The 101,992-nt window shown below is 54.7% G+C and overlaps 2 protein-coding genes across 10 annotated transcripts; both read left to right on the forward strand.

Annotated features, from left to right (window-relative positions):
- The first annotated feature begins 11,349 nt into the window (after positions 1 to 11,349).
- On the forward strand, positions 11,350 to 89,964 carry AGPAT3 (1-acylglycerol-3-phosphate O-acyltransferase 3). 9 transcript variants are annotated; one of them, XM_054578820.1, is made up of 10 exons: positions 11,350 to 11,365; positions 29,141 to 29,203; positions 76,013 to 76,239; positions 77,375 to 77,544; positions 78,147 to 78,308; positions 79,157 to 79,310; positions 79,819 to 79,921; positions 83,944 to 84,019; positions 89,203 to 89,401; positions 89,719 to 89,964. In XM_054578820.1, the coding sequence occupies exons 3-10, from the start codon at positions 76,062 to 76,064 to the stop codon at positions 89,805 to 89,807; spliced, it is 1,131 nt and encodes a 376-aa protein (XP_054434795.1). In that variant the 5' UTR covers positions 11,350 to 11,365; positions 29,141 to 29,203; positions 76,013 to 76,061; the 3' UTR covers positions 89,808 to 89,964. The 9 variants fall into 9 exon arrangements, with proteins under 9 accessions (XP_054434795.1, XP_054434782.1, XP_054434820.1 ...); XM_054578807.1 differs by lacking the exon at positions 11,350 to 11,365 and adding an exon at positions 11,923 to 12,041; XM_054578845.1 differs by lacking the exon at positions 11,350 to 11,365 and adding an exon at positions 11,923 to 12,041 and having other exon boundaries at positions 76,018 to 76,239.
- LOC129073856 (60S ribosomal protein L10a-like) lies at positions 30,035 to 36,391 on the forward strand. Its single transcript, XM_054577528.1, is given in 5 exon segments — positions 30,035 to 30,090; positions 31,700 to 31,910; positions 32,506 to 32,659; positions 35,524 to 35,764; positions 35,766 to 36,391. Coding segments are annotated over 5 exon segments (1,122 nt in total). The 3' UTR covers positions 36,226 to 36,391.
- Positions 89,965 to 101,992: the final 12,028 nt, after the last annotated feature.

Consider the following 101,992-nt stretch of genomic DNA (forward strand, 5'->3'; position numbering starts at 1 on the left):
AGAAAGGACAGAAACTTTTGTTTCCTTTTATTTAGCCGCTCTGCAAGCTAGGTTGCTGAATTTTTTATTTTTATTTTTTAGGCTAGAGCCCGGATCCCTCTGGAGGGCTTATCAAAACAGACCGCTGGGCCCCTCCCAGAGTTCTGATCCGCCCACGGGCCCTGGGGGAAGTTGGGACTTGCTTCCTAGCGCCCAGGGCCCTTTGAGAATGACTACTTTATAGAGTTGAACAGGTAGATCCATCAATAATTAAAATCATAAAACTAAGCCCTGACATGGCGTAATGAATGGGGGGAGGAAGGGCAGATGGAGACGGTCATCGACCCCACCTGACACGTCGTCCACACGTTGCATGTGGCAGCTGCCCACACCAGGCGTTCCATCTGGCCCTGGTGACATAATCCTCACAACACTCCTAAGTGGTAGATACTTTTATTATCCCCACCTGAAATGAGAAAACTGAGGCATGGAGAGGTTAAGAAACTTGCGTAAAGTCACACAGCTGTAAGTTGCAGAGCCAGGACGCACACTTGGGAGACCGGCCCTGTCAGGGTGGGAGCAGGCTGTCAAAGCTCTCAGGAGCGCATTTCAGGCGGGCACACGTGGATTCTTGTCGAAGCCAGGAGGGAGGAGAGGACCGAGGGTGCACACTGCCGGGGTCCCCCAGAGGAGCCCTGTGTGAGTTAGCGAAACCCGTGGGTCAGCCGGGAGGCTGAGGCCAACTCGCCACGGGCGACGTCTGCGGCGTTCTTGTGCCAGACATCAGCACTAGCGCAGATCAGCATAATAGTGTTGATTATCTTACTAGATCATAATTATTTATAATTAGCATTTCAATTCCTCTGAGGAGATTGCTTCTAAATTGCTTGAAGACAGTCCTTGAGTGTTTCCAATGTTCTCTCCGCAATTCTATTGGCTCTGTGATTTGCGGGAAGCTGCGGCACCGCATGGAGAAGTGCCTGTGAAGCGCGCCAACCCTGCACCTGGGCACGTGAGGCGGCGCCCCAAGCGCCCCGGCCCTGGTCGTTGGCATTTGCTGGGACGGTGAGCTGTGGAGAGGGGAGTTGCCATCCAAGAGAGCGTTCGGGAGTCTCTCCATGAACTTAGGTCACAGAGCAAGCATCACAGAGGGGGACAATCCTGACCCTCTGCCGACCCAGCCTGGGGCACGAGCGGCTGCTGGTCGCGTCCTGGCCCTTCAGGATCTGTGGCAGTGTCCAGCCTGCTGCAGGTGCTCAGTAAACACGTGCTCAGCGGAGAAATGAGGGAACCTGGGGTGGGGACATCGCCCACTGGCCGCAGTGGAGGGAAGGCAGGCTGCCTGCAAACTGGGGGACAGAGCCATCCAACGGGGCAGGAGACAAGAGGTTTGGAGAGGACAGAGGGTCGCTATGTTGGGCTGCGTGGCAGAATACCACAGGCCAGGAGCTTAAACCACCACCAGCTCTGGAGGTCGGACATCCAAGATCAAGGTGCGGGCAGGGTGGCCCCTCCTCGGGCCTCTCCTCGGAGTGTAGACGCCATCTTCTCCCCGTGTCCTCAGGTGGCCAACCCTCTGTGAGTCTGTCCTCATGGCTTCTTTTTATAAGGACACCAGTCATGTGGAATTGGGGCCACACTGGCGGCCTCCCTCTATCTCGGTCACCTCTGTAAAGGCCCCATCCCCAGATACAGCCACCTTTTGGTGCGCTAGGGGTCAGAACTTCCACATTTGAATTTTGGGGACACCCTTTGGGACCAGCTGAGTTGTGTCATCTACAGCTGCAGCTGTGCTTGGGTCCCCACCTGCGATGGGAGGTGGAGGAAGCGGAATGGGGTGGAGCCGGGGCTGATCAGGACGCAGGCCCCACACGGCCTTGTCCAACCCCTCTGGGAGCTCTGGATGGACACTGACCACGAGGGAGTCCCAAGATGCGCTGGCGTGGTGGGGCTCCGCCCACTTGCCCAGTCAGCAGACAGGGTGTGACCTCCAGGGAGCGGCCACCTGCGGCGAGGCCGCCCCGCAGAAGCCGATGGCTGTGCCTTGGAGACAGGAAGGAGTCCAGGGGCCGATGCCCTCTTCCCCCTGCCTCTGTGGCCACCTCCAGGCCCAGGTCTCTGTGCATCCCACTTGAGACACCCTAACCTGGCAGCCTGGACGGGGCATCCAGCGTGGACTATACCCACATACCTTGTGTCCCTCCTTGCCCCCCTGGTCTCGCTCCCTTGTCCCTCCCTCCCGCTTCCCTGGGATGGGACCCACCAGTTGAAGCGTTGTGTTCAAGCCTCCCCCAGCTTCCTGCCTCTGGGACCCCCAGCCTGGCCCGCCGGCATGAGGGGTTTCACCTGCCCCCAGGAAGGGGCTCACTGAAGGCCCCCGGGCGTGGCGGGATCTAGCCGGCCCTTGGGAACGTGATTCCAGCCACAGTGCACGGGCTGAACACTGACAGGCTGAAGTGGAAGGTGCAGGGAGACCCAAGTGGCCGTCACAGTAACTGAGATCAGTGTGACGGCAGCAGGGGGGCGGGGGGGTGGGCGGGCAGGGAGGGCGATGCTGTGGAGGGAGGTGCCCTCTAGCTTAGCATCAGAAACGGCACCAAAGACTGTTTAGACCTACTTCGAGCTGGGCTGTTCAAGCCACCTCTGTGCCTGATGCTTCTCACGTGGATCGGTGGTGCGTGTGCCCCAGACACCACCTTGAATTCATGTGCCCCAGACACCACCTTGAATTCGTGTGCCCCAGACACCACCTTGAATTGACCTCCTTGTCCGCAGCTCCTGGCTGGCTGCACAGTCAGCACGTGATCACCGAGCGTGCACTCCATGCCTCACACTCAGCATCACCCTTGGGTGGCAGGACTCCTGCCTGCAGCTGCTAGGGAGGGGTCGATGTGGGCTGGAAGGGAGTCTGGGGCCCTCGGCATTCTATAGCGAAGAACGGAAACCCCTCCCCAGTTCCCTATTTTGTCATTTCTCATGCAAAACTGTAACAGACTGGCGGTAATTTAGTTCAGCAGGTTCTGCAAACAGCACAGTTGGAAGCTCTCTAAGTCGTGTTTCTGTAAGATTACAATTCTGAGAGTCCTGGCTCAAGCAGCCTCCCAGTGGAGTTAGGATAAACGAACGCCACCGGTTCCATTTCTTTTTAGATTAACAGGGAGGTAACACAAATGCCTATAGCAATTTGAAACATAGCAGCTCATCACAGCTATAAAATAACAGATGTTTCTTTATTCACTGAAGTGTTCGGTATTAGTTATGTCTTCCCCATGGATTTTGGGAGGAGAGAGTGCTGAGGCCTGTCTGGATTTGAGCTGGTGGGGAGGGTCATTAGCTGGGTACCAGTCACCTGTAGCTGTGTGACAAACCACCATGAACCTTAGCATTGACAGCTTAAGATAACCATTTATTTAGCTCTGGATTCCAGGGGTTGGCACTTAGTTTGGGCTCAGCTGAGCGGTTCTTCTGCTGGTTTCGGCTGGCTTGCCAGCACCTGAAGTCAGCTGGTGTCAGCTGCCTCGCTCTCACAACTGGCGGTTGGCTGGGGTGACAGGTGACTTGTATGTCTCTCAGCATCCACTGGCTGGCTGCTCATATGGTGGGATCCCAGGGTTTCCAAGAACATCAAGACAACAAACTCCATATGCAAGACCTTTTAAAGTCACTCCTTTAAAAAAATCCATGCATGTATCGTTTTGGCCACTTTTAAGTCTACAGTTCAGTGGCTTTATTCAGAGCTGTGTCTTCCACTACCTTTGCTGCCATCGGCCAAAGCAAATTGCAAGAGCATCCCAGGGTCGAGGTCTTGGAGGAGGAGCTCACCGTTGGTGGTAGGAGCTGAGCGTTTTCAGGGCTACTGGTGCCTGCTCCCACGGGAGTGGGTGGGACTGATGCCTAACGGCCACCTTGGAGGAATGTGGCACCATGTGGCCCTCCCTGCGGGGCTTTGCACCGCAAAGATGTCTGACGGGGATGGGACAGTAGGGGCCTGGGGCATGACGGGTGAATGGCAGGCATTTGGATACAGGAATTCAGCCAGTGCTGGAGGCGCGACCCCTGGTCCGCTCTTCTGTGGTCAGGGTGCCAGCAACCGGCCTGGCATTTGGAAGGGCACGCCAGCCTGTTTGGGAGCAGGCATTTCATAGATAATCGGTTAATGCCAGTTCTTGTTTTTTTTTTAAATAGAGGGTTTAAAAAAATTATTTATTTTTAGAGTGACAGGAAGGAAGGGAGAAAGAGAGGAAGAGAAACATCGATCAGCAGCCTCTTGCAGGCCTCCAGCTGGGGACCTGGTCCACAACCCAGGCACATACCCTGACTGGGAATCGAACCAGTGACCCTTCGGTTTGCAGTCCGGTGCTCAATCCACTGAGCCACACCAGCCGGGGCTGGTCCTTGTTTTCCTGAGTAATGGCAGTCAGAGGCCAGCACACAGCCCAGTCATGTGCCTGGTAATGGAAGAAGATGGGCAGGAGGCAGCCACTGAGCAGGTCCCCGCTGGAGCCCAGGAGCAGGCAGAGAGGGGGATGAGGGTGTCCCCCAAGGCACCTGGTACATGAGGAGGGGCCACAGGGGGATCTTAGACATCTAAAACTCATCTTCGTCAGGTTGAAACGTCATTGAAACTACGCCCCTCCATCGTGCAGGTTGTAAAGCAGGCCTGCCGCGTTTGCCATCAGATGGGTCGACTCTCAGTGCGTACCTGCTATTTTATTAGTTGGGAATGGACTGTAGATTGCCTCATGTTTGTGCGGCCCCGCGCGCTCACAGTGACAAGGGTGCAGGCCTGGGGCCTGCTGGACCGCTGGGAGGGAGCTTCCAGAGCTCCCAGCACAGCCCGCGGCCCACTTTCATCCTGAGTTTGGGGGTCCACAGCCTGGAGCTGAGGAGGCTTGACGGGGAAAGGCCTGGGGCGTGGGGACTGGTGTCTGGGCAGGTCTCTGGGCGGTGACCGTGGTAGCTGCTTCTCTTTTGTGTCTCAGTCCATCTTCACGGCTACCCTGCATCAGGACTTCTGATTCCCACGTTCCTCTGGAGGTCAGGTGTGGCAAGGTCACGAGCTGTGAAGCTGGGAGTCCTGGCCATTGGGGGAGGGGGCCACGGAAGGCGCCACGCAAATGCATCAACCTCAAGTTTGGAGCAGGCGTCCTGCTCCAGACCAGGAGTGGGTTTGCCGGGGGCGCTTGGGCTGAGAGGGACACCCAGACTGTCCAGGCCAACCTCCCACGCCCTGGGGGCTTTCACTCCTGTCCCCACCCACACCCCAGTTCCCTGCCCAAGCTCTCTCCCTGATCAGTGAGTGAGTGGCTTGGCTGGTCAGCTGTAATGCAGAGGTTTTTCTCAAGGGGCGGGGCAACTGCCCTTCAAATGATTCACAAGAGAAAATAGCGCCTGCAGCCAAAGGCACCAGGCTTTGACCATCCTAGCTGTGTGACCTCTGGCAAGTTACCCAGCCTCTCTGTGCCTCAGTCTCCTCCCTGAGAACAGGGAACAACGGTTCCTACCTCCTGGTGTTTTGTGGGGAGTGAGAGGCACTTAGAACAGGCTGTGCATGGAGGGCAGGCCACACACGTGCAGTTGTCATTGTCATCATCCTCATAATTATTAGGTCATTATTCTTGGTCCTGATTCTGACTCACTGGGTCAGCAGGGGGCTAGGACTCTGCTGTTGAAGGCGATCCGTGACAGAGTCCAGGGAACCTTGTGCTCCGTTGCCTGTACTTGGGTCGTCTCCTTTTTCCTACCAGGCTCCCAGCTCCCTTTGGACGCCACCCCCGACGGGGGAAGTCCCGGCTGAGTACCTGTGACAGTGGGCAGCCGGGCAGGAAGCCAGGTAGGGTTGCTGAGGGGCCGGCCCAGTGCATCTGCATTTCCCTGTGGGAGCCTGCTTCAGCCTCCATGGGCCAGAGGGGGCTCTGGGGTGGCTCCCCCTTCCGGTGTCTTCGCATTTATAAGACGTGTTGCTTGAAAATGCCTTTCAGTATTGCCTAAGGAATATGTGTACATTGCAAAAATAAAAATAATAAAAATAATAGAGAGAGAGGGAGGATACACATGGGCTAAGCATTTGGGGGGCTATGCTGCCCTTAAAACACATGGTGAAGCCCTGTGCTTAATGTGTGTGGAGTGGGACTGTATTTGGAGCTGGTGCGGGCTCTTTACAGCAGTAACTGAGGTTCAGGGAGGTCACAGGATGGGCCCTAATCAATATGACAAGTGTCCTTAGAAGAAGGGAGGAGGACGTAGTCACACACAGGGGGAGAAGATGGCAGAGCAGGGGAGCGCCCTGGAGGAGCAAGCCCTGCCCACAGCCCACAGGCCGACCTCAGACCCTAGTCTGTGGAAGGCAAGGCAGCAAGTGCCTGCTGTTCAGGCTGCCTGACCTGTGGTACTGGGTTACCTGGGCCCTAACAAACCGAGACATGAAGTTAAGCGAGTGCTTGTCCTGCAGACCCGCAGACCTGCTGCCCAGAGGCCCCCAGGGGTGCACTTTGTGCACCGCCTTCCCCAGGCGAGCGCCTGTTTGCACAGACCATGGCGGGTGCCACGCAGGAGTCAGGCGCTGCTCAGGGGCCAGGTGGGCACCATCCCCCTGGGGCGCCTGTGCGAGGGCGCTGGTGGGGTCACAGGATTTGAGACTGTCAGCAGGAAAGCAAGCAGGCTAGCTCGGATAGCTCCAGGAGCCAGGAGGGACCGGAAAGGTGATGCTGGGAGGGGCTGAGAAAGGGGCGGGGCTGGAAGGACCCTGGGAGGTGAGAGACATGGACCAGGGCTTCAGAGAAACCTCATGAATGCCTTTCCCTGTAGAATTCACCTAGTGCTCCCCAAGGCCATAGGAGGCAGGGAGGGGCTCTGTTATCCCTGTTTGAACAGGAAGCCAAACTGAGGCCTGGGACAGCGGGGTGATTGGCTTCACCAGGGACAACCCCACCCCTGCCCCTGGACTGAACCGCATGAGTGACAGTAAGTTCCAGGGTCCTCCTGGGGGGACCACGCCCCCACCCCCCACCACTCTGTGTCCTGAGGCAAAACCCCAAGCCCTGACTCGCCCTGCGAGGAACCGAAACCGTGGATGTATTTTGTAACTATGAGGCTGAGTCTTCAGCCCATCCCCACAACGCTAATTAGGCAGGGTTTGGTGTTTTCTTTGTGTCTTTTGGTGTGATGACGCGAACCATGAGGTCAGGAAGCCAGGCAGGCGAGAACTGAAGCTGAGCGGAAGGCGCTGGCAGCCCGCCTCTCCAAGGAGCTTCCGGGGACACGGAGCCGCTCCCGGTACCTGGGGTGGAGGGCAGGCCAGTTCTGTCACTGTGGCCAGCGAAAGTGTCATGTGGTCCAAGGGCACTCGTCCACACCTTTTTCCCGGAAACAACTCTTCTTCTGCTACTCGGAGTGTCTGGGTTTTATATATTTTATTTCCAACCCAATCATGCTAGGATCTTGCGTCTACATCTACATCTCTACGTCTGAGGCATTCACTACCCCCTTGCCCCCCTGAAAAGCTATTGAGCTACTCCTCCCCTTCGTGCTAACCCACCACGTGGTTTGTTCTGGAAGCATTTCCTTGATCCCGCTAAAAACATTCCTGAGTGACTCCTTTTCCTCAGGAATTAGACGGCGTGGTGGGCCCATGCGATAGGCCAGCCTTTCCCCACACGCATTAGCACTGCAAAAGCTGAACAGGTGAATCTTTAGAAACGGCATGTATTTTTCTTTTTAATCCCAGAGAATATTTGAAAAAAAAATTGTGCTAAGGAAAAAATTACAGATTTTGCTTGCTTGTGTGCATGCGTGCACGAGCTGGGGGGAGGGGGTGTGGCAGGGAGAGAGACTTTCCTTTGAGAGGCCATGTTTACAGCGAGCACCCGGCCCATGGCTCTGTGGACCAGAGCCCACCCAGGGCAGCAGCTGCCACCTTTACAAGGAGCCTCGAGCACGTCAGTGACTTGGAGACCCCCAGCCTTCGGGCCAGAGGACGTGCAAGTGCACAGAGGCCCATCTCTGTCTGCAGAGTCGGGGTGCTGTCCCAGGGCGGGGGGCCGAACAAGCTGCATTCCTCCGTGGGAGGGGTGGGGTACGGTCTCTTTTGCAGGCCCGTGGGTCTGGTGGGGGCCTGCAGGGAGTACACAGTGAGCAGGGTGAGGGTGCAAGGGGCTTAGGGGTGCGATCTGACACCTGTGAAAGATAAAGCGAGCAGGCCTGGGTGGGCGAAGCCTCAGACCTGATGCCGTGGGCAGAGGCTCAGGGCAAAGAGGGCCTGCTGGGGCGTCCGGCCCACCCCCACAGTCCGACGGGCTGGGGCTGCCTGCCGACGGGGGCCTCAGGCCGCACCCCACAGCCCTGTCCTGGGCACCCTGCCTCTGCCCCTCAGCCTGCCCGCTGGCCCCGCTGCCCTTGCTCTTGGGCATCCCTGACTTTTCCGTGGGACTCACTTTAAAGAATGCTGATGGTGGCTCAGTGGCTCTGTGCGAAGCAGGCCCTGTGCTCAGGTCACAGTCCTCAGGCCCCGCACCGTGACAACCGCATACAGCGGTCACAATCTGCAGAGCGAGCAGGGCACTGGGGCTGGATGACGCACCTGCTCTCCCAGCCCCCACAAGGGCAGCCGGGCTCAGCCCCGCACGCCCAGCTTCCCCATGTGCTGCATATCTGCTGCCATCTGTCCTCGGCCGGGCACTTGCTTCTCCTGCTCTCGTGACCTTGACTTGGACCCCCAGGCCGAGCAGGTCAGGCTTCTCTCCAGGTGCCTTCTACACCACCTGTATTCCTAGCTGACAGAGCTCAAAGATTTCTGAACAGTGCCCCGTGTCTCCTGAACAATGTTTTTCTATTATGTTAATCAAAAGTATATAACATCTATCCATTTGAGGTTAGTGTTAATGTGCTGGACTTAGACCCCCAGCAAAGTTATCTTTAGTTATGGTGTATTTTTACATCTTGGGTAACTGTAAAGTTCCCTTCAGACTGTTAAAAATGCCTGAAGTAGCCCCAGGGCTGTGGCTCTCTTGGCCTGTTTAGGGATCAGAGAAGTCCTGGATGAGAACCTCTTTGTTTTACAGAAAAGGAAACCAAGACCTGAAGGGGTAATGACCTTGACCAAGGTCACAGTTCAGCGGGAGGCTGGCTCTAAGTTCCCTGGGCATTGGCAACAGCCTGATGTCTGTGTCCAGCTGCCCTGGGAAGCCTCCACTGGGGTCACCCACCCACCGGCTGTCCTCTCCCAGGACCCACCCAGAATCCACACCTTTGTGCCCCTGAATGAGCCATGATGGGGACACATGATGGAGACATTCATCTCCAATGAAAGTCTCAGAACTAGAAGACCCCCGTGGGCTCAGAGGTGGGCCGCTGTCTGCCATTTGACCTTGGGATCACCCCTGGGGCTCTGGTTTACTTTATCTGTGAGACGGGAGCCCAGCAAGCTTGTTCTAAGAATTAGAAATCACGCACCAGGTGTCCCTCCCCCAGGGCCCGGCTCTCACTCAGGGTGGGCACGTAAACGCCATTTTCCTTCCCATTCACTGCAGAAGCCCCCTCACTCTATAAACCTGGGTCACTAACTCTTTAGGCAAGAATTGTTCTTTCCCCATTTTAATGTAGGCAACTGGGGGCCCAAGTTCCTCTCCTAACATGAAGGCATCAGTCACTTCTGGGGTCAGAAGCTCTGACCTGGTGGCCAAGCCAGGGGGCTCTGCCGCCGGCCGTAATCTGCTGGGAAAGACATGCAACTTTGCTGTGCCTCAGTTTCCACAAATGTCAAATGGGTGCCGCAGTCTCTACTCACGGCCTTGTTTTCATAAGTAGCTGAAACGCACGCATATAATAGGCTCTCAGCAAACCCGAACGATGACCACATCCCCATCCGCCTGAGCACTGCTGGGCTCTGCCAGCAGCGGAGGGCTGGCTGGCGGACTTCCAAGTTCCATTTAAATGTTTACTCTGTTCTTACGGTCAGATGAGCTTTTTCAGAGGCAAATTCCTGCTCAGGTCAGGTGTGAGTGATCACCGATTCTAACTGAATATAGATTAGCTTGTACTGATGGCACTTTACAATGTTAGACCAATGCAGTATTTTGTTTTGATGATATAAAAGCTCGAAGTAACTACTGAGAGGCCATCAAATAGCTAACTGATGAGGTGCTTTTTAATTAGTTTTCAACAAGTCATTATACGAACATGTGCATATGATAAACTTGACCACCACCACCTAGCGCACAATCAAGGTTTCCTCAGCTCTGCCCAGGCAAGTGACACATGGGGTGGGAACAGGGCTTGTCCTTCCGGAAGCTTTCTGGACCTGCAAATGCATGCACTGCATTTTAATCCAGAGAAGGGATCCTTGTGCACCCGATGTTCAGCATCTTCTCTTTATTTTTAACTTAAATCTTGGCGATTATGTAATATCAGCCTGTATAGGATTGTCACATTACACTTATTGTTTTAAATTAAAAATATTATTGAATGGATATTCTGGAGCGTACTTAACCAGGTTGCTGTTGGCTGTTTCTGGGTTTTCCGTAATTCGGCGCCGGTGGAACGTGGCCACGCACACACCTGCAGGTGCTGGCGGGGTCACCTGCAGGGCAGATGACGGGAAGTGGCCGTGCAGGGCCCCAGGTTTTACAAACGTTCCATTTCCACGCACATTACAAAGCATAGCTTTTCGTTTCACCAATACGGGGATCGGGAGCAGGGCAGGTGGACGTCTGTTTATTTTCGTCTAGGTGTTTTCTTAAATAATTTGAGGAGGCTTCAAATCAGGCACAGCCAGCAGTAGCAGCACCTGGTGTTTTTAAATAGCTTTCAAATGGATCCTGTTCAAGCTCAGGAGGAACAGGTGGGCCTGAAGACCGGAAGACACGACTAGGCGCCAGGCCACATCCAGGTATCAAATGGAGGAAGCAGAGCTGACCCTCTGCGGTCGCCATCGCTTCACCAGGCGGCCCCGGGACAGTCCTGTTAGCTGTTCCCTCTGCCAGCTCAGCCACAGGGCAGGTGCCGCCCCCTCCCATTGGCCAGGCCGGGAGAGGACAGGGGTCAGTGACCTCAGGCAAGCAGCTGGGTGAGGGGTCAGTGACCACACACACAAAAGCGGCTGGGCCAGCGAGGCCAATTCAGGGCCATTGCCACCCCTCCCTCCAGTGCGGGAACTTCCTCCACGGTCAAAAACCAATACAACGTTGCGAGCCGGTGCCAACTATAAGTCAGAGGACACCACGCACACGTGGGTCTGAAACTCGATCCTCCAGCCGAGCCAGGGCTCCCAGGACGCTCCCCACCGGCCGCCGGCCCCCCCGCGGTGAACCTCAGACCACCACCTGGATTCGGGAGGGGGAGCTCATGCCCGGAAACACCCCCAGTGCCCTCAGGCGATTTTCCCAGGGAGGTAGGGGGAGCGTAGGTGGGGTCGCAGGGCCCACGGTGCGGTTTTTCTGCCCCGTCTGCCCAGACCCCTCCCGCCACGCCGTGCCCCGGCCCTGGGCCCCGCACCCCGCCGGTGCGGCCCTCGGCCAGCTGACCGCCTCCCTGCGCCCTTAATTGGGCCCCTCCACCGACCTCGCCAGTCGCACGCCCCACGTGGGCCCCTCCCAGGTCGCGTCGCTCCTGCTGCCTGCGCGTCCGTTACAGGGCCCGACAGGTCCCTTCCCGGCCGGCGCCCGCCCTGCCCCCACGCCACGCCACGCCACGCCGTGCCCTCCGTGTTTCCCCGTCCCTACCGCGTGCTCCCCAGCTCCCTGCGTCCCCCTGTCGCCCGGCGTGCTCCCCTGACCCCTGCGTGTATCCCCCGCGTGTCTCGCGTTGCCCCCGCGGCGTGTCCCGTGCCGCCCCCCCGCCGCGTGTCCCCCGCCCCGCGCGCCGGCGGAACTGTGGGATCGGCGCGCACAGGAAGTGTCGGGACGGCGCGGCCGAGGGCGGAGGGCGGCGGGCCGGGCGGGGGGATGGGGGCCGGGGGCGGCGGGCGCCGCACTCGCTGAGGCCCGACGCAGGGCCGGGCGCCCAGGGCCGGAGCGCAGGCCGGAGCGGCCCGGAGGCGACGCCGGGGCCACGCGCGCGACGAGCAGGTGAGCGGCGCGGCCGCAGCGGAGGTCGGGTCCCCACTCAGCCGCCCGAGGTCGGCCCCCGGCCCCGCCGCCTGAGGTCGCCCCCTCCCGCCCCGAGCCGCGCCGCAGTGGGCCCGCTGAGCGCCAGCGGGCGTGGGGCCTGCGGGAGGACGGGGCGGAGGGGTCCGCGGCCAGGGCCCTCCCCGGCCCCACCTCCCCCGCCCTCCCCGGGGCCTTGTCCAGCCGAGGCCCGGGCCACTTTCCCACCTGCCTGCCGCGGCCGGTGCGCTGAGCCCGGGGAGGGGGCGCCCCCGGAGGGCCTGGCGGCTGGCCAGGGGCGCGCCACCCTCTCCCCTCACCCCGGACTTTGCGGGGTGGAGGCTGTGATCCCTCGCGGATGCCACGCGCCCCGCTTCCCGTGTGGGGGAAGCTGGTGACCCGGGACCCGCGATGTGACCCCCTCCTCCTCGACCCAGCACGCGGCGCCCCGGGTTGGTTTCACTCTTTGCAGCGGGCCCGGGGGAGGGCCGCAGGTGTACTGCAAGGGAGGGGCGCGCTGAGTTTCCGTTTGGACCAAAGGCTGACTGTGAATTTCCAGGGTTCTAGTCAGGTGATGAGTGCATAATCCCAGAGCCCTGGGGAGGAAGCCACCCCTACCCCAGGGCCACCCAGAGCACCTGGGAGCCTTTGATCCCCAACTCCTCAGGACAGAAGGATTATTAGCAGTTGGTGCTACCTTGAAAAATTGTGCAGTTTTTTTTTTTTTAAACTTTGAGAGAAGTTCAGTGAAATAGGAAAAATGCTTTTTTAATAAATGGCTTCCCAGACCTTTTTTTAAAAAAGAGCATAATGTTGAGTCTTGTTTAAGAATACATGAGCAGTTGGGTGACTTTTCATAGGAAATATGATCTATGAGATGGAAAAAATGAGGGCTGTTGGCCTTGAGACAGGCTGGAGTGAGAAGTGGCCACTTACACTGAAAGTGAAAATCATCCCGGAGAGCCCAGATCCACAACGACCGCGGGCTGGTGCTGACGGGCGAGAGGTGGCCTCTAGCCCGGAAGGTCGCCGATGTGTTAAATTACAGCGCTGCATGCTGATGATGCTCATTTAGGGAGCGCTAATCAACGCCCTCCCTTTAAAAGCATCATAAGAGGTCTCAGTCAGATTCTGGATATTCTCTAATTTCATGATTTGCTTTCTGTTCCCTGCCCCTTATTTTGTCGTGTCCGTGTCCCCCCCCCCCCCCCCCCCCCACCCGCCCGGCCAAGTTTCATAGCCTGTTACAATTCACTTCACTTCTGTATCCATTTCTTGGTGACTCTCAGAAATTGTCTGGGCTCTGTGGTTTAAAGAGGAAGCTGTGTGTGATTGACTTTCAGCATGCACAGGGCCTCTCGCCGGCCTTGGAAGGTGTAGGTGGCTTAATGTTTTGAACCAAACCTCATGGGCTTGGCCAGAGCCTCTGTTCGCCCCACCTGCGGGGGTCCTGCCTGGGCACCTCCACCAAGATGTCTGCCTTTCAGCAGCATCCCAAAGAGCTTGCAAGGGCTGGGCTGAAGTCAGCACTGTGGGTGGTGAAGGCGGACTGGGGGCGGGGGGACCCTTGAATCGCAGGGTCCTGGCTCTAGAAGCTGCCTGGGGTGGTGGAGGGGGCATTGCTGCTGCCTCTGGGCTGGCCCAGCACTTGCAGGGTTCCTCCCGGTGTGTGTCCTCACAGTGGCGCGCCAGGGCTGCGGAGGTCAACTGAAAGTTGTTTTATTTTGGAAGTTAGAACAAGAGCATCCACCAAAGGGACCCTTTTCACCCCTCTGTCCCCGTCACCTAGCGGTGGGTCCTGACACAGCGGGGCAGCCCTTGCCATGGGTCATCTCTGATCAGACTTTGATCTTGTAAAGAGTGGTCTGTGACAACAGCGAGGTGCCGTTACCTGCTGAAGGTCAGGTCGCAGGTCACCGTGGCGAGAATTTAAACTAAGCTGCATGGGCTCTCATCTCCTCAGACCCGGTCTGCTAGAAGTCGGTAAACTTCTGTCTCTGGTTATATCAGAGGTAGGAGGGAAATGTCGAAATCCTCACCAATGGGAAATGGAAAGCAGGTGTGTTTGAGAAGAGCCAGGTTTGCTGGGGTTTTGCAGGGAGGGTCTGGGTAATTTGTCCAGGCACATATGACCCTGAAACACACACCGTCTGTTGACCTTCAGCCTGACTTAGCAGGGGACGGGAGTGGGGGCTGGCCCTTCCCTGTGAGCAGTCAGCCCCTCGTCGCTGTCAGAACGCACCTGTGGCAGAAGCAAGGCGTCTTCTCCCTTCTGTGTCTTCCCCCTCTGGCCTTGTCAGAAACTCGAATATTTTACTGTTACCAGTTGTGGCTGATTGCTGTTGAGAGAACAAAGCAGTGGACAGATTGGTTACATTGTTTTCTTTCTGAATGATTTGTATAGCTGAGATCTTTATTGCTGAGTCTTCTCATTAAGAAAATTTATATTACAGTAAATTTTGTAAGACCGGTTGCTAAGAAATGTATGGGTTTTACTTAGGTAAACTACTTTTTGGTCAACCAAAGAACGCTTGAAGTTTTAAATGAGTTGTTTCAAATCGTACAGGGAAATGACTGTGACTTGATCTGTCGTTCCTAAAACCATTTAATGATCATGTAAAAATTAGTCCTGAGTGTCTAACTTTAAAATGCTGCATTTTAGGCAAACACATAGGTGGTTCATCCTCTGACAGTCTTTCGTCTAGTTGTTCAGAAGGATTCGCCTTGTCTGAGTATCTCTATCACGCAAGGTGCCTGCGGCGCAGTGTGGATTGCGGCAGGGCCACCAGGCGCGTTTATCTGGACGGGGCAGAGCGGAGCATGGGGGGACCTGGCCAGGTGCCCGTGGCAGGGCCGAGGCCGCTGCCTGGTCCTGCAGCTGTGGCCGCGCTGGCCGTGTGCTTTCCCGAGGAGCCCGAAGGGCCGTGGAGACACTTTAGATGCCAGTGTCACCAGGCTGAAAGAAGTGCATGTCCTTGAACACGTGACAGGGAGACGTCTTCCCGGCCGAGTGCGGTGCGTCACAGAGGACGAAACGCCGAAGCTGGGTGCCCCTGTGGGAGCAGCACCGCTTGTCCCCAGGCGACATGGGCGGCCATGCATCATTCATGTGGATCATCTGGGTTCCTCCCTGAAAGCAGTGGGGAGTGGAATCGGTCACAGGGAATGGCGTGGAGGTTTCCCGCTCGAGCGGTAGTAAAAGCAGCCACCAGGAAGGCCCTCACCCAGATCCGTGGCTCACGGTGACCCGCTCCCCGATGGTCGCATACCAGGCAAGGGGCTGGGCTGGGGGTGCCAGAGGTGGCGGCTTTCTCTCTGCATCACATCGTTTGCTGACCTGAAAACATTCCAAGTATAAGCCGCCATGAAATGTGTCCCCTGCTGTGTCATTTCGGCTTTGTGTGTCATGTTCATAACAACAGCTACTATTCTTGCACTTTTGTCAGGCATTTTATGTGCTTATTTTGTTGTTTAATTCTCAAAACTACCCTGTGAGGACAGTGGTGTGGCCCCATTACACAGACGGAGAAACTGAGGTGGGTGAGCTTGGCCAGGGCTGCTTACTGCGCAAGTGGTGAATCCAGGTTACAAACAAAGGTCCGATTGAATCCAAATCTCCTCAATGCTCAGAAAGCTCAGCATATGAAAAACCCGCATTTCAGAAACAGAAGCTGAGCGGTTGGCTTTACAGAAATATTCATTTACAACCTTCTCACTTGCAGAGGGTTGCCCTTGGTGGCCGGGGTCAGAAATGCCCATCAGAAATGATAGAAACAGACACGTACCAGACGTTGCATGGGGAAGACTAGAGATTCAGTTTCTGCACATTCATCGTGCTCAGCTTTCCATTAGCTACCAGGTAGGACTGCAACGAAGAGCTGCCATTGACATAAGGAGCGTGCTGACGATTGCGTGACACTCTCCATAGATTGGTTTCTAATTTAGACTATTGTCCTAGTCTCTAATTGAAATGATTGATTGAATGAATGAAGGAATGTACCTTTTATTAGGAAGATACACATAATCCTTATGCTCAGAGAGAAATCACTCCATTGGTAGACCTTGCAAAGTATGGTCCAATAGCAGCAATTTTTATCAAATACGACAGAAGTCAAATTTTGTTACGCAAAGACTACTCAGTGTGGGTGTTTCAGGAGGGGGACGTCCAGGTGAGAAGGGCCAGGGGATTTACTGGGAGTCTGCTGGGGAGGATGAAGGGAGAGGGCGGGACGCGGCAGGGCTGCCAGACTGCATGACATCTGGAGGGGACCAGGAAGGGCGGAGGCCTGGGCAGGGACCTCTGCCGGGGGCGTTAGGCCAGGACGCTGCCCACCCCAGGAGCCCCGCACCCCTCAGGCCCAGCCCTGTGTGAGTGCCCCCTGCTGAGCTCCCTGTGGGGGGGGTCCTGGGGGCTGGAGGCTCCCCTCCCACCATGTGGCTGGTCCTCTCAGTGGGGTCCAAGTGACAGGGCTCTGTGGCTTCCTCAGAGACTAGGTTTAGTGACGTGGTGATCCACAAAAATGGACGGGCTCAGTGGAAATAACCTCAGCTGTTAGCGACCGCATGGCTCTGGTCATGTTTGGTTTGGTTTGGTTTTAGAAAAAGCCCGTGGTTACGGCCGGTCTCCTTAAACCAACTCTCAGGCCCTGTCTTGTGATGTGTGAGTGTCCCGGTGAAAGAAGCAGGTGCCTCCAGACAGATGACAGAGATCGGCACACACATGTCACTGTGTAAACACTATTTGCAGTTTTCTAAACCAAGGCATGTGCTACTATAACCGAAGTTCTAGAACGTTTGGTAGCAAACGCACCAGTAGCCTGCAGGGCAGTTCTAGCTCTGGCCTCGCAGGGCCTTTTCCTGTAGCTGCGCCTGCTTTGCCCTCTTCCTTCCTTCCTTCATGTTTTAGAGACTTATTGGGTATAACGGTTTCTTTTTTGGTGAACAAAGCTCTATGTGCAAGTTGTAGAGAAGACTCCGGCAGGCTGGGCAGGAAGGTAAGCCAGTGCCACGGCAACGATGGCCGTGCGGACACGAGAGGGGACCGAGCACCTCTCCTCGGGCCCTCTCGCCCGACCCCAGCACGGGCCCCAGCCAGCACGACCGGGTGGGTTCAGGACCAGAGCTAACGGATCTGTGGCCCGCTGTGACAGCCCAGAAATCTGGATTTTTATATGCAATTATTTTTAACAGACCGTACAGGCAAATCAAAAATGCTCCTGCTTGAGTCCAGCCTGTAGGCCTCTGTTTTTACAACCTCTGGTTTAAAATGTCTGCTTCATTTTTTTTGAAATAAAGTAACCGAGCTAATTAATGACAAAACGGGCACTTCCCAAATACTTGCAAAAAGAGCAGGAAACAAATAACAGAAACCTAAGCCCTTACCTGTAGATGAAAGCCAAAGAGTTGTCCGTCCCCCGTCCAGCAGCTGGAAACGCAAGGGGGTCCTGGGGTGACTGGGGGGGGAGCGAGAAGACAGTGCCAAGAGCGGGGCGCTTGGGAAACAAGGGGATGCCACGTTTCTGGGAGCCACAGGAGGCGCCCCTGAGGTCTGGGTAACGACGTCTACAAAGCGCACCCGTTCGTTCACTGGAAGGGACGCCTAGTCTTGGTCGGCTTTGGTCCACGTCTGTCGGTGCACGTGTCGCCTGCCCCAAGTGGACCACCGGGCGGCAGGGCGGACACGCTAGAATTCCCACGGTGGTACTTGGCTGTTTCCCAGGCGACTGTCCCGAGCTACACCTTCCCTCGCAGTGCGTAAGGTGGACCCACAGGCTCTTCGGCACCTGACGCTGTCATTGATTTTTGCCAAGAGAAGGAATGTAAAACATTGTGTCTTAATGGTGGCTTTGTTTCCTCCGTGATGAAGCGGAGCGTCTCCTTTCAGTTGCTGGTCAAACACGTGTCCTCCTCTGTGAATTCCTTCACCCACCCTCCTACTGGGTTGTATATATTCCTTACCTATAGTTCCATTTGACATGTTTCCTCATATATAGTTACACTAATCCCGTGTTGTAATGTGTGCATCACATGCCCTTTCCCAGCTGTGTCTTAATTTTTTTACTTTATTTTGATGAACAGAACTTCTTAATTTCATGTGGAGTTTACCCATCTTTCCTTTTATGGATAATACCTTGTGAGTGTTGCCAAGAAATCCTTCCCAGCCCTGGGGTCTCCTGTATCTTCTTGTAGAAGTTTTACAGTTTGCTTTCCATGCCGAAGCCCTTCTGCCCCTGGAGCTGACTGTGTGTCGTGGAGGCAAGGGGCTTGGTGCCCTCCTGTCCCCACCCCAGCCCTCAGCAGTGGGCCCCTTTGCCCTGCTGACCCATGGTGTGCAGGCCCCCGGTCTGGTTGTCTGCCCGCCGGTTGGTGCCTCCTGCCGCTCACCTCTCCGCCTGCCCTGCCGTCTGCATGTCCCTCCCTGGCCTCCAGGGCCGGGCTGCTTTTGCTCTTAGCTTTTCTGCACAAGTGTTAAAACCGGCTTGTCAAGTCTCATGAAAAAGTGTGTCAGTATTTTGATTGAAATTGCATTAACTCTGTAGATCCATTTGGGGGGAATTTTGCATCCTTACGCTGGTCAGCCTTCTTGCTGTAAACAGAATGGTGTATGTCTCCATTAATGAGGATCCTCTTAAATGCCTTTCAGTTAGGCTCTGTAATACTCTACATACTGTCTTAGACCCTACAGTTAAATGTATTCTCAGGCATCGTTATTATTTTTGTTGCTTTTGTAAGTGGTATTTTTAAAATTTATTCTTCATTAAAAACTTTTCTAACTCCTTGTTGGTGTTGTACAGAAAGGCACTTGATTTTGGTATCAATTTTATAGCCAGCCGCCTTACCCATCTCTGTTTCTTATAACCGATTGTACATCTTTGGGTTTCTGTGCAGACCCATATTGTCTGGGAATGGGGGTAGCGTGGCTTCATCCTTGTGCCTTTAGTCTCTTTCCTCCCCCCTTGGCTGCCTGGGCCTTTAGGACAGCGTAGAATGGAAGTGTGATGAGGCCTTCTTGACCTGTTCCCCACATTGAGGAGAGATGCTGTTGTTTCCTCTTATTGTGCTGGTGTGAACACAGGGCTTGGTTCTGAATTGTCCCATGGCTTCTCTCTCGATCAGAGGCAAATGGATGAAAAGAAAAATTAAGAGAGTAAAGACTTCCTTCCGTTGGTCATCAGGGACATACCAAGACAGAGCCCCAGGGAGGTGCTGACCTACCCCCCAGGGTGGCTAAAGTGTGAGCCTGCCTTGGCCCAGAGGCCTCGTGGCTGGATCCGCAGAAGAGGCCGCCCCATGAGCAGGCCTGGCCTGGGGTGCTTGTCGGGACCCAAGCATTTTATAGGGGGTGTATCCCGGAGGAGAAAACTGTGGTCCATAAGGTCTGTCTGGTAAAAGTCTGGCCACTGTTATTATAAGGAGAACGGTTTGCACAACATCCATGTAACCTGGCAGCCGAGTCCACTGGAATGCACATGTGTGAACAATGACACCTTCACTGTACTAGTCAGAGGGGGTGGTAGATGTCACTGAGTGAGCCAGTGTACTGTGTGGCTGTGCATTCAAAATGACTGAGCGAGTAGAACAATGAATCTGCATCAAACTTTGTGTGAAGTTTGAACATTCCTCCATGGAAGCTATCCGGATGAGTCAGAAGGCCGCACCTATGGGCAACTGGTGATTGATTGGCAGCTTCGTCATGACAATGCGCCTGCTTGTACATTATATCTTGTGCAGAGTTTTTGGTGAAACATCAAATCACCCAGGTGACTCAGCCCCCCTATAGCCCAGATTTGACACCCTACGACTTCTGGCTTTTCCCAACACTAAAATCACCTTTGAAAGGGAAGGGATTTCAGACTGCCCATGAGATTCAGGAAAATATGATGGGGCAGCTGATGGCAGTTGGGAGAACTGTGTGAGGTCCCAAGGTGCCTACTTTGAAGGGGACTGAGGTGTCATTGTCCTATGTACAATTTTTCTTGTATCTTCTTTAACAAATGTCTTTATAGTACATGGCTGGGTACCTTCTGGACAGACCTCATATACATACAATGGAATATTATTTCAAATAAAATTCACATGATGGGAAAGAGATAAAGTATCTGCAACCACAGGCAGATATTTGTGGATCTTACAGGTGTGCTGAGTGAAGGGCGTGAGGCGCAGTTGTGCCTACGGCCTGATCCGTGGATGCGAAACACAGAGGCAGGCAAAACACAGAGGCAGGCGAAACACAGAAGCAGGTGAAACACAGAAGCAGGCAAAACCAGGCTGCGCTGCCCAGGGTCGGGGTGGGCCTAGGGGGACACTGGGGACGGGGCAGGGAGCATGCAGGGCATTCTAGGGGTGCTGGGAATAGGGTTTGTTTTTTTTTTAATGATTTTATTTATTTACTTTTAGAGAGAAAGGGAGGGAGAGAAACATCAGTGTGTGGTTGCTTCTCGCGCACCCCCTGCTGGGGACCTGGCCTGCAACCCAGGCGTGTGCCCTGACTGGGAATTGAACCAGTGACTCCTTGCTTCTCAGGCTGGCACTTGGTCCATTGAGCCACACCAGCCGGGTCATGTCTGTCTTGATCCAGGAGTTGGTTACTTGGGTGTGTTCGATTTGTGAAAATTTGAGCTGGGCACTTAAGGGGTGTGCACTTTCCTATGTGTTTATTATTCTTAAAAGTCTTGAAAAGAGAGTTAAAGAGACAATGATAGATGCAGCAGACAGGCAGGAACAACACCTGTGCACCAACATTGCGAACCACACGCGTGCACTCAGGACACCCAGAGTGAGGCTGACAGCGACGGAGGCTGACACCGGGGGGCTCTGCGCAGGCGGAAAAGCTGCCTGCGTGCAGACAGGCCCCAGGCCGCCTCTCCGTGGGGTGGGGATGGCGGCCCATGGAGAGAGACCCCTTCTAGCCAATGTAGGCGGCCGGCAGGGGGCCACCCTTCAAGGAAAGAAAAGCAGGTGGCCAGCGACCCTCTCGCAGCACATGGAGCATCTGTCACACCCGGAAGGGTCTCAGGAAAGAAAGTGGGGGCCACAGACTTTGTGTCCGGCCGGGCTGTCCTTCAGCACCTGTCGGAGTTCAGGGAATGGGTTGGTAGGCGTCCTTCTGGGGAGCGTCTAAGGGATGGGTGCCAGTCAACCGCGAGGCGACAGTGAGTCCAGGGACATGCCGGCGGTGGTGACAGGCAGCAGGGCTTCTTTGCAGAGCATGGGTGCCAGGCAGGTGGCAAATGGCTGTGAAGGTGGCAGGTGCTGTCCAATGGACACAATTGACGTGAGAGTGGAGGCGACGGGAGGGTGGGGAGTAGAAGGGGCCTGGCCGTGTGGCTGGGAATTGGGCAGGCAGGCCACGCAGTGGCGGTTAGCATGCTTCAGGGCTTCCTGAAAGAGAAAGTGAAAGTTGCAGTCTTTTAAAGCTCCTCGGGGAGGTGACCTTCCACTATTTGTGCTGTGCTCTTGCTATTAGAAGCCACTCGGGGACTACACGAGGGTATGACCCGGGGTGGCACCCCAGAGTCGCCTCCCACACTGTCCGGTTCATCCAGCTGGCTGGCTCCGACGCCCAACAGTAAGTTCCCCTTTCTCTCCGCTGATGGCGTTCGCTTCTCTCTCCCTTGGCTCAGCATCCCAGCAGAGGCGTCTCTGGTCTGTTGCCCTATGCAGGGCCCACTTGGGTTTCGTGGGCCAGAGCCATCATTGCTCTGTTCTCTGTGTCATTAATTTCGGCTTCTGTTCCCGTTATTGCTTTCCACGCTCCTTGAGTTTCTCCTGTTGTTCTCTTTCTGGGTTATTGAAGTGAAAGCTTAACCTCTTTTGTATTTTTTCCCGAGCATAGTCCCTCAATTGTCAGACTTTATTTCTGTCATAAGCCTTTAAGGCTGTACCTGTCCTCCTTGGTTCTGCTGAACGGGGAGCCTGTGTCTTTTGGTATAGAGCGATGTCATTGTTCAGTTCTCAGCATTTAGAATTTTCTGATGTTGTTCTTCTGTGACCCATGAGGGCAGTAGAAGACATTTTTTATTTTCTGCATGAGTGGGAATTTTAGGTAAATTTTTAACTTCAGCTGCCTTGTGGGCACAGGACACGGTCTGTGTGGCACTGACTGTTTCTGAGACGTGAGTTACATCGCACCGCCGTCTCCTGGCTTCGTCCTGTTGCTGCCAGGCAGTCGGCTGCCGGTACTTCCTGGGTTGGGTGTATCTTTGCTCTCCGGCTGCTTTCATAGTCCCTTAACCCTTGGTGTTCTTCAGTCTTACTGTGGTGCCTTCAGAGTGGATTTCTTTTAATATATATAAAAAAAATTATCCTCACCTGAAGACATTTAAAAAAAACCTGCTTTTAGAGAGAGAAGGGAGAGAGAGAGGGAGAGAGAAACAGCGATGAGAAAGAAGCATTGATTGGCTGCCCCCTCCCCATGCACACCCAGACCAGGGATTGTAGGCATCCGGAACTGGGGTCGCACACGCTGGTGCCCAGACCAGGGATTGAACCTACAGCCTAGGTGTGTGCCCTGACTGGGAATTGAACCTTCAACTTTTCAGTTACAGGATAATGCTCCAACCAACTGAGCCACACTGGCCTGAGCTAGAGTGGGTCTCTTTTATTTATCTTGCTTTGGATTCAGTGTGCTTCCTGAGGACAAAATTTTGTGTCTTTCAGCAGTTCTGCAAAGCTTTCAGCCACTATTGTGTTGACTTTTGCTCCTACCTTATGCTTGACTTACACCACCCTCCAAGCCTCTCAAACTCTTGTTCATGTCATTTAGTCATTTTTTTGCCGCGTTCTCCGTAATTTCTTCGGCTTTCTCTTCCAGTTTCCCAGCCCTATCTTCATCTCTGTCTAATCTGGTATTTAACCTGCTCATTCAGCTTTTCATTTCAGTGATTGCATTTTTCATTCTTAAAAGTTCTCTTTGGTTCTCTCCAAATCTACCTTTTCTTTTGCTTCGTGTTCCTTTTTTTTGCATGTATTTCAATTTCCTCTTTTATCTCTAAATATACTTATTTTATATACTGTGACTAATGATACCAAAATAATAATACCAAACATAATACCAAAGCCTAAGTTTCTTGAGGGTTTAATTCCATTGCTTGTTCTGCTGCCTGTTGCTCCCTGAAGCTAGTCTCTCATGTGCTTTGTGGTTTTGGGTGTGGACTGTGTACCTGGGTGAGTTTCGTGTGTAGATTCCTGCAAGGTTCATGGAGGAAAGTCTCCCTGGAGAGGCTTGGCTTCCATGAGGAGCCCAGGGATGGGATTAAGCAGAAGCCACTTCCGGTTAATTTTCTGGACTCACACAGGGGACTTCTAAAGATGCAGTTGTCAGAGAAGGAAAATGGCCCCAAAGTAAAACCCCGAGGTTGGAGAAACTGCTAATGGTTCGGTGACTGTACAAATCCTGAAGAATAAAGCAATAATGCAAGTGAAGGAATGTCATAGATTTAGGCCTAAATGACAAAGTGACTGACTAACTTGGGGGGAATGTCCTGGCCTAATACCGCCTTGTGTGGAAGACAAATGTGATGGCCAGGGGCTCACGGCTGGGTCACCCTCGCACGCCCAGCCCATCAGCACGCACTGCTTTAACCGGTTAGGGTTACAACTGCAAAATGTGTCTCAGGTTTTGTCCTCAATGAACTTCAGTTTCCGTGCGCTTCTCTTTCATCTGCACAGCAGATGATTTCTGCTGTCTTAGAATAGGCAGACTGTGTCACTATTTAAAGAGTTTTCTTCAAATAACTTCTTTTTGTAGCTGAAAAACTACCATATGTATGCAATATGTGGTATACAGCAGTGATAAAGCACATGATTTTTTTAAAAAGGTGATTAATAGTAAAAGTTAAAGAAGATAATTTTTGAGGAAAGATGATGATTACATCTTAGTATGTCAAATTTCAAAACTGGAAAATAAATGTGTAGGAAATGATTAGGCACCTAAAAGGTGTTATCCTTGGGGCTCCATCTGTCTAAGAGTGACTTCTTGCTGGGGGCCTCCCATCCCCCCTTGTCATCTTATTTCGTGGGGGGGGCGGTGATCCCGCCTCTCCATCTCCTCCCCTCGGTTCTGATTCCTGAACCCCGGGACCTGCCTGCGACCCCTTCCCTCCGTGTCCCCCACACCCACCCCCGCCCAGTCACTGGCCAAACCTCACTGATTCCATCCCCCACATGATGCACTTACAGCTCACCCCGGTCCCCAACCGGCAGTACTGGGTGACTCCCGTCCCTGCGGGAGGCCTCTGTGCCCCAGTTCTGCTCCCCTCAAATGTGTCCCTTGCAGTGAATCTGAAGCTGTATTTCAATGGCCCATGTTTGGTCCCTGCTGCCCCGCTGCGCTATCCCCTGTGGTGACACCCCATGGGTGCTCGCCTCGTCCTCCGCGCCACGCTCCCGCCACGGCCGGGCTTCGGGCTCCTCCCTGAGCCGTGTCTGCCGCAGGCCGTGGCACGTCTTTCTCTGGAGCGCTCTTCCCCCTGTGCCGGCTGAATTCCCGCTCATCCCCGAGCTTGGCTGCCACCTTGCTGGGTGGCGTCTTCCTATCCCGAGTGTGAGTGAGCGCGCACATGCGCACACGTGCTTTTACCACAGAGGTGGATTCACTCTTCGCGTGCTCTCTTTGCAGCTCACTTTCTTCAGTTCATGGCGCACAGCTGACCTTTGCCACTTGCCCTTGCCCCCCGGGTGAAGGTCATGAGGGTTGCCCTTGACTCCAAGTGTGGCAGTAGGTATTTGCAGCCCACCCCGCTGATAGGTGCTGGAGCTTTCTCCTGCCCTGTTACAAGGAGCCCATCCTTGTACTGTGCGGCTCGGGTCAGCCTCCCGAGGACAGTTCTGCAGGTGGATTGCTGAGCAGAGGGTCTGCACATTTGGAAGACTCGAGGTCCACGCTGCCAACTTCCCCGCTGAAAGGCTCACGCTGTTTCCACTCACCGCAGTGGCATGGGAAAGAATGGCACTCTTCTAGGTGCTTGATGCTTTTTTCCTTTCTCTTTATTTTCTCATTTTGAAATCCAACATGCTAAGATGTCATGTTGCTACATCTCACTGTGAAATGCGACAGCGGCATCATCAATTCTGTTAAGGCCAACTATGCAAATAAATGGCAGGTGGCTGATCCTTCCCCTGTGGAGGTGCTGGGGTGCACGCTAGGCTCCAGGCAGGGGCTCCGGCAGGTGACTTCCGTCTCCCAGGTCATGGCCTCTGCTCCTTTCCTCATCCCGCCCCCCCCGAGTCTGTGGGGCTGGGAAGGTCGTGTGTGAAAGTGCTCTGTGAGGAGGCGCGCACACACAGCACACCTCATGCATGTCGGAGAGGGGACGGGGAAGGGTGTTACACATGCCGGTGTGTGCTGAGTCCCAGCCAGCCTGTCCCCGGGACGATAGCACTTAGAAAAAAAAGTGGCTCAGGTTGGCAAGCGCCAGAATGAGAAGAGAGAAAGAACAGCAGCAAGGGCTGAGATCTGCCCAGGTCCATCCTGAAACTGGCCAGGAGCCCTTGGACGCCTGACAAGGGTCCCACTTGCCTCTCATGCTGGTGTTGGCTTTCCTGTTCTCCCCTTGGGTGCAGGCGAAGAAGACCATGGGTTTTGTCCACCCTGATACCATTTGTTCTGGAAGAAGCGTGGGGGCCTTCCAGCTGAGTGTCTCACTGTGTCCGGTGCGGCTCTGGAACACAGCAGCGGCTGGTGCATCAGCATCAGCTGTGCCATCCCCCCTCCCCCCGCACACTCACTGGGTGTCGGTCTGTCTCCACCGCACAGATCTGCGTTTCTGTGCCAACTTTGCACTTGCCTTGTTGCTGAATCATTTCATGGCTCAGCATATCTGAGAGTAGCATCTCTCCTTCCCGATAAAGCCACCAGCCAGAGAGCAGCAGCGGTTACTAGGTGTGGAGTTCACTTTGTGGCAGTTGAGTGGTTCATCTGTGGGAACAGGTGAGGCCCCTTGTCCTTCTGGTCTCTTGTCCTTCGCTCTGGGCGTGAGGGCTGTGCCGGGAAGACACAGGGCCGCCAGGGCGGTGAGAGCCACACCCGGGACTGTGCAGGGTGTGACTTCAGGCTCAGACTCCTGATGAGGCCGGCCTGTCTCCCTTGCCCGTCGGGGAGGCTGGTGGGCTCAGGGGGTAACGTTTCCTTCTCAGCCACTTTGTTTATGGCCATGTGCGTGTGCGGGAGGGGGCCACGTATGTGTCTGTGTCCTTTTGAAAAGTAGTCTTAAAATTTGCCATCACATTTAGGGTCGGATAGGTTGCTTTAACAACAGCGATTTTGCCAGTTTCTCCTTTTATTCCCACTCATGTGACATTTGCTAAATAATGACACAAGCACACAGGTGGCAGAGGCCCCTGGTCCACCGCGGGTGTGCAGGGCGCAGTGTGGCGTCAGGGGCAGCGGTTGGCCCGCCCCGCCCCGCCTGGAGCATTTCAGATAAGCTTTATTTGACCTTGTGTTTAACTTGACAGTTATCACAAGTAGTATGTTAACTGCATAGCAAGAAAGATTTGTTACGAGGCCAGTGGTTTGATGACAGAGATGACCCTTCCTAATGGTGGGTGGGGCACTCGGGCACCGGGGAGAGACAGAGAGAGACAGGCTACATGGGGGAGAGAATTTAAATAAGGGAGAGGCTCCTTATAAATAACCTTTTTTAGGAAAAAAGGAAAGTGAAAAGGAAATGCGGACAGCTATTGTTTGTCCTTGGCCATTCATTGCTCATTTATACTTCTAGAAGGGGTTCATTTTCTTCTTCCAAAGTTTACAGAAGAAATAGAAAATTGGAAGTATTTAATAATGTTGTCATTTTTTATTTTGCAACTTGTTATACTGTATTTTCAAGAATGGAGTAGCTTCTTTTAAAAAAATTAAGAAATATGAAAACAGATAAACTATTGAATTTCCCTACCTACCGTCCAGTGGAAGAATTAGCCACTGTAGACTCCTCTGAAGCCAGAGCTGGTGAAATTAAAAACTTCTGAAATTCTTAACTTGGGAACTGAAAAGGGAGATGGGAGGAAAATAGCCCTCAGAGGGGGCGTCGTGCCAGAGCCGCGCTGGGCCGCAGGGGCCACGCGCGGTGGCGGCGGGTCTGGATTAGCGCCATGTCCCTGGGGCGCGCATGGTTTCCCGGGGCACGGAAGGGGTGTCCTAAGATCTCCTTCACGCGCCTTTATCCTGATGGATGTTGAAGTGGTAGCGTTCTGGATATGTTGAGTTAATAAAATGTGTTATTACCTATGTTTGCCTCTCTCTCTTCACTTTTTCACATGGCTGCTAGAAAACTTAGAGTTGCAGATACGCTTGTGTTAGTGGCTCATGCGGACCCCGCTGTCGCGATTCTGAGTGGCCTCACTGGGGAGGTGCTCTGTGACCTTGGGCACGTCCCCCGCCTTCTCACCACTTTTACCCTACGTGGTGCTAGAAAAGTAAGACAAGAAAAAGAAATAACAGACACAGTGGAAAAGAGAAGTGAAATGGTCTTTAATCACACATGTAGAAAAGCCTAAGAAATCTGCAGCAAGCTACTAGATAGAACTAATAGGCAAGTTTAGCGAGTTTATAGGATGCAGGTCAGTGTAACAAAATCAACCTTATTTCTGTACACTAGCACTGGACAATTAAAATCTATAGTGAACACCACTTATAATAGGGTAGAAAATAAGAAATTCTTAGGGATAAATAAAACCAAAAATGTGCCAAGAGAAATGAAAGAAGACCTATATAAATGGGGAGCCATACTATGTTAATGAACCAGAAGACCTAATGTTAATAATACGTTATTCTACCGAAACTGACATATAGATTAAGTGCAGTTGCATCATAACACTGGCAAGTTTCTTAAAAGGAATTTATATGCTTATTTTAAAATTTACATGGAAATCTAAAGACCTCGCCTAGCCGGAATGATTTTGAAGAGACAGAAGACGACCTGGTTTGAAGGCTTCCTCCGTTGCTTCAGTGACCCAGACGTTGTGGAAAAGGCCAGCCTGGGGTGGACCGATCCCAGACACGAACCCGCACCTCCATAGTCAGTGTCCAGCAAAAGTGCCAGTGTGATTCAGTGAGGAAGTGATGGCATTTTCAACAAATGGCGCCATGATTATTGGACACTCATATGCAGAAACAATGAACCTTTGTCCTACTTCTTCCCACTTTATAAAAATGGATCACAAACCTAAGTGTGAATGCTAAAACTAAGATTTATAGAAGGAAAATCACACACACAGCAGAATACGGTTCAGCCTCAAAAACAAATATGCCTACAGCACGAATGAACCTGGAGGACATCATGCTGCGTGAAATAATCAGGTCACCAAAGGTCACATACTGTGTGATTTTACTCATGTGAGGTCCTAGAGGAGTCAGATGCTTAGAGACAGAGGAGGGTGGTGGGCGCCAGGGGCTGGGGATGGGGGGCGGGGGGCGGGGTGGGGACTGGGTTTCAGTTGGAAGATAAGAGGTTCTGGGGATGCACGGTGGTGGCAGTGAATGTGCCTAATGCCACTGAGCTGTGCACTTGGAAATGGTTAAAATGGTGAATTTCATGTCTCTTTTACCACAATTTAAAACGAACAGAAACAAGGACTAAAGGTAGCCAGTGGGCTTGGGGCTTTGCCTTTGAGTCGCGGCCTTGGGTGGGCTGGAGCGAAGGTGGGCTGTCCTGGACGGGGGCTCCCCGGGGTGTGGGAGGGCGCGAGAGTGCGGGTGAGGTCAGGGGAGCTGCTGTTCTGGGAAGGGCAGGGCCTGGGGGCTGTTCGGCTCCGCGCGCCTGGCAGGAGGAGCCCCCCTTCAGCTGCTCCCGAGAGCCTGCGGGGAGGTCGAGGTTGCTCTGCCGTCCTTCCTGGGGTGTGCTCATTTGAGAGCCATCTGTGGGGCCTCTTTATCAGGCAGTGGCAAGTAACGGCTTGGCGAGGCCCGGCTAGGCCACGCCCCTGGTGGTCACTGAAGGTAGTGGAATATTCAGTTCACAGGGAGATCTGGTTCACTCATAAGTTTATCATTCAGGTCAGTGTCCCTGATGTGCAGGGGTGTGGTCACCAGGAGTCTTCCTGCAGAAGGAAGGACATGTGTTTGTGCCTTTCACTTTCAGGCCTTCAAGGTGGAAACCTCTAAGGACGGTCTCTTCCACGGGCTGTGCTGATCCTGGGCCTCGGTGAGTTAGAAGCAGGCGCCTGGCCTTCAGTGGCATGTGTGTGCTCGTGTGTCCGTGTGTGCATGTGTGCCCTTGCGTGTGTTTCTGTTCCCTGGCGCAGCTCTGGAGTGGGTCCTGCCCTGTGATGTGGTCCTGGCTCTTGCTGGCAGATGCAGAAGGCCATCTGCCTTGAGAGCCAGGCTCACCGAGCTAGCTTTGGTGACATTGAAGGGACCTTTTGGGGGCACAATTGGGCCTTAGTGCATGTGACTGATTTTCTTAAAGGGGTATATACTTTGAAATTTTTTTACAACCAAAGGATATTTACTGATCAGTCCCCGTTTGTCCAGAATCCAAATGAAGAAGCTCAGGTATGTGGCCTCGACCTCCTCTGTTCCTTCCTGCAGAGATGAGCTGGGGCCCAGGCTGCAGGTGCTGCTGGCTCCCAGGGTGTCCCCGGGCATGCAGCAGTGGGTGTCACCGCAGCAGAGCTGGGCGTGGCTTTGCCAGCAGACCCCGAAGTCTGAGAGTCTCTCTGAGATGGATGTAGCTGCCCAGCTTAGACGTCCAGGGTTGGCATGTGACCCCGAGGTCTGCATGCACGCCTGCCAGGAGGGGGCCTGTCAGCACGGGGCGGCCGGCTCCTGGGGTCGCCCCCCTCGGGGCCCAGCGATAACCAGCAGCCCTGGCGAGGGCACTGAGTCAGGGGTGGGAACAGGGGCACCTAGTCAGCAGAGCTGGGGGCTCTGTCCCCAGGCCTGTCTCACAGAGCGGCCCCCAGTCACCCCGACCCCCCCTTTCTGTCCTCTGTGTCCGGACTCCGGGCAGTCCGGGGCCCTCCCTTTGGGCCCCATGCTGACTGCCTCCCTTCTGCGCCCATACTCGTTCTCGGAATCTGCTACCATTGGGTGAGTGAGTGGCAGGTTCCTTTATGTTAACCACGCCTTGACAAGGCGGCCTCCTGCCACTTGTTCTTTGGGCTTGGCATCATCTCTCTTTTAAAGTGCCCTCTGTGAAGAGCAGGTCCCAGCCGCCATGTCTGGAAGTTGGTGTGTTTCACTCATAGTTGCCAGTTCGCAGGCAGGCGATTTAAGCTCCTGTGTAATAATTACAACAGTGCACTGATAGCTACTGTTTGGTAAAAACAAACAACTCCTGGGATATGAGTAGGACTGATGCAACCCGATGCCAGTCTCGCACTTTTTATATTTATAGTCACGACTCGTTTAAAATAATGTTGCTGAAATATATGAACTGAGCACTGGAGTAGTGCCTTCATTTTCAAATTAAAATCACTTTGTTGAGTGTCACTTTAGAATTAAGTATTTTCTTACACATGCCTATTTGGTAACTGTTAACATAAATGCGATACAAGTGGCAGTTCCCAGTACTCTGAGCTTTCATCTCCAACAGTCTGAATCAAAAGTGTATTTGCTTTGTTTGCTTGTTATTGATTTAATAGACAGCTTAGGGTTTCAACTGTTAAATTGTTGAGAGCTGCTATTGTGTGCAAAAGAAAATCGCAGCTACATTGTGTCCTAGGGCTGAGCTCTCGGTGCATTCCTTTCTTTGCCTGTCTCATCACCTGGCAATGGGCGGAGGTGCCTGGGGCTGCGGGGATTCTCTCTCACAGCTGCCTGGGGTGCCGGGCTGCAGGGGCTGTGGATAGCACCAGCGTGGGGTCTGTGAGGCACACAGCATCGTGCACAGCAGACACGCGTCCTCCACCACGGTTTGTTTGGGGATGGGGGAGTGGCCTGAGGTCACTAGTCATCCGCAGGACCTCTCCCAGAAAGAGAATTTGGGGAGATTGGAGATGGAAATCAGTCTGGTTTCCCTGGCTTTGGGGGATAGAGCCCTCACTGTTCTGTAACAGCTGAGGGCTGGGAAGAAGGAAGGGAAAAAAGGAACAGCAAGTTGGAGGCATTGTGCTTTTTAGGAATAGTAATAGCCACAGGGCGACCCCCAGATCAGATTTAGAACCCAGCATCTGGTGGAATGAACTCACAGTCACATAGTGAACCGCCTTCAGTTATAAATGCACAACTTACCTTTTTACAGAGGCAGGCAAGAGACAGCAAAACTGACCAGCAGCCCCCCCCCCCCGCCCCCCGCAAACCAGTGATGATCAAAACTGAAGTAGAGCAAAGCACTCATTCACGGCCTGAGAGCCTCTCAGAAGATGTCCAAACGTCTGGTGAACTTCTGCAAAGTTGTGCAACTTAGTCGTCAGAGCAATGACAACAAAAAGCCGCAGGCATGGTGTCTGTGCAGCCCTGACGGCCACTGAAAGGGACAGATAGGGGGGAGCTCACGCACTGTGGCGGCGGTAACTCGGTCCAGTCGCTTCGGGAAGCCTTGATGATGGATGGTGCGTGTGGGCTCTGGGCTGGGCACTTTGAGAGTCCCTCGTCATTCAATTCTCTTCCCATCTTTGTGGAGCAGATTTTATCATTTGGGTTTTCAGATGAGCGCATGGGCTCAGGGTAAGCGTTTCACCTATGCTTACGCCCCAAGGGGCCACGCTGGCTTCGGAGCCCCTCTGCTGTGCCCCGGCTGGGAGCGCGGCCATCTTGTCCCTGGCCTGTGCCAGCCCGCTGGCCGGCAGGGAGCAGCTGCTGCCCAGGGCCGGGAGGACCTCAGCCGGGCGGAGTGCGCTGTGGACACAAGGCCCTGGCGGCTGTGTGCTCCCGAGACTACGCTCAGCTCGGCCTCTTGGGCAGCCGGCGTGAGTAGTCCCTGTGCTCAGGGCCCCTTCGCTGGCAAGTGGTGGGATAGATCGTTGCTCCTCTGTCACTGTTAGAGCAATTTGAGCTCCTGCTTGTTTTCCACTAATATTTCTTTCAAGTTTTAAGAGGACGTGAAGGTTTTCCTTAGTCTCTCTTAGGCACTAACATTGGAATGGGGCCTGTCCCCTGTGCTTATTGCATGGGCTCCTCTCTCCTCCCTCTGCCCGGGGGTCAGGAGCTGGCTTCCCGCCTTCCTGGCTGGCTGTGGGCGTTGTTTCCAGAGCTTCCAGGCTGGCCCTGGACCTTGCTCTGCGCATCTGGAGGGTGCGATGGGATGGGGAGCAGGGGACCCCTCTCCTGCAGGGAGTGTGAGGGTGGAGAGAGAGTCCCAGGGAGACCAGGACTGGGGACCTTCGGGAGACCCAGAACACATGCTGGGGAAGGTGGAGCTGGTGTGTGACGTGCTGGTCTCTCATGATTAAGACAAGCAGCGTCCCCTCTGGCCGGGATCCCACTGTTTTGTGAATTCTAGAGTGCGGGGAAGCCCGAGGACTTGCGGGGGGCAGGGTCAGTGCTCCCAGCCCCTTTCTGCAGGACCAGGGTTTGGTCCGCGGCCGCAGCGGGCGTTTGGTCCAGGCGGAGGCCAGGCTGGTCCTGCGCTCCCGCCGCTGTGTGTGCTGCGAGCCCCCGGGGAGTACGGCCACCCCCCACGGCTCACGGCTGATGCGGCCTCAGCCCCAGGGCCTGGGTGGGTAGGGGTCGGGGGAGGCCGGTGCGTTTGCCACCGCTGCCTGCCCGGCGCCCCATGTGGCTGTGTTTGAGCTTCTACTTGCTCTCTGAACAAAAGGGCTTGGACTTCAGCAGGACAGCTTGTGTGTAGAGAATGCGTATCTTCTGCAGTGTAAGCTCTTTTCCTTAAAAAAGCCCCAACCTTTTCGGTGTTCAGGGTGACTGGTTAAGCTGTCCTCGCCACTGCCCAGACAAAAGGTGCGGGCTTGGTCAGCAAGCAAGGTCATTTCTTTCTTACCATTTATGTTTTTGTTATAGAAGTGATATGTGCTTAATAAAAATTAAATGCAGAGCCAAATTTAATAAATAATCAAAATTTCCTTCACTAGTTCATCCCGGATCCCATGCTTTTTCCTGGAGGGAAGGCCCATTACTGGTTTGTGGCTTATCCCTCCAAAGCCTGTAAAAACACACCTAAGGATGGACAGACACACACACAGCTTCTAGAAACGTGTTTACGTCACAGTGCATGTCTGGGCACCTTGATGTGACGGGTCTGGAAGATTTTTTGTAGTAGGTCTGCCTCATTTTTTATGTATGTCCTAAAGAACATGGCTGGCTGTACCTGGAGCGCACACACACATTGTGAGACACGTCCGTGTGGTAGTGTCAGAGCGCAGGTCTCTGACGATTGCTTTATGAGGACCAGAGTGTGCTTTGAAGACCGGGACGCAGGTGTGGCTTGGCAAGGTGGTGAAAGTGACGCTGGTTCCCATGAGGAGGGACTGGCTGGGATCCTTTGACACCTTGGACAGTGTCCGTGAAGGGGGTGACGTTGGCCCTGGTGGCACTTCGGGTTCAGTAAGTGCCCCCTGGCCCAGGTGTTCGACCCCTGGGTGGCAGGCTTTGCCTCCTGCTGCTGTGGAGCCCCCTGTCTCTTTCTGTCCCTGGCCAGTGCTGTCAGTGAGTTGGCAGGGCTGCCGGCAGTCTTTTCATGGAGAGTGGCTGGACCAGGTTCCTTTCCCAGGGAGGAGCTTCTGTTTTCTGGAACATTCCACCCCGTGTTCTCCTCCTGGAGTCCACATAAAGCACTGTGTGCGTGCAGATTCACGTGCCTTTTGTTGTTTGGGTCGTGAGTGCTCATGGGCAGAGCTGCCTTTGTGCACACATCTAACATGCAGGCGCGGCAGAGGCCCCGGGTCAGCCACCATCTTGCCTCACAGACACCGCGTGCCTGGCCACTCCTTGTCTCTTGGGCACTAGAACGGAACACCGAAGCGCCTCTAGAGGGGCCGCGCCTGGGTGCACCAGAACCTGCTGTGCTGCCCGTTTGGCTTTGCGCTGAGGGCTTCCAGGTGGACAGGACCGTGGAGCAGAGCCCTGGGGGCCGCGTCCCACGCAGCCCGGTTTCTTAGCCGCCCTCTTGACTCGGCCCTTGGCATGGCCTGGGCTTTTCTCCCACTCGCTCCCATGCGGACTGAAAAGAGGAGGTGAGTCCATAGGCTGCCAGGGCCGAGCCGGGAGGGTGGTCCAGCCCTAGGCATCAACGGAGGGAGCCAAGCAGGCCTGGCACACGAATAAATGTCATGCACATGTGGCCTCTTCTCATTTTTAGTGCCCCTTTGCTCTCTTGCCTGTCGCTCCAAAGTGAATGCCTGTCCGGGAGGTGAACTGGCTGCTTGCGGACCCGGAGGACGGAAGGTGGCCGCCGTGAGTGGGGCAGCGTCCGTATTCTACCCGCAACCTCATGCAGCTCTCTGATTTTCCGATATGTGCCTCAAGAACTTCTTGGGTTTCCTGTGTAGACGATCATATCTGTGAAGGACAAAAGCTGTGTAACCCTTGTTTCTCTCAATCTGGCCTTATCGCGGTGGCCTGAGTGAGTCCCCGGGGGTGGGGTGGGAGCCTTGAGGGCGACGTCCTTAATTGTGAGGGGGGTTGAACTTCCTCGCCTGCCTTTCCTGAGTCCAGTGAAATAGTTGTGTTTTCTTCTTTTTTCTCTTATTGTCAATAATTAGATTAATTGTTTTTTGACGGTAAACTGTCATCATTGATTTTTTAACTGCATGGCTAGAGTTGGTCTGCTAATAGATATTTATTGCGAGTATTTGGTCTCTGTTCTTGCCGGATGGGTTTGGTCGTGCTGTTCCTGCCATTTCCTGGAAAGCCTCCAGCGTTTCTCATTCAGGAAATGCTGACTTTGGGGCTGGACGTGGTCGCCTCACGGGGGACTCTATAGTGGGTGTGTCACCATCAGGGGATGCATATAATGAGCGTATTTAGTGTTTTAAATTGCTTCTCCTTTATGGAGTGGTTTATGTTTTGAATCAGGAAATGAGGTTGGATTTTGTTAAATTACCTGACCTGCATTCTTCTTAAAGAAATATAATGAATTTTAGTAATAGGGTTCCCCCCCCCCCCCCATCAAACCATCCTTTTATTCATGGAACTATGTGTGTGTTATCTTTCTAATGTGCTGTTAGATTCTGTTTGCTAATTTTTAAAGGAATTTTTGTATTTATGTTCATAAGTAAGGAGCAGTGGTTCTCCAACCTTTGGTCTTTTTACAGTGTTAAAATATTATTGAGGACCCCAGAGAGCTTTTGGGTTTTTTGTATCTGTTGTGGCCCTCAGCTGGGGGACATTTGCTGGGAATGTTTTTTGGTTGATCTGACTGGTTGGGGTGGGGGCTGCTGGCCGGCACCAGGTAGAAGCCAGAGATGCTGCTACACATCCTACACGCATAGGACGGCCCCGCCACAAAGTGTCTGGTCCAAAATGCCAGCAGTGCCATGGTGGAAATCCCCTGCTGTCAATACATATACTATTTTAGAAATTAATGCTGAGAACATTTAGAAATATTTAGTAATGCATTTAAAATAGCAGCAATAGCTCTCTTCCATTTCTCCCGGGGTGAGGAACCAGGAGCCGCCGAGTCTCCCGGTGGCGACACCGTGTACAAGGCGCAGCAGGGATTCCGGCCCCGGGAGCCGCGCAAGCGCGGGGAGCGTTGGGAGACGGGGGAGCTGCAGATCAGCTTGAAGAACTGTGGCCCTCGGCAGGATGGAGGCTTCTTGGGCACCTCAGGCTTAAGTCTCCTCCCCACCCCAAGCTCTCCAGCGTGTCCTGCAGGACCAGCAGCGCTGTGACGAGGCCACGGCCGTGGACGTCTCCCATGCGGACATCAGGCTGCTGAAGAAATTCAGCAAGAATGAGACGCTGGCCGGGAAGTAGGAAGCCTTTTTGGCTTCAGAGCCTCTGACCAAGCAGGTGCCACGCATGCAGGGAGCAGGCCTGAATGGGGCTAGCAAGTTCCCCTCCTTGCTGACCCACGGCAGGAGCTTGGTGGTGAACGTTGGTGTGAAATCCACAATCGAGTTCCAGATGAAGAAGGTGGTGCGTCTGGTGGTGGCTCTTGGCCCCGTGAAGGTGACAGATGATGAGCTTGTGTACAACGTTCTCTTAGCTGTCGGTTTCCTGGTGCTGTTGCTCAAAAAGAACTGGCAGAACGTCCAGGCTTTATACGTCAAGAGCCCAGCGCCCGTACTAAGGCACAGCCTAACAAACCGTACTGCTACCACTTAAAAAAAGAAAAAAAGAAGCAGCAATTAACCCATTTAATGTTAACATAAATAACCTTTTTTATAAAGGAACTACATTTTTCTAAACTGAAAAAATGCAGTGAAGGCAGGGCATCGTTGAATATTTTTACAAGGTAATTAATCTGTTTAATATCTGACCTAGCGGGAGACGGCTGAAATGGCCTGCGTCTGCGTTGGTTGGAGGTGTCTAAGAAACTCCTGCCTCCCCAGCACACACTTGGGCAGCAGGGCTCCCAGGTGCCCTGACGGGGCCCTCCCATCCACCTGAGAGCCGCCCATGAGACGAGGCCCCGCTGCCTTCATCCTTTCGCTGCGAATGTAATGCCACACTCGCTTTGTAAAAGGCATTTGGAAGTTTTCTTTCTTTGTGGATGTTCTGGAAAAGGTTAAATAGTGTGAAGATAATCTGTTCTTGCAGGATTGGTGGAATTCTCTTGCGAAGTCATTTGGGTTTGGTCTCTTTCATTAGATACGGCAGATATCCCTTTTCATTCTGTAAGAATAGGTCTTTTCAGACTTCCCATCTTTCCTTTGTTCATTTTTTTTGTTATTTTTTTCCTCCTAGAAAAGTATCCACTTCATCTAGGTTTCCAAATTTATTTGCGAGGAGATACGCAGTTATTTCCATGATTAAAAAATATTTTCTTTTGATGGTTGTTCCCTCATAGGCATTTTATTCTCCTTTTTCTTGATTAGTTTTTTTATTGCTGTAGGTGACTTATCTGTTTTGTTGACTTTTTTAAAGAAACCATCTTTTACAAACATTAATTAGAATGCTTTTTCCTAGTTCATTATATTTTGCCTTTCCCTTTATTAATTCCTTCAGTTACTTTGTAATTTTCTTCTAATTTTTTGTATGGGAGGCTTAACTCTTTTATTTTCATGCTTTCATTCCTAAAGACTTAAAGTATTTAATGTAGTAAATTCTCCTCTGAGCACTGCTGTAGTTTTCTAGAAATTCTAGCGGGTTTGGCTTCTCCGTCCCCTGGAGAAGAACGGAGAATGTTTACATTTTGGGCGGGGGTGGGGAGGGGGGGGCTTTCGCTGTTTTCTGATTGTGTTATGAATTTCTAGATAATATTGTTTGTATTATAATCACTGTTTGGAATTTGTTGAATTCCAAACAGTGTTGTTTAATCTATGGACACTGTGAGTGTTTCCATGAGCGACTGGGAGAAGATACGTCCCTTCTAATCAAGTGCAGATTGGTTGTGTGTGTGCTTTGCGCCCACGGCGCCGATCTTGCGGCTGCATCTTCCTGTGTAGCCCTTCTTGCTTCCTGGCCGCTCTTCTGTCTCGGATGGAGATGTAGCAAAGTCTCTTACAGTCAGCGTGCTGTGATTTGTTTCTGTGGTATCCTTGTCACTTCTGCCTCATGAAATGTGCTGCTGGGTTATTTAAAGCCTGGATATAAAATCATGATGCTTCTTTAAGAATTTTAGTTCTAGCTTTATAAATATTCCTGGTTTGTCTTCTGTAGTGTTACTTGGCCTGGTATTTTATTCTTCGATACCAAGAATTCGAACCCTCTTTATTTGCATTTTTCCAATGTACATTTATTCATTGTTTTCAGCCCTGCTGACTTGCTTTGGTCAAGGTTATTTCTCTGCTAACCTGCCGAGTGGGTTTTGTTCTGTAAAGGGTTTCCCTTTTTTGGTAGGTGATCGCCGCCACTGTGAGTTGATCAGTGCTGTCCACGTGTTTGATCTGTGCTGTTGGTATTTGTGTGTTTGGGGGTCACAGGTAAAGTGCATGCCCACTCACGAGCATGCGGACAGTGCACGTGGCCTCTGCCCTTCGCCGTTCCCATTGTTCTGGTTGTGTTGTGTTGTGTTGTGTTGTGTTTGGTGGTTGACCTGCCAGCTGGGGAAGCATGTGTTTTGTGTTGGTGGTTACCTGACCCGAGCCTGGTACAAACATCATTCTATCAGATCCTTCTTCCCTCCTTTTGGAAAATATCTGTTGTTTCTGAACCAAGAGCGACAGTAAAATACCCCACGCCTCCCGTTCCCGGGGCCCGGCCTTCCTGAGCGCTCACCGGTGCGCCTCCTGCGCACCCGAGCTTTGCTCGCCCACCTTGTCAGCTGCGCTGCCCTCCTCTTCCCGCCGGTGTCTCAGAAGTGGCGGTGGGTCCTTCTGCCCCACCTCCCAACACGCCCTTGGGCTACCCGGTTGTCAGAGCACGGGGCGCTCAGCGCTCTCCGCTTAAGCTTCTTTCTCCAGGGAAACAAATCACACGTAGCTCATCCCCGGGCCTTGGCAGCTCAGGCGTGTCCCCAGCTCAGTCGCAGGCAGAGGTGTGGACTGTTAGCAAGTGGGGCCACTTGTTGCTGTGGCCCAGACCTGTTCATCTCTCCCAGACCTCTTGCTTTCAAGTTGATTTTACAATCTGATTTTGTTGTCCAGTATTTTTGAGTGGGTGTTTGTATGTATTTGCCTTTGATTTCGCTTCCATCTTTCTGTGACATACTTTTAGTTTTGTCTCTTGTAAATCCAGCAGATGGCTGGATTTTTAACCGCTGCTTATACTCACTGTGGTTACTAATATAGTTGGACTTTCTACTTGATCATCATCATTGTTAGTTACCATCCTTTCCTTTGCGTCCCTGTCCTCTCATGCATTTAACCTATTAAATCCGCTCATCTGTTTCCACCATTGGAGTGATACCCGTGCAGGGAGGCATGGGTGACTGCTTGAAGCTCGTCGCTGTCTCTTTCTTCCCAACTACTGCAAAGGCCTTAGAACCAGGGCGCTGGCTCCACAGTATTTTAAAACCCGCGTTTCCTGGGCACTTGCAGCACCATGGCAGTGTGTGCGCTGATGCCCACTCACCGTTTTCCGCCTCTGCCCCGGAGCGCACGGCCATGCGTCCTTATGAGATTGTTTCTCCATTCCAAGTGCCACACAGCTGTGATGCAGCAGGCCCAGCGGGCCCAGCGGGCGCGGGTCTGGTCCATGCTGACAATCGCCATCACCCCTCCCACACCGCTGAGCGTGGGGACCCTTCCCGAGGCAGCTTCCTGGACTGGCCAGCAGGTGTGCTGTTTTCGGGTCCATGCGTGTGTGTGCGTGTGTCTCCCTGTGTGAGGGTCGGACTCGGGGTGAGAGGGCACGGAGCTGCTGGTCCTGTCCCAGCCCAAGTGGCCCTGAGAACTTGATGAGACACTGGGCTTTATCAAAGTGATGAACAGCTTTGGCACGGTTCAGTTATTAGGAGCCTTTGACAAGTTTTCAGTGAATAATAAAACGAAGGGTCGATGGCTATCCTTTGTTAATTAGTAATTAGCTCCACGCTGCGGATTCTCTGAGCTGACTTGTCCAGGGAGGGTGTTTGTCGTTTTCTTGATGAGACTCTAACTTCTGCATTCCAGGGGCGAGGTCCACGGTGGGGAGGGTGGGCATGTCCTCCCAGCCGCAGTGTGGGACAAGCGGCAGAGAACATTCCCTGAGCGCCCAGAGACCAGCAGCAGGTATGGTGTCAGGACATCTTTTTACTGAATTCCCTGGATCTTGATGCCGTTTTTGTGAAGGTTTAACAAATACTGGATAGATTATTGTAAGAATCTGAACTTCTTTATTTGGGGTAAATGCTGTCTAATGAAGAAGATTTGCTTTTGGAAATTGCAATTCTTAACCCCACGGTCTAGGCGAGGAGCGGAAACATGTGCTGAGAGGGGAGGTTGGGATTGTCGGTACAAGGAGGAGGTATAGGGAGGAAGACATTCATGTGTGAATTTGGGCTTATTTTCTGTGGTGTAGGTACTTAACATAGTGCATGCTGGAAAAAAACACCATAACTAGCAACACATGTTCTTCAGAAGTCACATTGCTTATAAAGAAGCAGGTGTTTAAGGCTTCGGAGACCTGGATAGCTGTGAAGTAAAGACAGACATGGGTAAAGACATTTCCATGGTTGCTGGAAAGTTCCATTGGTCTTTAGTTTGGCACCTCGGAGTGCATGTGATTGCTGGTGAGCAGAGGACTTGGACTTGGCGAGGCTCCTGCAGGCCAGCCCCCAGGAAGGCGGCTCCCAGCGGTACGGGCGTGCAGGGCTGACCTTCCTGCCGCCGGGCAGCATAGGTCCTGTTGGGAAATTACCCACTTCAGCCGAGGGCCCAGCATGTGCCAGCGCCCCCCTTGCCGTTGAAGGGCAGGGGTGACTGACCATTAGACCTCCGTGCCTTTGAGGGAGGTGACACAAAGTAACGTGAAACGTGCTTGAAGTCCCACTTTCGACCCATTTGTTCTTCGTGGGTTTCTAGAGCCCTGGGGCCACATTTTAGTGGGCAGCCGGGGAGGCTAGGCAACCGTAATAAAGAAATAGATGTAGGAGAAATGCCAGAGGACCCTGCTGAGAGGGATTAAGTGGGCGTGGCAGAAGGATGGGCAGGGTGGTGCTGAAGGAGAGCAGGTGATCTGCGGCAGAGAGAGGCAGGGAGCAGACGTTCCCAGCAGGAGCAAGCCGGGCAGGCGGGCGGGCCGGAGCTGGTGGGGGCCGGTGGGCAGGCCGGTGCTGGTGGGGGCCGGAGGACGCAGAGAGCAGGCCCCGCAGGCCAGGGCGCCCGGCTTACTGCACACACGGGGCGCCTCTTGTCCTTCATCAGTCGGGCCACTGGGGCAGAGGCCTGGCCATGGCCCGATCCTCAAAGGGTGGAGAGAGCCCTGGCTCTACCACAGATCGCAGGGGACGAGAGTGGAGCTCGGGAGAGGTGATGGGGCTGGTGACAGGGTGGGCGGAGAGCAGCCAGGCTTGCTGGTAGGCTGAGTGTGTGTGGTATGTGAGCGTGTGGTGTGCATGTGGGATGTGTGTGTACATGTCTGTGTTTGCCTGTGTGTATCTACGTGTGCTCACCTGCGTGCGCGCTGACCTGTCTCGGGCTGACGGGCACGGCTGGGAGGAACGCGCTCATCCCCCGACTGGTCCTGAGCGAGGCCCTTTTCACCCGGAATTGTCCTTTTGGATTTGCATCTTAGACTTTATATGCTGCTGCTTGGCAATGCGACAGTCACCTTCGGGGACAAAAGGCTAGAGCCCAGGCACTGGCCAGGGTGCGGGCTCTTAGCCTCAGCGTTTAGCGGGACTTTTGGGGCATCTCTCTGCCTGGCCTTTAGCTGAGGCCCCAGGCTGGCAGCGCTGTCCCCATACCTGCAGGGACGGGGTGGGCAGAGCCAGGCAGGACTGGGAAGAGGGGTGGGGGTGTGCTGTGGCCCGCCTCTCCCACCGCGGATGGGGGGACGGCCTCATGCCGGCGGAGGGCGTGTGGCCAGGGGCTCAGAGCCTGCAGGGCACTGGCCAGGCTGGCGGGATGCCATGTGACCCGTGACCAAAGGTGGGAGGCTCCTGCTGTACAGACAGATGGGTGCACAGGCGGCCCCAGCTTCAGGGTCACCAGTGGGGCCAGGGGAACGTCCCAGCTCTGGGGCAAATCAGGAGGCAGCTAGAGCAGGGCTCCCATACCCAGTTCGCATGTCCGAGATGCTATTTATACCCACAGCACTCTTCATGCACACACCCATGTACACACCACACACGGGGTTTTACTTCCTTAAAGACACAGCTCTGAAGCAATTATGGCAAATGGTTCATCTCAGGATGGGTCCTGGGCGTCTGTGACACTGCGTTTTGTGTTTGAGTTTTTAAAATGAAAAGTATAAGCGAGTGAGAGGGACATTGGAAAGTGCTCCCGCCCTTGGGCAGAGTTTTCCTGCAGAGGCTTCCCTGAGTCACGTGGGAGGACAGGTGCCAGCCATGAATCAGGTGAGGCCAGTTGTCAGCTGAACCCTGTGGCCGGCAGACCTTGTGTTCGGTGGGTTCTCATGCGGCCTGCGGGCAGGGTGTTGGGGGCAGGGCCCAGCCTTTGGGTCTGTGCATGAAGGAGCCTGTCCCATGTCACCTTCAGGGACAAAAGGCTGGGGCCCGAGTCGGTATGAGTGGGTCTTGGGTGCCCTGCACACGGCTGGGCCAGGTGAGCGCATCTGTTCTCCTCTGGGCCTCTGCTTTCCTTCCCCGCGCTTGCGGGAGAGCGTGACCCAAGGAAACCAGCTGCGCATGTCTGCTGCTTACGCTGGTGTGAGGAGGAGAGGCGGGGAGAGCAGGAGTGTATTCCAGAGGGTGGGATGGGGGCCGCTGGGACGGGGCCCTGCTGGGCGCAGCCTCCATGGCTCTTGTGGATGGAAGCTCAGGCGTGAGACCTGTTCCTGTATAGATCTTGTCCTTGAGCCATGAAGATGGAACATTGGGATTGAAGGGGGTGTGGTGGAAGCCAGGAACAGTGCAGGGTAGTTTTCACTGACTCTGAGATCTCCTGTTTAATATTTCTTTGCCAAGGAATTCCACATGCATTAGGAGCAGGTTCAGCCCATGTGTGGTAACAAATCAGCGCAGGCCAATTTTTTTTCCATTATCAGTAAGACAGCCCAGGGTGGGGCAACAGCTCTACACAGCCACAGGGACCCAGGTTCCCTCTGATGTCCTTCTCAGCCTGCAGCTCTGTCCTCCTGATTGTGACTTACTGGTTTCAAAAAGGCTGCTCCGGTCTTGCCATTTCACCTGCATCCCAGGCAGGAAGGGGAAGGGCACAACTGGGCTGCTTCCTTTTGAAGGGCTCCACCTAGTGGCTTCCACCTCCACCTCCCTGGCCAACACGGCTGTCCCCGCTGCAGGGGGTCTGGGACCTTCCCCTTTTGGCTGAGCCTGCATTTGCCTGACAGGATGTCCCTCCTGCTGGTACGGAAGCAAGGGACAGTGGATTTTGGACCAGCAGTGTGGCAGAGGAAGGAACTTTACCCTCAAGATTCTTCCAGCTGGTGTAATAATCAAATAGACTTGAGACAGATTAGCAATAGAAAGTGACCAAATTTAATACTTATGTCCACATGAAATCCCCACATACATGAGAGGCCCAGAAATGGACAACAAGGGATGTAAGACATTCAGAGCTAGGGATGAGGAAAGGTCCTGGAGGGCTTCAGCAGGTCCTTGCTGAAGGACGTGAAGAGCAGATATTCAGTAATACGTAGTTTGTCCCACCCTATAGAGAGGTCAGGAAAGCTTATCTCTGGTAGTCTCTTACATTGGGCAAGGCTCCCAATCCAGTTCTTCCAGGTTGGTGGCGGGGTGGGGGGCAGTGGGGGTGGACAGAAGTTTCCTTTGAGCCCACAGGGTCTTGGTTGCCTTGAGCTAAAAAGAATCCACATACCAAGAAGCATGCCTTGGGATGCTTGTCCCAGCCCCTCCGGCAGCCAGCTCATTCTTGCTGCCTCACAGGGTGGCTGGTATTCCAGAAACCAGGGCACCTGTGACCTTCGACCTGAATGTGCTAGAAGGCATTTTCCCAGTTTCTTCGGACTCTGTCTTTGCTCCACTTGGCATACATTGTTTGTTGCAACCTGCTTTTCTGTTTCTCACGTGGAGAGTAGTCAGGTCTGAGCTTTCAGTCTCTGAGAAAATAAGAAAAAAGACAGATCCGAATGGATAGCCAGTGCCGCAAGCAGGACTCCTCCTTCATCGGTCCCCTGCCTCGAGTGGCACCCATCCCATGGATGTGGGCCACCAGGGACCCTCCCCTGGACCCCGCAGCAGTAGCCCAAGGCCACCCACGCTCCTGGCTGCTTCCACCTTCCTGGCAGCAGAGGCTTTAGGTCAGGGGCCAGTGTATGAGCCCCCGCCTCCCTACAGATCCTGCCTCCTTGGCTGGGAGGGGCTGAGGGCAGCATAAGTGCCTGCCGTGAGGGAGCCGCCCTGCAGGTCTGGCTTAGGAGGCCCCGGGTAAGACAGGTAAGGGCAGGGCTGTTCTCCAGCAGAACCTCCCGCCTCCCCCGACAGAACGGACGGAACGGAGGCATGGAGTAGAGGGGAGGGGGGGAGAGAATGGGCATTTAGGGCCGTGCATCTCAGACCCCACAGTCCCGTCTGAGTCTGCACACTCTGGCCACAGAAGAGCGGGTGGGGTGAGTTATTTATCCTGGACCCCCTCCGCCTCTGTTTGCCCGGAACAGCATCTCTCCCTCTTTAACAGGGGGCAGTCCCAGTGTCTAGCATCTGTCCTTCCTCACCCTGAGCTAAACTGTCAGTATAGGAAATATCTGAACCTGTAGAGAAATTTTTGTAAGAGTTAACTTGAGCCAAACTGATGACACGTGCCAGGGAGCAAGATGATCTCAAATGTTCTGGGGAATAACAGTTGGCCGCTTCTTTTATACGTTTGACATCAAGGGAGGTCACAGGAAGGTGGGGGAAAGCAGGGCAGGGTTTGGATTACTGGGTTGTAAACGACATTATGTGCTCCCTTGAGGGTTAATCCCTCCTTCCTGGGACGTTGCTTTCAAAGGCGTGTTCACCTAGATGCAGAACAGTGGGCAGGGCTGGCTCACAGCCCTGCGCTAAAGAAGTCGTGGCCTGGGGCACGGCTGCCCACCCTGGGCTGCCCAGCTTGGAAGTCCTGGCCGGATCAGCCTGTGTGGTTAGTTTGCATAGGACCCCCTTTCTTGCCCACAAAGCAAAGGCAATGCGTCTGTCACCTCCAGGGCCTCTGCTCCAAACTGCAGTCAGTCAGGCTGTTTCAGCAGAACGATTTCTGAGACTAGTGTCTTCCCCAGTCAGGGTGGGCAAAAGCTTTTGTCGGCCACAAATGTCACATGACTAACTGAAATGACAGGGTCAATGGTCCATTGTCAATGTCCCTGCCCGGAGTGGCTGTCGGGGGCCTTGAAAGCAGAGAGGCCGAACTGAGAGATGTGAAGGGTTAAATGCGTGGAAACTTATGAACTGCTCATTAACTTCGTGCTCTCTTTGGGTTAAATACAGCACATTATGAAAAATCAGTTTTACTCTTTCACTTTTTCAATGCGGCTACTAGAGCATTGAGCGTACATACGTGGCTCACTTTATTCCTGGTGGTCAGCTTGCTGTGGTGTCACTTGTAAGCTTGTGCCTGAGACACACGCCTGCTTGTGACATGCATGGCTCCGCTCTCCAGGGGTTGTGAAATCTGGAGAACTCTTAAGTGACGTGTTCGTCTACAAGGAAGGAGGTTGTTAACTGCTGCCCAGGTTGGCCGGACAAGCTATTTCTTTTGGGATTAGCATCAGGTTAACACAGAAGTGACAGGAGGAAACAGTTCTGAAGTGGAGCCGATACTCAGGTTTGTGTGGCAGGATCGGAGGTGTGACTTTATCTGGGTGCCTGAGGGTTCGCTCTGGTGTGGGGCTCTGAACACAGGCCCATGCACAGGACCACACATGCATGGCAGGGAATTTGAACCAGCAAGTTCCTAAGTGTGGTGGGTTTTAAGCTACAAAATAAGCACCCAGACATTTAACAGAGGAGCTCTCTGGGGTCTCGCTAGTGGTTTAGTTTCTGTCGATTGGATGCAGGGGCGTCCCGTGCAGGGTGAGACCCAGGGTCCTGCCCAGCAGTCTTGCATGCCACTGGTGTGGACAGCTGATGGCCAGGCCAGGGTCCAGAGCACTGGGCATGGGACCTGCCTCGGGCACACATGGCAGGAAGCGGAAAGAGTTCCTTGTGAAGTGAGTTGTATGCCCGGCCCGCACCAGGCGGACCTGCTGGTGACTGAGAGAGCGCTTGGCTGTGGCGGAGCGGGCGGTGTCGCTGCGCCTTGCCCCATGGTAGGATGGCAAGAGTTGGGATCGGGGGCAAAGGCACGCCCTGGTAATGACTCAACATTTAACTAGACATCCATCCATTTGCTCATTTCACAGTTGGCTATTTGGTTACTGTTACTGCCGGGACCTGTAGTGGGAAGGGGGTGCCCTCGTCCGTCAAGGAGCAGGTGTGGCGATGCCTGGCACGGGTTGGTGGGCCGCGCCTGAGCCCCCACGGGAGGTGAGGGTGCACCAATGGGCGCTGTGCAGCCAGGGCCCTGGGAAAGCCGGTGCGAGGAGGGAACTTAGAGCCTGCGTCCAAGGGCCCGGGCGGCAGAGTCGGGCATGGGGGTGGGGGCGCTGGAGCCGGCTCTGCTGTGGTCTGTACATGCCCGCACAGGGACCCCCCCTCGATGGCAGCAAGAGCAGGGAGCCTGGACAGTATGGCCTTGGGCCCCCGTGGCTGGTGTCACCATCATCGTCCATCTGCACTGACCACTGTGTTCCGGCGTCCCAGAGAGCAGAGAGCACTTGCAGCTGCCTGGGACTCAGGAAGGAGTCCTTCCAAGCACCCCCTTATTGTTTTGTTCTGACAGGCATCCCTTCCCTCACGTGACTTGGTGGCCAGCTCCTTGTATTTACGGACCTCGTCAGAGAGCTGAACCTGAGGTGAACGGGACGACCACTTCTGCTCCCACTTTCTGTACTGCTTCTGGCCTCTGTGTTATTTAATTCAGTTGTGAAGCTGTAGAAATGCTGGCTGTGTGGTGGGTCTGGGGCCAGGCACTGCGACTCTGAACTTGGAGCTGAGGGAGCCAGCGTGTGAGCTGCCTGAGACAGCAGGGGTGCGCTGGCAGCTGGGGGGTGGGAGCTGGGGGCCGGGAAGTCGGGGAGTCTTCACTGTCTGTGGAAAGCGCTTGGCAAGTGCCCAAATACTCAGCTGCAACAGGTAAAACGTGGGAAGGCACACTGTTCCCCAAGGAAACCAAGCAACGGCATGTCTGAGCTCAAAAACAAGGTGGCTGTGTCCTGGGCCAGAAATAGAGTGGAGGTGCCAAGCAGTGGGGAGGGCCGAGGCTGGGGCTGTGAGGTGTTGCCTGGGGGCCCCACCCAGGGAGACGACAGGGTCCCAGGTGCTCTGCTGTGGAAGGGATGTGCACGGCCAGCCCATGCTGGAGCCAGGGGCTGGCGTGGAGGCGCCCGTTGGTCAGAGGGGCCGAGGGGAGGGGGAGAGATGGCAACACAGTGGCTGTTGGCCTGTGTCGGTGGCTGCGGCCTTCTAGGAATCTAGGGCAGGGAGGCTAACAAGCACACAGCCTCCTGACATGCAGAATGAGCCAGGTCATCAGCCGGCCTCAGTCTTGGTTGCGATATCCCCATCGTGGCTCCACAGCAGGAGCCCAGCGCCATCTCGTCCCTGGTCTGGACCGAAGGCCCTGGATGGCCATGTGGAGGCAGCTACACCCAACTGGAGAGAAGTTTCAGCAAAACTGCCCCAAACTCTCAGTTAAGGTCAGGGCCGCACGATAGGTCTGAGCTGAAGACAACACATAGCATCTGCGTCAGAACAGGATTTTCTTCAGGTGAAACTTGTTTTGTGATGCCTTTTGAAAAGATGCTAGAAAACATACCTTGTTTCACGTGTTCAGAGGGCTACCATGTGACTGCCATTTCCCGTTTCCCGAGGCATTCAGTCTGTCGGGAGCCGTGCAGGTAAAAGCAGTGGGGTTTTATGCTCCAAGCTGATCTGTATTCTGTTCCCAGCCCCGCCACCAGCCGGCTTGGGCTGCACTTTCTCCCCTTTGTAGAAAAATGGGAGGTGCGAATGGTCGTGCCCCCCAGGAAACGAGGGCCTCGCTGAGCAGTGGGGTTTGTCTGCACCTCAGAGTCCCGTGCCTGGGCTGCCTGAGCCAGGGGGCCCCAGGGACCCTCGCTGCTCACAGGGAGACAGGGTACCAGCAGAACCCCCGAGAGGACTGTCCTGCGCCGGGGCCTGGGGGAGCTCTTAGTCCCCTGCTCCCAGTTGCCTCTGCTGCCTCTGCGGGGAGGGACCAGGAACCAGCTCAGCTGGTCAGACTGGAATACTCCCAGATGTGGCGTCTGTCACCGGAGGCTTCTTAGGGCTTTTCTGGTCTTGCTCTTGTTTGAAGATTATAAAAATAATGCATTCTCATTTTCCAAGATAAAATCCATTAGGCTTTCTCAACTGGGGGCTTCTTAGAACAGAACCTCAGCTCTCTGAGCTCCAGGGTAGCACAGGGGACTCGCGCACTTGTGCCAGGCAACCCTGGGGACGTCCCTGGGTTGTTGGGGTGTCTGATGTGCCCATAAGGGACTCGGCATAACCTTGTTGGCAGGTGCACCGTGGGAACCACAATTGCCTGGCATGAAGTTACCTTCCAGGGTCTGTGGGCATAAATTAGGGTTTGCACTAGTTCTGTAACCCTATCTGATTCAGGGGAAGACTTTGCTGCTTTTTCTTTAGTATTTTTTCTTGATCTCTTTTGTTCTTTAGACAGAAATTTGTCTAAGTAAAAAAAGAAGAAGAAGAAGAAGTTATGTTACTTTTTAAAACTTTATTTCTAAATCTAAGGAAATTTTTATCAGGAAAACCAGGCGCAGACTAACTCTCAGGTGTAAGGCTGACATGGTGGAGAGCCAGGTTGGAACCCAGGCATCCGAATCAACTTCTCATGCGCTTTGAGTCCTTTTGGTAAATTATCATTTTGTAAATTTGCATTGTAGAAACTGTCTCTATTAGAGACTTTTCTACACGCGGACTGAGGGAAGGTGGACAGGCCTTGTCCTTCAGGTCGCACTCCGAACCCCTGGTTTCACGCTGTTGTCCCTAAGAGCAGATGTGGCTCATGCTGGGGCGCCCAGCTCGGAGGTTGGAAGGGTCTGGGCTGGTCCCCAGCCCAGCCAGTTTCACGGTTTGAGGAGACACCGGCTCGGCTCTCAGATCTTGAAGGTTGGAGCAGGGTGGGCTGAGCAGCATGGGAGGCTGCCCGCAGGCGGAGGTGGCCGCGTGGAGAGGAGACAGCAGGCGGCGCCGAGCCGGGTATATTTGTGGAGGTCAGGGGCGTGGTGGGCCTCTGGCCCCGCAGGGAACGCTGCTGTGGAGCCTGTGAAGGTGTGGTTTTTGTTTTTGGCTCTAGTTTATGTTGCTCTTAACTTTCCCGTCTCAGCATTTTTCTGTGAGGTTAAAAAACATAGATTGCCCCCTCTCAGAAAAAGGTCGAAGTGTCCATTGACAAGGTACAGGTCAGTAATGTAACACCGGCCACCGAAGCACCCTCCCACCGCGCCCTGCCGCAGCGACAGAGGCTGAGCTATGGCGGCCCAGGCAGCCCAAGCTGATCCCTCGGGACCTCACACACCATCCGGAGCCTTGAGGCTAAAAAGTGGAACAGGTGACCAGGAGGCAGGCTCCCCTTGGAAACCAGCCAGAGCTTCCCCTCTTCCCAGAGGGAGCTGCACAGCCTGGGCAGTCCCTCCCGTGGTGTCCTGCGCATGCTCCCGTCCCCAGGTGGAGGGTGGTGACTGCGTTGTTGCTCGCAGAGCTGGGGAGAGACCAGCAGGCAGGCGGGACCGGGGGCTGTGTGGCGGGGCAGCATGTCGGGGCTGGGAGCCCCAAGGCTTCCCTGCCGCCAAGCAGTCACCCCAGGCAGTGAGTGGTGGCAGTGTCTCAGTCTCCCAGGAGGAACAGAGGGTCTTTGGGGTCCCCCCGCGTCCCCCTTCAGCCACGCAGACCTGATGTTTGGAGGCAGCAAAAGCAGGCTGCTGCTTTAGTCTCCCAGAGCCGTTCCTCCCTGCTTCTCACGCTGTGCAGGCCCCTCTCCCATCGTGGGGCTCAAGCCTCCGTTCTCCCGCGGAGATGAGAGAATGGCTGCATTCCAGGGCATTTTGACTGGGTTTTAGGCTTTGCTACTGGGCTGTGTATGGAAACTAGGATCCTGATTCTGCCACTTACTCGCTCTGCGACTCTGGGCTAGTTACTTAACCTCTGTAGCTCAGTTTTCTCACCTGTAAAAGGAAGCTCCTAAGTGTGTCTACCTCCTAAGGGTGTGGTGAAGAGTGAATGAGGTGACACACATGGAACCGTCTGGACGCTCGGTGACGGTGACCAGCATGTAGTGCCCCATCCCGCACTGTCAACTCCAGCTCCTGTTAGAACATCCTGCCTGAAATTCTAGAACCCGGCCTCCCTGTCCAGGGAGCTGGGGCTGACAGGGCTTACGTCGGGCTTGACGCGTCCTGCCAGGGGCTGGGCCAAGCCGCTCTCTGGGCACTGCCCTGCCGAGCCAGCCGGGCGCTGCCTGCACTCGCAGTGCGGGGGCACAGCACTGCCCTCTGCAGGTGGAGAAGAAGCGTGGTTTGGGGGCTCCGGCACAGGCGGTGTAAACCCGGGCTCAGCCCCCACGAGGCGACGGTCACTCCTCACTGGCTTCTAAGCGCATCCCCAGCCCTGGGCCTGCTCTGGGAGGAACTGTGGCCGTGCTGAGCTTACTGGTTCTGGAAATGCAAATGGCAGCAAACGGTCACCGTGTCAGGCAGAACACATGAGTGAGGGGCCCTGTGTCCAGCCCAGGGGCCGCTGCCTTGTCCCCTTGTCCTGACAGAGGGACAATCAATGTCCCTCCCCCTTTTCTCCCTCCCATCCCCGCTCTCTAAAAATGAGTAAAATCTTTAAAAAAATGTTTTTTAAAAAGGAGAGTCTGAAGGCCAGACAGACAGCCTGCTGGAGGGCCAGGCGCGCCCCCGCCTCAGGTGGGGAGCGCCCAGGCTGCGGTGCTGGGGGGCCGGTCGCCTGGCCTGAGGGCTTGATGCATGTTTTAATAGTGACTTCAGTGGAAGTGATCGGGAGCCGAGCAGGCTGGTTCATACAGATTTTAAGAATCACGATAATGGTTCAAACAGATTTCACATCTGAAACTGGGTTTTGTTTAAAAGCTGTCTTCCGTGTAGGAGTTTTTTGGGGTTTTTTTCTGGGATGAGTTTCAGACTGGTGGTGCAGGTTCTTGGGAGCTGCCAGAGTGTGCCGGCTGCTGCAGGGTCCGAGCTGGCGGCTGACAGTTCAGGATGAGCTGAAATCTGCCTGCGGCCTGCGCTCCTTTGTGCCATGCTGTGATTTCGCTTCTTTAAGACCACCAGGTAGTTCTCGCTGGGGCTTCCGTGCGGTGTGCACCTGTCTTGCTCACTGCCATCTCCCCCTGGACGGTGGCTGCCTTCGGGAGGCTGCCCACCGGTCCTCACGTGCAGTTGTGAAAGAAAACCAGTGGGTTCACCTTATGCGAAGTTGCCCAGGGCCAGGGAACCGGTCCGTGTCCTTGGGGAGGTTTACAGTCTGACCACCGAGCTAGAGGGGAGCCGTCACCCCTTAGTCCATCGGTAGCTCGTGACCCCCCGCCCCCGTGTAGCAGCGCCCTCCCAGGACACCTGCTGCCAGTCACGCCTGTGTGTGCTCATCCCAGCGGCCTGTGTGAACGCCACCGAATGACTTGTAAGCCAAGCAGACAGCTTCGAACAGAGTTCCTGACTACACTTCAAAGCACTTGAGACTTGGCCTCTGGCCTTCCCGAGCTCACACCTCTGGCTGTTTACTTGTGTTTGGTTTGCATAGTAACCCGTTCCCTTGTGAGTCCCAGCGTGGATTGGAAGGACATTGTATCAGCTGGTCCCTGTGAGCACCCGCCTGGCTCCTGGAGTTTGTGCCACCGCATCTCATTTACCCAGAGTGAGTCAAAGCAAATAGCCTTTCCACAGGGGGAGCTTTTATTTTTGTTGCCCACTTAATTATGTGGGTATTTAAAGCTGTGGAAGGGCAGGTTGGGTGAGGAGTGGAAAATAAAACCACCTGCCTCCCGGTGCAGGAAGTTACGTCCGCAGGTGCCCGCCGAGCAGGGTCCCAGCTGAACAGGACTCAGCCCTCGGCTGTGGCCGCCCCCCATCCCCCCCCCCCCAACAGTGAATGTGAGCAGGACTGGAGAATACTTCTCTAGGACACACTCGGGCTGTGGACTGTGTCTCTCCTGCTTCTTCCTGGGACCAGAGGAGAAAGCTCAAGGGACTCATACCCTTTCCAAAGGCTGCCGGGAAGCACCAGGAGCTCCGGTCCAAGCGGTCAGTGGCAAGGACGCCCCAGGCATAAGAAGGAGGTGTGAGGTGGGACAGTCACTGTCAACAGCAAGGAGCCCAGTGAGGCCTCAGGGACAGGTGGGAGGCGGTGGCAGGGGGGTGCGGGTCGTTAAATGAGTGCATTTGGCAACTTTTCATCTTAATGAGGGTCCAGCAGCAACGGGTTGCTGGCATCTGAGGGTTCTCGCAGCTCCTAATGCTGGGCTCAATCTGGATAAACAGGCTGGTGAGATGTTGTGTTCCCAGTGGGCAGGCGGCATCTCATTAACCTAATAAAAGCAACAGGGCTGTGTGAGGGGGGCCTGGGACAGACGTGTTCAGCAAGTGCAGAAAGCCGGGGGCGTAACGCGGAGTAATAACTTCCGCAGCCCAGGTGGCTGCCATTCTGTGGGTTAGGCAGGACCCGTTTTCCTGAGGCCGGGATGTCAGGAATTAACAGTGCCTTCAGGGAAACTGTGGGAAAGAAGGTGATTCATTATGCGTTAACAAGAGTCTGAGGGGTGGAGGAGTGGGGACTGACCCCAGGAAGCCCTGGCTCCTGGGGACTGCTGGGGACGGAATAAGCCACGGATCATTCTGGGGGTCCGGGTGGAGCCAGCTGCGCTGGGGGCAGTTGAATACTCGGGGCAGTTGAATACTCAGGCCAGCATTGGCCAAACGTGGTTTCTAATCCTGGGTTGGCCAGTGATTTGGTGATCCTGTGCTGAACTTATTTGGAGTTGGTAGTGGTACCAAGAGATCAGGGCTATTGTGATCATTAAGCGAATAATTCACGTCTGGTACCTGTCACTTAGCACGACCTTGGCGTGGCCTGCCTGACCTCTCACCTGCACGACTAGCATCATCTCCCCGACCTGTCGTCAGCGCGTCTCGTTGAGGTTCTTGTGGCCCTTCTTAGTTTCCATGTAGGCTGCCCTTTCAGACCTCAGCGTTAACTCAGAGGCCGTCAGCGCCTGGTCCTGGGATGATCCCAGGTGGGGTCCTCCCTGGAGGGCCAGGGCCTGGAGGGGAGGCTGGCAGAGAGGGGATCACTTTTGCGGGGGCGGGGGGGGGGGCCTGCTGACACCTGGACTGAAGGTGAGCAGAAAGAACCCGTCGGGGAAAAGAAGCGGCCAACAGAAGGGACAGGAGGGGCACAGGGCCGGGGCGCTCGGGTCAGGGCTGTCCTGTGTGTGTACCTGCCCCTCCCCTGGGGGCACGTGGAAGGGATGATATGTTTGCCTGGAAGCTGGAGAGACGTGCAGCTGCGTGGCCTTTGCAGGCGCCACCATGGAACCTGTGATCCCTGGTGGCCCCTGCAGGCCCGGTGGGTGGCCCGCAGGGCGAAGCTTTTCCTCTCCCCTGCTCAGGCACCTCCTCCTGCCTGCCTTCCCCTGGCCTGGAGTTTCGTGGCTCCCGGTGCTGGCTGGCTGCTGGTTTCGGGGCAGGGCCCATGGCACTGGGCAGATGCTGTAGACGCAGTGCCTGTCCGCCTCTGGACCCGACGGCTGACACGGGGGTCCTTCGCCGGAGAAGGGGGTGTCGGTGGGATAAGAAGGCGAGTTTCTTTTCAGACCTACGTAATAATGCAACTGCGTATTTATCATTCACACATCCTCATGTCTGATGGTTGCAGTAATTATACCAGTTACACAGGAATGAATGATTAATTACACCTTAAGTTCTCTCAGTTGTGTAAGAAAAAAGATGTGAAAATTTCATGAGAAACTTAATGAGTCCGAAGAAAGGTTTGAGTTTTTAGAACATGCCTTTAATGTTGCTGCTCCGAGGAAACCACCAGCAGATTCTGTCTACACACTCCTGCGGGTCTCTTTTCATAGTTACTGCAAATCAGTCATGTTTAGGCCCTGGGAAGTAATCTAGAGACAGAATGTTCCTGTGACATTTTCTTGTGTAACACGTTCAGATTAGCTGTGTTCTCTTCAACCTTCAGTACGAGACTGGAGAGTGAAACCGAACAGGAATCGAGGGGCAGGAGCGACGCCGCGCACGCGGGGCTCTGGGGACGAGGAGGCCCTCGCGGCGACGGGTCAGCACCCGGACCGGCCAGACACGTGCGCCCAGGGCCCCCGGGGAGCTTCCACTCAGAGAAATGCAGTTGCAGGAGGATTTGGGCGAAATCCGTGTGCTAATCTTTATTTCAAATTAAACAAAACCAAGATTCTAAACCTTCTAGGTTTGCTGTGTTTTACACAAATAATGTAAAGAACATAGTAAAAAGTGAGGACTGGCTCACCATTCTTCACCACTAATAGAACCAAAAACAGGCTCGCGGCTCCATGTTGGCGCTGCTCCAGCCTGGCGGGCAGCCGCTGGTGTCTCACCCAGCTCTGCCGGTCGGCGCCCACGGCGCGGTTCAGGAGCCACGATGGCGTCATCGCGAGAGCTGACCATTTTTGGCGTTTCCCATGCCAGGCATTTTTCCAGGTGCTTTTCCTGTACCAGTCCCCTGTCACCACCACCTGTGGATGTGGGTAGAGCGTTATTGCCACTTTAATCTGAGGCTCAGAAGTGGGGGCCGGAGCTCGGACCGGGGCCCAGTCGGTGCCGTGCACCCTCTCTTCAGGGCGATCACAGCGGCCTCCCGCAGTGCCACCTGCAGAGAAGGGGCTCTTCCTGTGGCACGTGGGGGCAGGGAGCAACTGAGGCGTGGCCTGACTGTTCCCCTGTCCTCCAGCCACCACCGCTGCCCCTGCCCCACACGCCGGGGAGCTCTGCGCACAGGCCCTGTCAGCGCTCCCCAGGGGCCCAGAGTCCGGTGGGGAGCAGAAGAGGAGAGGAACCGGCATGGTAGCCGGTGCCACGAGGCTGGTGCTGACGGCAGGCCCGGAGGAGCCCCTGCGGGCACTGTCCGGAGGCCGAGGACGCAGAGGGGTCTGTGGCGGTCTGGGGGTGCAGGGACCCCGACGGCCACCCACCCACTCACCCGCTGAGGGGATGGCCGGGCTTCCTCCCTGCGAACCTGGCAGGAGGCTGGGGATGAGGAGAGGATGTAGCGAGTATCTCAGAAGCCTGCAGCTGGGAAGGGGGCCGGTGGGGCTCTCGCAGTGGCAGCTGTCAGGGGGCAGGGGCACAACCCAATTGCTGTTTTAGACAGGTCTCTCCGGCTGCTCCATGGAGGGGAGGGGCTGGCACCCTGAAGTACTGGGGTGCCGGCAAACAGGCAGCCTTTCCAGAGGATGGCAGGGCCGCCCTGGGTCCCAGAAGGCCCTCTCACGTGCCTTTCTAAATGAGAACTGGCCTCAAGGCAGAGGTCAGGCCCAGGTGCTGCTGGTCAAGCCAAGGACACCTGCCACCCTTCATTGGGACCTGGGGGAGAGAGAGACCCATACCTCCAGCGATGGGCTTCACAGCCTCGGGGGCCAGCATCCCCGAGGCTCGTGCATCGAGGGTGGCCACCGTCCCCACCCCATTCTTTAGGCTGAGCCTGTTGATTTGGGAGGGTTGTGCAGACATGGATCACCAAGCAGCCTTCTGAGAGAGGAAGGTGTCTCTTCACTATTTATTAGAAGGGCAGAGGTCCGGATGTCCGGCAGGGAGAGTGGCCTGGTTCTCAGGCTCTCAGAGGGTGAGGACTGGCCTCGGGTCCCAGGGGAGCACGCACAGCTGTTTAGGAACTGTTCCTTCCAGGTGAGCCGTTCCTCCGGCCGCTTCGGGGATTAAGGAGGTCGAAGTCCTTAGCCGGCAAACTGCTGCTCAGGGCAAAGCCCCTTCCTGGTGGACTAAGTGGGGGAGTGGTGACCGGCCTTCTGTCCTGATGGCTCATCGGGCCACAGGCCAGAATGTACATCACAGGCGGGTGCCTCTACCGGGACCTCACGATCACTGTGCAGAGGCCCCAGGCCCAGCGGCCCAGGTCACAGTGCAGACCCCTCGTGGAGCGCAGGAGCAGGTTTTCCAGCCGTGGGCCCTCCCACTGGGCAGGACACAGGCGCCGGGGCTGGAGTGGGCCTGGGCCCTGCAGGGTGGGAGCGTCTGGGCGTGGGTCTTCTGTGTCATGCGTCAGGGAAGATTCACAAAGCAAGGACTTCCCTGGCACCCGGTACAGCGTGAGGGCACGAGGGCAGTTGTGTTGGCCGGGGAAGCCTCGAGGTGCTCTCCCAATAAGCCTCTCTCTTCCATTCCTCGTGTGTCATTGGGGGTCTTCTGCCCAGGGAGCAGGTTTCAAGGGGTGGTGACACTTCTGTCCCTGTATCACCTTATCACGTCTCGAGTCCTTCTGGCGGATTCAGAGTCTCAGGGTGGGGGGACGTGAGAGGCAGCAGACCGTCGCCTGTCTGCTGTTCACTCGTCCCGTCTACTTAGTTCCGTTTTCCAGGGAATAAGAGGTGTGACTCTTCCCAGAGCTCCCTGAGGGCAGTGACCCCAGCAGACATTCGCAGGGTCTGGCATTGGAACTGGGTTTCGCATGTGGCCTTGGGGAGGGGGCGGGGGCGGCGCTCAGCAGCCCTGCCCCGGGCGGGGCACCCGCTGGCCTGGGGCATTGCCCCAAAGAGAGGATGTCTGTCTGTCACTTGGAGGCCTTTCAGGGGGTTTCCCAGCCTGAGGCCGAGCCTGGGGTCCTCCTCACTAGCTCGCCCCACGGGGTCTGTAGGGTTGTTGTGCTCTTGGGGTTTCCGGCGGCTTCTGGGCCAAGGTCCAGGGTCAGGCACGGGGGCGGGGTCCTCTGATCTGTGTCCTCTCTGAGCCCCGTGATGCCACCTGTTTACAGCAGCTCCCACTGAAAGCTGCTTATTGGATTAGTGGGTGCCCAGCACCCCCTCAGGGGCCAAGGAGAGGCCCCGTTTTACACAGTGTCGGAGTCCTGTTTTTGTGTGAGTTGGCCTCCAAGACTTGCAGGGAGCTGCTGGGCTGGGGGGCAGTGCCCCAGAAGTGTGGGGTCCCCTCTTTCTGCTGAGCAGATGCTCTCAGCAGCTGAGACCCATCCAGCGTGGGTGGCGTGGGCCTGGTCATAATCCTTGTCCTTATCCTCCGGTCAAAGGTGACACCTGCTCACATTGCCAGTCTCCTCCTCACTGACGCTCAGAAGCACCTGGGACAAGAGCTGCGAAGATGCTGGTCGGCTACTCGACCTGCCTGTTCTCGGGGGTTTGCGCCACCCTAGTAGCTGTGGCTTTGGCTTATTACTTGTACTGGTGAGCATGGCTGGCGCCCAGGTCTGGGCCACCCCGGGGATGGGGCCCCCAAGTGCTGTGGTTCGTCCCCATCTGACCCCGCAGGTCCCCGAACTCTCCCTGCCTGCAGGATGGGGACTTCACGGCAGGTGGGGGAAGCTAGTTACTTCCGGAGCACAGCTCCTGTGGTTCCCACTTCCTGAGGGTCCTTGGGGGATTATACTGGCCCTCAGTGAATGCTGTTTTGTTGAGGACGTTCCTGAAGAAGGTCAGCCCCTGCACCAGCCCTCCCCACCGCTGTTGCCTCTCAGCTCGAGCTGCCCAGGTGGGTGCAGCTGGGGGCTGCTGACCCGCACGGGGTCTGTCAGTTGAACAGAAAGCAGGTAGTTTTCATCGAAGGGATGTTACCTTGTCGTACCCATGGGTGGTAAGATGGTTTATGGGGAGTCACTGGTGACCCTTTGCAGCAGCCGTGACCGCAGTGCATACCAGCTCTTGCTGCCAACGTGTGTGGGGCATCGGTGGGGTGTCTTGGGCCACACGGGTCTGGGGGCGGGAGGCTCAGTTCCGGCCAGCCCCTCATGAGGTTGTGATGGCAAGTGGGGCGTGTGTGCTCTGGGCCCTTAGTTTCTGTCTGAAATGGGATGTTGGCCCTGTCTCTGCCTGTGACAGCCTTTGTTCACGGGCAGATACTGGTGGCACCACAGGGCTGGCGCCCACCTGATGGTGGCCAGTGCCGGGTGGCCGTGGGGAAACCCCAAACCCCAGGTCTTGAGTGACTTCATTGGCCAGAGCTGGAGAGTGGACGGTCCGCCTGCTGTGACAAGGCAGCAGCTTCCTGGAGGTCCTGTCCTGGCTTATTTTTGTTTCCTCCAGCGCACTTAGGTGGTGCCGGAATCCTGCCCTCCGATCCGGAGGCTTTCTCTTCCCTAGATCCACTGAATGTGTCTTCCGCTTTCGGTGACACAGAGGGGCGCTGCAGGCAGCGAGGACATTAGACAGGACGGGGCTCGCCCACTAGCTCCAGGCCCCTGCAGCCCCCAGGGGCCCCCCAGGCCTCCACGGCCCTTTCCTGCCACAGGGCCCCCCTCCTCCCAAGCTCTGTAGTCATTTACTTCTTAGGATGCGGTTACTCCCCACAGGTATTTGCATCTTAGATCTTATGTTACAAAGGTGCGATATGCAAAGAGAATGACCCAGAACCAAAAGATAAGCTGGTAAATGTGGGATTTAGGGGAGGAGTCAGTCCAGGTGAGGGGAGGGAGACTTAACCCTTATTAAAGGGGCCTCGGCCTCCGTGAGTGTGGGCCAGGGCAGTTGTTGGTGAGGAAGGTCCCCAGGTCCCCTAGGAGGAGTGGCCCTTTATCACAAACTGCAGGGCACTTTTGAGAGGGAAGGATCATTGGCACAGGCGAGTGGCACCAGGGCCCACAGATAGCCACCCGCAGGGGGCCGTCCTCGGGCTGGATGCAGGTGTGTCAGCGGCGAGGGCTCACTCCAGGACACCCCCTGTCATCGGTGGCCAGTCAGGGCCCGGGGAGGCGAGCGGCTTGCAGGTTCTGAAGGCTGCCGGCCTGCTGGCCCGTAAGGTGTGGTGGTGCTGGTCAGTGTCAGCCAGACCCAGAAAGGGGTGGGTCTGCCTCCCCTCCCAGCATGCCACCCACCTACCGGGGCCAGGTGCCTGCTGGGCTCCTAGTCCATCTTCTGACGTTTCCTTTTCTACCTCTCATCTGAGCCACTGAGACCAGTTGTGGTCTGTGCGGAGGAGCTGGGAAGCCCCTGCCACACCCGTCTGTGTCCTGTCCTCATTCCCAACGCTCAGAATGGGAGGAACGTCGAGGTCTTGGCTTTCTGGGGCGGCAGAGCTGTCTCCTCCCCAGTTAGGACTAAGCTTACGTGCAGGCTTTTCAGCGGCCGCCCTTGCCAGGAACCAGTGTCCCAGCTGGCGTTTGTCAGAGTTGGCACGGCCTACAGAAGGGCGGTCCCCACTGCCCCTCCTCCGCCTACCCCTGGCTATGACTGGCGCTGACCCACAGCTCACTGCACAAGCTCAGCTCATTTCTGCGTTCGAGGTCCCAGAGGGGGTTCCATTCTGTCGAAGGCACCGCCACCACTTTGTAAACTTGTCGGCACTCCCTGGAAAGGTTGGTGGACTCCACTGGGGTGTTTCGCTGCCACTAATGGGGACGATTCAGAGAGTCCTCGGGAGGGCAGCTTCCCTGGTGGGTCCCCGGATGACTGCCGCTGTGGCTCTGCCACCTGCGGGCCGCACAGCATCCAGCGGCTGTGTCCTGTCTGCGTCTCCGCAGCAAGGACCTGCCTCCTCGTGCCTCATGTGAACCCTTCACTAGCAAGGGACTGGGCACAGAGCAGGAAAGTCTGCGGGGACGTCTGACCAAGCGGCAAGGTCGTGGGAGGTGCCACACGGGGCCCTGACCAGCCAGGGAGGTGTGTGGGGACTCAGCCAGTCCCCTGGAGGTCCCTGCAGCTGCCACCTCTGGGCACAGTGGCCAGGGACAGAGCCATGCTTTTCTCAGTGAGCCTTGCTTCAGATTTGGTGTAAGGTTCCAGGACCACCTATGACATGTAAGAAAACAGTGGTTCAAACCCCCAGCCACGCATCTGCCATCCCTGACAGATCACTTTTCTTCGTATTCAGCAACATTACCAGCCATTGCTTTCAGATGTGGCGCTGTGACAAGACTCATTATGAAATGCACGCTGGGCTGTAATATCAAAGTGTGCTGCTTTGAATTGTTGAGTAACAGCAAGGTTAACGTAACCTGCCTACCCACATGCTGCCTGGCACGGCCCCAGAGCCCGGTCCCACCCACTGTGGCCGCCCGGTCCTGCGACCGAGGGGCGGGGTGGCACACGGGATGCCCCGAGGGGGACTGCGTTATCATCGTCTTGGCTCAGCCAGTACGCCTGTTATGGAACAGATGTCACAATTCAGAAAAATTAGCCTAATGGGAGTCGGGGAGTTGTGCGGGAAGGAGGAGAGCCCAGCCTAGAGAGGGCCGTGGTTTCGGGTGCGTTTCCCACCGGGGCTGGACAGAGTGCAGGGCGCTGCGGGCAGCGTGGCTGTGAGCGGCGCTCCTTGGGGACGGCTTTTCAGCTGTAGTGAGAGGGGGAGCTTGGAGTTTCTATGCCAATTAGAGGGAATTAAAAATTGAAAGCAATTGAAAATTTTTAGTGTTTCCAAAGTATTCCTAAAGCGGTGGCATTTTTTAGGTAAAAGCCGCCTTGTGTTTTTGAAAGATCGATTTGCTGGTAGATCCTGTGCGCTGGTGCCCCAGACACTGCTGGGCTCCGGGAGAGCCTGCGGTGACCATTTCATTGAGTCCACTTCTGGAGCCAGCAAGCGCTCAGTTTTCAGTTTCACTTAATCTAAGAGATCCCTAAAATTAGTGCAACAGACGAGCCACCTCTTAGCGGCAGAGCCAGCGTGCCCGCCTGGGTAGCGTCCCGATGCCTTTCAACGTCCCCTCTTCCGCCTTCTCCCTCCCCCCGCACCCCCGCAAGTAGGCCTTGAGAGCTTCCCCACAGGGGTGTCACCTCTACAAACTTGTCACATTGCTTGGTGGCGGAACGTGTGCCTAATAGAAAGAGCCGTGTTAGCAGAAGTCACACCTGTGGAGTGAGAGCAGTTGTACCTGAGGCCACCCTGCGTGCCACGCCATGCCACGCCACGCCAGGGCCGCTGGCAGAGGACCGGCATTGCTGCCGCCGCGGGCCTGACGGCGGGCCTCCTGCTCTGGGCTCAGAAATGGTTCACCGAAGTGTCGGTGCTGGGGTGTTCTCGTCCGTAGCTGCTCTTAGGGACTCTTCAAAGCCATTTTTAATGTCAAGAATGACTTTTAAAAAAAAAATAACATTTTTATAATTATATAAGTCATAATTGCTTCATGCCAAAAAAATTTAAATGAAAAACAGAAAAGCATCCCAAGAGGTCCGTATTATTTCATTACCCAAGATGTAATGACATACCCCCATGACATTTTGGTCAGTCTGCCCCCGGCATGTGTGTGATTGATCACGACGTGTGTCCCTTGCCGCCGGCAGTGCAGCGTATGCAGCGTCCCTGTCACGGAGCTCTCCGCCCGGCTTGGTCCTGAGGGACAAACGCCCCCAGCGGCGGGCGCGCGGCGTCGACCAGGCTTGGCCCGGTGCCTCTGGTGGTGTGGTGCCGGCCACAGCTCACCGGCTGTCCTTGTAAACGCTCATCCTCCCACCTGCCTCCCAATTTCCGTAGGGCTCCTCACGCGGCTCCTCGGGGCGGAAGGGCGGGCCCTCACGGGTTGGCTGGAGCACGGTGGGCCAGTTGCTGTGCAGAGAGGCATCTCCTGAGGGCTGTCGCTTCACTTTTTCTCAGCTGATGGCAACAGTGAATTCCCCCTTTTTTGTAGATCTAGCTCTTTGGGAAGTAAGTTACTCATGGGTTGGAGGGCCCTTGAGACGTCTTCTGAGTTACAAAGGCATACACCACGTGTCGTTCAGTTGAGCTCGCAGTGCCACCTGGAAGCTCTCAGAACCCATGGGCTTGTGCAGCCTCTGCTAATCCAGTTTGACCTAGAAGGCCATGTGGGTGGGTGGGTTCTGGGGGGCAGAGACGCTGAGGCCCAGGCTGGTTGCGTGGCCCACGGCAAGCAGAGCCTGTGATGCGCAGTCCCAAGGCTGTGAGGGAGGGACACGGACACCTGTGTCTCCAGGGTGGCCTCGGCCGGTTCCTTCACAGAAATAGAAAGGAACGCTGCGTGGGGGGTGCAGGTACCACGGGCCCTCGGGAGAGCCAGCACTGCCGTGCGCGGCCACTGCAGAGTCCGTCGGGGAGACGCACTGTGAGTTTGTTGGTGTTTGATGGGTGTTGGTGGTCCACAATTTCGCAAAATGCTAGGCGCCGTCCCGGGTGACGGGGACAGGGAGGCTGCGAAAGCTGTCTCTGAAGGGCTGGGTCACACTTTGCAGTTCTTCCTGGAGACACCCTCCTTCCCTGAGGTGTCTGTCGGTTCCAGTGTGACAAAGTATTGTCTTGGTTCGGGACCAAGAGTACTCTGTGCCCACTTTCCAGTGAGGAGAGAGGATATATAATTAGTAGCTTCTCTTACTAATCCTGCTGAACTGCTCTTGATGGTCCAGAACAAGGAGAAAAACCCAGGCCAGGAGGGTGGATGCCCAGCCGATGGTCAGGGACCTGCCCCCCCACCCCCACCCCAGGGTCGTGCCCGCAGTGGTCAGCCCTCGGGGTAGCTCCTGGAGTTGCAAGTCCTCTGGGGCGGCCTCCTTGTCGCTAGGCCAGCCCAGCCCCCCGCCACAGCCTGGACTTTCACCTTCATCTGGGAGCGCCCCCCCAGCATGGGGGGAGTGCAGCGTGGCTCGCAGAAGAGCCGCTTGGAGAGGAGAACAAGGGCAGAGCTGCGGTCTTGCTGGCTGGGAGGTTTCCATGTTGGTGGAGCGGCAGCCATAGCTTGTGCCCCACATTTAGTAAAGGCGAGGTCAGAAAACAGAGTTCTATTTAAGGCCAAGCTCGAGAGCACAGCAAGAGTGAGGGATTCGGTGGTGTGATGTGGTGTGATGGCCTTCCCCCGAGGCGGACAGCCCCAGAGATGGGCTGTGTTGTGAATGGGCTGTGTTCCAGGCTGAGCCCAGGGTCCCCAAGGGCTGGCCAGGCTGCTTCAAGGAGGAGGCCCGCGCGGAGTTTGAACCTCGACCTTTCCTGTCTTCCACGCTCCCCACTCTTCTGGTGACCTCAGTGCCAAGTCGGAAAGGGCGCTTGCAGCACAGTCCCTAACATTTCACCTACTTGGCGAAACGCCGTCCCTGCTCCGCTCCTGTGACCAGATGCCCCAGAGCCACGCTTAGAAATTCAGGCCTGGGGAGGCCCCTCATGACTCTCCAGCCCACAGGTATTTTTATGGGATATTTTATCCTCTGGAGGTTCATGAGGAGTGGGCCTGGGCTGTCCCCGCGTCTTGCTGGCTGAGTCCCCCGAGGGGGGAGGTGCAGGGCTGTGGTCTAGGCTGTCCGTTCTGCTTACTCCGCGGGGTCGGGCAGGGCAGCCCCCAGCTGGGTTGCCGTGGGTTTCCTCTGGCTTTAGGGGAGGCAGTGGTGGACATGGCTCCTGAGGGAGGCAGATGTCTGCCCCAAGCCGGTTCCCTGGAAGGGGCACAGAAGGATGTGTTCTTTTCGGGGGCTGGCTGAGCACCTCTCTGATTCCTCCTTCTCTGACGTCTCCAGGCCTCCATGGGGAGCCCGCCGGGGCGTGGGCACTGGCGCCACGGACTACAGCAGCCTCGTTAGGGGTAACCTGGAGAACTAAGGGCGTTTGGTGTAAATTTTGGGGGACTTGGGAAGAGCAGCAGAAGAGAGCCTGAGAAGGGGGTGAATTCATGTCTGTTTATAAATCACATCTTACCTTCCAAGTGGGATGGGAGGGTGCCGCCCAGGACCAGCCGGGGTGGGTGGCTCCCGCCTCACCAGATGCCGTGGACTTCCTGGTTTTCCTGATTTTCCTGGAGACACTGACTTCAGCGAGGGGAGCTGTCGTCACAGGACCCGGCAAGAAGCGGCGCAGAGACCACTCATGACTGGGGGTGCCTGCTCCCCGTCCTGGGCCAGCGTGTCCTTGGGGTCCAACCCCCTCCGGGGCACCAGCGGGAGGACAGCGATGGCTCCTTGCTGCCTCGCTCTCACCACTCCTCACAACCACAACTCCAAGTAGATGTTACAGGCTGTGCTGTGTGTCCTTGAAACCACAGCTCCAATGACAAAGTGGGGACAGAGCAGCGGCACAGCCTGGGCCAGGACCAGCCCGAGGGCTGGCGCCAAGGCGGTGATGTGCTGGGACCTTGAGCTACCCGCCCCTCCCCCGCACCTTGCCCCCAGGCCCTTCCCATTTTCTAGTTTGGGGCCGGTAGGGACAGGAAGAGAGGAAGGGGGCAGGGCCTTGCTCCTGGGTCCCAGGGTCACGCCTTGGTGCCAGTTCCCGGGCGGGTGGCGAACAAGGCGGGCACACTGTTCACTGATGGCCGTCTTTATTTCACTCCCTGCCTAACCCTCTATTTCCTGGATTTGATTGATGTTCTTGGATACTACCCTTCACTTCAAAACACTTGTGTACCTGAGATGTTCTGAGCTGATATTCTGACAAGAGGCTCCAATAAGAGACAAACTGCTGAGGGACGGGGGACCTCCCCTTCCGTGACGGGATAAGGTGGACCTTTTCCAAACTGCACCTGAACCAGGGGCCGTGGTGGGACCATGAAGTGACGTGTGGCAGCTCTTCCATAGCCATGAGCGGAGGCCAAGGGCGGGTATTTGAAACCCAGTTAGTTTATTCCATTTTGAATCCCTAACTTTTCAAAAATCTCTTCAAAAATTTTTTAAAATTTTATTCAGTGATCGATTGAGAGAGGAAGGGGGAGATTTGTTGTCCCCCCTTTGATGCTTTCACTGCTTGGTTCTCATGCGAGCCCTGACCCAGGGCTGGGGGTCCAAACCGCAGCCTTGGCGTGTCTCGCTCACTGTCTCAGCGACCTGACCAGGGCAACTTCTGTTTTTTTCAAGTGTGTGAATCGTAATGCCTCTTTAATGACAAATGTGACAACATTTTTATCTTTGTAAGTGGCTTTATTCATCTTTTAAGGCTGTGTTCTCACTGTAAAAAACACCCTTAAGTAGCCGCCTGTTCTTGAGTTTGCGCAGGAGACGCCTCCCCAGGACCCTCCCTGGGTGGGGGCAGGGACGGAGGTGTGGAGAAAAAGCCTGCAGGGGCCTCAGCTCTCCCAGCTGCGCCCCTTCCCCTGGTCTCCGCTGCTGCAGACAATCTTTTCAGCAGCATCCTGAACCTGCCCCAGGAACCCGAGGGCTCATCCCTCTCTCCGCAGATGCCCATCTTGCCCCTAATTTCCTGTTAGCTGGCTGTCCCGTGACCCTAGGTCTCTGATGGGACCAAGGAAAGTCATGAACTTTTACTGTCTCGTTTTACCCTTGTCATAAGGCGGGAATGACAGGCTCTCTCTAGTCCCAAGAGGAAACCGGGACCCATGTAATTTGTTAAATTGTAAAATATATTGTACACGCAGAAAAGTACATCAGCCCCCAGCTGACAGATGATCATATGGCAGACTCCCGCCTGCTTCTCAGGGAGTGGGATGTCCTTATCATAGTGGGCGGTTCATTGTCACAAAATTAGGTCTAAGCCAACTTAGCTGTGACTTTTGTGTGTGTGTGTGCATGCATGTGCATACATGCATGGATGTGCGTGTGGATGTGCCAGCATGTGTGCAGTGGAACTCGGCCGCATAGCCTGCCCCGTTGGAGGGCACCCCGGCGCTGCCGCACTGCCAGCCTCCTGGCTGTGTCCTCTCAGCCCAGAGACTTGCTGCAGACCCACTGTGCAGCCATCAGGTCCCAGGAGCTTTGCACACCCCTCCCACACCGCCCCCGCCCTGCAAGCACCGCCAGTGCTCAGGCCAGTAAAATCATCGGAGCAGCCTCAAAAGGACAAGAGATTCGGGGGCCCGGAGAGTTGGGGTAGGTAGGGTGTGAGGGGTCCCTGGAGGTGCTTCACCGGCTGCCTCTGCCCCGGTGGCACCATGGCTTCTGTGCCCCCAGGGCTCTGCCTCATCCCCCACTCTCCACAGATTGGAGCAGGCCTTGCACCCCTGCCAGGGTTGCGCAGTGTTCGTGGCAGACACCGAGCCAGTCCTGTCGTTGGCCCGTGGCTCTTACTTCCCCCTCAGACAGTCGCCAGGGAGTGCCTCGCTTCCTTCTGTTGGTGGCCCTGGGACACTCTGATCCATGTGGCTCCTCCAGCGGCCTGTGGTCAGGATGACGCTGGTTGTGTGGGGCTCCCAGGCACCCAGAGTTCTGTGCCTGCCCTCTGTTACCTGGAACGGTGCCCCACATGTCCCCGGGGAGAAGTGTTGGCAGTCTCCCGCCTCCTGGCGCCAGTGTCACTTCTCCTCCCAGCCTTGCCCGGCCCCGCCCAGCAGGCCGGCCTTCGCAGGCCTCAGACAGGCTGGCTGGGTAGTGCGCTACGCGGATGTCCTGTGACATTGTTCTTTCAGGAAACTTTGGTGAGGTGGCTCCTAATGACATGTTAGTAGTTCGGGACTAAGGAGTCATGCTGCCGTTGGTCACAAATGTACGTATAGGAAATACAAGTCAGCCATTCAGCAAACTCTGTTGTACGCCAGAGCTGCAGGGGTGACCGTGACAGCGCTGACCGTGCACTGCGGTGGGGCGGGGCGGGGGGCGGGGGGTTGAGCTGCAAGTAACAGAAAGGTGGTTTAAAGACCTTGACTCTTGTCATTCCTGCCTCTTGAGGCAGCAGCTGCTGGCATGGCCTCCACTCTTAGGAGAGCTGACGCCTTGCTGGAAGCCCCAAAGGACTCCCCCAGGACGTCCCGCTGCCTGGGATGCGGCCCTGTATTCCTCCCTTGAGGAGGGGTTAGCGTTCTCATTATGGCTGAGATCAGGGGCCGGGGCTCCCCTCCTGGGGTCGAAGGATTCTCAATAGGAGTGGGGATGTGGGAGGAACCTGCAGTGACCGCCTGCTTCAGGCGCGGAGTTCTGTTACCAATGCCTAGAGGAGTGGCTTTGGGATGTCATTTAATTGTACTTTCATTACTCTTATTGAGGGTTCATGATATGCTGTGATCTTTTGTAGGGCTATTCCGTGGTTCTTTTCCATGGTTGGTTGGTTTTGGCTTTTCCATATGAACTGTAGGATCTGCATATCTAGTTCTGGGAGTGAAGGGTGGGAGACTGTTGTCCTTTTAATTAGGGTTCAGTTATATTTATAAACATAGAAAATATGGTTCGTGTATCATTTATGTATTATTGTCTAACAAACCACCTCAAAATGTAGCAGTTCAAAGCAACCACTGTTTCAGTGGCTCACAGTCCTGGGCTCAGCAGGGTGGTTCTTCCGCTGGTCTTTCTTACGGTCCTTCACGTGGCTGAGTTGGCTGGCAGCCTGCTTGGGGCTGTGGGTCCCTTTCCTCTCCATGTGGGCCCATCGTGGGGCAGGCCAGCTGAGCCCACGCTTCCTGACGTGGTGGCCTAGTGGTGTTGTGGGAGCTGCAAGGCCTCTGACAGGCCAAGCTCTGGAGTCTAGGACGTCACTCCCACCTCATTCCATTCATGGGGTGGGCCCTGTGGCTCGCCCAGGGCCCAGGGCCAAATCGACTCCATGCTGTGCCAAGGGCATTAGTGAGATACAGCAGATCTCACTAATTGTTGCCATCTGTTGCACAGTGTTTTCCCATTTGCTTAGTTCTGCTTTCGTATCTTTCAGGACGGTCTAAAGTTTCTCTGCATAGGAATTGTTTAGTTCTTATGAAGTTTGGGGATAGGTGTTTTGTATTTTTTATTGCAAATGTACACACGGTTTCCACTATGCCTTCTGTCTTTGTGTGTTCACGTGGAGGTGTGTCCACTGGAGGGCACTCCCGTGGCTGTCTGGGTATGACAGGGCCGTGTGTCCTCATATTCCTAGTCCCTAAGCGCTTGAAGTCTGAGATTGCACTTCATTTGCTTTAGAGAAAATCCCTAGTCCTGACTTCCGGTTGCCACCTTTCTGCCTGCTGGAGAGGGACAACAAAGCCACCTAGAAAACCATGCGCTGTAGACAGGGGCGGGGGAGTCCCAGCAGATGGGGCCCAAGTGACCACGTGCAACAGAGCTCCCAGGCTGCCGGGAGCTCCCTGTCTTCAGTGCAGAGCTTCCTAGGTGGCTCCGTCATCCCCAGTGACCATCTTAGGCCCAGTGACCTGGAACTGTCAAGTCAGAAAGAAATAAGCTCTATTTTCTTTGTTTCTTCTAATTACATACTTCAGTTAGAACTAGTTATTGAATATTATTAGAATGTTGATTTATGCATATTGTATTTTACTCCTTTCAATATTTCTGTCCTTATTGTTTATAGTAGCATTTTGGTTGCAGTGGATTCTCTTGGGTCTAAGGATACAAAACTTCTATCTGCACAAAGTGATTTTTTTAAAAAAGATTTTATTTATTTTTAGAAAGGGGAAGGAGAAAGGGAGAGAAACATCAATTTGTGGTTGCCTCTTGCACGCCCCCTGCTGGGGACCTGGCCTGCATCTGCCCTGACTGGGAATTGAACGGGCCACCCTTTGGGTCACAGGCCGGCACTCAGTCCACTGAGCCACACCGGCCAGGGCCATAGTGATGTTTTTATTTCTCCTTTCCAGTATTTAGACTTCTTGGTGATTCCAAAATGCTGGTGAGGTTGGACTGGTAATACATGATTATTAACAAAGAAATGTGTCATATTTTTCAGCCTTATTGAAAGATAAGTTGGTCCTGTGAGTTTACCCAAGAACTGAAGTTAGCCCCTTTAAACCTCAAAAAATAGGATTCTGTTTGTCTAATCTAAAATTTTATTATAGTTGGACTCATAAAAATACCTCCCTGATTTCCAGCCTTCTTTAAACACACACTCTCTCTGTCTCTCTCTCTGTCTCTCAGTGAATGTGATACAGCCCTGTCTCTCAGGACTTGGGTGAGGTCAGGGTGGACCACAATTGTTGTATTATGTTCTCATCCATGATGCCATTGAGGGGCCACTGGGTCTGCACACCAGCTCCCCAGCACTGGACACTCTCGGAGGTGGTGCCACCTGAAGTGGCCAGCTCGTCTCTGTCCCTTTGTGCTGCTGTCAGTAGGATGTCTGCCTCTAGCATCCATCTTCCCCCGTTTTCTAACCTGGTGCTTCCCATTGGCTGTGGGCCAGGAGACCGCCCAGCCTCGCTTGTCCAGGGTGTGTTTAAAGCCAGAGTAAGGAGGAGCCGGGCAAGGAGCGAGGGCCCTGTGAGTAAAGTGTTTACTTCTGTAATACCTAGGCTGGCTGTTCTGAAAACGCTGGGGGTTTATTCCTGGTTCTTGGCTTGTTCTGAAGAGTGAACGTTGACACCTAAAATGTTTTAAGATGCTTGGGGAATATCTGAGGTAATGTTATGTCTTTACCATCCTTTGTTTCCAGTAGTCAGTTGTGCCTGTAGACTTTCTCCTCTGCTGTATCCTGACTTGGAAACAACAGAACTGTCCACACACAAATGAAGAATCTAGGGCTCATTCCCGTCTCTCTGTGTTCAGCCAGCCAGCACGCCCTTTCAGTCCTGCCGCCTCACAGCAGGCGCAGTCTGCGCTGCACACTGCAGACACAGACACTCACGTATGGGGTGGATGGATGGGGGGTAGATGGGTGGGTAGATAGATGGGTAGGTAGTTGGATGGATGGATAGATGGGTGGTGAATAGATGGATGGATGGATAGATGGGTGGTGAATAGATGGATGGATGGATAGATGGGTGGTGAATAGACGGGTGGATGGATAGATGAATGGGTGGGTGGATGATGGATGGATGGGTGGGTGGATGGACGGGTTGAGGGATGGTAGATGGGCAGGAAGATGGGTGGATGAGTAGCACAGAGGAAAGGAAGAAGGAAGGAGGGACGATAACAACCACCTCTTAGCTTTCCTTCATTATGGACTCTGAATTTAGGTTATTGAAATCCACGTGTGACTAAAAGTTATTTTCATCCCATAATTCAGACATTTTATCTAGAACATCACAAACAGCGAACTTTGCTATATTTCAATGTCTTCTTACCTCACCCAACACTGTCTGCTCACGGTTAGACTTTTTTTAAGAAGACCACTCAAACGGGACCAGGCGAGGCTGTGGGGCTTAGAGTGTGGTTTAGAAGGGGTAGCTCGTCCCTCGGTGTTTGTCTCCCTGGTGTTCAGAAACTAGGGCAGCAGGTCACCCAGAGTGGCACTGCCAGCTCCTGCTCTGACACAGAGCAAGACGTGCGGCTCTGGGGCCGCCTCGATGTTGTAGGTGACAGCGCAGTGTCAGGTCCCCTCTGCTCCCCCAGGTGTATGACTGAGACACTGTTGGTAGAGGCATGGATGGCACCCAGGTGGAAGGACGGATGTTGACCTTGTGGGTAAATGAAAGAGCCATCCTCCACGTGCAGAAAAAGTCACTCACTTCTCTACAGAGAGCAAAGTCATGGAGGTGCCTGGCCACCGCCCTGGAGAGAGTGGCGGGTGGTGGAACTGTGACTTCAGTTTCCGTTTCTCTGGGAAGGCTTTGTTAAAAAGATGTGTTTTCCTCAAAGATCCTCAGAGGGTATCTGAAGGTCAGACCATCTGACTGGCTAATTCTTGAGGGAGAGGGACAAAGGGACCGATGCTGGGGAGAGAGGGCCCCACGGGCACCCGGGGATGGGCTCTGAGGCAGGGACGGCGAGGCCTGGCCCGGGCTCCCTGGCAGACTCTGGCCACCTGGGTGGCGGGGGCCAAGCTTCCAGCAGGACGTGGGCAGGGCCCCTGCGCTTCCAGAGCAATGGCCTCTAGGATATGGCCTGCGTGTTTGTAAGAGGTGTGTTCAGCTGCAGGGGCTGCTGTGACAGCGCCACACGTGGGGCTTCGGCAACAGAAATTTATTCCTTCATAGTCTGGAGGCCGGAGTCTTAGATCAGGGTGTCACAGGGCTGATGCCCCCCGAGGCCTCTGTCCTTGGCTTGTAAACGTCGTCTTCTCCCTGTGCTCTCACACAGTCGTTCCTATGTCCTAATTTCTTATAAGGAGGACTGTCCAATGGGATTAGAGCCCACACCAGTGACTCCATGTAACTTGATTACTTTTGTAAAGACCACATTTCCACCTACAGCCACAGGTCGAGGTGCTGGGGTTAGGGCCCCAGTGTATCTTTTGAGGGGACGCAGTTCACCCCTGGTGAGGTGCCAGAGTCAGGCCTGAGAGTGGCCGGGCAGAGCCCTGCCAGCAGGTCAGCCCCTGGCTAAGCGCGGTGAACTGGTCGACAGTGCTGGCGGCTGCCCGCTCTCCCAGTCACTGCCCGGCCTGAGCAGGACGGCGGGGACAGGGGCCACAGGGGCCACAGGCACAGACTCAGCAGGAGCACCTGGAGGGACAGAGCATCAGAACTGCCGGGGGTCCCGCTTCTCAGGGCACTCGAGCTGGGAGGAGGGTTTGGTCGGGGTTCCCAGTCCTTGCTGCCCCCACCAGAGCACATGCTGGCTCTCTTTGGTGGAGGGTGGTATTGGAGTCCCCTGTGGGGCCATGTTGCTGCTCTGGGAGGCTTACCTGCTGTGGAACTATTTTTAGCACCACCTCACTGAACCACCTGGCTCACTCCCCCTCTCCGAGTGGCCAGCAGCCTGTCCCTGAGGGGGTGACACCACCCTATACCTCCCTTTGAGGAGGGTGAGCATGCAGCTTTTCCCTTGCCCAGAGAAGGTGGGGTCCTGGCAGCTTGAACAGGGGCCACAGAGCCCAGGAGGCGGCCCCCTCAGCCTCGGGACCAGGTTGTGCAGATGCCAGGCTCCTGGAGCCATTTACACCTATTATCTACTGAAGGGACTTGGAAACAGGCTCGGGTTTCCTCGCCACCTCAGCCTGAGCATTCCTGAGAAGGCGCCATGCGAACGGGCCGGGCCGGCCATCCCGCCGCCCAGGTCCTGCCCTGGCTCAGCCGTGTCTCCTGAGGCCCCGGGCGCAGGGGGCTTGCCAGGTTGTCCTGTGTGATCGTGGTGACGGGCGAAGGCGAAGAGCTGGGCTCTGGGCCTTTTCTCAAGGGAATCCTGGTCTCCACGCATCAGGCGCACAAACCAGGCGCGGCTTGCAGCCGAGGGCTCGCTGCGGCCTCGCCCGTCTTGAGGGGCAGGCCCCTGTGCCTCACAGTCCCGTCAGGCCCTCAGTGTCCCCATATGTACCACAGGGAGGGTAGCGCTTCAGTTTCTGCAATAGGGGATTTATGGCATCATAATCATCAGGAAAATACAAGTTAGCAGCACTGTGTGATGCCGTTTTACACGAGATTGGACCTGGGTCTGGTCTCCAGAGTGTCGTGTGCTGGCGGTGGACACGGGTGTTGGTGTGGAGTCTGCCCGGAAACAGAGCTGTGGCATCTAGAAAAGTTCAGGTGGGCACGGTCAGTCGCCCGTGGTTCCAGTCCGAGGGCTGTCCCCACAGCGCACACCGGAGTGGCCCAGCAGCACGTCCCTCACAGCAGAGACCAGAAACAGCCCACTCTTCCTGGGAGACCCAGGACCCTCTGAGGGACATTCCCACCCTGGGCTCCTGTCCAGCAACGCACATGAGCTGCAGGACACACGCCACATTTAGGGATTTTAGAAACAAGATTGAACAAACAGCAAATCCCAGCAGACTGAAGTTCAAAAAAGTAAGGCACGACACCATCTTGCCTGGGGGATGATGAGACTTTAAGGAATAATGGTGGTGGCCCTTGGGGTGATGAGGGGAGGGCCGGGGGAGGGGCCTTGGGTGACTTTCCTGAGGCTTCATCGCTTGTGTTGGGCGTATCCTATTTATGCTCAAATGTGCTGTGTGTCTTCTAAAAGCTCACACTAGCAGTCGGGAATGGCCACGTGTGTATGTTGCTGCTGTTTTGAATCATCGTTTTTGTGTTACGTTAAAAATCATTTTAATACAAAAATATTTTTTAAAAATGAAAGATGAAAAACAGGTAAGGACTGAGACGTATTGTTAGATGTATCTCTTGTTACACTTGTTTCATCTAGTATAGCCTTTATTGTTTATGATGCTAAATATGTATTTTGGGTCCTTTATTGTTTATCATACTAAGTAAATGTTTTTGGTTGATCCATCCATAGAAAAATCATGTAAGGGGTACACAAGCTAGCGCTCTTGGGGCTGCTGAGTCGAGCCACTTCCTGACGCCTTCCTGTGCTGCCAGCCTGCAGGCCTTGGGGGGCAGGGCAGGGGCGTGCTCCGCCCTTCCACAGGGGAAGGAAGCAGGGCTTGCTGTTGTCAAAGGTCCAAGAATTCGGCACATGTGGTGGGCTGTTAAGGTGATCTGGCCCAGCAGGGCCAGGGGGATGGGCCCCGAGAAGGTGACGTCCAAGCTTGTTACCCAACTGGCACTGGATGTTCTTGTGGGGTGGGCATGTGGGAGGGCCTCCTAGACTGGAGCCGGCTGTCATGCCTTAGGACAGGGTGGCCCACAGTAAGTGGTGAAGGCAAAGACCCCACATCCGGGACACCGACCACTAAGGCAGGCGGTCAGCAGCAGGGACTTGCGTGGGAAGAGGGCTGGCCACAGCGAGAGCCCACGGCCAGGCTTGCTCCCGGGTGCCCGGGAGCCCAGCAGGCAATGGGAAGCAGACGGCGGGCAGGTCCGCCTAAGGGGTTTCATCTTCCTTCTCAACTTGCCTGTTGCCACATGGAGTATATTTGGTTCATTGTGGTGCCAAGTGGCAATGACAAAGGATCCAATGACAATACACAGCTGAAGACAGCCGAAGTCACATGTGGAGGGAGCCGGGACCCATCCCGGTTTCCAGTTGCCCCCGGGCGGTCACCCGGAAGGCTGGCAGTGAGGACCGAGCGCCAGGCCGGCCCCCAGCACGCCCTGAGCCCTCGTCGAGGCTCCTGCGCGGCCCCAGGGGCTTGAGCCGTGGAGGCCGCTGGACGCAGGACACCCGTACTCCAGGTGGGCAGGAGAATCTCGGGCCAGGAGGGGGGTGCGGCGCTCTGGGGCCTCCGTGGATGGACTTTCCAGACCAGATGCAGGGGCGGAGCAGGGACTGGCCGCTTCACAGTCCCAGACGGTGTCACACGGATTTCACAGTGAAAGCCATGTGCACACAGAGACAGGGTGGCCTTAGTCACGACTCCGAAGTCTGCAGACACCCGATGCCCACTGGCAGGGGACGGACGAAGGGGAGAAGGTGGCTGCGGTCGCAGGCCGCCCTGCTTGTGCCGCAGTGGCAGGACTGGGCCTCAGCTTTGTGCTGAGCCCGCCAGGCAGATGCCTTGGGACTCCGTCCACGTGAAGCTCTGGAAAAGGAAGGTCAGTCTGGTGTCAGGAAGCCGAGTGGTGCTGCCAGGGGCTGGGGTCGGGTGACCAGGGAGGAGCGGTGACTTTGGACTGCGGCAGTGGCTTCACAGGAGCCATCAGGCTGCGCACTCAGTGAGCAGCCCGAAGTGTGTGTGAGTCATCCCTCGGTGAAGCCGATCGCGCCGTCGGATTCTGGTACCTCGTGCCCTAGTGATGGAGTCAGCAAGGCTGGCGTGGAACCGTGGACAGCTGATATGCCCTTCCTGGGGCTGACTTTTGGGGACCCTGGTTATTCTGGCCCACCCGGCAGCAGTCAATGTGTTTTCATAGAGATTTCACGGGCCTGAGCTGTGATTGGTGGGGGGTGTAGAGCCCAGTCTCCTGGGGCTTTGGGATACAGAGAGTCTGCCAGGTGCCAGGCGGGGCGCCAGATGACAGGCAATGCCATGTCTAGTCAAAACCATTCTCGCTAGTGCCACAGAGAAGCTGGCTGGGGCTTGGCCTGGCTGCGTGTTTGAGACTCTGCAATACAGAGGGTCTTGCCCATGGGGGGCCCCTTGGCAGGCAGGTAGACTTGGATCTGAGTCCCTGGATTGGAATCTGGCCCTACTGCTGCTCACTGTGTGACCCTGAACATGTCACTCAACCTCTCTGTGCTTCTCTTTGCTCACCTGTCAGCTAGGGGTCCACTGGCTGGTTGTGTGCAACACCAGGAGCTCATGCGTGGGAAGTGTTTGCAGTGGCCCCAGAACCTAGTCACGCACCCAAGAGGTGCCTTTGCTGTCCCTTGGTAATACTTTTTCCTTTGCAGAGTAGTGAGTTAGTTGCACTAATCGTTAGGTAATGAATTGGTTTTCTGATGCTGCATAACAAATGACCCCGACACACAGTGGTGTAAGACAGCACTGCTCCTTCATCAGCCTTGGTTTCTTGGCCGGGTGGGCTGGGGTGCCCCCAGGCTGCGGGTGTGTAAGGCCTGACTGGGCCTGGAGGGTCAGCTCCCGCAGTGGCTCCCTCTCCTGGCACAGTCTCGGCTCCCTCGGGCTCCAGTGTCCTCCCGTGGCAGCTGCTTCCCCCCGCGAGCCAGCCAAGCAGAGACCCTTATATGACTCAGCCTTGAAAATCCCACAGCCATTCCTGGCAGTTTGTTCTCCAGGCAGAGGAATGCCGAGTGGCAGGCGGCAGCAGCCGGGCCCTGGTGCGCTCAGCTCACAAAGCGCAGCCACGCCTGCCCCAGGGAGCAGGGACGGGGCCGGGCCTGTGCAGCTGTCTCCAGGGCCACCTCTGCCCTCTCCCCCGCCAAGGACCAGGTGGGCAGGACCCAAAGCGGAGTGGCCACCCCCTGCTGCCCCTCGCCAGCTCTGAACTTGCCGGGGTGGAATCACAGCTTCCGGGGCTTCTCTCCTCGCCGGGGGAATTGTCTGCCAGCTCCCCTTTAGAGCAGGCCCAGCCATGACATGTGAGCGCTGGCTTTGCCTTGGGAACTAAGAAATGCACACTGAAGGAAAGGGGAGAAAACCCAGTTAAGTTATTGGGGGAATGGCTGCTTTTGTATTAGAAACCAACACAAAAGTCTTTTAGCTTAAAAAAAGTGTACAACAGCATGGGAATTAAGAAGTAGTTCATGTTTTTATAGAGATTCATGTAGTTTCAATCTTTTAAATAAGATGCTAAAAAAATTACCCATAATGCCTTTACCTGGAGATAATCACTATTAATATTTGAGTGCATCTCTTCAAATCTTTCCTCCCTTTTCTGTATGCATGGGGGTGTGTGTGTGTGTTTGGTTCATGTGTGTGTTTGTGGTATGGTGTGTGTGCGCACGTGCTGTGTGTGGGGGGGTGAGCATGCGTGACACATGGATAAGTGACATGTGTCAGGTCCCCTGTGTGCCCTGTGTGTTGCCTGCAGAAGGAAAGCCCTTGCATCTGCTCTCTCTCAGGCTCTTGCACGGGGACCACAGGTGTCTGCTCTTCTGCAGCTCCGGTCCCTAGGTCCTGGCGCACCTCCTGACCGCTGTCCCTGTCCTTCCAGGACAGCTGTTCTCAGTGAAGGCCCTTGCACTCGCTCCTGAGTAGCGACCATGGGCCTGCTCGCCTACCTGAAGACCCAGTTTGTCGTGCACCTCCTCATCGGGTTCGTCTTCGTGGTGAGCGGGCTGATCATCAACCTCATCCAGCTGTGCACGCTCGCTCTCTGGCCCGTGAACAAGCAGCTCTACCGCCGGCTGAACTGCCGCCTTTCCTACTCGCTCTGGAGCCGTGAGTATTGTCTGCGTGCGCGGTGGGGGCCGCCTGGATGACGGAGGGTGCCCAGCCACTGGGCAGCTCCACGTGGGGGCCTGCGGAAAGATGCTCAACCCAAAACTCCTCATCGGGGTGCACCATGCGACATTCTGACACCTGACCACTGGGACCCACAGAGGTGGCCGTTTCATGGGGTTTAGCATGTTAGTGCGTTGGGATTTGGAAACAGTCATAAACTCAGTCTACTATCAGCAGCCTTAAAAGCTGCCCATACCTGGCCAGGCCTGTTTCACTGTCCCCCGGCACCCTGCCCCAAAGGGCTGTGACTCCTTCCGCAGGTGGCCTGGCCTTTCACTTGCCTCTCTCTGAAAGAAAAGGACTCTGATCTCTCTTAATCAAATATCTGTGTGTAGACGTGCATCTGTGTGTTCGTACTTATGAAATCAGTCTTCATCTGACAGATGGACACTGCTGGCGTGGCTCTCCGGGGACTGAAAGCTGTTAAATGGCGTTCATGTCTCATGATATCTCTAGGCTCTGGGCTGTCCTGCCCGGTGGCATTCCCTGGCCCCATCCCCAAGGGCTGGTGCCCCTGGAAAATGGATGGGCCGGGGTCCAGCACAGAGGACGGGCTGTGCTGTGGTGTCCCTGAGCCCCACTGGCGCTGTGCTCCCTGGAGCGTGAGCTCACCCCTCCCAGGACACCTGGCCGTGGTGGGCATGACGGTGGCTGGCAGTGGCTCCCGCACAGCCCCGGCTGCTGACCACGGGGGATGCGGGGCTGGCTGTGTGCCCACACCCACCTGTCTCCCCCCACCCCGTGGATGACACGTGTGATATTCTCTAAAATGGCAGCACATGTGGGAATCATAACTGGACAAAGATAACCATCCAAACTGCTGGTTTTCCTGTTTCTTCTGCGACATTCTGAAAGTTTCATTTGTCTTCTCCCTTACTTTTGCTCAGAGAAGTTCATTTTAAATTAGGGAAACTTATTAAATGTAAACCTCCAAAACTCGTTTCTACCAGAAGAGCCCTGTCTGGGTAAAATACTGGAGTCTTCCCGCCCGCATCAGAGCTGGGGCCTGGCTTGCGCTCCCAACCCGGAGCATGACCTGCGCTCGCCGACGACCCTCCCTGTGTGTCCGCAGAGCTGGTCATGCTGCTGGAGTGGTGGTCCTGCACGGAGTGCACTCTGTTTACTGACCAGGCCACCATGGACCACTTGGGGAAGGAGCACGTGGTCATCATCCTCAATCACAACTTCGAGATCGACTTCCTCTGCGGGTGGACCATATGTGAGCGGTTCGGCGTGCTGGGGGTGAGTGAGGTGTGGCCTTGGCTCCGCGGGGGCCTCAGGAGGTGCTGGCGTGGCTCTCCGGGGTCGGGTTTCCGCCCCTCCAGTTTCAGCCCCTGGTCCCCTGAGCTAGGGGTCCAGGTGCGTGGCTCACTTAGGGGCCTCAGACGGCAGGCTGGCCTCAGCTGCCCCTGGGCTCGCCTGAGGTTGGCTGTCCCTACCTTTCCCCTCAGAAGATTTATCTGTTCTCCTGGGAGTCCCTAGGGCTTCCTGGGGGAGCCAGGCACCACGACGCACGCTAACACCCTGAGCCCGGCTCAGAAAGAGCCCTGTGGCAGAGAGCACCTCTGTGTGGCGCTCCCGCCTCCTCAGGAAGGCCCAGCCTGGTGGCCAGTCCATGCAGCTGAGTCCTGGGCGCCCTCCCTCTGCCAGGCCTGTGCCTTGGCTGCCTCATCTGTAGGAAGGAGCACCTGCTTTTCTGGGTCAAGTCGATCCCAGCGGTGCCACACTTGGTGTCAGGGTGCCCCTGAGGACCGTGAAGTCACTGCCCGCCCGCCCGCCCGTCCTGGGACGGCCGGGGGGTCTCGCAGCCTAGAGCATAGTACATGCTCCCCTTCTCCCTCCAGAGCTCCAAAGTCCTGGCCAAGAGGGAGCTGCTGTACGTGCCCCTCATCGGCTGGACGTGGTACTTCCTGGAGATTGTGTTCTGCAAGAGGAAGTGGGAGGAGGACCGGGACACCGTCATCGAAGGGCTGAAGTGCTTGGCCGACTACCCCGAGTACATGTGGGTGAGTCCATGTGTGCTTGCGCGCCCTGGCCCAGGAGGCCATGCTGGCTGCGTTCCCCTCAGGCCTGTGACGTGACCTGAGTCACGAGTGGGAAGGCCAGGCCAGCAGGAGGCTCTGAGTCCCCGTCAGAGCAGGGCCTGGGGCCAGCTTCCCCTGCCCCAGCGGAGAGCCAGACCTGGGATTGGGGCAGCGAGGTGCGCTGTGGCTCTGCTCAGTGGACTGGTAAGTAGGTGCCCACCCAGCACCCAGGCTGAGGAGCTGCCTCTGCAGCGAGGGTCTTCCTTTGAGGTGGTTCCATCTTGAACCCTAGTGACCTGAAGGTCTGGGCAAGTTCATCCTGCAGGAGACGGAAGAGTCATGGGGCACACGACACCTCCCTGTCACAGCCGGGGCCTTGGGGGACTCGGGTAGTTTTCAAGCCCCTCAGATGAGTTCAATGGGCACCCGCTCAGAATCCATGGTGTCGGTCAGTTCAAATTTCCTGTTGCTCTTTCTGCTCCTTCTGTCTGGTCCCAGACAGTCCTTTGAGCCCTGGCCCCTCACTTAGCGTTTCTACCTCATGTAAATGTTTCCCACTCCAACCAGGAGGCTGCTGCCCAGGGATCTTCATGTTTCCTCCTTTCTGGAAAGTTCTCTATGGCATTCTTTGAGAATAAGTGCAATGCTGTTAGCTGTGTGGTGAGGGAATGTGTGCGACAAGAGTGCAGATTGTAGCCCTAAAATATGCCAAGTGCTTGTCACTAGAGTGCTGCTGTCCCTCTACAGTCGGGCAGCAGGCTCTTTGCTGCCAGTCGGGTTAGCCCGCGCATGGGAGGCGCTCAAGCCCATGTCCTGTGCTTGTGCCCTAGTTCCTCCTCTACTGTGAGGGTACACGCTTCACGGAGAAGAAGCACCGCGTCAGCATGGAGGTGGCCGCCTCTAAGGGGCTGCCCGCCCTCAAGTATCACCTGCTGCCTCGCACCAAGGGCTTTACCACCGCGGTCCAGTGCCTGCGCGGGACAGGTAAGGGCCTGTGCCCCTGAGAGCCAAGGATGCCGCGGGTCCTCTGGCCTCCACGTGAAGTGAGAAATGAAAATAGTGAACAACTACATGAGTGAATCCCATGTAAAATGCAGGCCGGAAAGGGGAGAGCCAAGTCAGTGGAGTTAGCGTGTTAAGATTCTTGTATTATTTTCGAGATGATAAAATGCTAGTTAATGGAAAAATAACTAAAATAATAAAAAGGATATAACTGAAAACCTTATATAGGAAAAAATATATATATACCTAACCCAAAGGGAGGCAAAGTAAAAGAAAGGGGCAGAGAACAGCTAGGACAAGTAGAAAACAGCTAGAGATTGAAACGCATGCACATCAGGAAGTAGTTTAGACGCGAATCAGTTGAATGCCCCATTAAAAGGCGGGGATCGGCAGAGAGAAACTAACCCCTGTGAAGAGCCTGCTGGGCTCTGTGTGGGGAGAGGGGCGAGGGGTGGTGGCCTGGCTCATGCCCACCCCCCGCCCCCCACAGTCGCCGCTGTCTACGATGTCACTCTGAATTTCCGGGGAAACAAGAACCCGTCTTTGCTGGGGATCCTCTACGGGAAGAAGTACGAGGCGGATATGTGTGTGAGGTAAGCTCGGTGCCCAGCGGGCACCCCATCCTGCCTGGTGCCCCTCCCCGGTGCGTGACCCTCTGCCTCCTGAGCTGCCCCCACATGGAGGTGGCTGAAGTCCCACCATCTAGGATGGGCAGAATTGGGACAGACCTGGGTATCATTGGCTGTCGCACAAAGCGAACGAGTGGCTGTGGGGTGAAGGCAGAATGTTCCAGATGGTCCAGGCAGGAATGACCTCCTCCACTGACAGGGGCACAGAAGCTTTTGAAAGAGGCCGAGCTGAAATTTGCACAGGGACTAGATTTCCTCAGGCAAGACCAGGACAGCATTCCCAGCCCGAGGGGCACGCCATGGTCCCCTTTTCGTGGTTCGGGCTGAGGCCGAGACAGCCCCAGAGAGAAGGGTCAGGGACACAGCCGGCCCCAGTCCCACTCCTGGTAACCCTGGGGCTGAGCCCCTCGGGTTCCCCTGCGCCGGCCGCAAGCCTGTGTTTGGGGTTGTCCTGCCGGAGGGACGCAGGTGCAGGCCCCTGCAGAGCGGCTGTGTGGCCTCAGGAACCCAGAGAATCCAGGAAGAGAAACTCAGTCTGAGGCAGGGCCCTGTGGAGCCCTGAAAACGTCCTCAGATTATAAGAAACAATTCCTGTTAGTCATTTAGTGAATATGTATTGAGTGCTTACTATACGCAGAGCAAGAGGCTAGAGGCAAGGGAGGGGTGGGGAGGGACCAGAGAACTAAGGTCTGACAGCATTTGCTGGTGGGGATGCAGGAACCGTGCTCAGTGTGGCAGGGGGAAGGGGTGGCCTCCTTCAGCTCACAAGAGGGCTGGCCTCAAGTCCTGCCCCAGGGACCTAGAAGCCGTGGGGGACCTTCTCCAGGCCTCCCTGCAGGCAGGGCCTGCCCAGGGGGCCCTTTGGAGGAGCCTGAGAAGGGAAAGTACAAAGGGAGACCCTTGTTTTGTTTCAGTTTTATGTTTCATTCCTTTTGGGGAAGTTGTCAGGGCAGAATGGGGGGGGGCACCTGCCAACTTCCCTCCCCACTTCCTGGGGGCCCGTGCAGTGTGCTCCCCTGGCCTTGTCCATGTCTTGCTGGGTCAGTAGTTCCCTGGGGCCTGCAATCATGCGGCCTGGTGGACGTGGGGGTCGCCTTTCCCCCAGGGGGAGAACCAGATGTGCTCAGAGGCCGGCAGTGCAGGCTCTCCCACAGAACCTTCTGCATCGAAGCTCCATTTTCGTGACTTTTGTTGGCCCTGGCGATTTCAGCCCCAGAACTGAAGGGACTTGTGTTTGAAAGAAAAGGCGTCGGGGGGAGGGTCCGTTTTAGGTTTCATCCCGAGTGGTTTCCGGTGCCAGCAAGGCGGGACAGGAACGAGGTTACCCGGGTGTCCGCTGCCGAGCCCGGGGCTTTGTTCTGAGATGCAGGTGTGACCTCCCATGGAGAGTGGCCTTCATTTCTGAGGCTCAAGATCGAGGTCTGCAACTGGGAGAGTCACACCCGAACGCCGGCTGCGTGTCTCAGTGCCACCCTCTGACTCTCCAAGTTTCTCTGGCTCAAGAAGAGAAGATAATCTGCCCAGAAAAATCGTTTTAACGTAAAACAACCTGGGGACTACTTTATTAATACAGTGGTGTTGAGGCTTTGATTCCAGCTCAAGACAGAGCCCCAGGCAGGACCTCCAGGGCTGTCTCCTGTCTGGGCCATCCCGGCTGAACTTGTCAGTGTCACTGAGGTGTGCCCAGGGGGCAGGCCCCTCCCTGGTTGTGTGTAAATCACACGGAACCTCTCTGTGTTACACTCTTGTCTGCCACCCAGCCACTGGCGACTCAGCAGTCATGCGGGTCAGTGTGACTGGTGGAGGCTCAGATGGGCCCTTTCTGTTAACAGCCGGGGGAGCTTGAGCCAGTAGCTGTGTTTTGTTTTTGTTTTTTTAACTACCCTCCAGTTCTGGCCACACTATAGGAAATTTCTGGGAATAATTTTGTGAGCATAAGTAATAAGCTGGGTAGGTTTTTCCTTCTGAAGTTTTTCAGTGGACTGGCTCAAACTAGGTACAGTCTCTTATGTCACCCTGGGATCAGGGGAGCCCAGGGTCCCCACCCTTGGGTCTCTAGAACTCCTGGCAGGGGGCTGACCCAGTGTGGCCCCCCAGGGACTGGGTGATCTCTCCGGGCCCTGGATGGTCCTGACCCGGGAAAGCCAGGTCCGCTCTCCGCTGGCTGTGGCTCCAGTTAGACCCGGATGTGGCCCAGGAGAGTGACAGTGGTGGTGGGCTCTGTGCCAAGCGCTTGATGGCCTTGGAGGCAGGTCGTGCTGTTGGCCTGGGCGGTAAGGGGTGGGCCATGGTCAGGAGGGCTCAGGTACCTCAGGCCAGAGCTGGTAGGGGGTGGGGCCGGAGAGGCCGGTGGTTCCAGTGCGCGGTTGATTCCCACAGCCACCCCGCAGGCTGCACCGCGCCCCGCGGGGATGCCAGCTCGAGCTGGAGAGGACTTGCACTTTCATCTGTTCATTCTCCCCTTTGCTGCAGAGAACATGGGTCTATAGTTTACCCAGTCTTCCGTTAATAGATATATTCTTAGAACTTTGAAAAGCCTTAACTTAGTGTTTTTGTCATTTCCCATTTGGCTTTTGAGTAAAAGCACTATTCTAGGGAGTCTAACACATGCTTGCCATCCCATAAGCCAGGGGTTGCCGCGTTTTCTGCCCCTGCTGGGGAAGTTCTGGGGGCCTGCAGCTGGCCACGGCCAGGCACTTTGGCGATGGTGGCCTGAGGCTCCCCTGCGCTCCGCTGGCCAGCGTCCTTAAAGTGGTTTGAGTCATGTCCAAGAGAGAGATGCTCATCTGTGTATTTATTTTTGTCTGATTTTAAATTCTTATTTTATGTATTTCATAGTGCATCTAACAGACATATACAGAACCTTTACGTGGCTTGTACACAATGGATATAAATCAGGGAGAACAGTCGGTTGAGTTAGAAACGTTTAGGGAGTCATCTTTCTGTAGGTAAACCCCTTCTGAACTTAGTTTCTCACTGAGCTGGTTGGTGCCTGGGGCAAATCCTTGAAGCACCTGTTCTAAAGATGTAGCGTGGGCCTCCCAGGGATCTCCAAGACCTTTTGGGGTCCACAAGGTTAAACTGGTGGGGTTTTCTAGGGGGCTTTATGCCTTCGCTTCCCTTGAGCGTGTGGTGGAGTCTCCCAGAGGCTCCACTATCTGACAGTGTGTATGTGCCTATAAATGAATATGGCAGTGATACAGACATAAGCCACATAAACCAAAGTTCTCAATTTTTAGAGCAAAGAGTTTGAGATATCTTAGAACATGGAGATATACCTTGGGCTGTGTGCACTTCACCCTCTGAGGTGGGCAGCGGGGTCCTGTGGTGGCCTGCATCCTGCTGGTTAGCCATATTAGCTCACATGTGTGCTGGCGTTTTTGAGGTAGGACAGTTGCCATCCATGGAAAGTGGTTCTTGTCCTGCTAATCTTACCAGGTAGACACCTCCGCGCAAGGGGCTGGTAATCCGGCTAGTGATTTGGTTTATAAATAAGTTAGTGTCCTGACCAAAGTCAGCTGTTTGTTAATTGAGATTGAGTGTCTAAATCTCTATCGCTTTTCACATTTGAAGCAAGTAGATTTCATCTCCTTTGCCTAATGAAAGAGTCTGAATCATGATTATTTCCAAGAGTGAACTGTGAAGAGAGACCCACAGTCCTGCTGAAGCTAATAAGGGCTCACCCTTCACAGAGGCACCGGGGCGTGATCTGCTCCTTGCGCTGCTCACGTGGTCCCTTGTGAAAGGCTCCCACTCCCCTGTGAATGCAGATGCGTCTGGGCCCCTCCACTGTGCCCCGCAGTCGCCCAGGTCACCTCCTGCGGAACACCCGAGGAGTCACTTTGATGTTTGTGTGTTTTTGGAAAGTCAGAATGAGACCGATTAGCAGGAGCAGGCCGGCGCGTAATCCTGGGCACCGGTTTTCCCGCTTTCAGTTCTCTGTCCTCTCGTTACTCACTTTGCTTCCCATCTTCTTCGTGAAACAGGAGGTTTCCTCTGGAGCAGATCCCACAGGATGAAAAGGAGGCGGCTCAATGGCTTCACAAACTGTACCAGGAGAAGGTAAAGGCGCGCGGCCTCCCCCGGGGTCCCAGGGAGGGCTCGAGGGCCAGCTGGGGGGCGGCGGCCGGCCCGCGGACTGCCTGCGGCCTCAGCAGCGCCGCCCGGCTCTCAAAGGCGTCTCTACGACCCTTCCTCTGTCGTTTTGCTTAACTTCTGAGAAATGAACATACTAGAGAAAAGTGTAAGGGTAACACAGTGCTTATGTTACCATGGAGAATAACACTTGACTTCATTTGTTTTATTTTTTCATATAAAAGAAATTATAGATATAGACTAGACATACATCTGTGTGTGTATGGTTTACAAGAAGAAACAGAACATAAATGACATGAGAAGATTCTTATGACCCCACCCAGCTCCATCCATTCCCCATAGCATGCATCACCCCGACTCAATTCTGGTTTATTTTATATAGAGAAACATAGGGGACAATTGGTTTTTGTTTTCAGCATTGAGGAAGGCTTAGGCAATTAGAAAATCCTTTCAGTAGATAACAAGTATCCTTTTAAATGCATTGACCAGCTTGCAAGAAAATGAGGGAAATCTCTAGGGATCAAAAAAAAAAAGGGGGCTGGAACTTCAAAGCCGTGATAAGCCTATGGGCTCTCCTGGTGGAGTTTGCTGGTCTCCTTAACCGAAGTCTTGAGTTTTAATGTTTACCTGGAAGGAGCAGGTAAGGGGTTGACCTCATTCAAAGCAGGAGCTAGAGCTGGAAACCCTCCGTGAAGCTGGGCACCTCTGAGAGGCTTTACCCTTAGAAAGGTTAAACAAAAACACCTACCTGCCAGCGCAGGGAAGGGACTCGGAAGCTTTCCCCTCTTGGTCTCAGAAAGGTCCCCCTGGTAAGTCAACATCCCAAGCCTGGCTGCAAACAGGTTTGGGGTTTGAATTTACACTATCATCATCATTCAAAAACACAAACTATCAACATGAAAAGTGGTTCCAGGCAAATCTCTCTAGAGTCCTGGGAGGAGCACATGCAGAGCTGGAAGAACATGACTCCAAACCTACGCTGCCCAAATTTCCTCAAGTGAAATTCTGCTGGAGATGAGCTCAGAGCTAAAACCCATCGTGGGCAAGACACACCAGGCATAAAAATTAAACTCCAGAAACCTCAGTGCACAGAACTATCAGACAGACTAAAATCAGTATTTTTGCAATGATTAAGCATAAAAGAAGGGACTGAAAAAAACAAGACCTATGGAAAAATTGAGATTTGAGAAAAACCAAGTAGAATTTATAGGCATGAGAAATCTAGTCATTAACAGTAAAGTCTTAACAAATTAAATATCAGATGAGATACAGCTGACGAGAAAATTAGTAGACGGGAAGGTTAGGAAGAAATTACTCCGAATGCAGCCCAGAGGAAGTGTAACTATGAAAGGAAGGTTAGAAGACAGAGTAGACTGAGAGGTCCAGTGGGTGATGATGAGAAAGTCCAGGCAGAGAAAATAGAAGGAATGGCGAGGCGCACGCGTCACAGCTGATGACCATAAAACTCCTAGAACTGATGAACATGGATTTCATCAGGTTCAAGGAATTCAAGTCTGGGATAAGACAGATAAAAAGGAATTCACCCTGCTTGGTAATAAAACCACAAAACACCAAAGACAAAGATCTAAGAATGACCAGAGAGAAAAGACATACTGCCCGCAAAGGACGGACCATGAGGTTAATAGTGGACATATCTCTTACTTTGTATCAGCATCTCTTTGAAAGTCTTACACGTTTTATCCTTTTAGTAACCACACACACACACACACACATATTATACATGCATATGCATGTACACACAAACACAGAGTAAGCCCAGAATGTAGAACAAAGAATAAAAATAGCATAAATTATATTAACAGAAAGCAAAGTTACAAAAGAGTGAATCAACTGCACCAAAAACTTTTCCTTTAAAACTATTATAAAATAGAAATCCTTGGGCAAGGCTGACCAATTGAAAAAGAGTGATGGCATTAATAGGAATAAAAACAGCCACCCAACCAGAGAGCAGGGTGTGGAAATTACGTGAGAACAGTATGACTAACTCTATGCTCACATATTTGAAACCTTAGATAAAACATAATCTCAAAGAACAATACAACTCTCTCCAGCAGAAAAACCATAAATGAAAAAGAAACAGAGCACGCACACCAGGCAGGTGGGCAGATAGGCCTCGTGCGCACCAGGTGGTGGAGGAAAATGAGTCTCTGAGTCTCCGGTTGGAGAAGTTTGGAACTCTGTAAACGAAGGGGCAGTTGCTAGCAACAGTAGTAGTTCAGCAGAAAATGAGAAATAACCTACAAGTGTATCAGGAAATAGACACACTGTGTTTATGTATTCACTTGCCGTGATTGAGTTCAAACTAATGCACTACACGTTATCAACGTAACTGAATCTGGAGAAAATCGTGTGAGAAAAGCAGATTGCAGTACATACATGGCGTGACACCACTGACAGAAGATTGCAAAGCGTGCAGCACTCTGTGCGTTCATGTTGTGGACACGCACGTGTGCGGCGTGAGTGTAAAACCATGTGTGGGAATGGAAATCCCAGGTCAGGAGCAGGGTGACTTCTGCAGGTGAGGGGACATAGGACCTCCTCTCTTAGCTGGTTCACTTCCTTGAAATAGTCTAATGCAAGTGCAGCAAAGGACATGTTTGACATAACTAATTGATTTACGTTTACACTGTTTGCTGTGTTATTCTATCATATTGAATTACATAACCTGACATTTTCAGTTTTTTTGTGTGTCACTTATATTTCACTTCACTCTGGGGACGCCATGCTGTGGTATTCTCTCATGTCTTTCTTTTTTCAGTCACCATTGTTTTTTATATCTGTTGACAGGGACATAAGTGTTGAACTCACCCCTTGTCGGTGCTGCATGGTGTCCCACCCAGTGCCGATACTCTGTTCCTATCTGTGAAATGCGCGCGTGTCCCACTTTGCTGTTAGCAGTGGGGCGGGTGTGCGTGGGAGCTTGCGTGCGTGAGACGTAAATACTGAGTGCCGTCACGGAGGTGGACGGCTCGGTGCCTCGCGCTATTTCTCTAAGTTGTGCTTCAAGGAGCCTGCCCGGGTTGTGTCCCCTGGCTGAGCCTGAGATGCCCCTCCCCACCTTCTTGGGAATGGAGGGCCTGTGGTCCCACGGCTGCTGGCCGGGGAAGCGGCAGAGACCCTGCGCTGACCCTCCGGGAGCTGTGGCGAGCACGCCGATTACCGGTTAGCTCCAGCCGTGACATAGGGACGGACCGTGGCATCTCCAAAGGGCCTTCCACCTCGTTCTACAACCTCCCCATTTCACAGACGTAGAACTAAGGTCCTGAGAAGAGAGGGGCTGTCCTGCGAGGGGCCAGGCTGGAAGCCCCCAGGCCTCCGGGCCTCTGGCCCGAGCACGTCCACCACGCCTGCTGCCCGGCGGAGGGACGCCTGGCCCTGACAGGCGGCAGGTGTGCAAGGGAACTGGGACGAAGTCCTGGCGCCCGGGGTTCTTGCCTCCTAGCAACTCAAATTGCCCTCACAGCACCGGGTTGGGTGAAAGGAAGCTTACAGTTGTTCCTGCGCAGTAATTAATCAACAAAAGAGTAAACTGCGTTTTGTGTCGTCACTGCAGTAAGCCTTGTTTTGTCCCACTCTGTATCGGGTGCACTCTGGGCCCTGCGATAGCAGAGCCTCGAGCCTCCCCCCGCCCACCCCGGTGTGGGGCCGGCTTTGGGGGCCAAGAGAGACGGCACCAGCAGTGGTGAGGCAGGTGCTCTGGACAAGCTGATGGTTGAAATGTTCTCAGTTTCCCTGATGTTCCAGAATAAGCATATTCAAAAGAGGTTTGAAAAGGAAAGGAGGAACTTGGTCAGGTGTGGAGCCAGAATTAGAGAAAGGACAAAATACTTGAGAAGCAACTTCACAAACTCCTCCCTGCGGGGCAGGCCCAGCGCTGGGGCGGAAACCTGTATGAAGGCCCCCGTGCCGAGGGTGAGCTTCGTTTCCTCCTGGCGTTGCGCACAGGGACACTAAATCACAGCTTAAAACATGGTTCCTGATTCTGAAAGGTGGTGGGCTGCCCCCCCCCCCCCGGGGAGGCAAGGAAAGGTCCCGCCTTCTGGCTTTGTAGTGTCAGCTCAAGCCCTGGTCCACCTTCACCGCCACCTGCCATAGACACTCTGAGAGGCAAGGGAGCTGGCGGCAGGACCCACCAGCTTCGGGTCAGGGCGGTCAGAGTGGAAGTGGCCAAGTGAGCTTGAAAAGGGCAGGAACGTGCTTGGGGCCATGCAGGGCAGGGGCTTCCAGTCACTCGGGGGTGTATGTGTGGGTGTGAAGGTCAAGGGCGCATCTGACCACACGAGGCCGTGAGTGGTGGTGTCTGCGAGTTGCATGAGGCTGTGAGGCCGGGTGTCTGTCAGGACCCACAGCCCTGTTTTTAAAAATTGAATGCCGGAAATAAAATGAAAATAAAAACAGACGACACTGCCTTCCCTGAGGTACTTAAGATCATAGGGGCTGGGGGGTGGGGTGCGTCTTTCTAAACACAGTCCCGTGCAGATATCCAGCCGTGCGTATTTTTTTGTTTACAGAGAGTCACATTGTACTTCAAATACCACAGGTGCACCTCCTTGTTAACACGCTCTGTGGTGGCTGCGGAGGTCTGTTCTGTTAGGTGTCCCCTTCCTCTGCCGTCCTGTGCCCGGCAGTCGCAGCATGTCCCCGGGCCACTGCTGGCAAAGCCCTGTTAGTGTCGCCTCCCCGTCCTCGCCGGCTCCCCTCTCCATCAGCCTACAGGAAGCAGAGGAAGGAGTGGCGAGGTAACTTCCTGTGGGTGACTGTGTCCCGGCCGGCCGCTGGACACCCAGCGGGTCATGGCTGCCAGTCCTGCCCTTGAGACGCAGTGGGAGGTGACGCAGGGCCTGACTCACACACCCAGTCATGGGGTCACCGTGCCTGTCCAGAGCCAGGCACGGACTCATTGCTTTCCTGGGAAACATGTCAGGTTGAAGGGTTTGTATTTTTACAAGTTTTGATAGGAGCAGCCACGGTTGCCTGCGCAGGCCATGCCCGCTTCATCTCCCGCCTGCAGCGCATGACCCGTCCCCCTCTGTGGCACTTCACAGGGAGAGCCAAGTTTCCCGTCTACACTGTCTCTCTGTTAAGAGGACAGCATGTAAAGACACTGCTTTTCTTGTGGACTCTCGCAGGATGCCTTGCAGGAGACGTATAACCAGAAGGGTGTGTTTCCAGGGCAGCGGTTCAAACCCGCCCGGCGGCCGTGGACGCTCCTGAATTTCCTCTTCTGGGCCACGGTTCTCCTGTCTCCTCTGTTCAGCTTTGTCCTGGATGTCTTTGCAAGTGGCTCTCCCCTCCTGATCCTGATGTTCCTGGGCTTCGTTGGGGCAGGTAAGGAACGCAAGATGTCGCACAGCTCAAGGTCGGGGTCTGCCGTGTGCCCGCCGGGGCGCCCTGGCCTGGAGGCGATCGCAGCACACTGGGAGGTGGCACGGAGCCAGGGTCCAAGCGAAGCCTGCGGGCCTCAGGGAGCGGGCCCGGGCCACTCTGCTGCGGAAGCGGCTGCTCCATGGGGACCGGCCGACTGGGCACGTGTGGGGCAGAGGGAGGAGGGGAGTGGGAGTGGGCCTGCCTGCTCCCCACGAGGGCCCCCCAACAATGATGTTCCCAGCTGATCTGTCTAACCTCGCCTTTCTCCTGTTTTAAAGCTTCCTTTGGAGTCCGCCGGCTAATAGGAGTAACTGAAATAGAAAAAGGCTCCAGCTACGGAAACCAAGAATTTAAGAAAAAGGAGTAATTAATGGCTGTGATTGAACACACATAATCTGACGGTGGTATCTGATTAACTCAATTAAAAACGACAACACATACGGAGAGGAAAAAAGACACTTAGAAACTATTTTTCTTATTAACTGGTGACTAATATTAACCAATAAACTTGAGCCAAGAGTAAAGAGATCGGAAGGCCTGCCAGATGGAGATGGTCGCAGCGCACAGCAGGGCCCGCCTGTTGCCATGGGAGATCGGGCACGGAGGGCGTCACCCCTCTGGGGAGGTGGCTCCTGGGGTACCAGGGTCTCACCCAGCGTCATCCCTCAAGGACTCTGCCGGCCAGAGAGAGCCTCTAATGCTTTCTCTTCTGAAACTTAGGTCCTATTTTTTGCTTTTATCTGTGATTTCAGGAACTAGCCCTGGCCCCTCAACTCGTCCCCTGCACCCCCAGCAAACTCTCTTCAGCATCCCCCTCCTCCCTGTCCCCCCCCCCGCCCCTGCTCCTGGGAACGAATGTCACAGGGTCTCTGGTCCCCCAGGGTGGCCAACACCTTCACTTCCAGGCAGTGGGGTTGGAGAGCCAGTGGGGATGGGGACGCTGCTGGGAAAGCTCTCCGCGCAAAAAGCGCACACTGGGGCTCAGGTGGATTGGGCGCCTGGCACCGGGCTGGCTGCAGGCAAACGCTGTGCAGGTCACTACCTAATCCTGCGTGTACGTCCCCGGGGACGCGCGGAGATGTAGCATTCTTCCCGCACCCAGAGCTGCTCTGTCCCTTCTTCCCTGCGGCCTTCAGGCTGCAGTCCCGCTGCTGGGTGCTGGGGAAGAGGCCACGCTGGGCTGGTGTCCTCTCCCCTGGTGACCGGGAGCCAGGAGCCCGGAGGTGCTGCGCGTGCCTGAGGAAGGCCTTTGCCCCACAGCCCCCAGAACCTGTGAGTGCTGCTTGGGAAGCAATGTCACCGCCCAGTCAGTCTTCTAAAGGGGGTTGGAGACCGTTAACACAGAGCTCCTGGGCTTTTAGAGATTTGATTTTTACAGCTGATCTGCTGAGGGCTCTCAAGGCCCTGATGAAAGCCGGAGGTGGTAAGCCTGACTCCCTCCTGTGCCACCCTCCTGGCCTGAGCAGGCACAAGTGTCCCTGTGGGGAGGGCCTGCATCTGACCAGGGGCGCGGCCTCTCGGCTGGGCGGGGCCCATGTCCACAGGGACCCAGCAGAATGTCTCCCAAGGGTCCCGGCAGCCTGTGTGTGGCCTGTCCTCTCGGCGACCTTTTCAGGCGTGGCCCTGGAGGGGGGTGTTTATTCTGAAGATGGAGGTTGATGCCCCCACGACCAGGCTGGGAGCTGCTGGGGCAGATGGAGGAGAGGCCGAGGGCCTCCCTGCCTCCCCGCCTCCCTGCCTCCCCGCCTCCCTGCCTCCCCATGGGGCTCAGCTCAATTATTCCACTCCAGCCTGCCTGCCCTGGACTTACTCCTTACACCTTCACGTTGGTTTTTTAACGTCACATTCCCCTCATCGTTTTTTAGCAAGGGAAGGAAAATAACGGGTTCTCTCTGATACACTGTAACCAGCATTCTGAATAGAGGCAGGTTGAATTTTCTAGAAAAATGAATGGAGGAAAGAGACATGAAAAACATTAGAAACTATATTGGAAAAATAATGTATTGGCCCTACGTGTGTGTTTTGGGAATATTTCTCGGGATGGCATAAGTTCTTTATAACAGTGACATGCTCCTAAGTTTTGTTTGGTGACAGAGACGTTCTTGCCTCTGTCCTAAAGCACATCCCTCTGCTCCCTCTGGGCCAGTGGCTACTTGAGAGTTGCTTTGCCTTCACACAGCATGCTGCTCTTTATGGGGCTTCATCGGTGTCATTTGCTTCATCGTTAACACCTAAAACATCTTAAAGGGGACAAGGAAGGGGGGAGGCACCCCGGGGCAGAGCCGTTACAAGCGAAATGCAAATTTAGGTCTTTTACCACTTGGTTTACTAGTCCTGGTTTCCCAGATAAGTTCCTTCCCCTTGAAATTAATACGTAGAGTGGGAGTTCTACATCCAGTTAATGAGTGAGCATGCAGACTCCTCCACAAATGGAGACCAAGACCAGGGTATAGACTTTAAATCTCAGTGATTCCCTCTGATTTAATACAGATCAACTCATGCATTGAACACCAAGCCCTTTGGGAGCAATAAAAACTACAGCATGAATGTTCAGGCTTTTTTTTTTTTTTTTTTTTTTTTTTTTGAGAGGGTGGATCTTGCTTTCATTCACTTCAGAAAGAGGGAGGGGAACTTTTAATTTTTTACAAATTAATAAATTGCAGAATAGTACTTTTCTTTATTCTTTGCCTTCACACCCACTGCGGAGCTCCATCTGTTGCTGATGTTGTCACGTCAAACTCAGCTGAGTGTTGGAACAGGCCGCGCTGGCTGCAGGGGCTGGCATGTGCCCTGGGCCTCGTGGGCACCCTCGACGCTCGGCCGTGGGTCAGTCAGGCTGGGAGGTGTTTGCCGACCCTCCCAGCTGGTGCAGGCTCTGCTGCTGGCCGTGTGCCTCCGAGCTGCCCCTGACCCTGCGGGGCGGGGGGAGGGGTCACTGTTTCTCAGCTCAGGGCAAGGCCCCCCTCTCAGGCACCAGCTTCTGAGTCCTTTGCCGCCTTCCACCTATGTATCCTGACCCTGCCCGGTGCGTGGAGTTTGGCTCAGGGGCCTTCCCTATGTGTCTAGCTGGGGGGAGGCTGCAGTTCTTTGGGCCCTCTCTGGGGAGTTCCAGGGGCTTCTAAGGTGACTGTGGTATTTCCATGGTGACTTTGTAGCAGCTCCCAGCACCTGGGGACTTTCTGGCTTCCCTCTATGGGGTCTTTTAGATGGCACTGTAAGCCGTGACTGTGACTGCTGCTTGCAAGCGAGCAGATGCTGGGGAAAGCTTGGCTGGTCAGAGAGAAAACAGGTCGTAGATTTTTCTCTTTATGTACGCCCTCTTTTTCTCCAAACAGAGGCCTGGCAGGGGGTTTGAAATCACTACCCACTGATGAGTTTTAACCCAGAGAAAGAAGTAGCACTGGCTGTCCAGTCCTTGGTGACAGCATACTATATGCATGGCCCTATTTGAGGTGCTTTATCGTCCCTGTCCTCAAGAAGCACAGGATCTGGTTGAAGCGATGAGCTCTGAACATAGAAACCACTAAATAATAACAAAGCAACAATGTACACAGCACATTCTTGTAAAACACAAACAATGGAGGTGTGGTCACATCAATTCTGAAGCTACCTTGTCTGTCCCTGTCACCACCGTGGGCACTGAGGCAGGAGAACCCTCCTCACATTAACCCAGTAGGTGCGCATGATGTTGGTCTGAAGAAAAGCAGTGGGTGCAGTCACGTGCAATTCGAGAGCTATCTGGAGGCTGTCCACACCCACGTGACTAATGACTATGTCAGATTTGGGGTGAAGAATGAGTTAATTCTCTGCATGTTGCTTTGTCTCTGCCCGAGACACCTATAGGATAAGCCAAATAGAATCTCTTCAGCCCGGCTGACTTTCAGCTGAACTGTTCAACCCTGAGCGCGAACTCACACCATGAACTTCTCACCAGTAGTGCATGCCCCCCAGCATGCAACACTTAGCATCCAATGGTGTGATTTGCCTTCCAACTCTGCTGCCCTGTAACCAGCCTGAGGGTTGAAAGAGTCGGGCCTCTGGTGCCCGCCCGCCTTCTCTCTGGAGACAGCATGTCCCCGGCCCACGTGCCTGCCCCTTTGTCTAGTGCGTTAGCTCGCAGAGCCAAGGCCAGCCTCTCCGGATGCCCCGGCCTGGGTGCCCCAGCCCCACTCCCGGCCATACCACCCACTTGAACTGGGCCAGGCTTTGTCCCAAACCCTGCTTGGGGCTGCCAGGGTGCATGCAGACATCCGGGTTTCACATTCTTGCCTATCAGGGCCCGGATGCAAAAACACAGGGACTGTTTTGGGGTAGAAGATTCCCACTGTGTTCTCTTTGGTTGAGGGGGTGGACACGTGTGAATTGAGTTTTAGCACAAGCGTTTGCCACTGGCTGATTCAATGAAAATGGTGGCCTTCTCACAAACCACTCGGGAAATTAAAGGACCAGGGTCATTTTCAGGGAGCCCGGGAAATACCAGAGAAGCTGGCGCCGGTCAGCCCCTGTGGCGGCCATGCGTTCTTTTCCGAGACAATTGGATGGCTTTAAATTTTTAAGCTTTGTAATGACAAGTTCACCTGGAGTTTTCTCGTAAACTTTTTCATTTCTTTTTGTTGCGTAAATATTTGGACAGAAGTCAAACTGTGAATGAGATACTGAAATGCACTAAATTGTATTAAACTGGAGTTACTTGATACAATGAAGAAATGCATCTGATCTGCTTGTATTTATTGTCTCAGAACTGTACGTCGTGACAATCAAATGTTACTTGCCTAAATGCCAGGAAATTCAACTGGCTTCTTAACCATAAAGACCATCAGCAAGTTATGCACCATCAACCAATCATTAAACACGGAGACTGTCAGCAAGTACTGTCAATGGAAATGGAAACCTCTTTGGAAAACCACACAAACCACCAATTCCAGTGTGTGTGACAGACGTTGGGGTCTTTTTCTATTGTTGACAATCTGCCATAGCTGACCATTGGCCAGTTTCAAAGGGTGACACATTGTATACAGGGTGCAAATATGTTTATGGACGTTCCTTTTGTACACTTCATTTTTACAAGTTTGCTACTCACAACCTTTATGCAGTTGAAGATAGAGGTATTTTTGGTCTATAGGAGCCGGGGGAGGGGGGAGCTAACTCAGATTTTAAAAGCCTTGTCCCAAAAACCTGACTGTTTGCCGTGCTCTGCGAAGATCACTTTGTACATGGGCGTGCGTGAGCCTGCGGGAGCGGCGCTATTTTCCAGATAAAATGCTGCAGGCGTCATACTTATTTATTAAAGTTGCTGCTGTGAAAGAGAAGGATAAAATATCCACAATATAAGAGAAAGTGACTGTCTGTCTCCTTCTGTTCCTTTGTTTCTAGTCCGCATAGATTTTTTTCCCCAGGGAAGTAAAGGACTTTGGGCGCTCACTGGCCTGGCTGCGCAGGCTGCCCCGCTCCTCGTCCTCCGCGGCTGCCCGCTCAGGGCACTTTCCAAGCCTCCCCCCTTTTCTTACCCATTGCCTTTGGAGGGGAGCTGGGGAAGGGGCACCACCATCTGGCCAAAGGCAGGGAGGAAGGCAGTTGGTGCATCAAGCCTATGACGTGTCTGTCTCTGCGTAAATACAGGTCTTAAAAGCCATCAAGGACAAAAGGGTTTCCAAAGTAGGCATGTGTACATCAAAAGCTATTTTTTGTAAAAATGTATTCTATGGAGAAAACCAAGGACTCCTTTTTCTTTTTCTTTTTATAAAGAAAATATTACCCGGTTGCATTTGTCTGTCTGAGGAAAATAAATTGAGCTAAAAGATTCATGGTTGCACTTCTGCTCTGGGGACCGCTGTGGAGACATGCTCCTGTTTTGTGCGGGGTCCCAGCGGTGGCGGTGGAGGCCGGGCCCTAGACCACACTCAGCCCCCTGAGAACTGGAATGGTGGGATGCAGACAGGCTGTCATGTCTATCCGCGATTTATTTTAAAAATACACCCCAAATCTGGAGCGTACATGTACCAGCACATGCACACTTGTGTCTGTGCATCCAAGTACATACAAACACATGCACAGGAACACACGTACGTGTGAAGTTTGAGGTGATGTCATGCAGGGGGTGAAACCAGAAGGCCCTGGTGCCACTTGGTATTTTGGGGAGGGAGGGTTGGCTCCTGCCCTTGTCCCCTGCGTGCACAGCTGTGCTTCGCTTGTGCTCTTGGTCCTGTTTGAACGTGAGCCTCCCTGGGCAGAAATGGGTGGCTGTGGAAGTCACCCTCAAACCGCCCCAACCCTGAGGTTCACCCAGGCAATGGGCCAAGCCTGCCTGCTGCTTCTGGCCCAGACCCCACCTCTGCTTTGACTCTCCCGGGGGGATGTGGCACGTAGAAGTCAGCCCCTTCCCTCCAAATGTGACGAGAAGCATGTGTGGGCATGAACACATATGCTCGTGCACACACACCAAACACAAGTACACACACATACATGCACCCAAACCCACGCTGGCACACATGCATGCATGCATGTGCACATGTGCCAGCGCATGCACCTTCCTATCTGTATACACACATGCATGCATGTACCAGCGTGCACGCACACACATAGGTGTACACACAAATGTACACATACTCCCCCAAAGAGCAGGGGAAAACTTGGGGGGGTCCCTAAAGAACAATCCCATTAGGAAATGGGATGAAATCACAAGGCTACGCTCAAATTGTTCTTATTTTCATATTTCCTCCTGGTGCGATGCCTAGGAACACTGGAGTGTCCAGGTGACCCGCATGGCAGTGGGATTTGGGGAAAGAAAGAAGTGCTCCCCAAAGACTAAAGAAATCAGGTTGTCCTGCAGCATCTCAGAGGAGTTAGTGATGTCTCTTGATCCAGCCTCCAGCTCCGCCAGGGAGCGGGGAGAACATTACACCCATGGGGATATCATCCCAGGGGGCACGTTTTATGGAAAGTGGGCAGGAAGTATGGAATGCATAGAACGTGTGACCTATGGGGGCACTGGGGGTGGTGTCTTCAGCCCTCCCCCTCCCAGGGAGAATCTGCATAGAGCTTGGAGAGGCCCCCCAGCTGCATGGAGCCGAGCCTGATCCCCTAAGATCCCACTGTGGAGCCCAGTGGCGCCCTCCACTGGCTTTCTAGAATAATGTGTCTTAAAGAGCAAGTACGTGAGCCTGTGGCTGGGGATGATTGCTGAAGCAAGACCCAGTGCTGTCCCAGGGCTGTCCCCTTTTTCTCCGCAGGCCCGGAGTGTGAAGTGAGGCCTTGGGAGTCAGAGGAGGGGATTCTGGTGACCCCAGAGCACCCCGAGAGCACTCCGAACCAGCAGGAGCCTGGGGGAGCCTGGGGGTGTCCTCAAAGACTTCATCAAAGACTTTTTAGTTTTTTAGAGAAGGGAAGGGGGGGAGAAAGAGAGGGAGAGAAACATCAATGAGTGGTTGCATCATGCGCCCCCTACTGGGGACCTGGCCTGCAACCCAGGCCTATGTCCTGACTGGGAATCGAACCGGCAACCCTTTGGTTCACAGACCGGCATTCAATCCACTAAGCCACACCCGCCAGAGTTCCTTGAAGACTTTAAACAGGGGCTGGGATGGGAGGAGGCAACAGTCGGCTCCAGCCAGGTGTGCCCAGCCTGTTTGCAAAACCACTGTACAATCTAAGCCCCTCGCCAGGGGTGCAGCTTGAGGGTGGTGATCTCTTTCCACCTGGCCCCCGCCATGGAGGGACAAGGGCTCAGACCTTATGCCAGGGGTTCAGAAATTTAAAGGACTTGGGGTGCTGTCCGTCCTGCCAGCTGCAGGGCTGGGGTGTAGCTCCGCCCCACTGTCTGCGAGGGTGCCGCACACCTGCCCAGGGATCATTCAGCTTCCCCCGGGGCCCTCAGTCATGATTAAGGACCACAAAGCCTCCAGAACAGAGATCCCCCCCCCAGACTGTTTTACATTTTCTCGCTTCCTGGCAAGCATTCTGAGGATGTCTCTAATTAAGTAGTCAGTCCCCTGCCCAAGCCTTTGTCAGAAGCCTGACCCACCAGGCCAGCTCAAGGCCATCAGACGGACCCTCCACCCTCATACAAAACAAGGAGGTGGCCGCTGTCTCCAGCGACCCCGCCTCACGGACATGGCGGAGAAACTGCATCTCGGGATATGACCGCCGGCGCTGGAAGACGGCAGTGCAGATATGAGTTATCGTGTTTTCCTCCTGCTCAAACCCCCTTCTGCTGCTTCCAACCAGAAGGCAGCGTCCCCGTGAGTAGTGACGGAGCCGGTGTGGAAGGAGATGTGCCCGCCTCTCGGGCCACACATGACTCTCCGGCGTTTGCCGGTGCCCTGCCTTCCGGGGCATGAGATTCTGGAGTCGCGGAGGTATCTCTTCCGCCTTCCCTGGCCTATCGCTCCAGGACACAGAGCTCCTGAAATCCTTGTAAACTCCTATGTGACAAGAGCACTGGGAGCCTCTTTTGTCTAATGAGGTGACTAGGGTGGGCTCCTGGGTCGGGGGGTTGGCCACCAGAAAGCCTAAGCCATGATCGGAAACTTGGAACTTTCAGCCCCCTCCCCCATTCTCCAGAGAGGAAACAGGAGCTATAAGTGTAGGTAATGATGCATCAGGCCTATGCAAGGAAGCCTCCATAGCATCCCAATAGCATGGGGGTCGGGAAGCTCCCAGGTTGGTGGACAAACCCATGTCCCAGGAGGTGAGGCAGCCGGGGCTGAGGCTTGCCTTCCGTTCCCACCAGAACCACGACTGCCCAGCTCTACAGCCGTTTTGTCGCCCTGGTCTGGAGCTCCTGGTCCATTCTGCCAGGACTGCTTGGCTGGCTGACCATTTGAGGGAGGCCTTTAGGTCCTACCAGGCCTGGGCTGAGGCGTGAGGGAAGCTTGGCCAGGACAGCCACCCGGCCCCTCCTCAAAGTTGCGGTCCTCACACATTGCTCCCACATTCCCTGAAAGGACCCAGGGAGAAACTGGGTTTTCATTTATAACCATTAAGTTCTCTTAATGCTCCAAATGAAGCATTTATTACAGGTGGTTCTGAGCCAGCCAAGTTCCAAGGCAGCATATTAAACATTAAACATTGAAATAATAAATGAACCGTTGATTTTCAGTAACCAGACCAAGGATGTATCTGTTTTAGGCTGTCGGGCAACCATGGGTGCCCCTCGTGGGTGGGGGCTGTGCGGCGTGCGTGAGCAGCGGAACCACAGTGGCCTCTGACTGAGCAAGGGCTCTGGGACTGGGTTGCAGGCGGTTTATTTGCAGGTGGCCCCAGAGAGGAGAGTAAGGGAGTGGGGAGGGTGAGGAGGGAAGGACAAGGGACCACGACAGCGCCTGTCATTGCCGGTGACATCCGTGGGCCCAGCCCCGCCGGGCTCTCTCAGAAGCCGTGCACGATGCACTCTGAGCAAAGGGAGGCTGGCAAATGCATCTGCCGCTTGGTGGGGAAGGGCCTGGTGGTGCCAATTCCCGGGCACTGCTCAGCCTGCCCTGCGTCCTTGGTGAAGGCCCCGGGCCTCCGGCAGGAAAGAGGAACCCCCGAAGGTCCCAGAGTGCCTGGGCTGTGCCATGACAGTGCAATCAGAGTGAGCTGAGGGCGTGTGGCCTGGCACCCCACATGTCTGCTAGGGTCCGTGTGCGCCACGCAGGCCGCCGTGACTGGACAACCTTAGCATTGTGCCTCCTAGGTAAGAAGAGATGCGTGGAAATCTGGGTTAGCTGATACCACCCTTCCTGCCTATTCCAGTGAAGTTTTGATGTCCTTGGACGTTGGTATTTCAGGCAGCCCAGCCCTTAATGTGGCCTTCCCTTCACCCCTCCCCTCCCTGCTCCTGTCACCCCAATATTAGATGGGCCACGGGTTGGCACAAGAGGTGTTGGCCCTGTTCCCAAAGGCTAAGCCAGGCCACAGCTGGCTCCTACCACCTGGGCGGGGGTGGCTCTCTGGGCTTCCGAACAGCCTGAAAAGGTGGGCGGAGGACAGAGGAAGAGCCCCAGCAAGGTGGTCCCTCCAGTTCGCTGCCTCCCACCCCCGCTGAGCAGGGACGCTGGTGAGGAACGGGAGGCTTGGCCATGGACAGGCTTCTTGGAGGAAAACCTCAGCTTGAAAGGCAAGAGCAAGAATCCATGCTGTCAGAAAGCCAGGGAAAAGGCAACTGAGCTAAAAATAGGAGCCTTGAACAGAATGTCCAGAAATGCCCTGCATGGTGCCAGGTTTGATTTCATCGTTGCTAATTATTTAAGTCACATCATGCAGAATTGACCCTGGGAAGAAGACATGGTTTCTCTACAAGTCAATGTGGAGAGCGGGTTCTCTATAAGGCTAATACACAAAGACCTCAACAGGTAACCGTGCTGAGGAGGGCCCGGGGCTCTTCTCACTATGCCCTTCAACTCCTGCACCTCTGGCTCCTCCTGGCTGTGAGTTGACGTGAGCAAGGAGCTCACTGTGTTCCCGTGTGGCTGAGCCCCTGGGCTCTGCTCTGTCACAGGGTTCTGTGCCTCCGTGTCCCATCTGTGAAATGGAGATAGGAATGCCTCCTCCCAGGGACCCTGTGGGGGCTCGACTGCATGGGATACATGTTTTGGAGGGAAAACCCTGTCATGAGCCCTGCTTTCAGATGAGAAAGTGGAGACTCAGGAGCAGTGGGGAGTACTTTAGAATCCACGTGTCCTTCTCAGAATGGGCTGCCTAGCCACGGTGTGCGCCCTGTTTGCGGACAGCTGGCTCCTTCAGATCAGTGAAGAAGGCAGAGTGGTGGCACACGGAGGGATGAAGTCACCTTGGGCCAAGACAGTTGCTGCCGGTGTTTTGATGCATTCCTTCCCATCTCGTCTGGGTTTTTGCTTTTATGTGGTTGTGATCATATCTATCCCCTTCACCTTCTTTTTCCATGTTTATTCCTTTTAAAATACTCAAGAGACTTTAATCCAGAGTTCTAGAGATATCCAGGGTTCAGAAAAGATTACAGGCAGATACCTACTGCTGGTTTCTCTGTTGCTAAAGCCTAAATTTCAACCTGTTCAATTCTATGCTCTCACGATCCTTCTGGTTGGGAAGGGGTGGATTCCTCAGACTTCTGATAAACTTCCGCAAAGGTGGCCACTCCAATAATGACAGAAAAACAATAGCAGTAGCAATCATTGTCATTGCCAGGCAGAAAGTTTTGGGATCCAGGGATCGACTTTTCTTAAGTAACATTATAGATGTTTCTCAACTATCAGAAACCCTTTCTAAACACCACTTTGATGGTGACCTAACAGTTCGTCAATGGACATGGCATAATTTATGTAACACAGTTATTGACATTTATTTTAGGTTGTTCCCAATTTTTAGCTAATGCTGCAAACGAGGCTGCAAGATGTGTTTTCATCCATAAAGATTTGAAAGAGGCTCCTTAAAGCACTCTAGAAGTTTAGTTGCTGGGTCAAAGGACAAAAGGGTGTCACTGTCTTTTCTTTTTTAAAGATTTTATTTATTTTTAGAGAGAAGGGAGGGGAGGGAGAAAAAGAGGGAGAGAAATGTCAATGCATAGTTGCCTCTCGTGCACCCCCTACTGGGGATTCATCTGTAAGGCAGGCATGTGCCCTGACTGGGAATTGAACCAATGACCCTTTGGTTCACAGGCTGGCACTCAATCCACTGAGCCACATCAGCCAGGGCAAGTGTCACTGTCTTTTAAGAAGGTGGCACCTCAGAGCATCTTCCGTGTCACCCTCCAGCCCACTGCTCTGCCTGGGCTACCACACCTTCCCCTTCCTCGGGTCATCTCTTTTTTTTTTTCCTCTCAAGTTTTTGTTAATTGTAGGAAAAAAAGTTTATATGGCATTTCCTTGATGACTCATTAGGCAGATAATTGCTGCACATAATTGTTTCTAATTCTATTTCCCCTTTGCGGATTACTGGCCCACCTGAAGATACTGATTTCGGGGGGCTTGGTTGAATGTACACATCACACACATTAGAAGACGACCTTTGACCTGGAGGCCCAGCACACTCCCGCCCTTGCGGGAAGTTAGGCACTTAAACAGAGAGGTGAGCGGCACACAAGTCACCTCGTGGGTTCTTTGGAGACTCACATGTTACTACTTTAAAGTCAGTCGGGGTTTTTATTAAACTTTCATTTTGAGATACTGCAGGTTCATGTGCAGTTGTAAGAGGGATCCCGGATTCCCCTAAGGGTGACCTTGCACAACTCTAGCTCAGCATCACATCCGGGATGGGGACACTGATATGGTCCCCACAGAGGTCCTTCATGTTGCCCTTTAATAGACACATCCCTTCCCGCATTACCATACATCCCCTCTGTCACCCTTGGAAGACTCATCAGTCTTCCACTTCCATAATTTGTCACTTCAAGAATGTCCTATAAACGGAATCACACACTATGTGACTGTTTGAAGTTGGACTTTTTGCATCCAGCAGCGTTCTCTCAAGATTCACCCAGGTCGTGACGTGCAGGAATAGCTCAGTCCTTTTGATTGTTGCACAGTGTTCTGTGGCGTGGGTGGACCACAGTTTGTCTAACTTGTCCCCTGTCAAAGGACATCTGGGTTGCTTCTAGGC

Source organism: Pteronotus mesoamericanus, unplaced genomic scaffold, assembly GCF_021234165.1.
Source record: "Pteronotus mesoamericanus isolate MK-2021 breed Mesoamerican mustached bat unplaced genomic scaffold, CSHL_Meso_final contig_116, whole genome shotgun sequence".
Lineage (NCBI taxonomy): Eukaryota > Metazoa > Chordata > Mammalia > Chiroptera > Mormoopidae > Pteronotus > Pteronotus mesoamericanus.

Excerpts from the sequence above, each read along its gene's own strand:
- AGPAT3 (XM_054578820.1), top strand. The coding sequence starts at position 76,062 with ATGGGCCTGCTCGCCTACCTGAAGACCCAGTTTGTCGTGCACCTCCTC. Across the intron at positions 78,309-79,156 it reads ACTACCCCGAGTACATGTGG|TTCCTCCTCTACTGTGAGGG; the intron begins GTGAGTCCATGT and ends CTTGTGCCCTAG. Across the intron at positions 79,311-79,818 it reads CCAGTGCCTGCGCGGGACAG|TCGCCGCTGTCTACGATGTC; the intron begins GTAAGGGCCTGT and ends CGCCCCCCACAG.